The sequence below is a fragment of the Brachyhypopomus gauderio genome, unplaced genomic scaffold, assembly GCF_052324685.1.
Source record: "Brachyhypopomus gauderio isolate BG-103 unplaced genomic scaffold, BGAUD_0.2 sc64, whole genome shotgun sequence".
Lineage (NCBI taxonomy): Eukaryota > Metazoa > Chordata > Actinopteri > Gymnotiformes > Hypopomidae > Brachyhypopomus > Brachyhypopomus gauderio.
Window position 1 is genome coordinate 367,502 of NW_027506885.1, and position 112,153 is coordinate 479,654.

General features: G+C 43.9%; 11 protein-coding genes across 23 annotated transcripts in view; 7 read left to right on the forward strand and 4 right to left on the reverse strand.

The window, feature by feature from the left end:
- The window catches only part of atp2a2b (ATPase sarcoplasmic/endoplasmic reticulum Ca2+ transporting 2b), a 22,239-nt gene extending 21,747 nt beyond the window's left edge, over positions 1-492 (reverse strand). Inside the window, exon 1 of the mRNA XM_076988863.1 lies at positions 1-492. This exon is cut by the window's left edge and continues 58 nt beyond it. Coding sequence (XP_076844978.1) covers positions 1-60 — 60 coding nt within the window. The 5' untranslated portion in view covers positions 61-492.
- A 3,926-nt stretch (positions 493-4,418) lies between these two features.
- On the forward strand, positions 4,419-8,159 carry ube2g1b (ubiquitin-conjugating enzyme E2G 1b (UBC7 homolog, yeast)). The gene is made up of 5 exons (XM_076988928.1): positions 4,419-4,579; positions 4,980-5,082; positions 5,218-5,315; positions 5,654-5,832; positions 5,985-8,159. Exons 1-5 carry the CDS (start codon positions 4,537-4,539, stop codon positions 6,069-6,071), a joined length of 510 nt encoding a protein of 169 aa, XP_076845043.1. The 5' UTR covers positions 4,419-4,536; the 3' UTR covers positions 6,072-8,159.
- Positions 8,160-8,192: 33 nt separating this feature from the next.
- On the reverse strand, positions 8,193-10,926 carry arpc3 (actin related protein 2/3 complex, subunit 3). The gene is made up of 7 exons (XM_076988927.1): positions 10,790-10,926; positions 10,287-10,386; positions 10,046-10,122; positions 9,677-9,745; positions 9,196-9,322; positions 8,795-8,889; positions 8,193-8,477 (listed from the first exon to the last, which is right to left on the reverse strand). The coding sequence occupies exons 1-7, from the start codon at positions 10,793-10,795 to the stop codon at positions 8,415-8,417; spliced, it is 537 nt and encodes a 178-aa protein (XP_076845042.1). The 5' UTR covers positions 10,796-10,926; the 3' UTR covers positions 8,193-8,414.
- A 130-nt stretch (positions 10,927-11,056) lies between these two features.
- gpn3 (GPN-loop GTPase 3) lies at positions 11,057-14,684 on the reverse strand. Its single transcript, XM_076988924.1, has 8 exons — positions 14,405-14,684; positions 14,160-14,268; positions 13,855-14,022; positions 12,997-13,121; positions 12,726-12,841; positions 12,500-12,596; positions 11,764-11,892; positions 11,057-11,430 (listed from the first exon to the last, which is right to left on the reverse strand). Exons 1-8 carry the CDS (start codon positions 14,450-14,452, stop codon positions 11,365-11,367), a joined length of 858 nt encoding a protein of 285 aa, XP_076845039.1. The 5' UTR covers positions 14,453-14,684; the 3' UTR covers positions 11,057-11,364.
- Positions 14,668-16,608, forward strand: fam216a (family with sequence similarity 216 member A). Its single transcript, XM_076988929.1, has 4 exons — positions 14,668-14,812; positions 15,182-15,312; positions 15,588-15,904; positions 15,977-16,608. Exons 2-4 carry the CDS (start codon positions 15,307-15,309, stop codon positions 16,074-16,076), a joined length of 423 nt encoding a protein of 140 aa, XP_076845044.1. The 5' UTR covers positions 14,668-14,812; positions 15,182-15,306; the 3' UTR covers positions 16,077-16,608.
- Positions 16,609-16,638: 30 nt separating this feature from the next.
- vps29 (VPS29 retromer complex component) lies at positions 16,639-20,058 on the reverse strand. 2 transcript variants are annotated; one of them, XM_076988926.1, is made up of 4 exons: positions 19,975-20,058; positions 18,127-18,318; positions 17,634-17,869; positions 16,639-17,087 (listed from the first exon to the last, which is right to left on the reverse strand). In XM_076988926.1, exons 1-4 carry the CDS (start codon positions 19,975-19,977, stop codon positions 16,970-16,972), a joined length of 549 nt encoding a protein of 182 aa, XP_076845041.1. In that variant the 5' UTR covers positions 19,978-20,058; the 3' UTR covers positions 16,639-16,969. The 2 variants fall into 2 exon arrangements, with proteins under 2 accessions (XP_076845041.1, XP_076845040.1); XM_076988925.1 differs by lacking the exon at positions 19,975-20,058 and adding an exon at positions 18,837-18,976.
- A 120-nt stretch (positions 20,059-20,178) lies between these two features.
- gtf3c5 (general transcription factor IIIC, polypeptide 5) lies at positions 20,179-25,548 on the forward strand. The gene is given in 12 exon segments (XM_076988922.1): positions 20,179-20,603; positions 20,913-20,929; positions 20,931-21,109; positions 21,220-21,418; positions 21,748-21,943; positions 22,389-22,493; positions 22,872-22,986; positions 23,196-23,276; positions 23,389-23,477; positions 24,083-24,165; positions 24,373-24,515; positions 25,266-25,548. Coding segments are annotated over 12 exon segments (1,563 nt in total). The 5' UTR covers positions 20,179-20,399; the 3' UTR covers positions 25,418-25,548.
- An 860-nt stretch (positions 25,549-26,408) lies between these two features.
- LOC143490265 (bile salt-activated lipase-like) lies at positions 26,409-33,479 on the forward strand. Its single transcript, XM_076988889.1, has 11 exons — positions 26,409-26,502; positions 26,698-26,845; positions 27,146-27,265; positions 27,350-27,547; positions 28,256-28,386; positions 28,508-28,615; positions 28,958-29,072; positions 29,267-29,453; positions 30,352-30,555; positions 30,741-30,938; positions 33,062-33,479. The coding sequence occupies exons 1-11, from the start codon at positions 26,440-26,442 to the stop codon at positions 33,258-33,260; spliced, it is 1,671 nt and encodes a 556-aa protein (XP_076845004.1). The 5' UTR covers positions 26,409-26,439; the 3' UTR covers positions 33,261-33,479.
- An 831-nt stretch (positions 33,480-34,310) lies between these two features.
- LOC143490267 (cholesterol 7-desaturase nvd) lies at positions 34,311-53,143 on the forward strand. 2 transcript variants are annotated; one of them, XM_076988891.1, is made up of 8 exons: positions 34,315-34,961; positions 40,511-40,699; positions 40,824-41,002; positions 41,556-41,681; positions 48,335-48,454; positions 49,391-49,567; positions 50,080-50,263; positions 50,665-53,143. In XM_076988891.1, exons 1-7 carry the CDS (start codon positions 34,532-34,534, stop codon positions 50,239-50,241), a joined length of 1,383 nt encoding a protein of 460 aa, XP_076845006.1. In that variant the 5' UTR covers positions 34,315-34,531; the 3' UTR covers positions 50,242-50,263; positions 50,665-53,143. The 2 variants fall into 2 exon arrangements, with proteins under 2 accessions (XP_076845007.1, XP_076845006.1); XM_076988892.1 differs by lacking the exon at positions 50,665-53,143 and having other exon boundaries at positions 34,311-34,961; positions 49,429-49,567; positions 50,080-50,214.
- A 1,258-nt stretch (positions 53,144-54,401) lies between these two features.
- Positions 54,402-55,970, forward strand: LOC143490268 (uncharacterized). Its single transcript, XM_076988893.1, has one exon. The coding sequence runs from the start codon at positions 54,528-54,530 to the stop codon at positions 55,512-55,514; it is 987 nt and encodes a 328-aa protein (XP_076845008.1). The 5' UTR covers positions 54,402-54,527; the 3' UTR covers positions 55,515-55,970.
- Positions 55,971-58,140: 2,170 nt separating this feature from the next.
- On the forward strand, positions 58,141-109,330 carry grin1a (glutamate receptor, ionotropic, N-methyl D-aspartate 1a). 11 transcript variants are annotated; one of them, XM_076988902.1, is made up of 23 exons: positions 58,141-58,853; positions 60,679-60,813; positions 61,097-61,273; positions 63,802-63,864; positions 64,696-64,793; positions 65,204-65,325; positions 66,319-66,493; positions 66,957-67,101; positions 67,307-67,393; positions 67,611-67,746; positions 93,434-93,561; positions 95,922-96,086; positions 96,486-96,604; positions 97,265-97,377; positions 97,557-97,705; positions 98,103-98,260; positions 98,710-98,871; positions 99,231-99,340; positions 99,707-99,852; positions 100,495-100,551; positions 102,992-103,018; positions 103,773-103,883; positions 107,227-109,330. In XM_076988902.1, the coding sequence occupies exons 1-23, from the start codon at positions 58,605-58,607 to the stop codon at positions 107,293-107,295; spliced, it is 2,901 nt and encodes a 966-aa protein (XP_076845017.1). In that variant the 5' UTR covers positions 58,141-58,604; the 3' UTR covers positions 107,296-109,330. The 11 variants fall into 11 exon arrangements, with proteins under 11 accessions (XP_076845017.1, XP_076845018.1, XP_076845021.1 ...); XM_076988903.1 differs by having other exon boundaries at positions 107,230-109,330; XM_076988906.1 differs by lacking the exon at positions 103,773-103,883.
- The last annotated feature ends 2,823 nt before the right edge of the window (positions 109,331-112,153 follow it).

Sequence of the window (112,153 nt, forward strand, 5' to 3'; positions counted from 1 at the left end):
TTCGTTCACGCTGAAGTGGCCGTAGACCTCTTCCACCGTCTTCGTGTGAGCGTTCTCCATCGCGGACGGCGGCTGGAGGACAGTGTTAACCCCGCTCGACCCCCCACACACACACACACGGCGTCTTTAAAATCTCAGTCCAGTACTAGACCCTCTCGCACCAAAATAAGAGTCCCCCCCAAAATAAGAGTCCCACCAAAAAAAAAACCGGCCAAATAACTTAATATTCAACGGCGACTGTTCTTCACTGATAGTGAGCCTCAAGCCTTTTTTCCTTTCAGCGCGCTGTATAAACGCGTCTAAACCGGTGTGTCGGCTCGGTGTGTCTCCTCAGCTCGTTCCTCGGGCACCTAAAGCCGTCGGGTGACCACCACCACCATCAGCACCAACCGCCGTCGTCTCGAGCGGATTCGCACGCGCCGTTCTGTGTCCGCATGTGGAACGCGCTCATTGGCTGCGCGAGACTCCGGAAATCCCGCTTCTTTCCCGAGTTGCGCGTGCTCGTCGGGGGGGAGGGGGTCGGGATCAGCTGATGTGTCTCAAGCGTCTTGCTCGACGTCGGTGCCTCTCGTCGTTAAGTTATAGTAAAAAAAAAGAATAATAATTAAACAAATGTCGACATGTCGTATAACTCTTCACGATACGATAACGCTCAACGACACGGTTACCGGGAGATTGGTTAATGTAAAGATATATTCCAGTTATATACTTGTGTAGTTTTATCAAAAGGTGGCGGTAGCGTCTTGCGACATGGGTAAAATGGCAGCAGTACGGAGAATCACATTTTCAGCACATTTAGATAGACTGCTGTGAAAAAAAACCATCTCAAATGATATAAGGGAGGAGTATTTCCTCTTTATGTGCGGTTGGTTCATAGTGACCAAGTTCGTGGCTGCGCTCTCAGTAGTCCGAGTCCAACTTCGTTTTCTAGGATAATGTGGAGCGCTTTTGGACCAGATCGTGGCCTCCGTTGTGTTATAGTCTTTTAATTGGGATATTCCTTTTGAAAATTACATAACGTAAAACAACAAACTCTGGATGACTTGGATCACAACGGTTAAAACATCTGCATGAAGCCAAAAACACTGATACATTGCTAGAGAAGTCAGTCTAGGGGTTTATATTTTAAATATGTACAGATGTTAATAGATAACATATTTTATTATCACTATTACATATATGTTTCTAAAGTAATGCCATCGTATGCTGCTTCACTGCTGTTTATGCATGTTTACAATGAAATCTCCAGTAAATATAAAAAAATCTGAAAAATAATTCTGATTGTTTAACACTGTATTAACAAATTTTTTTCCTAATAGAATAATATGTAATATGCTCACTGAAAAATAATGTTGCAATAAATAAAGATGAGTGATAAATAGTTAGGCTTAACATATGTGGAAAAGCACATCAAATGCTTTCACTTAGAGTAATTACTGAGTTAATTCCAAACAAATTGCAGACTCCTTCAGTCAAGGTCATAACAAGTTTTGACCAGAAATAACGTCCACCATTCACATCCTAAACACTGTATACTTGATTATGCACGAGACTTGATAACAATAAACTAAGTCATAATACAATACCACTAAGTTTAATTGCCAGGTTATGTACTAGATGTAAAGTTAATTTAAGTAATCATTCTATATCAAGTGTAAAAAGAAGAACGAAAGCTCTTTGATTGATTCAAAGGCCTTGCCCAGGTTGTACAGAGGTACCTGAGTTGTATTGCTTTTCCTGGCAGGGTCGGTCTGCATGTTTCATGAGAAAAACCAAAGTGAAAATAGATCTACATTTCATTTGTTAACTACACTGATGTTACTTGCCCCAGTGCACATAATGTGTGTGTATGGATTAAACAAACATACTATGTACTAAACAACCATCAGATATCACTGCTTAGCAGCTTACTGGATGACACAAGACAGGCACAGGCAGTAGTCTGCTTCTTACAGCCAGTTGGGAATGAGTTGGAGAACGTAGTTATATTTGGACATTGTGATAAGCCACCGAGCCTGCATACTGTGTCACTGATGAAAAACCTCACTGCAGAAACAAATCACAGAACTCGTTTACTGCCCAAGTCGCTGACCATGGTGACGTGCCGTGATGTACATAAAAGAATACAAGTGTGCTAAATCAGTTTTTCCAGCTCTGCGTTGTCATGGAGATATGTTCTGCTACATTTCACGCAGCCTTTAAAACCATACTGGACGTACCCTACTGTGAGCCTGAATAATTATATGAACACATTCATTTTGTACCTCAGCTCAAATTGTTCTAAAACTTTCAAACACAAATTTCAAAGCATGCCAATCATATACTGATGCTGGTGCATAATGACATGATGATATCAGTATTGTTCACAGATATCCATAAGCGGAAAATGGTGGTATAATTAGGCCGATGTTATCTCTTTCCTGCAATTCAGAAGAAGGCAATTTTAAATACATTACATTTATATATATTAAAATTATATATATTACCAATATGAGTAGCACCAATAGGTTTGTGTGTGTGGGGGGAGGGGGGTTGGGGGTATAAAAGCTCTGTTCTGAATCATCACACTCAAATCAGGTGTGTGTGTCTGTGGGGTGTGTGTGTGTGGGGGGGGGGGGGCAGTGTGTGTGTGGGGGAACAGCTCTGTTCTGAATCATCACACTCAAATCCAGATTTCAAACAGCTGCTATTCCAAATTCTAAATTTACAACCTACTGACTCTTGTGAGCTAGTAAAATTTTAATGGTTACACCATCCAATAGTGATGGTAATAGTTTTAATTTCAACTTAAGTGTATAAATCTTACACTTGCCCATCAGTATGTACAGTCTGCTATTAAAACTTCCGGCTGCTTCTGGCAGTAGGAAGAACATACTGGATTTGCTTTAAGTATATTGTTATAACATTTAATATAAAATATATAGCATTAATGCAAACATGCACGATTGTGTTCACCGCTCCAAATGACAAACTTCCAGACACTAAAGTCAGGTGGCAAAAGTAGTTAGGGTGATATAATTTCAACAGAACAAAATGAAACAACTCTCCCAATGGCTGGTGCAGAAATCACACTGACCCAAAGGATAGCGCATCCATTTATAGGCCATTATTCACTGACTCCATGACTGACACATTAATTGACATGAGAGCCAGGAAGTGTAAGTCAGCCATTCTGTAAGCAAAAGCATAAATTAAATGGGACCCACATGCTAACTGTTTCAGGCATTACATATAAGTATACATAATGTGGTTAGTCTTTCTGATCAACAAAAACATGCACATTTGAATCATGTACACATGGTATTTGGAAGTGAAAACTAATGTAATTTCAGTGGGAAAAGAAAGAGTCTGTTTGCATCAGCGGGATTTTGCCTAATGGCTCCTGATACAGCACCCTCCTGTTGTTACCTGTGTCTGGCTGTTTTATCCACAAAACAATCCCCTTGTTTTGGTTTCGTGGGTGAGGAATGTAACTGCTAACAACCCTTTCCCATATTAAGGCTATGTTTGGTATCAGCCGCTGGGCCCAGAGCCACAAGTTTGCCTTATATAGCCCTGTAAAAAAAGCAAATGTAAGAATCTGGCATGTCAAGCAGATAATAATTATGCTCTCAAGATAAAAGACAGGCTAGAGACCCTGTGTCCTCATGAAGACACATTAAAGCAATATTTTACCTTTTTTGATACACCTGCAACTATAATCCTCCACCCTGAAGTCTTGAGCAACACAAATGAGCTTTAATGTATAAAGCAAAACTGTCATACCGTGCTACCTTTCAGACTTTTGGGATTTTTTTGCCTGGTAATATAGTTTCAGAGTTTAGGCATTCAACATGTGAGGTGTATGCCATCTAGTGGGTAATAATTATTACTACATTCAATTATCCACCATTCTACTGCATACATCTTGGATGTCCAGTTCTAACAATGCTTTGATGTGTTTGTTGAATTAAGTATATATGTTAGGGCATGGAATCATAACAATTTAACTGAATTCCTAGACTGGCACTGTCAGTGTAACCTGCCACTGGATTTCTGGGAGAGTGTGCTCCATGATTCAGTTATTTTGGATAAATAACAGCCTAAATGAGGCAGTCCTGTTTCACTAAATATCCCAGTACGGATTCAAGATGGATTCAACTCATTTAAACCATTTAGACCCCTCACTTTAGTAACAACATCTGGTCTCTAAACACTCTTTTGCTGTGAAACTTTCTATTATATCAATCCCCGCTGCATCACTACAAAGGTTAATGTAAAGAGCGTACAAAAAATGGTTAAAACTACAAATTTACGAAATTCAACTATTCATAAAATATCAAAATAAACGTACAGACAAAAAAAATAACTCTGGCGTCTTAAAAAACCGCGCATGCGCCGTAAGCGCCAGATCTCTCGTGCGCACGTCTCGTGTGGCAAGTTTACAGCATTTAGCAACAGCAGCTACAAGTAGCGGGCGCGTCTCCCAACTGCGGCTCCTCTCCTTCAGATTTTGTGTGTTTTTTTAAAGTACATTATTACAGTCAACTTTACAAAATGACCGAACAGTCATCGCTTCTTCTTAGAAAACAGCTAGCAGGTAATTATTTACATATTAATCGTACTTTTCCCCCCTCCCTCTGTGTGGACGGCTAGCCCGACTAGCTAACTAGCCGAAGTTGTCAGTTGTTGAGGGGAAAGTCCCGCGGTCGCTCCACCTCACACACACGGACACGGTTCATCACCACAGTTAGTGACATTTGGGTCGTTAGGTCTCATCTCGCGGGATAAATATGTGTATATTGTTGATTTATCCGACTAATCTCGGGTTTGCTCGCGGCATGTTGGCTATGTGAGAAGAAATGAGCAGTGAAGGGCTGGACTGGACACATCAGACAGACTCACTCGGCCCCTCCGCAGGGCCCTGGATGTTGTTCAGAAATAAACACACGTTAGTCACTTTTTAAAAGATGTTTTTTTGTGTTTATATTTCTCCACAGAGCTCAACAAGAACCCCGTGGAGGGCTTTTCGGCCGGCCTAATAGATGACGACGATATATATCAGTGGGAGGTTCTCATCATCGGACCACCAGACACCTTGTTGTAAGTAACTCACTCTTTTTTTAAAGGCGAATTTGCGTGTTTGCCTTAAACGTCGTGGCGTACAGAACATAAAATGGCCGATCACTGAAGCTTAATGTTATTATGTTAAATGTTTCTTTATTTCCTTTTTTTTAGTGAGGGTGGGTTTTTTAAAGCAAATCTCACCTTTCCTCATGACTACCCGCTTCGACCCCCGAAGATGAAATTTATTACGGAAATTTGGCACCCGAATGGTGAGTGCAGGTGACTGGTGGTGTAGACGTGTTTACTCATACCAGAATTGTAAAGTACAGCCAGTGTTCTTGGGCAGCTGCCACAGCCTCCAGTTCCATCTGTTCTGCCACTCTGTCTGTCTTCCTTTGGGCCTGTTATTGTTACAGGACAGCACGTATTACCCTTTAATGCCTCTCAAATCCTGACTCACAACTCAACTCTTGGGGATTTTGTACAACGTATTTTTTGTTGCCTTCACGGCTTCGCAGCAACGTGGCATGAGTGTGTGGAGTGTTAAACAAATGTCTGGTCGTGCCACCCGGATGGCAGCGTGTGACCACCGCTCTCCTGTCTCCAGTGGCCAAGAACGGGGACGTGTGCATCTCCATCCTTCACGAGCCCGGAGAAGACAAATATGGCTACGAGAAGCCTGAGGAGCGTTGGCTGCCGATCCACACGGTGGAGACCATCATGATCAGCGTCATCTCCATGCTGGCTGACCCAAACGGCGACTCGCCTGCCAATGTGGACGCAGCTGTAAGTCCAGATGCAAAAAAATTTAAATAAAAACCATAAAAGTCTCCAGCTGGAGTTGTTCTAGCATAAAGATGAGTACAATTTACTTTGGATAACTTTGCTGTTGGTAGTTTGTTATTGTGCTCATGTGTACGTTTGTGTTTGTACAACAGAAGGAGTGGCGAGAGGATCCCAACGGGGAATTTAAGAAGAAGGTAGCCCGCTGTGTGAGGAAAAGCCAGGAGATGGCCTTTGACTAGGCCCATACGTGACACTAACACTTGCTTAAATGGTCATTTTTCTACATAGCATCTCTCCGCTTCGAACTCTGAAACTCTGTGGAGTGCCAATTGGTGGAAGTATCCAAGCATCATAGTGTCAGGGGCTAATTTCTTCCTGACCTAGGTCCAGTTCGATCTGTGTCAAGTTGCCTAGGGACATCTGGATCGCCTGCACGTTTCACTGCTATGGAAACTGATTGCTTCAGAATTCTACAGTGTGGAGAATTTGCATCCAAAAATGCCCCACAGTCTTTGACCCATACACACATCCTTCACACTTCACCCAGAGGTGTTGGTAAAAATGTTTCAGATTTAAAGAGGCAATGATTGAAACAAATGTATAATTTGAACCCAATAATCCTTGAAAGTTTTACTTTTGAACAGTGTATTCAGCTCAAAAGGGTAGAGTTCACATCATATTGACATCCAAACTGGCTGTTGGATATATTGCTGCGATAGCACCAACAAACAGACCGTTGCGAATAAAAATGGGGGAAAATAGTTCTTTAACAGGTCCTCCCAAGTCCTCACCACCCTGCCTTTTGCATGTAATCATACATAATAAAAGTCATTAATGTCCCTTACTGCCATCAAAATAAATATTCCATCCTACCCCACAGACACAGTTATCAAAGACTAAGGACAGTCTTCTGCCAACTGTTGAAAGTTTTTTTTTTTTGTGCTAATGGGGTGATGGAAACCAGTCTAGCCATTTTGAACAAGAGAATTTCTTTTGAATGTGTGAGAGTAAGGTCATGTTTGGAAATTGTATAGTTTCCCCAATTTGGGTGAGAGGGGGAGAGACTGTGTGTGTGTGTGTGTGTGTGTGCATCAATGTCAGACTTATTTATTGCCTGGAGTGTGAATACATGTAATGCATAACATATTTGACTTGGTTTTAATAATCTGCCTCTGAGCCATCAACTCTGGATAAGGTATCTTATGCAATTTTGCAGTGTTCTGTGCATCTTTTTTTGTGGTAAAAGATTTTGAGGGTAACAATTCCCCCAGCTAGTGTAATTCTGGATATCCCTACGCCCTGGGAGAAGCTTACCACAAATGTCTCTCACCAAGGAGTCCATGCTCTCTGCTGCCTTAATCTGTTTTACTGTATGGAAGGGAGTTTGATTCATTGATGCCAGGTCTGTCAGGACCCTTTTTTTTGGGGGGGGGACAAAGATATTTGCATGAGAGAATATTTTTTGTACAAAATGTAAGCTCAAAAAAAATTGTATGTAAATGATGTACCATAGCTGTGGTAAACAATGTTTTGTGTTGGGTCAGCACACCATCACCACCTAGTTGCTGGTGCACTTCTCAATCATGTAACCCATGTATGCTGGCCATCTCCTTAAGCATTTATTTATTTTTTTTACTTTTGCAATCCTATGCCAGGCTTTGGTATCTGCCCATTAAAACAGTGTCTGTCTTACATACCTTCAGGTTTGGTGTGGGTCTCCCATCACCTGTCCTGATGTGTATTTTTGTGTAACATGAAGGCTGGTTTAAGCTTCTTGAGTGCATATCATCTGTTTATTTGTGAGACACATTTGTGGTTTTCTCTTATGCGTGTGGGGTTTTGATGCCAAACGTGATCCCAAGCAAACAAAGAAATATCCCATTAAAAGCAATAAGTAATAAAGGTGCTTCATGTGGGAACTGAACTTTAAAATGTTCATAGATCTTTAAACGGATACGCTGTAAATGACTCACTGGTGCTTCACTATAGTTTCTGCTAACAGGCCAATTCTCAGTTGGCCAAACATTTTAAACAACTTAAATTGAGGCGGTGAATATCCAGAGGACCGTTTGTCAGCATTAAACAGAAGTAGCAAACTTCTGTTTCTATTCCTGCATGTACCAGTAAAATGGTATACTTCAAGCTCTTGATGAAATGTTCGGTGTAGACATTTGACTCATCAGGTGTGTGACATTTTGCAACTGAAAATAATTCTGAAGTAGGCACTTGTAGCTATAGAATTCAGTCTGCTCCTATAGACACTTTCTGCAATTTTAGCCCAATTAAGATGAATAAAAGACTGTGCTCATGCAGTACGTGTTAATGCATTGTGTTTCTATTTATGGATTAAACATGTCAACTTTATTTTTCATACTTTTATTTGATCACCTCAATTTTTTACATACACGATGTACGGCTGCAAAAAGGAAATCAAACCTATATTTCACTGCTGTATAAAATTTATTTTAAATCTGGTATCCACCGAAAAAAAAAAAAAAAACCCACAACAACCCAACAGAACCACGCTGGAAAAATAACATGTTCCATGTAAAAGTACCAAATGGAAATGTCAGGTGATGCCTCTACTGTCCAGGTGCCGAGAGGCTCTTGTTCATGAATTGTTTCTTCACAAAACACACCCACCACTGTGAAAGATGGGACACAGAAGGGTTAGCTGTGGCTCACTGTGGCATTGAGATCACATGTATATTCTATGCTGCAGTGTTTCAAAAAACCTCTACATACAACTGATACAACTGAATCACCACCACCAAACACATGCAACACTGTATAATCAGTGGCGGCTCACGTTTGTAAAAAAGCAGATTTTGCTTCAAAATAGTTGATTTCAGCAACCAAATACTACTTACTGGCTTAACCCATTTAGAAAACCCAGCTAGTACAATGTCCAGTGAAGGATTTTTATATCCTGGACCTGAACTGTCCACTTCACTGTGCTTACCTTGCTTGGCTTGTCGGTTTGGGGATCAAACACACGGTCACACAACCTCAGACCCGTTTCCTGTCGCAGCTGCTGAAGATAAGCCCGCATGGTCTCTGCCCGACATAAAAACACATACAGACGTACAGTTGGACCATATGCCACTCATCAGCACTGTACCACAATATTTAGCTATGCCGTGGTGAATTGATGGGAGTGAACGATCCAGGTCTGTAACTCTACACTTGATAAATGCATCTATAAGGGGGTTATACCCCATACACCGTGCAGCACAAACATGAACGCTTCACATAACACATAAAGAGGCTGGTAACTGTATGAAGGCCAGATGCCATAGTTACATGCATGTGGGGACTATTGGGGGCGGGATTCACTGGGGGGCGGGGCTGACTGCATCATACCTTCTTCCTGTTTGTTGGAGGGTTTGGCATACATAGCATTCAGTGGGAAGCCCGGCTCTCCAGGGATGGGGAAGTTAGTGATGCCCAGCGTGTACATCTCTTTCTCTCCTTGACCCCGTGAGCTACACTGGATCACAGAGGACACAGAGGTCAGCAGCAGTCCTGCAGTTTTGTTTTGTGTGTTTGTTTTTAAAATCGCACGCAATGTTGAAGCTGCCTGGTGCTTTTGTTTCTCAAACACTCCAAATGCCTTAAGGCACAAAATACACATGACAACGTGTTCACAAAGCAGCTCAAATATTAACACTATTTACCTGCTCTAAAATTACAATTATTAATTCCTGTGGTCTTAATCAATAGTGAATAGTGAAATATGTAACACTATTAGTGTATGGTAGACGCTTCAGTATTTAAATCATTTGCTTTGAACAGTTATTAGAACTTGTGTTATTGTTTTTGACTGACAGACTCGCACATTTACCTTTTGTAGCTTCTTGAGACATTCAGAGATGTACAAGGTGATGTAGATCAATGTTCGATCAGCCTCATTCTGAAACCGAATTAATAAAACAATCAGGCAATTTCAAATGGAACAGCAGGAACAGTGACTTCCTGCTACACAAGGGAGGAGAGCTTCATGTGGTCAGAAGGAATATTCTTTAGTTTCGTGCAGACGGAGTGTAACAGACTGTGTACAAGGTAAAAAAGAGGGAGGGGATCTTTCTGCGTGGATGACTGCAGACTGAACAGCGTGCTGCAGCTACGAGGAAACAGGTCTGGGCACGAGGGCATGTTTTCACAGCGCTGCATCACTTCCTGGTTGTCAGCAATGCAGCCCCGAGCCCCTCACCTTAATCTCGTAATTCTTGAAGAAAACATTAGCTTTGAAGTAGTAGATGGCCTCGTCGATGATATCTTGGTCTTTGGCTGGGGGAAAAAAAAAACAGGAACAATAAAGCAAGCTGACGAGTGTTAGATTCACCAGGCTGACGACCATTTAAGGAAGAAAAGCTGTGGCCCTCACAGTCCAGGATTACCATAACAGTACCAGACTACAGTTTCGACATGAATTAAAAGTTTACAAATCTTACTCTCTTTCGGAGCAGGGCCTTTAAACTGTGTTTTGAGGGGTAGCAATGCCATATTCCCCACCAGTTTGGTGTCGGCATCCATCAGACTGGAGTGGTAAGCCTGAGTGAAATAAGGTCAGAAACAGATGTAAGGAAGAGTGTGAGATTAGAGATTATAATCCAGATTAAGACCATTTCTATAACCTATACAGCTGTGACTGGCCAACAAGAGTGCAACGTTATGGTCATACGTGAGAGGCATCGGTAGATGAATATATTACAAATCTATGTGCTTTAACAAATAAACGAGAGCGTGTTTGTTAATCTTGATATCTGGATGTAAACGTTACATTACTGTGCAGAGTGATGTCTGCTTCACCATGTACCCTAGCTAGCCTGTTAGCCAATGAGCTAAATGTGGCTGCTTAAAAAGAAATACACGCTCAAATGGTCACGTGAAAAGGCTAACTCGACATTTTTGTAAGTTGACCTGTGCACGAAGTTGAATTTGTACATCATCTTACCGGCATTCTGGTCAAACGTATCCCGAGTTTAGGACAGAAGTAATAATATCAGCGCTGCGATACGCCGCTTCCGCTGTCCCACCCAACACCGATACCGGAAGTTGGCGGTCTGGTAAATTCCTCTGCAACTGCACCTTTTATCCACGAGGGGGCGCGCGAAGGTTAATTACGTATCTTTCAAATCAAACGTTTCATTTTTTATACAGAACTTGATGTTTTTGCCTTTCAAAAGATGACATTATAGCGCAACATTTATAGTGTAGACACTTCTCCAATTCTGGAATTTTTATTGAAAAAATACTTCATATACAACTCTGAGTAGCATACTACTATACTTAAGTCACTGTATAAGAGCATACAAGGGTTGAGGAGCCTCTCTGTCTCCACCCCTGGGCCCTGTCCCCTGTCGACTGGGCCCTGTCCAACAGCACTGCTCTTCAGCTCCAGAGCAAAATCATCATGCATCTGAGAGATTTTAATTTTCAATGTCTTTTAAGTTCTCATAAGCTGCATGTGTGACAGCCACAGTCTACGGTCATTTGTGACGGTCTACAGCAACACCATCGCCTGGGCTTTTAGGAATCCTCTCTGTCTTGGAAGAACTCATCATAATTTGTGTTGCTAGGTTCCTCATCAATCTCCTGAGAAAGAGCAACACAACATATATCACTACATTGTCATGTGAGGTAGTTTTTGTTATTTTAATGGTTGAAAAAAACAATTTAGGTTCTTATTTTCTGTTCTGGGTTACTGCTCTGGGTGAGATTTGCTACTTAAGAACTGCTGTCCACATTTAATATCCAGACAGCAGGATGTTTTTAACACAATGTTAAAACCCTAATCTAACCCACCTAGCTTTTATATACGACACTACTCACGATAATAATCGTCCCAGTTACACAAAAACACAACGGTTTTATTTTGCCTAGTAAAAAAAAAAAAACCTTCAACAGAACTGTATGGAAGAGCTTTACCTTTGGCTCTTTGAATTCTAGATCCTCCCCGTACTGGATAGAGAAATCAATGTGTTGAAGAACAATGTTGATACCTTCTTCATCAGTGCGGTCAAAGGGCAGGAAACGCACCATGCTGTAGTCATCGATCTATCAAAGAATCACAACCAATTTGACCTTTTCAAATGTGTGTTTAAGTGCTTTGAATTAAATTACATTAGACTTTATTGCATTGTTGTATTAAATGAGGCAGTGGATGTGTCCTATTGTTTAGAAAATACATATATTGTGATATAGTTTCATTGGTTTATCACAGATATTCATAACAGTGCCACTGGTTAATGGACACAGGACCAGTGCTGACGGGATGTTCGTTAAGTTGTCAGCCAAAATGACATTTGCATGTCAGGTGCTTCATCAGGTGGATGAGGTTATCCCACATGACACATTCCAGTGGACCCCCTCTGTGTCCCCTAAACAGCTCTGAACACAGCTGTGATCATCTACAACACGCATCAAATGTGAGGTGGGCATGAGCTTCATGCTGAAGTCATCATGGCAGGAGCTTCTAGTTGAACGTCCTATCGTCGTGTTGTGCGTTAGGACCCTGCTTGTGTTTCTGACATCACACACAGCCCCATCAGGCATGTGGGCTCCACACTGAACTTCAGAACGCTGCAAGAATTACTGCAGCCTGCTGTTAATTACCTACAGTACTCTACAAACCCCCATTATGGCTTTGTCACAGTCAACTTACCAAACCACAGATGGCTTTAGTGAGCTTCTTGAACTTGTTGCTTCTCAGTGTGTCCGAGCTGTCCTCCATCATTGAATACATGTCTGGGTCCAGATATCTAATGTGGATACGGATAAAGTTCTCATCTTTTTGTTTATCTGTGTATTATTGTGAAGTCTACAGCATATGAATACACAAATGGACATGTGGAAATATATGGTCCTAAAAACTCTACTTAAGATCTTACTTTTCAATTTCCTTCTTGGACTTTGGGTTGAGCAGGTCCATTTTGGTCATGAGGTTGACCTGAGGGATTTCTAGCGCAACCATGGCACTCAAAGCCGCCATTACACCAGAAATAAACTGGAATGCAGACACAAATCTCTTTAACATGCCACTTCTGCTAATGCTTCACTTCAGCAGGAAAATCACAGACACTGAACTGATCGAATATGCTGAATATTATTCACAAAGAGAAGAATAAACGTAGGATGACGTCTCGAGGTTCGTCCTCTTACCTTGAAGCTCTCCACCATGAACTGAGAGTCGACCAAGAAGACGCCACACACACGGAACTCCCACTGCTGTAGCTGCTCCACCAACTGCTTCATGACTGGCAGATGTGTGTACAGCTCTATCTGACCTGCAGGCCCAGGGAAACACGTCAGAATAAGAGCACATGAGTGTACAGCTCTATCTGACCTGCAGGCCCAGGGAAACACGTCAGAATAAGAGCAGATGTGTGTACAGCTCTATCTGACCTGCAGGCCCAGGGAAACACGTCAGAATAAGAGCAGATGTGTGTACAGCTCTATCTGACCTGCAGGCCCAGGGAAACACGTCAGAATAAGAGCAGATGTGTGTACAGCTCTATCTGACCTGCAGGCCCAGGGAAACACGTCAGAATAAGAGCAGATGTGTGTACAGCTCTATCTGACCTGCAGGCCCAGGGAAACACGTCAGAATAAGAGCACATGAGTGTACAGCTCTATCTGACCTGCAGGCCCAGGGAAACACGTCAGAATAAGAGCACATGAGTGTACAGCTCTATCTGACCTGCAGGCCCAGGGAAACACGTCAGAATAAGAGCAGGATGTGTCTGGAGGCCTCACCATTTAGCCATCATTCTTAACCCCTTTTGAACAGGTTCAGCGTTTAAGGAGAATTTATTCCACTTCATTAGTAAACCAACGTCCCTGCTTAGTTTGGCCCAGATGTCTTATAGTCCTAGACATGCCTGATAAATCAGCTTTACCAAGATCTTAAACTATGTTTATGAAAGTGCCATAAAGAAAGTTTATTATTATTAAACTCCTAGTAGTAATAGCACCACTACGAAGGCCCCAACGCTCTTGAAAGTGAAGAAGTGTGATTACCTGGGCAGTCAAAAAGAATATAGTCGTCCTCAACATGACCGAGAGTCTCCTCCAGCCAGTCAAAGTTATTCGCAAAGTACTCCATGCAGAAGACCAGTCCTCCATTAGGACCAAACCTCAAGGTGTCATCCTCCATCACATCATCCACCTGGATGAGCTCTCGGATATCTGTCCATTTAAATACCAAATAAATCACACGAATACTTTTTCTCTGTGTTGTTAGGAGGGACTGGTCAGTCCCAGTGATGCACGCAGTTGTCGTGTGAGATGTCCATGGCACCAAGCCTCCACCTGGATGGTCTCACCTGCCATTACTGGGTAGTCAAAGTGTTCTGCAGCGGGGTCAAGGTTCACCACCTGCACACAGCGGTTGATGGTTTCGGCGTGTTGTATCAGCGTGGAGCAGTAAGTGCTCTGTGATGGAAGCACAACACAGTTTAATAGTTATTACAGTGTTTCATACACTAGTGTTGGTTATATATGGGGAACTAATCAAATCAAATGTATTAATCTTAACTAGTTTAGCTGTGTTAGCTAACAGCTAGCTCACCTTTCCGCTGCCGGCGGGTCCCATTACCAGCTGCGCATAGCGAGGCATCTTCACGTCTCGGCTCACAACACTTTATAATAGTTACTACCGTAATAGTGAAGAGTCTTTACCGCTAGTTAAATCACCACTGTAATATTAGCCCTTTGAAAATGATACACATGAAACATGGTGCACAAACGTCCATGCTGGGTTTTTTTTGGTCAACATCCTGTCGGCGCATGCGTAGTCAGCGCATCTCAAATGACATGCGCAGAAAGGCGCTGATCAGAGAGACGACACCCGGTGATCCGGTGACCCGGTGAGAGACCCGGGTGAGTTTAGGATCTCCCACCCGGGGTATACAAGTGTAAACACACACAAAACAAAAGACATAACATGACCAGCTGTTATTTCCTCTCTACAATCAAGGTGAGTGATCTCTGTCACAAAGGGATTGACTGATAAGATATGTAATATAATTTTTAAATTAAATTATAGTGTAGTTTCCACGGGTTGTCAGGAATAATATAAGTTAGTACATTTTGAAAAGATGTTTAGTAAAATTCATTGCGTCAGTCTACAGCCAGAATATCAAAATAGGAAACGAAATGTAAAACAGGTAGTGTAAGACTTATATTATTATAAAGTGATTGTCACCTTGCTTTGTTATCTATTTAGAGAGATGAATATAACCGTTTAACATGCAAGTGTCTTTCACGTGTGCAAACGTGACCACCTTGTTGACTTAAACCAAGGACACATAATGCCAATTACTTTTTTTTCTTCCTAATTAAATAGTTGGCGTGACTATAGTGTGTGGATCGCAGTGTGACAAAGCCCTGCAGTCTAAGGACGTCCCCAACAGAAAGACAGCATCAGACTGACAGCCATGGATACCTGCAACGCTGGTCACATATCCATTCATGCAGGTAGGCTTAAATGGAGCAGTTATCTCCAAAAACAAATAACTTGAACAGTTTAGACATAATCTTAAGAGTGAACTGCCCACTAAAATAATCACTGATTCTCCACTGATCCGGATGGATCTGCTGAGTCATTTTCTAATAGTCTGGTAAATATATATTAATGCCAGTGCAAATATACTGTAAATAGAACAACAATTAACTGATATGAATTGTAATTAATAAAGATGTTGATAGAAATCCAAGCCTGTGGTGATGCATGTACACTATTTCTCTTTCAGTGCCCAGGTTTGACACCAGGACAGAAGCATTATTTGTACGCAGTGGATGAAGCGTACGGCAAGGATCGTGTCCGAAAGCTGATCCAGCAACACTACCTGAACGTGATCCGCGGAGCTGCACGAACAGGTGTGTGGTCACCTGAGTGGCCCTCAACGGACACAGACCTCATGGCCAACCTGCCACTGAGAAGCTGTACACCAGTGGTGCCACACAGCGCTAAGAAGAAGCACTCGGGTGAGAAAGCAGATAGGCAGAAGCCTCGAATCACATCAGGGACAACGACGCTCGTTCTACCTAATATCAGCCATCAACAAAGGTAATAAATTCAATACTTGATGCTTCACATAAAAACTGAGGCTAGTGTTTGACTACTCTGTGTCCATTACAGCTTGACCTCAAGGGATCCAGAAACAAATGTAAGAAAATCAAAACAGACCAAGAAAAAGAGCAACAATGATGTCGACAAGTTGGTCCTTTACAACGATTGAAGTTGTATAACGTGTGTAGTGATATACTGTCGTATTAACCTCAGTCACTGGCCAGTTCTGTTCCCCTGACTGTGATTCAACACACGGACTGGACTTTCATTTGTCAGAAGAAAGCCAGACACGGAGTGGGATGTGATTGAGGAGGATTCTCTGCTATCCGGCATCAGCTCTCTGTCTCTTATTGAAGAGGCATTTCCAGACATAATCTAAAGCTATATTTTAGGATGTATATTTTTCTACATGTCAACAAGGCCTTAGTCTAAACATTTTACTGCTGGGATTATATTCCTGTGTACATTACTCTATTTATGCACCATTTTGTGTTTGTTATTGACATTCCTTTCTATAGCTCTAACTTTGTAGGATGTTATCCTTGTTGATGTATAAAGTCAAGTCAAATTTATTTATATAGCGCTTTTTTACAACACATGTTGTCACAAAGCAGCTTTACAATTGTATGGGTCCAGATCCCTAATAAAGCACTTTGGATGAACTATAAATGTGCCGTATACATAAACTTGCCATGTCTAGGAGTTTGAGTACACAAGAATGCAATAAAACATGCAAGATGTTGTGTGGCTTTATTGTATGAAACATTTCACAAAGTTTGAATAAGGGCCTTAAAGCAGACAGACAAGGCCTTGAAAACCTGACAGGACATAACATTATAAACATGTAAAGTGGCAGGAATACACTGTATAGTCACTAATATTAGGCAAATAAGACATTATTGCATTCTAAGCAACTATTTGTGAGCTAATGCTGATGACATATAGACAGTATTATACACGTCATTAAATTAGAACGTCGTGATACAGCGTTGTCTGCCCTGGGCTCACGTCTTGGGCCGCGGTCAAGAAGGAATGAGGTGACCATCACTCTCTCACATTCTCCTACGACTTCTTGTATTCGATTCTCTCGACTTTTACGTCATCGCCGATGAGCTGGTAAACATATGTGACGACTGTGGATGCTTGGATGTCCATCAAAACAAAAGATGGTATAATGTTGCTGTGGAGACAGACAGGTAACAGAAAATTAAATAAAGTGACATGCAAAAATGTTTTACATTTTTTCATTTAATGCCCTTTTCTGCTATTCATTCATGGCTGTAATCTTTAGGGAATACTAAGTCGCCATGCTTAATAGAAGGATGATTCTCATGAAGTTGTCCATATTCAAACTGAACTTCTACTAATACTGAATCCTCGGGGCATTCTAGCTCATCCAGTCACCAGATTTCGACACGCTGTAACAGTTCTGCTGGTGATGAGAGTTAAAGATGCGGCAGATGAAGATGAAGGCCCATAAAGAGAGGAAGATCTCGACACTGAAGCAGATCTCTTACAGCAGAACTGCATAACTCACAAATCTGCTTTTCTTTCATCAAGTAAATCTTATTTGGTCAGGGCCAAACTGACTTCACAGAATGTAAAAGAAAGCGGAAAAGTCATGGGAGGTAAACAGTGACCCTTCAGGTGAGTGTGCACACCTCCCACACTCAAGAACTCTCAGCTCTGCCGAGATATCAGGTGAAGATGGGTGTGGACGCAGTACCTCTCCAGCGCGTTATAGGCCCCAGTAGCTGAGCCAGGGTTGATGTAGAACTTGTTCTCGTTCTCGAAGGCCTCGAATTTGTGTGTGTGGCCCGAGATGAGAATGTCCACGTCCAGCTGCCTCTGTAGCAGGGCAAGACTGGCCATGTCACCCCAGGGGATCACCTGGTGCCCGTGGATCAGGCCGATTTTAAACTGCCCCACAGTTACCACCTTCTGCTCTGGGTAATTCAGGTTCTGTCGTTCCAAGTGCATAAAATGAAAGAAAACTAAAATTAATAATAATTTAGTTTTGCATTTTTGCTTCAAATTAAATTGTACTGTGACAAATGAGCCACACTGTAAGGTCCATGTTGTAAGATTGCTAAAAAAAAAAAGGGGGGGGGGGGGGGGGGGAAATAGCCAAAAAGGAGGAGAAAAGTTAGGACCTGAAAATACCAGTTTAAATTGACAAAGCCTATTTAATAAAATGTCAAGAAAGAATAACCAACAACCTCATCAAAGTCTCCTCTGACGATGTGCACATCCCCAGCTAGAGTTTTGAGGTAGTCGTAACTTTCCTTTGTGCAGAGATTCCCTGTGCAGAGGATATGTTGAATCTTGCCAGGGACCAGCAGTTTTTTGAACTTGGCTGGCAGCGTGTTGCATCGGTGCGGAATGTGCAGGTCACCTAATACGAGAACCAGCTGGCAACATACCAGAAACAATTTAGCTGTATGGTCACTTCTCTTTGAAAGACACTTTAATCCATTTCCTCTGTATAAATGCTGACTCAGACTGAAAAGTTATAAACAAAGCTACTAGTTGAAAGTTATAACTGTACTTAATACAACAATATTTAGTGTTTCCTCACACATTTGACCATTTCTACACGTGTTAGAGAATTAAAAGTCAACTTGGTGTGAAACTAATGCAGATTCAGTTACATTCTTCAAATGATCCTACTGTTGGTAAAGCTGAGTAAAATGTATATGGAAAAGCTTCATAAACAAAAGACAAATCAAAAAGTGTAAAAATGTGACTAGATCCTCATTCATTTTCATTACTATTTCATTACTATTTTACATTACAATTCATTACTAAAATGGGTTGATTAGTTGTGTTACTTCCAAACCTCGCTATCAGGAACTGAGCACAGAGTGCTTTAAGTATTGTAAGAAAATCCATTTGCAGTCAAATGTCAACGAGTGTGGAAGGAATTTACCATGCACGTCCATGGCCATCTTAACATGGGTTCCTACACTCAGCAGACTAGAACCATCAGGTGAGCGGGAGCAGGGTTATTATGAGAGCATCTCATTAGTCTGCGCTAGCAGCCCCTATAAAGCAGTGTGACGGGGGCCGAAGGGCACTTACTCTGTGACCAGCCTGAATACAATGCGTGTTGATTGGAGACAAGATGGGGTACAGTGGGTGAGGAGGAGTGATGGGGGGGGGGGGGGGGGGGGGAGAGATCAAAACGATGCATAATCACAAATAAAGAAACAACAATAAGACAAGGTGATGTGAGACAGAAAAAAGGGAAACTGAAATACCAAGTGGACAAAAATCAACATCAAATGAATAAGTGAAACACAAATCCAAATGTTAGGTGATGGTTAATAAAATGTTAGTAATGTGCAATTAGTGACAGGCGTGGGAGTGTTCATCCTGTGTGTGTGTTTGCTCGTTTTCATTTAGGTCAGGCTGTGAACAAGAAAATTAAACTGCTGATGGGATCAGATGATTTGAGAGACAAAATGTTTGTGCCAAAAATATACTGGGTCATGAAGCTCTATTCATTCAAATGTGATAACTTCTGTCTATCCATAATTGGGGCAGTTTTCAAGAAAATATTGTAGCAGGTCTGTTTGTCATCTACAACATACAATCTAAACTCAGTGTAACACTAGACAGACACCCTCTCAACACAGATGAAGGTTTAACTGCATGTCCCAGAGGCTGGAGACCTTCACACATCACACACACACATCCAGTTATGTGGGTGTCGCACCTTCTTGACAGCTAAACGAAAACACCGTTTGGACAGGCAGAAAAATGTCGTGTTATTTACTCACAAAGCAGTGGGTTATCACACAAACAAGATGAATAAAGTACTGGAGCTGCCACACTGTACTGGACACACACTGGACACACACACACTACACACACACACGGTGTGTTTAACTGAGCTAGCGTCATGTGATTATCATCTTATTCAGCTAGCTCACAAACAAGCTAACGTTAACCATCAGCAGATCTGTCCGCAGGTCTGCAAATGCCAGTTTTCGGTTTGTACAAATAATTCAGATACAAGACCAGTATCAGTGTGTAACATCACTGGGTGAATAATTAAATCTTACCATTTTCTTAAACTGTGAGTTTCTACTGGAACCCCGGAAGCGACTAGTCAAGCTCTGTGAAGACAGAGTAGACCTTCCGGTTCCGGTTTTCAAAATAAAAGCTCTCAGCATAATCTAGAAACAAACTTCGTGATTGGATTTTGAAAAACAAATCCTATGCATCATATATTTAACGTTAAAACATGTTTCTATCAATTGTTTAATTTTCAGTGTTTTATATAACTCAAAATGTTATTTCTGTAGTCATGTTAATCAAAGTTGGAACGACTTTAGTGATCTTTCCCTCCACCGGAACGTTCTCGCGAACGGACATATTTACCAATGACAGATGTGGCCCTAACGTTGTGAACGTTATGTTCATTGTCTAGACAATGTTTTGGCATTTTACACAGTTAGAGAGTTGGGCTCGATAAAGATCACCAGTTATGGACACGCCATCAAACACCCTAGAGGCGGAGAGTAAAGAGAAACCTGATGATGTTACACTTGTGGACGCACCAGCTGCATCAGGCAGTACGGCAACGTTGTCTTTAACAGACAAGAAACTAGTTTGTGTTGAGTATCCTGGTGTTGTTATTAACGTGGACAAGATGATGGACAGCATTGGAGGAGAGCAGGCAGTGAGCAAGGTGATAGTTGACTTACTGTTAGTATTTCAAAGGAAAATACCTTTTTTTTAACTTCTATTTGAATGCTGATTACTCGGTACACACACACACACACACACACACACACACACACACACACACACACACACACGTGTAATATCGCTGGTTATAGTCCTTGTACTGAATGTTACATCTGTATGTTACAATGAAATAGATTAAATATGAGTGACATAACAAGATGAAAACCTTTCTTGTTGCCATGTTAGATGTAAATTCATATTCTAGAGAAAACACGACTACTTGAAACCATTTTCTCTTGCGTGTTCATAGACATATGCAGATTCATCAACGACTTGAGCTACGGTTCCGGCCCAAAGACCCATTCTGTCACCCGGTGTATGGGAACCGCTACTCCTCCACTAACCTGCTCCTCAGAGTGCGTCGCAGAACACGCAAAGGGAGCAGCGGCGAAGCTCACATCACCATGGAGATCCTTGGCCTCATCGGGACAACGTACAAATTTCAAGGTGGACCTTGCAGTTCACGTGCTTTGGCTAGGATTAACACTGAAGTGGGTTTCTTCCCTCAGTGTGATCCAATCTCACAGTTTTCTTCTTCTTTCTTTCTTTTTTTAAAGGAATGGCAGACTTCCAGTACCTCGCCGTGCACAATGAGCCCGACGGTTCTCGGGTCTCTTTGTATGATAAGGTGATCTTGAACAAGCCCGAGAAGAAAGAGTTCTTCCACGGTTCTGTGCCACTGTTTCTCCCACCTCCGATCTTCTCTCGGCTGGACGGGCCTGTGGATTACTTCTATCGGCCAGATAGCATGCACAGGTGACCTCTGACCTTCTGAGACTGGGCTCAGAGGCAATGCTTTAGGCCTGAATTAAAACCTATTCAATGTACTGAGGTAGAAAATAGTCAATGAATATGGCTCTTCCCACTTGGGGAAGCTGCATGTTTCTATAATGTAAATTCAACTGACCAAAAAAACATTGACACTATTTTTTAAACAATAATCTGTGCACCCTTTAATTGTTGTAATTTTGAAAGTCAGTTTTCTGTTGTTTTAGTTGTTGTGTTGTACGATCTGATTTAATATATAATTTTATATGTCTTGTATTCAACTTGAATGACTTATTCTTCTGTCTCAACCTGTACAGGGATGGAAACCTTCAATCTCTGCTGTTAAATGAGAACCTCATCGGACCCAACCGTGCCAGGAGGCCGCACAATGCCATTTTTGTTAATTTTGATGATAAAACTATCCCGACTGAACCCCTGGAGGCTGCCAAACTCAACTGGCAGAAGAACTCTAACCACCACAGTGATGTCAAGGGAGAAGAGGAAATGAGAAAGGTTTGTTTTTAAAGAAATAAGCCATGTATCTAAGTTTGAAATGCAAAAACATAATACTCCAAAGGACTCCTTGTTGTTTTAGCTAGCTAGCTCGCTATGCAACTGACTGAGGCTAAATAGCGTGTCGCCACGACGGTGTTCAAAACGTTTTGCTAAATTACAAACAGGTTCCAGATTTCCATCCCTTGTTCTCATAGCTTCATCAAAGCTGATTGAACTGAATTCATGGTTTAGAAGTCTGAAGAGCAAAGGACCTTTTTTGTTTGTTTGTTTTGGCATTTTTAAAGAATAAAAGCTCACATTTTTTGTTGGCTAAACAAACAAAACTAAATTATGATATCAGTAAGCCGTACATTCCCCTTTATTATTTTTATATAGAGTTTGTGAATGTTTTTTTTTTAACTTGTTTTAATGTTTTTAATGTTTTTTTAATCTTTTAACTCAGCTCTTTGAGAGACGGCCGATATGGTCCCGCAATGCTGTCAAGGCGAATGTGGACATCCACCCAGAGAAGCTGAAGCTCTTGTTGCCCTTCCTGGCCTACTACATGGTAAGGAAGCGGCTGACAGGCAGTGCTGACAGCCAGAACTCACTCACTCACTCACTCACTCACTCACTCACTCTCTCTCTCTCTCTCTCTCTCTCTCTCTCTCTCTCTCTCTCTCTCTCTCTCTCTCTCTCTCTCTCTCTCTCTCTCTCTCTCTCTCTCTCTCTCTCTCTCTCTCTCTCTCTCTCTCTCACTCACACAGTCAGGATGTGGAAGGAGTACGAAAAAAATGCCCATACTGTGTGCAATACCTCCATTATTGTGTTTGAGTGTTGTGAGTCAGAACTGGGAATAGTCTTTTTATATGTAAAAGGTACAGGTTTTATTCAGTTAACATGTTACTCCGAATGTTGTGTGTGTCTGTGTGCATCCTTGCGTCAGTTGACTGGACCATGGAGATGTCTTTGGGTGAGATTTGGATATGATCCTCGAAAAACCCCAGAGGCTAAAATCTACCAGGTTCTCGACTTCAGGATCCGCTGTGGAATGAAACACGGTGAGGACCATCAGCACCAGCGTGGTTCAAAAAGCCTCAGTCAAAGACACTGGCCTCAGTCTGATTACTGAAATGATGAATTTCTGTCACTAAGGCGGGGAATTGTAGCATTGTTCCCAGTGCATCCTGATGAAGGTACAGGTTAGTTGTTCATTAAACAGAATGGATGTATCATTCTCTCCTCCTCCTCCTCCTCTCTCGCCCTCCAGGATATGGTGTCAACGACATGCCAGTGAAGGCTAAAAGAAGTGCCTACCACTACAGTCTTCCAACCACAGTCAACAAAGCAGGTGGGCGAGACCTGAGGGAGACTCCTTAGAAGACACCACGCTGAAGATCATAGAACGAGAGAGCTGTGGCTACATGTGACTTCATGCCTGTTTGACATTTATGCACCTTTAGCTCCCCAGCCAGCGAGTCTAAAGGAAATCACCCAAGATGGAGCTTCACCCTCGAGCTCCAAACCTACTTCATTAGGATTCATGGTCAAGGTGCGTTCACGTCGAGTCAGACTGTAGCTGTACTTTATTTTACACATCACTCTGACTTTTATTTTCCAAACAGATATATCAAGAACTTTCTTTTGACAATTGTGCTGACCGTTTTTTTTGGAAAGCATATAAGATAAAAAATATATAAGAAGAAGATGAAGTCAAAGATGGAAGGATGAGTTTTATAGTGACATTCTATTCTATAATCCTGTCTTACGTTCCCATCCTATGACCTGTCTTACCTTCACATCCTATGACCTGTCTTACCTTCACATCCTATGACCTGTCTTACCTTCACATCCTATGACATGTCTTACGTTCCCATCCTATGACATGTCTTACCTTCACATCCTATGACCTGTCTTACCTTCACATCCTATGACCTGTCTTACCTTCACATCCTATGACCTGTCTTACCTTCACATCCTATGACCTGTCTTACCTTCACATCCTATGACCTGTCTTACCTTCACATCCTATGACCTGTCTTACCTTCACATCCTATGACATGTCTTACGTTCCCATCCTATGACATGTCTTACCTTCACATCCTATGACCTGTCTTACCTTCACATCCTATGACCTGTCTTACCCATCTTTTGCAGGAGTCTGCTTACAAATTTCGCGAGGGGATGCTGCCTCCCTACAGACAGATGTTATATCAGCTGTGTGATCTGGATGTGGAGAGGTAAGTACCAGTGTTTGCCTATAACCACGGTCAGGTGATAAGTCCACCCACATCAAATCAGCACGAAAAAATCAGGCGACTTAGAAATGCATGAATGAAACATCTTAGGACGAAGATGTGTATCCTGATAGGAAATGGTGGAGTGTAGAGTTAGAAGAGACTTCAGGAGCAACTAACAGTCAGTATGCATGGTGAACATCTCCTCAGCATCAGGGGGATCATCCATAAGAACGATGGCAAGGAGGAGATGTGTGACGAGAGGGACGGCTGGTGTTTGCCCCAGACTGCAGATGAGCTTCGGGACATCATCTCCTCCATGATCACCCAGGTCGTGGGAGCCAGGCGTTCCAGTAAGACCACTGCACACTAGACACGGCAAATCTTTCACAACCACTGCATACAGCAAACATCGCTCGGATTTTGTTTTTTTTTGCAAGATTAGGACCAAGTTTTCTACCAGTTTTCTCACACTCAGTGTTCTGTTGCTGGAAGCCAGTATAAACTCATTACCAGTGAAACGTATCACTGTTCTGTCATGTGTACATTTTTATATCGCACACTTACATTTACACAACTGCCCAGCCTTTCCCATTCCTCCTTTTGTTGAACACTGGGTTAGTTGAGTATTAACTAGGTTTCAGGAGCAGGAAAACACCTGCATTCTTTCCACTGCTATTTTGGGAGTGAGGTCAGGAGCTATGAGATGCAGTGGTCATTACTGATGTTTACCGCTTATGTGGATTTAAAGGGAACCTGATGTTACTATTATACTAATACATAATGAGAATCTTCACGTAAGTGTGGTGATGATCCCTCTGAGACACATCACTGACACCTTGAGGTCTTGGTAGCTTGCATTGTCACATATTAACCAGGCACTATGGTGTGGATATGATATGTATGTATGTATGGTGTGCTCTTTTGCTATATACGACTTCAGTCTGTTGCTGAGTTGAACATTTAATTTAATTTAAATGGGTAGTCGCTTTGTTTCTGAGAGGAATGTATATTTGTAAAATGTGATGTAAAAACATGTAGGGCATTTAGCAGACGCTCTTATCCACAGCGACTTACAAAGTGCTTTGCGTCTGATCTTATAGCTTCATCTTCTCCAAAGCTGAGGCCAGTGAGGGCTGGACGTAAGATGGAAGAAAGTGATGAAGAGGAAGATGAAGAATTCGGGGATGATGACTACAAGCCCTCTGAAGGGAGTGAAAATGAAATGGAGACAGAAATGCTTGATTACATGTAAACGTTCTGGAACAGGACCAGCATGTTTACATGTGCACCGGTTTAACCTGCTTGCATAGATTCCCAAATCAAATGACTTATTTTTATTTTTTTTACACCTTTGTAAAATAAATGCTATTTGAGCAATTCAAATACATGTTGAAGTGGTGTTTGAGAAGTACAGAATACCAGTCTAATAGCTCTAACGGAATGTTGTCTGGATAACGATGTTTTGGAAATACACAGTCTGAAACATTCTTCACAAAGTCCACAAAGCATTATGGGGTAGCTATGCAATCAGAGAAGATGGAAATTAAAAATTAACAGGAAGGTAGACAGGTGTAAGGTGGCATGGACTTATCACATTAAAACACTGTGTTGATGGCATCATCACCACCTTACCATGATTATGCAATACTGCTTTTTTTCTGTTCATATCACAGTGTTCAATAATGTCTGTGCCTACCATCAAAACCTAAAATGCCAACAGAATGTTTAATTTAAATATGTTCTGTACTTCTCATTAGCTTAGCTTGTGTTTTTAATTTACTTAGCTTAGCATATTACATAATATTTACTTTAATGTAAAAAAATAATTGAACACTCAAAGTGGGGCTAGTGCTAAGCTCCTGTCAATCTGTGATGATCCTGCCCATTCTGGTCTGTTCTAAAGCCCCTGGTCTTACTCCAGGGGAGAGGCTCACAACAGTTAACCAGAGAGTTAGTTGAAATTAGTTACACTTAGTTTGCCAGTAAAAGTCTGTGTTCCAGTCTGAATGAAGGCTAAACCTAATTTTCAATGGTCCCTGAGCAAGAATTCTGTACCTAATGTTTTACTATGAGAATTAAAGATAAAAACCCACATGTTGTCCCTTAAGATAAGAATAAGAGTACATTGGGGGGTTTTTAGAGATATGAGCAGATGTATTTATATATATATATATATATATATATATATATATATATATATATATATATACACGCAGTGTTTATAAAAGGCACAGGAAAGTTAATCAGCCTCACAGCTGTGCTCGGAGAACCACGATGGAAGCGTGGAGGACTCTCGTTGCTTTGTGCTTGTTCCTAAATACTGCACATGCCACCAGTGTGAGTGAATATTTACATTCCAACATGTGAATAGTTCCATAGTTAAAATGAATGTTTTGTACTTTAGAAATAGATTTTTCTCACTTCACTCTTTTCCCACTTACTCCATTTATGAGTTCTCAGATCGTAGTACCATTGCGGAAGCTCTAGTTTTTGATTGAAGAGCGTCTGCTAAGTTTCTCTCATGTGCTGTAGCTGGGAGCTGTGTACACAGAGGGTGGCATGGTAGAGGGGACAAATCACAAAACAGCCCTCTTCCGCTCGATGGATGTCTTTAAGGGAATTCCTTTTGCTGCTCCACCCGGGCGATTTGAGAAACCCAAACCTCACCCTGGCTGGAGCGGTGAGTGTGTTCTTCTCTGTAGACACGGGGACTTCATTCCAATCTCAGCTTGCCAGATTCATTTCTATGGTTTGGATTGTAGTAGTTTAGGTTTATGCCTAAAACAAGCATACACTCATTTGTTAAATTGAATTTCTACTATGTATCTATGTAATCAACAAGAATAAAGTTTTCATTAATGCTGTAATGTAGTTTCTGTTCTCAGATGTTTACTGTAATTAACAGTTTTAGGCAGCATAAATTAAAATAGCAATGGATTTTGTTTCTGCGGTCCAAATTCTTCCAGCTGTTTTTGTGCAGGTGTTCTGAAGACTAAGGACTTTGCTAAGAGGTGTCTGCAGTTAAACCTGCTTCAGTCAAGTGAACGAGGTAGTGAAGACTGCCTGTACCTCAACATCTGGGTCCCACAAGGTCGAACAGGTAAGGAGTTGGCATTCCTGACATGTTGACCTCTATGACAGCACTAAAATACGGTGTGCTTTTATGTCTGGCTTCGCTCTGCAGTCTCCACCGGTCTTCCCGTCATGGTGTACCTCTTCGGCGGTGCCTTCCTGGTCGGAGGTTCTCAGGGTGCTAACTTCCTGAATAACTACCTGTACAGCGGAGAGGAGATTGCTGACAGAGGGGATGTCATTGTGGTGACCGTGAACTACCGTGTGGGGACCCTCGGGTTCCTCAGCACTGGAGATTCTGACTTACCTGGTGCGAACTAGGAAACAACTGGATTAGCGAGCAAACCATCAGCGTTTCAGTAAAACAACATAAACACAAGTTAATGCGGGAGTTTCAGATTGCGGTACTCAACACGTACACAACGCGCACACAACACGGCCTGCACAATTCATTCACCACTACTTTGTATCACTCATTACCCATATTATTAGAAACATTTATCTATTGACCTCTTGTAGGTCCACTGTTAATATAATATAGTTAATCGCCTATTGCCTGATGCTCTTCACAGTTTATCTCAGCTGTCCTTCAACTCCTCGTCAACAGCAACAAGTTTCTGACCACAAGCTGTTATGGGATACAAATGCTTAGACAGAAATGTAAAAGTGTTGATCCTGCCACGCCCACCCCAGTGACCCCAGTGACCCCAGTGCCACATCCCGTACCACACCGCTAACATGGCACTAATCCCCAGTCATTACTGGTCCTGTGGTCATAAACTGGTGATTGGTCTTAATTATAGCATAGCAATTAAAAGAGCTGAACTGTATGGATTGTTGTATTGGGACACTAACTTAAAAAATGAAATTAAATCAGATTAGTGTCAGGACAATATTAAACAGTATAGAAAGCAGGGATTAAAAACCTGTAAACAGTATAGAAAGCAGGGATTAAAAACCTGACTACTGAATTTAACAGTCTGGATGTAATTCAGTGAGCACACCTTTTTGTGTTTAGGGAACTATGGCCTCTGGGATCAGCACGCTGCAATAGCCTGGGTGCACAGGAATATCAAGTCTTTTGGAGGAGACCCTGAGAAGATCACAATTTTTGGAGAGTCTGCAGGAGCCGCCAGTGTGAGCTTCCAGGTGCAGTGGGGTTTTTCTTTCTCCTTTCATCCAGTACCTGTGTAGGTACTGTGCATACTGTGTTGTCGTGTTTACTGCATACATTTGTGTGTGTGTGTGTGTGTGTGTGTGTGTGTTATAGATGTTGTCCCCCCACAACAAAGGTTTGATTCGCAGGGCTATTTCCCAGAGCGGAGTTGCTCTTTGTCCCTGGGGAGTTAACAGGAATCCTCGAGCATTTGCAGAGGAGGTACGTGTGCCAATACTACATGAGCAGCATCTCATAAACTTTTATTCTTAACCTGGTGAAGTCACGGAAGTGAATGGTTTGGTACAGAGCTATCATTACCTAAATGTGCTCACTTAATACCATGACATAATGTACTAATGTCTTTTAGGGTTTAAAAAAATGTGACTGTTGTCTTGTGTGATCAACAAGCTTAAGGAAAACACTATAAAAAATTTATAAAAATACATATAGTATTTTTATACTTATACAGCAATATTTACACACACATATATACACACACACACACACACACACACACACACACACACACACACACACACACACACACTGCTCTGCCTGCAGGTAGCCAGGAGGGTAGGCTGCCCCACTGATGAGGGTATGGCGAGCTGTCTGAAGATGACCGACCCTGTTCAGCTCACCCTCGCAGGAACACTCAACCTGAAGGGATCTGCTGCAAGTGAGCATGTCTGGCACAAGGCAACACAAATATATATATAATATTGGTGACAATATATGCTAAAATCCTACCCAGAGCTCCTTTAACACATTTTTCTGTTTATTGTGAGTTTTAGTTCAGCAGTGCCTGTAAGACCAAAACACAGCCATGTCCTGACCATGTTTAAGTTGCCAGTTATGTCTATAATCCTCCAGACCCCATTGTACACAACCTGGTTCTCTCCCCTGTGATTGACGGCGATTTCCTCCCCGACGACCCCAGCACTCTGTTCCACAACGCCGCTGACATCGACTACATCGCTGGAGTCAACGACATGGACGGCCACATCTTCACCGGCTTTGACATCCCATCCATCAACCAGCCCCTGCACTCCACCCCTGTGTGAGGCCCCTGGTCCTGTGTCTTCTGCAGTTCTAGGAGATTATACCGGGACAGTGTTTGATCTTCTTGCCCATGCGGTGGCCCTCAAAACACACATGCGCATTTTGAGATTCACATTCTCCTCTCAGCTGATTTTGACTCTTCCATTTATGACACCACATCTCATATTTATTCACATCTTGAAGTATTATTGATTAATAAGGACCACGATCAGTCCAGCTTAACTGAAGTTAGCGCAGTTCTGTTCATGTCCAGTTTACCCTTATGTATATACAGTATTTATAATATATAAATATTCCTTCCAGGCATTCAGCATGTAAAAATTAAAACGTAAAACTATGTATTGGACACAACTAAGACCCATGTCAATATATAAAAATATCCAGAAAAGATTGATAGAGCAGCTATATTCTCTACAGAATAGAAATAATATATACAAACTAAAATGGCTTGGTCCTGTGATGGTGGTGCCCTGGCCGGGTTTGGTTCCTATCTTGTGACCTGTGTTGTTAGGATGGACTGGTGACACCCTGAGAATTCAGCCATTAGGCTCAGAAACTGCAAACTCCATGTCAATCAGACGAGTGAGTCAGGGTGTTAGGAGTGCACGTGGTTACCTCCCACGAGTAACCTCCAACAGCGCTTCACTTTGACTGAACCAATTTGTAGTATGTAGCAGAGATTTTTTTTCAAGATTTGATGCTGGCTGATTGAAACCTGCACCACGGGCGTTCTGGGAGGGGAGAATCAATATTGATTCCTTTATGGATTCCGGTTTGAAAGTCGTCTGTAAAGTCTGAGCCTATTTTGAGATCAGCAGGCCCGTGCTGAGAAGTTCAGGACGCGTGACCTTTTGTGAAGGCTTCTCCTCTTTGGTTTGTTTCTGCCCTCCTGCCAGGGAGGATGTGAAGCTGCTCCTGACCTCGCTGACCAGGATGAAGGGCGAACCGGCGGCCACGGCCGCCCTGCTGCAGTACACGTCCAGCTGGGGAAGCAACCCTGGCAAGGACGACATCAAGAGGACCATCGTGGACATCGAGACCGACTACATCTTCCTCGTCCCCACTCAGACCGCTCTGTATCTGCACACCAAGCATGCCAAGTGCGTGTGACCCCCCCCCCCCCACCCCCACCCCCTACGGAAAACTACAGAAACAAGGATGACGGTCTTAAAATAAACTTCCTGTCTGGACTAAAAGTGATCCGGTTTCAGATGAAAATAACATGCACCTTATCCTGCGTCTTTGTGCTCTCGTCAGACTCTGTGTTGCTCTGTTCTCTCAACAGAACGGCGCGCACCTTCTCTTACCTGTTCTCCGAGCCCAATCGCCTGCCCCTCTACCCCAGGTGGATGGGGGCGGACCACGCCGACGACCTGCAGTACGTGTTTGGAAAGCCCTTCACAACTCCCCTGGGCTACTTCCCTCGTCATCGCAAGGTCTCCAAACACATGATCGCTTACTGGACCAACTTTGCCAAGACTGGGTAATACAATACAGCCTCGCTCACGCCTGTAAAACATGAAAGGGCTGATAGACGTGCCAGTGTCCACCACATGTTGAGGAAACATTTTACTTCTTTTATTAGGTGAGACAAGGTTATTTAAATAACACCTTTCATAGACACCAGCAATTCAAAGTGCTTTACACAAGAGAAAAAGGAAAAAGAATCTTATTACGAGCTGAGATCTATCACCTTGGGAAGGTAATAAATTAAATGAAATTAAATCAATGAAGGGTTTAAAACAATAACACAGTAAACGGAGAGAAAATAAAATAAGATTAAGATAAAATAATTAAGAATTTAAAGAACTGGGGGGGGTGGTATATGGGATATATTGTTTAAAAAATGGAAAAGGTGGAGTGTATTGTTGTGATTGGATGTAAGTGTTCTTTTTCCAAATAAAAAAATTATAGGAAAAAACAAATTTAAGAACATAATAAAAAGGAAAATAAGAATAAGGTAAAGGTAAATAAAACTGGATATAATGCCAAATTTTAAGTACAATGCTTCAATACCTACAAAGCAACATCTAACGTGAACCAAAAGCCAACACGTATTTATGATTTAAAACCATCTAACTTTAGAACTCTTCTAATATGCTCCAACAGCTGGTTTTATTGAGAAATGGCATAATAGCTAAATGCTGTCTCTCTATGCTTAGTTTTTACCATAGGCAGGATTAACCGATTAGTTCCTAATGATCTAAGATTTCATTAAGTGATTTATAGACTAGTAATAATACTTTGAAGCCTCTCCTGTAGTGTACTTTTAGCCAGTGTAAGAACTTGGGGGTGATGCGATCACTTATTTTGCTAGCAGCTGCATTTTCAATCAATTGAAGCTTTTTGTCTTTTTTGGAAGTCCTGTTACGTGGTCATTACAGTAATCATCCCTGCTATAGAAAAACATGGATGGTTTTCTAATCATCTTAAGATGATGAAATGCAACTTAGATATTGATTTTGTGACTGCTTAAACTGAGATCAGAATCTATAAGTATGCCTAGGTTATGAGCTAGCTAGACTAGTAATAATACCTTGAAGCCTCCAAATACAGAGACGAAATGTCGAAATCCTGACTGAAATTTGTCTAGACGGCTGTTTGAGGACCCGGGGCTCACTGAACTGAGGGAAAGCTGAGTCCCAGCTGATACCAGCTTCTCCACTCCACTGTTTCTGGGGGGTTCAGGACAGGTGGAGCGAGTGGAGATGTGGAGATGGTGGATGGTGTGGAGTCCTCACAAGGTTGTGATGTTCCCATAAGCCGATGAGCTCTTATCATCGTCATGGCTCATGGCTCATGCACAATAAGCCGCTTCACTGTTGTGTGGTCAGCCAGTAATTTTGGCAATTTATCATTTAACTCGAGACACTGTGATATTTGGCTCACAGTGAGCTATGAGTTTCTGATATTTTATGCCACTGATAAGATCAACCCCATTTATGAGGGTGTCCACTGTGTCCACAGGCTGAGGCTCTGCGTCTCTCCTGGAGTGCTCAGGCCGGCAAGCATTTACTGTTCGTTCTGTGAGGATTTACATTGTTCCACATCTATTCTGCAGACGAAGTGGTCAATTGTGCTGAAATCTCTGAGCAACATTGTGCTTTGGTGGTGTGCTAAGAAGACAGGACTGCAGAGCTGTACGGAGCCGTTTGGGTTTGGGTTCCAACCCGGACCCACTAGTCATTCCTGTCATCTCTACTCATGGTAGTGGCTGTGCTTGTGTTCTCCGGTGCCCCCTGATCCACCGAGCCGCCAGCCAATGGTACCCTGCCAGTGTATATGTGGCACTAATCATTAGAAATTACAAGAAAAGACAACTGCTTTGGGCATTGTGGTTCTTTGAAATAATCTCAGATGACGTAACTTTACAAAATTACATTTTGAAAGCAAACGTTAAAATGTCGTCACAGAATAGAAGCTTCCGAATAGCAAGGAACATTGAAGACTAGAGGGTGTCGAGGTTCTGGGGTTCAGTAATGAATGCTGAGCACATCTTGAAAGGTTACGTGCTCTTTTAAGCATGTTCTTTCTTACTAAACATCATGAACGTTTTCCTGCGGCTGTTCAGATCTCTTCCCCCTTCGTTTCTGTTTCACTTCTCAGCGACCCCAACGTAGGTGGCTCTGAGGTCCCTGTGTTCTGGCCCGGCTTCACTGCAGAAGGGCACCAGTTTGTGGACATCAACCACGACATGGACAAGACCTCCGTCAAGCAGAAGCTGAGGACACGCTTCGTTCACTTCTGGACCAGCACCTTCATGAGTTTCCCCAACGTGAATGAAACGGTTCCACCTCCAGTTTGAGCTGCAGATGTTGTAGAGACTCAACACTCTATACAGCAGTGCTGTGATTGGCACGTAGACAAATAAGTGAATTCAATAAAACAAACCATGTCTCCGCTTAAGGGCTTAATGTTCATTACACTTACCACAGTGTACAGAACGATCACAATACAGCTGCTGCATTTTTATGCTAAAATCAAAATATCTACACCTTTTCCCATTAAACATGATTATATAGTATCCACAGGTTGTATATTTAATGTAAAAGATAACGCAGACGCCACCGTGTGAATGCTGCGGTATCCTCGCCACTAGAGGGCACTGGAGTTCGGCACACAAAGATGATCACTTTTGCCATTTCAGAGTTTTATTCTTACACACTGTAACAGATGTGTTAGATTCGGGTTAGGACTGTAGGCAAGCAGATCTCGGGTATATGGGCTACTGCAAGCTATGAACGTGATAACATGAATAGCAATAAGCAAGTTTAATGGTTCTGAATGTGCTAAATGTCTTGAACGTTGCTTTAGACCAGGGGTGCCTGCGCTGGTCTTGAAGGGCTGTAGCATCGTCCTAAGTCTTCCTCTTCGTACACACCTCACTCCACCCGTCAGTTATTTTATTACACAACTTGAAGATGAAGTAAAGGGCGGAATAAACCATGTCCACGTCCCCCACCCGAGAAAGATCAGTGATAAACGGCGCCACTGTGGATATAAATAACACTAAACGGCTATTTTTTTAATGATGCAAATTTTCATTGTGGTGAAATGTAAATTGATCTCGCATTTTAAACTACCAAATAAACTACGACTATCTCATTGGACGATACCAGATATTCACGTTAAGGAATCGCTGTGTATGCAAGATCGTGCGGTCGCGTGGCCAAATAACATTACCACAGGAGATTCTCACTCGAATATCTTATTTTTATTTCAGTAAGTCTGTTTCCACCAATGCACCAATGCACCAATTGTTCTCTAGTCACAACTCCGGTGATGAGACGTTCACGCGTAGGTGAAGATGCGCGCTCGTCCCCGTCCCGCCTCACCTGCGGAGGCGCGGCCACGCGCACTACAACCCCCCTCGCCACGTTTCTAGGACGCGTTTGCCTCACGGATTAATTTAATCGACCCATCCCTGGGAAACCGGCGTAAACACACAGTCCGTGTCGTCCCCGTGTGTTGTGGACGGGGCGATGCGGCGCGGGGACGAGCAGCGCGTCCGTCCCAACAGCGTGTTCTCGTGATCGCGCGTTAGTGGTACCCACGTTGTCCGAGAGTCACAGCATCATGGAGCGGTCCGGCTATGCGTCGCTTTTCAAAGTGGCGGCCGCGCTTGCGATCACTCTCGCCGCCGTCGTGTTAATGCAGGTGCCAGACCCCTCCGATCTGTTCTTGGGTGGCGTGTACCCCGAGATATGGAGGAAAACCGGGCTGGCTGGAGCCCCCGCGCGGGCCGCAACGTGCATCTTTGCGGGAGTTGTGCTTCTTGCCATGGGCTGGCTGTACCGACTGCTGTTCGCTCCTCTGGAGCTGCTGAGAAGCCCGGACGACGTGGGCTACATAGCCGAGGACGGTCGGTGTCGCGCCCAAGCCGCCAACGAGGTGCGCCGGAGACGCAAGACCGGGGAGCTTCCACCGGTTTACCCGAACGGCTGGTACCGAGTTTTGGACTCGCACATGCTGGAGAGAGAAGATGTGAGGAGTGTCACCATACTGGGTATGTAGCTTCCACCAGAAACACTGCACTTATTTAAGATCTTATTACTCACACCAAGAAGCGCGCATTCGGAAAGAGAAATATACCTTCCTGAAAATATCTAATATCTATATTTTTGCGTGGCAGTCTCGTGTTTTTATCAGTGTGTTCTGTTATTAACAAGTTTTTTAATTTATTTCTGAGGTCTCAGAGATGCGCTACATAGCCCGTATAGGCGCATCTCTGCGTCCTATTATATCTCAGGTCTGGGAGGCGAGTGTGTAAAAATATCGTCCCTCAGCGTTATAATCGTTATTTCAGGTCACGCCAGTAACGGATTCGTGCTAGTGATGGAGGAAACGTGGAGAACGCTGCTCACTTTCATTACTAACTTGATATGCGCCTTCTAAATTTACATGTCTGTCATGTAAATTCGCAAAACACTGTTTTCGCATTAATCAAAGTTCAACACCTTCATCAGTATTCTGGGAATTCTGCCGGTTTTCTTTTTTTGCTCATATCACCATTACTCAAACGGAAATGAAAAAAAAGTAACATTCTGTGCAGTGCTGGTGTCTGTCCTATGGTTTTTTTTTATTAATCCAGCAAATAGCGGCCCATTTATACGAATCAATATATATATTTAAGTTCTCTTGCTGTTTTTATCTTGCGTTATTATGAGTGTAGAAGGAGACCAGTTAGCGGTCAGATGGTGATCACCCTGGTCTGGGTGGCATAACCTACAACCCCGAGCAGATCTCAAAGAAGGAGATTCCTAAGGACTTTTAATATCCTGCAAAAACACATTTTGTTGAATAATAAAATAAGGGCGTATATACTATTTTGTTTTATTTTAGATATCAAAGTAATAAAAATGAAAAAAGTGGAATATGAACAAAGTGAAATCTGGCTGTATTATTTAAGTCCTAAAATCAATCGGACAGTAACTCAAATGAACTATTCAAGACAAAATAGCAGCTATACAATATATAACACATTGTCTTTGTTTTTCAGAATTTTTTTTAAGTTATTGGGAATTAAAATGTATATTGCTTATTCATACATAAGGGGATGAAGGTTACCACACTCCAGAGTTGTACATATATGATATTTGCGTATATTCTGACTCAGGAACATGCCGATATACAGGGGATCCACTTCTCTGGTATTCACTGGTTTTTGCTTTTTCATACTATACGTGATATACATACTAGAGCCAAAAGTTATGGGTGATGGACACATTCTGTAAATTAATTTGGATTCAGTGTGCAGAAGTGGACAATGAACAGGTTTATTTTGCGTGAACCAAACTCACTGTTGACCAGTGTAATCGGTGTGACACATCAACTGAGTCCTTTAAGGCCAGTGGGTGAAGAGCAGTGATACACCCAGGTGTCCGTCCAGCCTGGAAGAAGTGCTGACCCATGGTGTCTGCCCGCTCCTGTGAATACTGCTGTATCACTGTCCTGCTGTATCACTAACCTGCTGTATCACTGTCCTGCTGTATCACTGTCCTGCTGTATCACTGTCCTGCTGTATCACTAACCTGCTGTATCACTGCCCTGCTGTATCACTGCCCAGCTGTATCACTGCCCAGCTGTATCACTGTCCTGCTGTATCACTGCCCTGCTGTATCACTGAGCTGTATCACTGTCCTGCTGTATCACTGTCCTGCTGTATCACCACCCTGCTGTATCACTGTCCTTCTGTATTACTGCCCTGCTGTATCACTGCCCAGCTGTATCACTGTCCTGCTGTATCACTACCCTGCTGTATCACTGTCCTGCTGTATCACTGCCTAGCTGTATCACTACCCTGCTGTATCACTGTCCTGCTGTATCACTGCCCTGCTGTATCACTGTCCTGCTGTATCACTACCCTGCTGTATCACTGCCCTGCTGTATCACTGTCCTGCTGTATCACTACCCTGCTGTATCACTGCCTTGCTGTATCACTACCCTGCTGTATCACTGTCCTGCTGTATCACTACCCTGCTGTATCACTGCCCAGCTGTATCACTACCCTGCTGTATCACTACCCTGCTGTATCACTGTCCTGCTGTATCACTACCCAGCTGTATCACTACCCTGCTGTATCTCTGCCCTGCTGTATCACTGTCCTGCTGTATCACTATCCTGCTGTATCACTACCCAGCTGTATCACTATCCTGCTGTATCACTACCCTGCTGTATCACTGTCCTGCTGTATCACTGCCCTGCTGTATCACTGTCCTGCTGTATCACTGTCCTGCTGTATCACTGCCCTGCTGTATTACTGTCCTGCTGTATCACTGCTCTGCTGTATCACTGCCCTGCTGTATCACTGCTCTGCTCTAAGCCTTCTGCTACAAACGGACAATCTCACTCTTTTGGTGTGAATCTTGTTGCTAAGGAACTTCAGTGTGTTTGGTTACGTTACCTGCCCTTTGTTCTTCTGAACGTGTCCTTCGTTTTGATGGCCAGGCTGCTTGGAGACCCGTTATCATGTTGCAGACGTCTTTAGTGTTTCAGTGTAAACTTCAAACAATCAACCATTGTTATTTGTCCATTGGGGCACTTGGAGATTATTCTTCTCATGTCTATGTTGATGTTTCTCCTGAATAACCTTGGAGAATGCCTGGAAACACACCAGCCATCTCCACAAACCGCTCTAGAACAGTCTGAGATTTTACATAGCTGGATTAACCTGCTTTCCTGAATACAGCATATTCTAATAGTATTTGTGACCTGTGTAGCTTAATGAATTCATTTGGAGATTCCTCCAGAGGTCATGTCAGTCACTCTCATGTGTTCTGTCCACTGTGAGAGAAACGAAAACACTGCTTTCTTGGAAAGAGGAGAAATATATCATACAAATCACTCACATTGAAATAAAGCAGTGTTTTATGTTTGGCATGTTTTAGGGAGCAGAGATTGATTGGTGTTACAACAGACATGCTGTTTACCTGGCTTGTGGTTTTGAAATGACTATATCAGGGCTACTAGTCATTGGCTAATTTGTGCAAGTAGAAAAATAATATGCTTTTAAAATGCAAATGTTCATATTAAACATTTATTAATAACTTAAAATGATATTTGTAAAATGGTACATAACATGCTTGAAGTGTTTTGCTAGAAGTGTTGTCTTTATTCAGACTCTGTTTACATTTATGCAGCCTGATTTAGAGTAACCTAATAAACGCATTCAGCAGTGAAATAGGTGTTAGCAGCATCAAACTACAGCTGAATCTTAGCTGTTCTCTCTGGTTAAATAGTATTTAGGTATTTATGTCACATAAATGCTTACTGGAAAGCAAAGTGTCACATGGGCTCAAGATAATACAGCATTTGTAATAAGGCTATGATGCAATCAAGAAGCACAGAATGGAAAAATACTCGCTGAGTATTACACGTAAGATTCAAAGGCTATAGGCTACATGTGAGTGCAGAAGGAACATGCCCCACCCCCCAAAACCTTCAATATTCTTGGAATATCTCCAAATATAACCTTCTTTTAGAACCATCTTAACCAATCAGATCAGTGGAACTTGATAACGACCAATGGGTAAACAGTACTGTTAAACAAACAGTATTGTTAAAGAAAACAGTAAACACAAGAGTGTTGAATGCATATTGCCTCCTGCAGAAGCGTGCTGTGCACCGTAATCCCAGTCTCAGTGCTCGATGTGAAAGGGTGACCTTAGGCGTGCGTTCCCACGCAGACCAACCGTGTGTTCACACCACAAATCTCCAAACGGAGTGTGACATATTCCTCCAACAGTACAGGAGGAGCTGTGGGCAGTCACACAGAATGAGTGTGATGAGTCTGTGTCCTCCACATCCACTCTCATCATGTGTGTGCCCCTGCAGCTAAATCACGTACAGTCTCCTGACTCAGCATGGCCCTTTAGTGTGTGTGTGTGTGTGTGTGTGTGTGTGTGTGTGTGCGTGTGTGTGTGTGTGTGTTTGGGGAACAGGAGCAGGGACCGGGTGTTGTCCAGAGCTGCTTCCAGCACACCGCAACATTCACACACACGACTAAGTGCTGATGTCCAGGTCTTAACCCAAACGGTTCTCTAGGTTCAGACTCTCCGTGAAGATTGTGCTGTTATGTTTGTGTCTGCCTGTGATTCGTTCCCCTCACCTGCCGTGGGAACATTCTGGGTATTGAATGTGTAAGACTGACTGTGAAAGCTGGATGTGATAGCGAACATGTAGTAATGCTCAATGTGATAATGAATGTAGCACTGTACCTAATGCCTGATAATGAATAGTCTGTTATGTAATGATGCTTGATGTGATAATGAATCGTCTGTTATGTAATGATGCTTGATGTGACAATGAATCGTCTGTTATGTAATGATGCTTGATGTGACAATGAATCGTCTGTTATGTAATAACGCTTGATGTGATAATGAATTGTGTATTACATTATAATGCTTGATGTAATAATGAATCGTCTGTTATGTAATAACGCTTGATGTGATAATGAATCATCTATTACATTATAATGCCTGATAATGAATCATCTGTTATGTAATAATGCTTGATGTGGTGATTAATATAATCTTCTACATAATTCCTGATGTAATAAAGAATATAGAATTCTGCATAATTCTGCATATTAATGCCCGGTGTGATCATGAATCTAGTCTGCTGAATAGTAATGCACAGTGTGATAATTAATCTAGTCTACTGAATAATTATGCAGTGTGATAATGAATCTAGTTTACTGTATAATATTGCCCAATGTGTTGAAAATGAAATGTTAACACGAGTCAACAAAATCCCCCTGTGTTGTACCTCATGTAGCTCGTGAGGCCGTGTTTCCTGAGGCTCAGGTGTGTGTGTGTGTGTGTGTGTGTGTGTGTGTGCAGAATTGCTCCATCCTGCAGAGATGCTGATCACATGCGTTCTGCTACCGTCAGCAGGGGGGCTGTGCTAGCTCGTTTAAAGTCACCCTCAGGGACGGTTCACTTACAGCACGGTTCATATTTTATAGTGCTCTCCAAAGTCCATTTGCTGGCAAATATGATTTAATTAGCCTTTAAGCGGTGAGAATACAGCTATCGATCGTGATGCATTGTACTGCAGGAGGCAGTCAGCCGCAGACAGAGTGGGCCCGTCCGGGAATGTGGGTCACGGCTGTGTGAAGGGTGTGTTGCGTGAGAGACATCGTGTGGTTTACGGTGCGTGTGACCCGACAGACGGCAGCAGCTAGCCAGGAATTTGCTCCCTGATTCATATCTGCCGCACGTTCCTTCAGCTTGTGTGATTGTACTGCACTCACGTACTAGCCGTGATGTATTCCCTAATCCCCCTTTAAGGAAGGTATCGGCTGTGAACCTTTAGCACAAGGTCTTGTGCAGGTCTTGTGCGTGACATTGCAGCTGGCGCGTTGCTTCAGTGACAGTAATCACTTGCACAATGCTGCCCTCTTCTGGTTGTTTTGGGTGCTGCATTACTTTTGCCAATTTTAGTAACGCTACATTTTCATTACAGGTTTTCTAACATGGATTACTGAGGGTAATGTCGGTAATATTTCCATTGTTCCGAATTATGATTTTATAAATTTGCTGCTTGTGCCTTTAGGTGAGCAGGTAGCCGTGTTCCGTGGTCAGGACAGGAAGGCCTACGTGGTGGATGCCTACTGCCCCCACCTGGGAGCCAATCTGGCAGTTGGAGGGAGAGTTGTGGGCAGCTGCATAGAATGCCCCTTCCACGGGTGGCAGTTCCGTGGCGAGGACGGAAAGTGTGTCAGGATTCCCTACGCCGAGAAGGGTGAGAGACCTGCACAGAGGTCACAGTGCTGTGTGTAAACAGACAGGTATATCCTGGGCGTCTAGACAGTACCGTGTGTGAACGTCTCTGTTGTGCGGGGGTGTGTGGTTGTGTGTGCGGCCAGTGCCCGAGTTTGCTAAGGTTCGCTGCTGGCCAAGTTGTGAGACCAACGGGCAGATCCTGGTGTGGTTCCACTGTGACGGGGAGAGTCCGGCGTGGAGGGTCCCCGAACAGAAGGAGATCAGCCGGGGAGAGTGGGTGTACCGCGGGCGGACCGAGCACTTCATCAACGCACACATAGAGGTACTGCAGGAACGGGCCCGGCACCGAGTCCTTAACACAGCCACTTTACAAGCGACATAATGAAATAGCAGCGTGACTGACAGAAAACAGGCAGGAATCTCTACAAGATGAAGTGTGTGTGTACATATGGCTGCGTATGATACGTTGCCAAGCTGATGGTCTTTTTATAGATTGTATATTGTATATGGGGCAGTCATGGCCTGGTGGTTAGGGAACTGGTCTTGTGACCGGAGGGTCGTGGGTTCGATTCCCAGACCTGAGGCCATGACTGAGGTGTCCTTGAGCAAGGCACCTAACCCCAACTGCTCCCCAGGCGCCGGGCTAGGGCTGCCCACCGCTCTGGGCACGTGTGCACCACAGCCCCCTAGTAATCACTAGTGTGTGTGTGTGTTCTAACTGCACAGATGGGTTAAAAGCGGAGGACAAATTTCGATTGTGGCGTAAAAATCACAATTGACAAAATATGGCACATTTTTACACTTACATAATTCCTACAATGCAGTTCTGCAAGAGGAACACGGGTTATTCTTATGTGCTATGCTGCCCCCTGCAGGAGATCCCAGAGAACGCAGCTGACATCGCTCACCTGGCCCACCTCCACACACCAGGCATCGTGAGCGGAGTGGATCTGCGCTACACCAACAGCAAGACCTGGGAGTTCGTTCGGCACGACTGGAAGGTACATAATACTAATACTAATCTACATAATACTAATCTACATAATACTAATACTAATCTACATAACACTAATACTAATCTACATAACACTAATACTAATCTACATGATACTAATAACAATCTACATCAGGCGTACTCAACTAAATTTGTCCGCGGTCCAATTTTGGCAGATACCTGTGCCCTGAGGTCCGGTGCGGCGGGGGTGGCGAACGTAAAGCCTGGTTTATACTTGACGCGCCGCGAACGGCGCGAGGGTCCGCGCGGCGAAAATGACGTAATCGCTGTGGCTCCGCCCGTACGATTTACGTACGACTCAGCGTTCCATGAGGCGTCTATGTATATATGTCTATGCGTGCACCTCTCGAATTTTCGCGCGCGCGCCGCGCTTCAGCGCGATGGACAAAGTCATGTTTGCCGGGTTCATACACCTATACAAGGTGGAATTAATGCACTTGTACGTCACTTTAAAGGTCCATTTCAATATTTTCCAGCACGTTAAACTTAATTAAGTTAAATATTTATACATATGCTCGAAATGAATCGAAATAATTCGCTTTTTTATCACATTATTTAATGGTTGTTTATTTTCAAAACGCCCAGACGTCTAACGTCTTCACGTTCTCTCATGTTTCGTCCTGGAATTACAAGAGGCTCGTATTTGTTAACGTATCGTTTCGGACAACACTGCAAAGTCATATTTACGTTTGATGCCTGATGTGTATATATAAGGTCTCTGGTCAGGTAAAAATGTTCTTTCACCGGTTTTGCAGAGGTTTTTTATTCTCCACTGCCACCTATCGTTTCGGAGAACACTGCAGCGACATTCGCGAAAGTATAAACGCCTACACCGCTCGCGCAGGGTCGCGCGAGGTGGGCGAAGTCGCGCTACGGTCGCTCGCGAAAGTATACTTGACACGTCGCGAGCGGCGCGAGGGTCCGCGTGGCGAAAATGACATAAGCCTAGTTTAAGCCTGGTTTATACTTTCGCGAGTGACTGTAGCGCGCGGCTCCGCCCACCTCGCGCGACCCTGCGCGAGATGCATCCAATTGCACAGCCGGAGAGCCAACTGCAGTTCTAGACCTGCAGTTTTAGACCTGCAGTTCTAGACGTGCTGTAGTTTTAGCCATGCGCCACCTAGCGGCTCGGAATGTAGCTAACGACAGCCAACCGCAGTTCTAGACCAGCAGTTCCAATGCATGCCGTAGGCTCAGGGGCTTGTATATTGTAATAATCCATTGTTTATTTGTTAAATAAGCCCATTGATTCTGAATTGTTTTAGCCAAATCTATAACATTTGACAAGTTTTAAACGATAATGTACACCACATTTTGTATTTAAATAGAAGTAGTACGCCTCATTTTCCCTGTTCTTTTAGGGAGTTTTGATTAATTTTGTCATTTACACACACAGCTTGTCTCCTGAAGATATTTTATTTTTAATTAAACAACTGGATTACTGGCATAGGCTATTTTGTATTAAAAATCAGCAAAAATTGCATAATGTCAGGATGCTTTCAGTGAGTAAGCATACGTTTCCAGAATGTTAGGAGTGATTTATTTTACTCGTATACCTTCATTGGCATGCAACTAGCAAATATTATGTGATACTTGGGGTTTTTCGCTCACACGCCACACATCCGATTTCTCACGCCGAAAAAAAATCTAGTTTATTTACCTCTGATCCATATCTATGATTCAATGAGTTACCAGTTCGCTGGCGACCGATCGATCGCAATATAATACAAATTTTTGTCCATTTTACGTTCGCCACCACCCCCCCCCCCCGGCAAAAATTTACGTTCGCAGGACTAGCATTTCTCTCAAAGTCGAAGTAGCTACAAAGTAGTCATAAAGGTAGCCAGAACTAACGAACTAAGACACACTAACGCTAGCCAGATTCATCCTTCATGACATAAACATTACGATAACACAAAAATGACCTTCAGACCGATCATATTTACATTTACATTTATGGCATTTAGCAGACTAAATATATGTGTATCATATATTAATATGCTCAATTGTATCAATATTCAGAACATAGTCTGGGTTCTTATGGGTTAATAATGATGGGGAAATGCTACTTTAGCTTGCTTACTACTTTTAGTATTAATAGTAGCGTAGTAAGTGCTAATTTCCTTCCTTTAAGTTGTTTCAAATTTAATCAAAGTAGCTACTAAGTAGCCATAAAGGTAGCCAGAACTAACGAACCAAGACACACTAACGCTAGTCAGATTCATCCTTCATGACATAAACATTACGATAACCCAAAAATTACCTTCAGACATTATCATATATCTATCATATATTATTGTTGCTTATAAATATTCTTCCATCTGCTCCCGCGACATACTAAAACACTATCTGGATATTACGTTACATACATCTAAAACTACGGCACGTCTAGAACTGCAGGTCTAGAACTGCAGGTCTAAAACTGCGGTTGGCTCTCCGGGTGTGCAATTGGATGATGTAGTTATACTTTCGCGAACGTCGCGAGCGTCGCTGCAGTGTTCTCCGAAACGATAGGTGGCGATAGGTGGCAGTGGAGAATAAAAAACCCCTGCAAAACCGGTGAAAGAACATTTTACCTGACCAGAGACCGTATATATACACCAGGCATCAAACATAAATATGACTTTGAAATGTTGTCCGAAACTATATGTGGTAGTATAAAGAAACACCCCTCAAAAAAAGGGGAATGAACATTTACCTGACGCATTTTAATGTTGCTTTGTGTTTCAGGTTTGAAAAGTGCTGGAATTTAGGCTAAAGTACATTAAAATGTTGAAATTACGTTAACAAATACGAGCCTCTTGTAATTCCAGGACGAAACATGAGAGAACGTGAAGACGTTAAGATTGGGCGTTTTGAAAATAAACAACCATTAAATAATGTGATAAAAAAGCGAATTATTTCGATTCATTTCGAGTATATGTATAAATATTTAACTTAATTAAGTTTAACGTGCTGGGAAATACTGAAATAGACCTTTAAAGTGACGTACAAGTGCTTTAATTCCACCTTATAAAGGTGTATGAACCCGGCAAACATGACTTTGTCCATCGCGCTGAAGCGCGGCGCGCGCGCGAAGTTACAAAATTCTAGAGGTGCACGACCTCGCGCCGCGACAGCGCGCGAGGCCCTCGCGCACGGGCGGAGCCACAGCGATTGCGTCATTTTCGCCGCGCGGACCCTCGCGCCGCTCGCGGCGCGTCGAGTATAAACCAGGCTTTATACTCGACGCGCCGCGAGGGTCCGCGCGGCGAAAATGACGTAATCGCTGTGGCTCCGCCCGTGCGCGAGGGTCTCGCGCGAGGTCGTGCACCTCTCGAATTTTGTAACTTCGCGGCGCGCCGCGCTTCAGCGCGATGGACAAAGTCATGTTTGCCGGGTTCATACACCTATACAAGGTGGAATTAAAGCACTTGTACGTCACTTAAGCCTGGTTTAAGCCTGGTTTATACTCGACGCGCCGCGAGCGGCGCGAGGGTCCGCGCGGCGAAAATGACGTAATCGCTGTGGCTCCGCCCGTGCGCGAGGGCCTCGCGCGCTGTCGCGGCGCGAGGTCGTGCACCTCTCGAATTTTGTAACTTCGCGCGCGCGCCGCGCTTCAGCGCGATGAACAAAGTCATGTTTGCCGGGTTCATACACCTATACAAGGTGGAATTAAAGCACTTGTACGTCACTTTAAAGGTCCATTTCAATATTTTCCAGCACGTTAAACTTAATTAAGTTAAATATTTATACATATACTCGAAATGAATCAAAATAATTCGCTTTTTTATCACATTAGTTTATGGTTGTTTATTTTCAAAACGCCCAATCTTAACGTCTTCACGTTCTCTCATGTTTCGCTCTGGAATTACAAGAGGCTCGTATTTATTAACGTATCGTTTCGGACAACACTGCAAAGCCGTAATTACGTTTGATGCCTGATGTGTATATATACGGTCTCTGGTCAGGTAAAAATGTTCTTTCCCCGGTTTTGCAGAGGTTTTTTATTCTCCACTGCCACCTATCGCCACCTATCGTTTCGGAGAACACTGCAGCGTGGCTCGCGACGTTCGCGAAAGTATAAACGCCTACACCGCTCGCGCAGGGTCGCGCGAGGTGGGCGGAGTCGCGCGCTACGGTCGCTCGCGAAAGTATAAACCAGGCTTTATACTCGACGCGCCGCGAGCCGCGCGAGGGTCCGCGCGGCGAAAATGACGTAATCGCTGTGGCTCCGGGTGCGCGAGGGCCTCGCGCGCTGTCGCGGCGCGAGGTCCTGCACCTCTCGAATTTTGTAACTTCGCGCGCGCGCCGCGCTTCAGCGCGATGGACAAAGTCATGTTTGCCGGGTTCATACACCTATACAAGGTGGAATTAAAGCACTTGTACGTCACTTTAAAGGTCCATTTCAATATTTCCCAGCACGTTAAACTTAATTAAGTTAAATATTTATACATATACTCGAAATTAATCGAAATAATTCGCTTTTTTATCACATTATTTAATGGTTGTTTATTTTCAAGACACGTCGCGAGCGGCGCGAGGTTCCGAGTGGCGAAAATGACATAATCGCTGTGGCTCCGCCCGTGCGCGAGGGCCTCGCGCGCTGTCGATTCGCGAGGTTGTGCACCTCTCGAATTTTGTAAAGCCTGGTTTAAGCCTGGTTTATACTTGACGCGCCGCGAGCGGCGCGAGGGTCCGCGCGGCGAAAATGACGTAATCGCGGTGGCTCCGGCCGTGCGCGAGGGCGTGCACCTCTCGAATTTTGTAACTTCGCGCGCGCGCCGCGCTTCGGCGCGATGGACAAAGTCATGTTTGCCGGGTTCATACACCTTCACAAGGTGGAATTAAAGCATTTGTACGTCACTTTTAAGGTCCATTTCAATATTTCCCAGCACGTTAAACTTAATTAAGTTAAATATTTATACATATACTCGAAATGAATCGAAATAATTCGCTTTTTTATCACATTATTTAATGGTTGTTTATTTTCAAAACGCCCAATCTTAACGTCTTCACGTTCTCTCATGTTTCGTCCTGGAATTACAAGAGGCTCGTATTTGTTAACGTATCGTTTCGGACAACACTGCAAAGCCATATTGACGTTTGATGCCTGATGTGTATATATACGGTATAAACCAGGCTTTCGCGAGCGACCGTAGCGCGCGACTCCGCCCACCTCGCGCGACCCTGCGCGAGCGGTGTAGGCGTTCAGGCAGGCTTGTTGTTGAGCGGGGTGGCGAACGTAAGTTGTTGAGCGGGGGTGGCAAACGTAACACTCGTGACGGAGTGTTTTTTCAATAGCCCTGAAATAAATGCTACGGTTTTGTTTTGGTCCGTATCCAGTTAATCAGGAATGAGATTGGGTCCGGACAGGACTGCGTTCGGGTCCGGATCCGGACCGCGGTCCGCCAGTTGAGTACCCCTGATCTACATGATACTAATACTAATTTACATGATACTAATCTACATAATACTAATACTAATCTACATGATACTAATTATAATCTACATGATACTAATTATAATCTACATAATTGTCACGTTGTGGGGGGGGGCCCCCTACCGGTCGCCCTCGTTTATAGCGGCAGCGGTCCTGTTTTTGGTCACGTGATGTTCGTCCCTCAGGTGGGCGGGACCCGTGATCCGTCTCACCTGAGGGTCGTTTGTTCGTCTATATATGTCTTGTCTTTGTACCAGTTGACTGCTGGTTATTATTTCCTTAATCTGGAACCATGCACGGGTTTTTGGTTTGCACACTTTCTATTAAACCATCCTATTTCCCTGAGACTTGGCGTGATCGCTTCCTTTTTAGTTGCTCACACCTGCCCTTCACAATAATACTAATAACAATCTACATGATACTAATTATAATCTACATAATACTAATAATCTACATAATACTAATCTACATAATACTACTGGTAATACTAATATACATAATACTAATCTACATAATACTACTGGTAATACTAATATACATAATACTAATCTACATGATACTAATAACAATCTACATAGTAATACCAGTAATGCTAATATAGATAATACTAATACTAATCTACTTAATACTAATACTGATTTATATAATACCTCTTCAAAGATCAACAACTGATGTTTTAACAGGTTTTTTCTCTCGTATTTATAAATAGCAATAGGAATAGAAAACATATGAAAGTGAGTATAAGATGCACCTTCTCTAAAGTGACTCACTCCACCTCAAAAAAGCAAACAATTTCTATGAGAATGAAGTGGCCCACCTTAAGAACTCAGCTCCAAGTATCTGGTACAAGTCAGTTAACAGTCTGTAGGGAAATGTAGGTGATACAGAGATTTCTACCATGCAGCATGATGAATGTGAACCTCTCATATCTGCATTTTTCCTTCATCTGGAAGGATGTTGTCCCTAACATGCCTAGTGGTAAGAAGAAACAGCATCTCAGACCTGATGTGGGATAATCATATCTCCTGTATCATCAGGAGAGTCCTACGTTTCATGAGGCTTGCTTCTCATCTCTGGGCTTGCTTACCTAAGCATCTTGGGCAAGAACGCCATCAAAAGAGGGTGTTTGAGGATTATCGATTATATGTGTTTGTGTGTGTGTGTTTGTGTGTGTGTGTGTGTGTGTGTGTGTGTGTGTGTGTGTGTGTGTTTTCCAGGTGGAGTGGACACCAGAGCCAGAGCCATATAAGCACTGTTCTCAGATGCTGGTGAAACATGCTCTCACTGTTTTCGGCCGACACTGGCCTCTTCTGGATGTGAACGTGGTGGCTAGACAGGTAATGTCACAACTGACCAGCAGGGGGCAGCGGTGGGCGTTGAATCAGTGCAGGTCTTGTTCTTTAGTCTTTGTTAGTCATGCATCATTCAGACACATAAGACCCATGTGTCCTGTGTCCCATCACTGCAGTCACCACATATGATTATTTATTCATGTAGGATGTAAAACATCCTGTTAAACACAACGAGACCGGTCCTCGGCTTTCGCATTCGCGTGTAACATAAGCCACACTGTGCGCATGTCTTCTGATACCTTTATGTAATGCAAATGCTATTTTGTGATGTCAGTTGTATGTGAAATGTATACTTTATGTAGTTGCCAAAGTCAAATTTCTATCATTTGAGTAGGAGAAATACTTAAATACTTAAAAAAGAAAAATACATCAAAATAAAAAATCCTGCCTCCCGCACAGTATGAAGGATTTTGCACACGTACATAGGAACTCATTCATACATGTATAGAGGCTTTCACTCATTCATACATGTATAGAGGCTTTCACTCATTCCTAGTCAAGAGGGGTTTTGTGCAAGTCCAAGTCCTTCACATACAATTTACCATTAGCATTCACTTATGTCTGCCTCCAATATGTGTTTGTGGTGCCTTTCGAGAGGACTGCCTCGTAACCATGGCGATGCTAATTAAGTATGGTATGTGGGAGAGGTGTGGTTAGGATTCAGACCACCGCAGCCCTCGCTGGGTGGAACGGCGTGTCCCGCCACTGCGGAGGACGTGAAGGTCAGGCCTCGTCACGTGACATGACATGTGACGTGGCGGGAAATGATATAAGACGACGTTAATTGATAGCTGAATGATACCGCAGCTTTGCGGCACAGGTCCCCGTGTAAGGAGACCCACCGATGTAGCTCGTCCAGTGAAAACCTCTGCGCTGCCCTGTGACTGAGCTCATCGAGAGGAGACGTGTGCTTGTGTCCAGGTGGGACCTGGGGTGGTGTTCCTGCTCTTTGAACACAGCTTCCTGGGACGCGGGGTCATCATGCACTGTGTGACCCCAGTGGAGCCGCTGGTGCAGTGTGTATCACACACCATCTTCTACCAGAGCGGTATCCCCCCACTGGTGCCCAAGTTTATCCTGCGTGCTGAGTGTATCCAGGTACACACACACACACACACACATGCAAACGGGCACTCACACACTGCAGTAGTGCCATTCTAATGACTCTAATGGCCTACACAGACATCTCCCCTTTGTGTGTGAGAGAGAAGAGGGTATTAAGATATCATGTCAGAGCTTTTGGACAAAAGAACAGTATAATATGTAACAATTTTGTAACTATAGTTTTTTTTAGATAACAGACATTAGCTTTTGTGTTTAGTCACCATAGGTTCACCACTTGCTAGTAGAGCTTGAATAACATTGTGTTCAGATTTATAGTCAGGACTATAGGCAGCTATTGCATATGATCCTGTGACTGCCTTTACGGGTTCGACTTCAGTAATCAATACTAGACATTAATTGCTCTTCAGATGGCAAGAGGGTTTGTGATTATCTGGAACAGTAACAAGACTTGACAGGTTTTTGATACATAATGCTGAAGTTCTTTGTGTTTTCCTAATCAATAACCAATAATCACTATAACTGATGGATTTTCTTTCCCATGGCAGTTTGAGAGGGATGTAATGATCTGGAACAATAAGAAGTACATTTCTAAGCCGGTTCTGGTGAAGGAGGACTCGGCCATCCAGAAACACCGGCGCTGGTATAGTCAGTTCTACAGCGAGAACAGCCCACGATTGCGGTACCAGCTGGACACGATGGACTTCTGATCGCACACAGCCTGGGCTGGAGGTACCTCCCTCCCCATGACTGACATCCCAGTTCACACTCTGCAGGTCTGGTGATGTTGTGGGCCAGTTGCGGAGATGATCCATCATATCCATCACCAGTTCCCAGGATGCCTGAACTAAGCAATCAGGAACCAAACATGTGGTATAGGTGTCCTGGAAAGTAGGCTAGAGTAAAAATATAGGACCATTTTTTGGGGCACTGCTTTAAAAATCACAAACACGTTTATGCTGCACAGCTCTGCTTCCTGTTGGGTGGATAAACCGCTTAAGAAAAGAAGCACAAAACGTGCATGATATGATGGAACAGATATTTGCATTTGAGATGGAGACATTGGTCACAGGTAAGAAACCACGTCCATTATGAGTCTTGCAGTTTGAACGTTTTCCGTCTCTTTTATGCAGGTGTTTAGTGGGATGGCGTGAAGATGACCAGGGACGATTCTGCGGCTCTTACACGATGGCGTTCAGGGGAAAAATCCTTCCTCAATCTGGGAGCCCAAGAGTAATTGTTCTGAACTCAGTGAGCCCATATCTTTAAATATTCAAAAATGTTCCTCATTTAAGGAATGAAAGTCTGTGAATTGCAGAGGGAGAGCTCTCTCTCTCTCTCTCTCTCTCTCTCTCTCTCTCTCTCTCGCTCTCTCTCTCACTCACTCACTGAGGAGAGGGGATGCCTGCTTGCCTGTGACTGAAGAGCTGTTCCTACTACTGTAAGCAATAATAGTCCGTGTGCCAGTGGATGAACTGAAGCCACAACATCAATCACGTGTGTACTGTGAGCGAGGACCTAGGCAACATGGCCTCCTGACATGTTAGGAAACCACTGTGCAGTTTGTAATCAACAACTTCTGCTGTGTTGGCAGTATAATCAATCAGACTGGATTTAACATGAATGACACAGTACAGAATATCTTTAATCTGAGACTGAACCATACCAGACTTTAGTTTTAGGCGATCATAAGTAATACGCTCAATAATATTATCGCTGTGACCACTGAAGCCAAACACTCCAGCCCCATACTTAGTCTACAGCACTTTCCTCTTCATTCTCTCTGCTTAAGGAAACTTAAGGAAACTTACTGTGACATACACAAAGTACAAAACGACACCTTGTGTCCTGATAAAGGGCCGTTTCTAAATTGGCTTCACTGTGCTCTGGACTCAGGAGTAGAATCAAATGCATTCTTGAAAACCATTATATTTTTACACGATTATCACTAGGTAGAGATGTCCTGTAAAGCCTCATAGAGCATGATTCTCCAATAAGACTTTCAAAGCAGCAGTTACACTTGCGGGACACATGGCGGGACGTGGACGGGCCCTCGATGCCGCCGGACGGCAGGGCTGATTTTTGTGGTGCAGGAGAGCACAGCTGCAGTGGAATCATCCGTCAAGGGACGCAGTGGAGATCTGCGAGGCCAGCTGGGTGAGTGCCAGAGGTCGCCCACTCCCACAACACAGGAAGAGCCAGACCGCACCGCACCAGCTATCGGGTGCTGACATGGACCAGTAAGCTTCAGTTGAACTGGTAGCTGTTTGGAATATGGGCAGGGCTTGAGATGAATAACACGCGTCTGTGTTTATTCATAGGATCATCCCTGAGTTGATATTTCTGTTTGAATCTTACATTTCACACTTAGGGCATTTAGCAGACGCTCTTATCCGGAGCGACTTGCTAAGTGCTTTGCCATCTGCTCACAGAATGCATCCTAGACAGTACCGTAGATATACCGTAGATAGGTCAGAATTCAAGATACCAGACTCCTACTAAACTATAGGAATCTATGCCAGTATCTAGTATTGCAAATAAACATACAATGTAAAGTACAAGGGCAACAAGTGCTATCTGTGGTGATCGTGGCCATATAAATACTCAACACACAGGTGAGTGTTCAGTTTACGTCTGAATCGTCTTTGAATGAAGTAATTCCATTAGGCCACTCTGGAGTATGCAGTGCAAGCATGTTTGACAACTCCAGCAATCTTATCAGAAGCCCAAGTTCAGACCAGTCGAAGACCAGGCACTTTTGTCCTTGAGTCCTTCTCCTCTACACCTGCTACACTCATTTGCCATGTTACTAATCATAAAAAAGCCCTCTGGACAACCAAACAACAAAAACAATTCTGAAATAACTTCTAATAAGGAGACTGAAATCGTTCATGCGTCCAGTGTTAGCTGTGATATTTCTCTGGAGCTCAAAACAGGGTGTCCAGAACTGAGTTGTGGAGACACGTGTCCACTTTTTATTAGATATAGACTACAGTTATAAGAGCCAAAGCTTTGTTGATTGTTTTAATGGTGGGATGTTTTAATTTGTTTAATCAAGCTGAATCCAGTCCCATAGACATGAAAAGCTTATCATTTCTAACTTGTGTTTTGCATCTTTGATAAGCTTTACTGAAATGACCCATGGCCTGTGGGCATTAGATTTGTGTAATATCTCTATCTACAGGGGCATATAGGCATATTAATCAGAATTCAAGAGTAAATCAGTCATAGGTAATATGTGCCTCACCAGCAACTTCTGTAAACACTGATGTATGAATTAGAATAGAAATGTAATAGATTCAATGCTAAGAACAGGTTCACATAATCACTCTGAAAAGAACTACAGTCTTGTAAAGACCTATACAATATTAAAGCCAGCTGAGTTTGTAATAGAGAACTAGGCAGCTTGAATACTTTCATGCAATACCACCTTATTCATGCCCAGCCTGTCTCTTAATGCTGGGAGGCATTAATGAATCTGAGCAGGCTGCCATGATCGGCAGCTTTTACAGCTTGAGCCATATGCTAGACCTGGTCCAGCTAATACATTTTGAATGTCATCCTGGAGGATGGAGGAAGGGAGAGAGGAGGGAGGGAGAGAGAGAGAGAGAGAGAGAGAGAGAGAGAGAGAGAGAGGGAGAGAAAGAGAGAGGGAGAGCGAGATGGAGAGAGAGAGAGGGGGGGGGGAGAGGCAGAGAAAGAGAGAGAGAAAAGAGAGAGGGAGAGAGAAAGAGAGAGAGCAAGAGAAATAGAGAGAGGAGGAGAGAGAGAGAGAGAGAGAGAGAGAGATGCAAGTGAGGTCATTGCACTGACCGTGCAGATGTTTTCACCTCTGCCGACGGTGCCGTGTAAGGACGACTTGATGCACTACATAGCCGCACTGAGCATGTCTGCTTGGACAGCAGACGTCCGAACGCAGACGGTACTGTTCAGGACTCAGAAACTGACTGACACACTGTGATGGACTGAGCTACAGGAGACAACCCAGTCCTGTAGTTCCCTGTTAGCATCGGCTCTGTTAATGTTCTGAAAGTTCTGGGCATGTGTACTGGATTTTAGGGTTTCAGTACATTGCTCAGGACACACACTGTATCTATTAGAAATATTTTGTAATGGTTATAGATCATTGGATGTATGAAGAGAGAAAATGTACATTATTGTTAGTTAAGCTGTGTCAATTGAGTTAAACTGGAGAAAATGTTTTCTGGAAAAAACTGCTGGCAATTTTTTTTTTATCCAATACAGCAAATACTGTATAGCAACAAAAATACTGCATACTGTATATACTGTCATGTTAAAGATGAGAAAATGCAACCACTAATACTCAGAGGCATTATGTTTACTTATGTACAAATTCTTCTACTTTGAATACAAAAGCCTTTTACTTTTACTAAAGTTACTCAAATATAACCATGAAGGGGTCGTGGGAAGAAGTTTTTTGAAACCAGTTCTGTTGAATGAGATCACCTACCTCACAGGTGTACACAGCTGACGCAGACAGTCACTCGAGTCACTCAGCCAACACACTACAGTCTGTAGACCTGCTGGTCACGGGTGGAGACACGTTCACCTGATTCTACACTCTCAGTCTATGTAATAGGAACACATGGTCAAAATCTAATCATTGGAAACTTATATTTAAATTTGTCATATTCATAGATTCCTGAATAAACCATACAACTATGTTTTGCCTGAGGTTCAAATCTGTGAAACACTTAACCTTGTTCATTTTTCTATTGAGTTACTGCATATTGCATTTGAAAAACTAGTCCACATGCTACTGTGGTTCATTTTTGTTCAGTGGCTGGAACTTTGGCTAGGTTAATCAGTACCAGAGGGCCACAATGACTTTTACATAACCGTGATAAGAGTCAGACTGTGTCCATGATCAACTGGGAACAGTGTCTGAGACGTTAGTGAGAAAGAACAGGTCTCCTTGAGCTACTTCCTAAGCAGGACAAGAGCTTTCTGGAACACCAGTGACTGTTTCAAGCCCATGGATAATGTATGTGATCTTGAAGTTGAGTCAGGAGAAAGAACACATAGACCAGAAGCGGCTGACCGAGAGTGTGCCGAGATGTTGCCTTTGGTTGGGGGTGATGAGCAGGACTGTACCTCTGTTCTTACCTGTAACCTGTTGTGTGAGCAGCCCTGCATTCAAACAAGTGTGAATCGCCTCAGCGTGAGAGCAGCACAGAACCCCGCGAGTGCAGCCATGGAGCGAGAGTGTTTGTGCGCAAGTGTGGAACCTCCCACAGCTCCGGATAGAGGACCAAACCCGTGTGTTGATAATGTGAACACGGCAGCGGAGCGTCTGGCCAGGGAATCTCTGCTTAATGAACATTTTAATAATCCACTTCCTCAAGAAAGTCAGGGCAGAGTGTCAAGGACGGGGGTGACAGATGGAAGGGACGGTGGGACGCCCAGACCCACAAACCAGGACCCAGCCAACTCGGGCCGGCCGCGGGACGACACAGCCTCTGCGCTAGATGACTGCCCAATTTGCACCGAGTCCTACGGTCGCGAGGGTGAAGCCAGCGTGGTGCTGCTGAACTGTGACCACGGCGTGTGCCAGAGCTGCCTGGCAGTCTTGCTGTCCCGCTCGTCCGACCGCAGCCGCGTGCGGTGCCCACTGTGTCGACAGAACACGCCCCTGTTGCGGTGGGAGGTCTTCGGGCTTCGGGAGGCCTCTGGGTTCTGTCCTCAGCCTCGGGACGGTGCCGTTGCTCAGGGGCGGCCGCCGAGCCCTGGGCTCTGTCGGCGGGTGGAGGAGCACCTCCAGGTGCGGGCGGAGACGGCCCGGGTGTGGGGCTGCTTCCCGCACCCCCGCTGGATCATGCGAGCGGTCAGGAGGGCGCAGCACCACTGCACCTGCTGCTATGTCACGCTGCTCCTCACGCTGTACCTGGTGGAGCTGAGCTTCCTCGCTCTCGTCTTCCTCCCCATCGTAGTTCTGGTCCTCCTCTTCACACTCGCCGGATAGACGCAGCTAACTGGGGTTCACCGATTCCAAGCATTTCCAAACCATTACAGCCATGAAAAACGGGCTTGAAACCTTTTAAAACCTTTTATTTTTGACTCGGAGGAAGAGCACTACTCCAATATTGAGATGATAAAACTAAATTAGGAGCTTGGCTAGACAGGCGAAAAATCAATTTAAGATGAGACGGAAAAAAAAGGAAATAATGTCTTTTCTTCTTATCAACAGGCTGCTTGTCTACACTGTCTCGGATAAATTGGTTTTTGTCTGTAAAGTTGCCAAAACAAGGTCAGGCGTTAAGAACAGAAGACAACGATTAATCTCTGTCTGCTTCTTGGTTTAATAAAACATTTTTAGCGTAACATTATGCTTGGCTCTTCCCTGCCACTCTCTGTCCCACTTTCTGGAGGAACAGATCTGACATCATTTATATCCATAGCAACCCTCAAAAGTTGGTGCTTTGCCACAGTCCTTCTGTGAACTTGGTTCGTGTTAAGAAATTGAGGAAACAGCTTCCATTTTGTGAGGAAGTGATTTGATCTGATCTCTGAAGAGATGAAGACTTTTACAATAGGTCTCCAAGTACAAGTCTCAGATCGTCTGATGCTTTTATCATCTGTCATTTATATTCGTTCTGAAGAATCTTAAAACACGTCTCTGGTGTGAATCAGTTTTGCTTCCAGTAAGGATGAAAGTGAGGAATTATGGTGGTACTTAAAGTCATTAATAATAAACTATCACGCCATACACTACACATTTTGTTATTAATAAATAGTCTTGAAAAGTAATTGGGAACCCTGACGAGGACCATATGTGAGGTATGGAACGTGTGGGAACAGGCCTGAAATATTTCTCTCATGTTTTCATCTGTGAAGGTCATCACACTTGAAAAAATCTTTTTACTGTAATTTTTTTTCTATTTTCTACACTGCTACTCAGCTTTCAGCTTTCATCAGACGTGTACCTCAAGCTTTTGTGTGTGTGTGTGTGTGTGTGTGTGCGTGTGGCCCGAGCTGCGTGCGTGCGAGAGAGAGAGAGAGAGAAAGGGAGAGGGAGGGAGAGAAAAGAGAAAAAGCGGGAGTGTTCTCCTGGCAGGAGCTTTCTTATATAACGGCTGCATTGCAGGCTGGCCCAGCTACATCGATGTGCCGAGCGGGGCGAGAGAGGGGCGGGGCGTGGACACCAGTCCGGCCGGGCAGCAGCTCGTCGTTTACGCAGCGTTTTGTACGGGTCCAAGAGGCAGGAACCGTCCAAAGTAAACGCAGCAAGTTTGCACGGCCGATATTTACACCAAACTATTCGATTTCGGCCACACAAAATATGCCTTCCCTATAATTCACTTGGATTACCTAAGCGCCAAAATGAACTATATAATCATAAACGCCTATTCACATTTGCGCAGGATAAACTTTGCACAGCTAAATAAAGAATTCCCATGCGGTCTAATACATTATTTAAAGTTGATGGCGTAGCCAATCAACACAAACTGTGACCTTATTCTCAAATCCCCTGTCATGGACCTCTGACTCTCACAGTTAGAGCAAACGCAACGGGGATCAGAACCATCTCCCACTTCGATAGTGAAATATTAATTGACTATCGATTGCGGATCAACACCATGCGTGTTTAAACTCTTCAGCGACTAGATCAGATATCGTTACATATCATACACCTGTACAGTAAAAAATGGCAAAAATTCAGGTCCGTGTGTCATTTACCTGCCAGGTGCTAGAAACCGAATTATTATTTTTTTGCGTTTGTGCATTGCCACCCGCATGGTGTACCGGCGCTCATCAACACCCCGCGCTGCCGGCGCTTACAACATGCCTACATGATACTTTGAAACTTCACACTCTGGTAGATAGGCTTGTTTCCCTGGTAACCGTGTTTTCACCCCCCCCCTCACTCTTTTTCTGTATTACAAGCTAGGCCACACACTGCTGCTCATAGGTGCGTCTTACGTTTCCGTTAGAGAATCACACCTGGTTGTGGCCTTTAACCTCTCATGGTCGTGGATGGACGTCTAATGCCGCAGGACCGCTGTAAACGTGCAGAATTATACAGACACCCGATGTTTCCACACAAAACGCTTCGGGAGAGGCACAGAATGACAGGCCGTTGAAAGTCGTTTTCCTTTCTTTCATGATCGAAAACGATGATATGTGTACGATAAGTAAGTTATTATTGATCTGGTGCGTTTTGGAAGTCCCCAAACACTGGAAATAAGGGCCGGTTAAGATGAAAAAATTACAGTAAAACGGACAGACTAGATTCAATCTACTGTCATAAGACACGAGTTTGGCGGAAATACACAGGTCGAATTTGCCTGAATTTATTGTACAAAATCTATTTTAATATCATTCATTTAACGCTGCATAAGTATGGAAAAAAAATCGTCATCTTTTTATTGAGTAAAAGACACAGGCCCACACTTACTCATAATTCATTAACGCGTTGTTTCCCTTTACATTAATAGCTACTCAGTACCAAATATGTCCTTTTCTTCTAATTTTAGATTAAAACAATAATACGCCGCGATTCGATCTACACCTTATTTAGTTGACGGCAAAGTGTGATCATTCTGAACGCCAACGCCAAAACCGGAGGGGCTGCGGGGGCGCGCATAGCTGCGCGCGCACAGCTGTCAGCACCAAGGACAGCAGCTCAGCCCGGAGCCAACGGAGACGGGGCGCACGGCACACGGCGCACAACAGAGATATAGATATATAGATATATATTTCAACGAAAGGATTGAACAGCATGTGACTTGCCAGGGTGATTGGTGATTTCCCCCCCCTAAACCGCTGCTGTGAGGAAACGAGGAGAGACGACTCTGCATAAAGCGTCAATGAAGAAAGGCAGCGCAAATGCTGATATGCGCAAATGCAAACAGTGGTTAGGACCAATGACTGTGTACATTAACAGGCAGTGAATATGAATCCTACAACCGGGATTTTCCTGTTCTAAGATCGCCCTACTCGACTCTTCCAACGAATACGTAAGCTTGTACCCAGAGGTACATTACAGCGAGCCTCCGGAACCGGGGCTCGGGGGGACGGAACCGGGGCTGTGTGTGTGTCGGCTCTCACCACAATGCGTCTGTTAGCGCTGGCAGTGTTCTTCGCGTACTCCTGCGTACCGGGCGGCTGCGAACCCAAGATTGTGAACATTGGTGCCGTCCTGAGTCAGAAGAGGTATGAGCAGGTATTCAAAGATGCGGTCAACCAGGCGAACGTGGTTTACGGGAGGGACAAATTCAAGCTCACCGCCATCTCCGTCACTCATAAAGCCAACGCTATTCAGATGGCGCTATCTGTCTGCGAGGACCTCATCTCTAGTCAGGTAAGTTCCTCAGTTTTCGCAATCTCGCCTCCGAGATTGATGCTCGGCTCAAGTGAAGTGCCCACGTCATCAGAACCACGGCAGACACTCAAAACCCAAGAAAATACGCAGGGAAAAACGAGGTAAATGTACAGGCTACCAGCCGTTTATTAAATGTAGCCTATTTTATTAAAAGACGGCATTCACGTTCGTAGTTTCTCGTCCTAGTAGTCTTCGAAGATCTGCAACAAAATGCTAAACGTAATCGTTAAATTTCAGAAATACTGTACTAATGACACCGGAGCTTCGACAGAGTTCAGCTTGTGTGGTCAGTTTTCGCACCAAACCCGTTTGTTTGTTTAAGTAGACAGAATGTGTCCCTAGAATAAATGCTTTCTCATTTACCGCGATGATTTCATAGCTTGGCATAAAACCATCAATTATACCTCATTGCAAGCTACATCTTGTAAAGATCAGGTAAAGTGAACAGCTGAAAAGTACGTGAGAAATGAATGAATCGTCAGGTGAATCTGGATTATTTTTTCCCTGCCTGTCATAAAGTGCTATATGACTACTATTTGCCAAAATGAGGGCAAGTATAGAAAATAGCCGCGCGCGCACAACAAGCATCTGCAGTGCAACGTTGATTTCACAGGTGAGGCGCGCGCGACAGGATGTCAGAGCAAAATGCGAGCATAACACAAGTAAAGAGACCAGTGTCACTAACTGACAGGCAGATTCGTTTTAGTTCAGATAAATGCCTCAGCAAACACATGGGTAAACCTTCATAATGCATATTTAATACACTGGGTGCTACAATAAAAAGAAAATCCAGCTTTGGTTATTTAAGACAATCAAAGAAAAGTAAAAGTCTATTTTCTTGGAGTCAAAAGTCACATATTTTGGACTGCTGCCTTGATTATGATTTTATATATAATGAAGTTATCCAGTTTGTTCTGTCTGTAGTTACAACATGCACGTGTCTAACTGAGTCGCTCAAACAATGTAAAATTTAGGGTTGGTCTGCAAAACAGGGCCCTGTGTAAATGCACTTTACTTCCTCTTGCACCAAAACCCCTCTCTTTCAAACAAACACACGTGCGCATACACACACACACACACACACTTGTAAAACATCTTACATTTCCACAGCTTTCCTTGTATCATTTGTGTATGGCAGTGCACTGGTTCCCTGTAGACATGAGGTGCTTCGGGCTCATGGCTTCTCATGTTCAATCATCGGGACCTTCTCTGTGGGTGCTGAAGAAGGACCTGGATGTCTGCTGGATGAAGGTCCTCGTTGGAAGCCCAACCATACAGCCTGTCAAAACACACACTCACTGTGGCCATGCCCAGTGTCAATCCTGCCTTCTTCTTGTTGTTACTTGCAGTCTCTCTCGCTCTGATTTCTACCATGTTTTCACTAAATATGGCTGCATTGTAAAGGTACTGTAATCCCTCAGAGAAGAGTGTTGCCTAGGCGATATCTGTCATGCAGGGGAGATAAGGCACGTTGCCCCTTGTGAGGATGTTTCTGCAGTGTTGTTTACACATGCATTTGTGGATTTTCTACATTTCTAAACCAGGACAGGGCAGGCTGAACATTTTGTTCCAAGTCTGCACTGTCATTTCAGACACATGAATCTGGGTCAGCTGTCTCTGTTTTCCTAACCTTCTCACAGATATCTTGGATAAGATTTCTGTAATTAATGAACGTGCCTGTCTGTCTGTCTGACTGTTAAATGATAACACTCAGAGCAGAAGCTCGTTTGTTCAGTGTCAGCGTTCAGATTAGGTCTGGGCTCTTTTCTGAGAGTCAAACGCGGACCCGTTCTCTCTCCTGCAGGTGTATGCGATTCTGGTGAGCCACCCTCCACAGTCCAGTGACCACCTCACGCCCACACCGGTCTCCTACACTGCAGGGTTCTACCGTATCCCAGTGGTGGGCCTTACCACCAGAATGTCCATCTACTCCGATAAGGTAACGGGAAAGAGCAAAGGGAAAAAAGTATAGAGTGATCTTTGCCGCAGTGTGTAGAAATGCAGTCACGTTCATTTTACATCTACTAGTGGAAAATAAATTTCTGCATCATGCTTATATTGGACTATTTTTGCTGCGTTGTCTCCTAAAAAATGTACCCCTATTTTTTATATCTGTACCCACACCTATAATCAGATGAAATAAGTTTTAAAAATCATTTAACTATCTCCCCTTCACCTCTGTTTTGTTTTCTTCATCTCCTGCTCCTCTTCCTCATCCTCAGAGCATCCACCTTTCCTTCCTGCGCACCGTGCCACCGTATTCCCACCAGGCGCACGTCTGGTTCGACATGATGCGTGAGTTTCGCTGGAACCACATCATCCTGGTGGTCAGCGACGACCACGAGGGCCGTGCGGCGCAGAAGAGGTTGGAGACCCTGCTGGAGGAGCGGGAGACCAAGGTGAGCCGTTTGGGAACCTGAGTGGCACACCCGCGCTTTCCGCATGTGGGTGTGTGCTGTGTGTGCGCACCTCGCGTGTCTGTAACTCTCCTGCGTCTGTAACCGTTGACTTTTTTGTCGCATGGACACATCTCTCCCACGCCATCCTGTAAATGTCGGCTAACATTCTGGAGCCAAACGCGTCAGCAGCGTCTAATGTGGTCGAATCTGATAAGAGTTTGTGTATTTTTTACCCATCTCACATTGCTTTTGCCATAGTCTGAATCTCCTGAGTCTGTCCACAACAGGAGCAAAATGAAAATCTTAACCTGGGGCTTTACAAAGCATCACTGGCTCACAAACGGAGTAGTGCAGCATTACACTTAATAGGTTTACATATCTAACAGCAGCGACTCTGTTAGTCAGCAGTTTCTGTGCAGCAGTGTGGTTGTATGCATTGGGTGATTTATTAAAATAGCAAAGTCTGGCTTATGATGCTTATGAATTCATTATGAAGTCTCTAGATTGTATTTCTTCAGGGAAGACCTAAATCAATGTCCTAAATTGACATTGCTCATGTTGTGCTAATTACCGCTGCCCTAATTCTTGATAGAGGACATTATTAACAGTGAGACTATTTTGGTTAATTTGTAGTTAAACTTGAGCACTGCTGAGAATTGAAGGTTTTTTACTATTGGTTTCACTAAGGTAATTTATGCAGGTTACTGTGTACTGGGATGAGATTCCCCTGTAAGTGCACATAAAAGCTGTATGAGGGTTTTTTAAGGCTGCGTTCATGCGTTATTTATCTTGGAGTTCTCCACATTATGGCTACATTTATTATGTTATATGTTGACTCATGAAAGTTTTTTAGGGTACTGTATATTGCATTATGCAATCTGACCAGTATTGCACTGCACTGCTGTTTGAGAGAACATTTCAGTAAGTGGTTTTCATTTATGGTGACTTGTTTGGAATGACCTGGAATCGATGGTTTCTCCTTATAAGGAATACCCTGCATGACACGTTGTCAGTATATGTGAAACTCTGGACATGTATGAAGATTTTTTTGCACATGCACTCACTGTGATCTAATGGTGACACTTGGCTTTTAGATGAAGTGTGGATTTTTAAAAATGATTCATGGTTTCATGGAGTAAAATGTCGAGCTGTTCTTGGCTTCTGTTCAGCTGTGGAGACGTGACTCATGGGATGGGATGACATGTAAATCAGTGTGTTTCCAGTGTCCCCCTGGCTTTACCCAGCATCCATTTTGATTGGGGCTTGTGCTATGAATCCTGCCGAAGTTTGTGAAACTCTAGCAGACATTGTTGTTTCTTCCCCTCGACGTGTGAGTCATCTGTTGCTTGGTGTATGCTCTCTCTGGCTGCCTCTCTTCAGACTCGCTGCCTGGTACCGTCGCACGTCTGTGGTCTGGGCCCCCCTGCCGTTTGGCTGTCTGTATGGCCAATGCCATCTTTCAGTACCTAAGAAGACAAAGACCCTCGTATTCACCCCAGTCATTTTTAAAATATCATATCTTAAAAAATGAGTAAGTTGTAATAAAGGAAACTGATAGGATTGGCAACAGTGTTTGTTTTGGTTTTTTTTTATATATATATGCGTGTGATGCTAATCGCTTTTGCATTCAACATTGATATTATCATTTTACACATCATTTTATTGCTTCAGCTGACAAAATGTGAATGTGTGACAGGTAATCAGATAATCAGCAGTCAGCAGCCTCGTGTCTCAGTAGTGTCAGGTGCAGGCTGAGAGTGACAGTGTGCACCTACGCTGAGTTTGTGCTGGAGCTCAGAAGGACCATTAAGAACATCCAATGCCGTGGCACACTTAATCCGCTTGAGACGGCCCTGCAAAATAGAATTTGAAGCAGGACCAGTCAACAGAGAATGAACACAGTGTTTGAATCAGAATCAGAAATAAGAACCATGGTGAGAATGAGAATTATATTCAGAATTAGAAAGTGGTCAGTCGTAACGCAGTGTGGAGTGTTAAAGGACTTTATTTATACTACTGCAGTATAGCTCAGTATTTCCCCTGAGGCTACTGCCCTGAAAAAGAAATCAGAACATTAAAAAAAGCACTGAAAGGCCTCACGCCTCCCAACACAATACTACCACTGGAGTTCCTACGTCAACACAATCTCGCCAATGCAGACTATACAGACTACAAGCATTATTCTTGACTCGTGAATTTCTAACAAGCTAACATAACAATGTGAACAGCCTGTCATCTTTGTTGAATGTAAGCTCTTTTTTGTTGTTGTTGTTTTTCCCATCTTATAACAATTACTCCAAAGACATTATGACGGCATTTGTTTGTTTGTTTGTTTTGCTGACTTTTCTGGGTCAGTTCTGTTTTGTCGGTATGGCAGCTCTTTGATGTCCTTTGAAAGCCCCAGTGTTAGGAATTCCAATTTGGTGGAGGAGGTGGAGATTTATTGGATGCTTTATTGCACATCATTTTCAACTGTTTATAATATTCTTCTGTGTCTGCATATTTTCTCTGTGCACATTACTCATCAGAATAAAAAAAGGAACTATGAAAACCTCGACCAACTGTCCTATGACAACAAACGAGGACCTAAGGTATATTTGCATGGTCAATGCACGCCGCCCACCAACCTCCCAAACGTAGCAGCTAGAATCCAGCCCAGCCAATCACCGGCCAGCCCAGAAATGCCCTTGGTAGCACGTGTTTCTTTTTACATTGAGAATTTTTTTTTGAACCCTTATAATTTAAACGACGAATGGAATTGTTTTGAGCAATTATCATTTTGGTTTCCAAAAAAAAAAAAAAAAAAAGATTAAAAAGAGAAATACAGAAAAAAAAAAAGAAAACATGCTCTGCTTCTGTCATTACCATTTTTTCCCCCTTTTAAATAAAGGAATGCATGATTCAGATGAAAAAGAGAAACTCGGTTCGTTTGCAAACCCATTCGGTTGTGGAGATGCGGTAGTGTGGGATAGGCACCTTCCCCAGTACTACGACCTCCCACTGCGCAGCCCTGCTCTATCTTTTGATTGTTTTTCGACTGTTTTTCTTTGGGGGAGTCAAGCCCCCCCCCTCTCGCCTCTCTCTTCTTTTCTCCTGGTTTCAGTTTCCGGTTGCATTGGCCTCTTTTGCCCCCCCCCACCTCTAACATGCACGTCCTTCTCTGGAGCCTTGATAACCCTCAGCATTGCATGCAACAACACAGACGAGTTTTTTGTTTTTATTTTTTCCCCCCTCTAGCCATTTTTTTAAATGAATTTTTTTAGTTTATCCGGGTCTCCTGGAGATCATTTTTCCTCCTTTTTCCAAACCCGCAAATGAAAGCGAAAATCAAGCCGACCAATCAGAAGAGGTAAATCAGGCAGCATGGTGCAAGGGGCGGGAGGGTAAGTGTGAATTTGACTGACTTTGTGCCCTGATCTCAGGCAGAGAAAATCCTCCAGTTCAACCAAGAGACTAACTTAACCGCGCTGCTGCTGGAGGCCAAGGAGCTCGAGGCTCGCGTCATCATTCTCTCCGCCAGGTAGGACGCTGACCCGCTCATCCAAATATCGCCGCTCTGCCAATATCTACTGAGCATTAAGTTCAGGGGGCTGGAATTAAACCTCCCGTCGGGTTGGGACTTCAGCTGTGGGTGTTGTTGCTCTACGGGGGCTCCGATCCTCACTGAGATCCCCATATACCTCACAGGACATTATCAGGGGGAATAAAATCTATATTTATATCAATATTTCTCCATAGTATGATAAATTTAAGTCATTTATTCCTTAATGCATATTTGATTTGGCCTCTTTTTAAATATATTTTGAAAAAATGTAACTTTGTGGTTCCAAAGAGGAGTATAAGGGCAAAAATAATAGGACGACAACCAAATTGACAAGCGGATCAGAGGCCATGTTGAAAAGATTGTGACAAATCTGTGTTCGCCTGCAGTGAAGAGGACGCGGCTGCCGTCTACAAGACCGCACGCTTTCTCAACATGACAGGATCCGGCTACGTGTGGCTGGTGGGAGAGCGTGAGATGTCCGGTAAAGCTCTGAGTGAAGCCCCAGACGGTACGTACGGGGGCCCCCGAAACCCCCCCGCCCACCGGCCAGACCCGCTGGGGATTGGCCCCAAGCTGCCGTCTCTCTCCATGTAGCCTGTAGTCAAAGGGAGTCGCCATTGGTTCATTGGTGGATGTAGTGAGTGAGTTGTGGGTGTGACATGTTGGTCCATTTAAGCATTTAAACATTTCGATGTTTTAAGGTCTTAAATGAGTCATAGTAGAATACATTGTGTTGTGTATTTGTGTAGATTTTAATATTCTTTTCTGTGGTAACATGTATAGGAAGACCGATGCACATGTGTATTTATGTAATGTCATATGTATATACTGTGGGGTGTATATGTGTGTATGTATATATGCTTTGTTTAACCAGGAATATTTTTTTTTATTGTATTGTGTTTATGGTTCTAGTGGATCTCAAAATGGTAATGGTAAGAACTAACTGCCCTTCTGTCCTGGATTCATCGTCTGACTCCTTTCCCTGATTGGTCCTGAGCATTCGGTCACTTCAGACCCATGCATGCGTCTGACCTCGCGTGAAGCTTTCACCAACGCTGCTTCCTACACCGAGGATTCTGGACAGGGTTTTAATTCCAGTCTCCAATAAACACCGTGGTCTTTTGTTAATGCTGGTGATCGTTCTTACGATTCTTTCACCTAGCAGAGTCGAAGAATATCGAACCCTTCTGCAGAAGAGAAATATGCCCGACCGAAGCTGGATTGATAAATTAAGTGTTAATGTTCTTATGTCTTTCCCCTGTCAGGGTTTGCTGGTCTTGGTTTATTGATAGATAGTGCGAGGGTTCATCAGATCTGTCTTTCTCAGAGCTCATCATAGATATGACGTGATCCCTCATTTGCTCGTTTTCATCTTGGCTCTCCTTTAAGCCGCAGAAAATGTGGCGGGTTGTTACTTGAGAAAGGCCTTGTGAAAGTCATCCAGGGCCCCTGTGGGGATTCCCGTGTTTGCTCACTGATTTAATCCGGTGCTGATGCGCAGGGCTAATCGGCCTCCAGCTCATCAACGGCAAGAACGAGTCGGCCCACATCAGCGATGCGGTTGCCGTGGTGGCGCAGTCCATCCAGGAGCTGTTCGAGAAGGAGAACATCACGGAGCCGCCTCGGGGCTGCGTGGGCAACACCAACATCTGGAAGACAGGACCGCTCTTCAAAAGGTCAGGATGGCTTGCAGTTACGGCGTGACTCTGTGTGGAATGGTGGTGGCGGTGGTGGTGATGATACTCGTGGGGGTGGTAATGTGATGTTGTGCCTGTATGCAGCTGAGAGTCCTTTGTCTACTTCGGAAGGTTTTGTATGTTGATGTGAGTGACAATACATTTACTGGCCATTTGAACATTCAAACAGTTTGACGTTTAAAGGTCTTAAATGAGTCATAATGGAATACATTGCATCATATTCTATATAGTATATGTGCTCATAGTAGCCAAGATAAGTGGTTAATGTGTGTGTGTGTGTGTGTGAGAGAGAGAGAGAGAGAAAGAATACTCATTGCTCTTTGTCTAAATTAATGAATTAAATTTACACTTACATAGCACCTTTCAACATATGGCAGGTAGCAATTAACACAGTTACACTGTTATCTGTCAGATAAACTGACCTGTGCCTCTTTTCCTGCAGAGTTCTGATGTCTTCCAAATACCCAGAAGGCATGACAGGACGTGTAGAGTTCAACGACGATGGTGACAGGAAGTACGCCCATTACAGCATCCTCAACTACCAGAAGAGCAGGCTGGTTCAAGTTGGTATTTATAATGGAACTCAGGTATATGCTCCTCATAATCTCCTGCTTCTGGAACTTTGAAATTTCCATTATCTCTTAATACGAGCCGTGCATATTGTGTAAATGTATCTGAGGTTTGTTTTTCTTTAAAAAGGACTTTCCCATTTCTGATTTCGTTTGTTTTCTTTCTTCTGAGAGGGCTTTTTCTACGACTTCTTTGAACACATTAGCGTGCTCTTCCTTCCAGGTGGTATTAAACAAACAGAGGAAGATAATCTGGCCAGGTGGGGAGACGGAGAGACCGAGAGGCTTCCAGATGTCAACAAGACTCAAAGTAGGGTGCCTGCTGAAATGTAGTCATTTCAATCCCCCTTCGCTTTCAAAGACCCTCGAGCACTGGATTTTGTGAAGTTTGTTTGACGCCACCTGTCTACTGATGTGTCATGGCGACACGGGTTGTTTCCTCAGGATATTCGCACTTAAGTTCACACGCAAGTCAAACTAAACTCGCTTAATTGACTCTTCAATTTCTTCATGTTTTTTTTTTGCAGATAGTCACCATACATCAGGAGCCCTTTGTGTATGTGAAACCTACCATGTTGGATGGCACTTGCAGGGAAGAACACACACCTAATGGAGTCTTGATTAAAAAGGTGATCTGCACTGGACCAAACGAGACGATTCCAGGTAACACGGCGGTGTAGTTTATGATATTACAGTCGTTTCACTTTTGATGCACATACAGTATATTTAATGCTACAGGCGTCTATCTGTACACGCAGGTGACATTAGTGCCATGTGTATGTGTGTGCAGAGGTGTGCAAATGTTTGACCTGCGTAGGTGTGTTAAAAATGCAGATATGGTGACTGTGTCTTTCCAAACAGTAGGCGTGATGGTATTTGTGTGTGTGTGTGTGTGTGTATGGTGCCTTGAGTTTTTACCTTTACATTTTTTATGACAGCTTATAATCACTGAAGATTAAGTGCTGCAGATTTAAACGTGATTGCTTTAGATGATAATGGTAATAGATGATGAAGTTAAAAAGAAGCTATTTTTTAAAAAACCTTACCATCTAGATTTAAGTGTATTCTGTATAGTGTGTTCTACACTGTCATTTTCACCGCTGAGAAACGGTCATTTTCTGGCCGTTTATTTTATATGCTAATGACACTGCTCTCATTGGCCTCGGTTGGGGTGGGGGGTTGGGGGGGGTACCGTGGTGGAGAGCTTTGCCATATTTATAGACTCTGACTGAAAGAACACTGAGTGGGAGTGTTTATTCAGTTGGGATGAGACATTTACTGAATGCGACATCAAATAAACACTTCCCTTAAAGTAAAATAAACCACAATGATATTTCAGGTTTCATAAATTCTCGCCTGGCAGGTGCATGCCACTTGCATGGACTGAGAGGAAATACAAGATTTGTTTACTATGTCTCCGTTAATGCAGCACATCCGTTTTTTAGAATGCACCAAAACTCAAGATACTGAGTAACAATGCATAATACACTGACACTATGTACTGTAGGTCTTCCTTAGGATTTACAAGCTGCTCCGGGATCCTGACTAAAACTGCACTGAGGACAGTAGAACAGTCTTAGGACAGTCTACCAGCTGAAATCAAGCATACTTCAGTATGCTTTAAAATATACTTAAGTATACTATATGAATTCAATATGGATGTGTGAATATTGTCATATGTACACCAGTGAAAACCAGGAATAATGAGAAAAATCTTTTTACCGGATCGAATCCACGAGCTGTGGAGCTGTCAGACAAATAAGAGGCAATTCCATAATCAGGCAGAGTGGAAGGCGAGAGAAGGTCTGGGTGTGGAGACGAGAGAAGGTCTGGGTGTGGAGACGAGAGAAGGTCTGGGTGTGGAGGCGAGAGAAGGTCTGGGTGTGGAGGCGAGAGAAGGTCTGGGTGTGGAGGCGAGAGAAGGTCTGGGTGTGGAGGCGAGAGAAGGTCTGGGTGTGGAGACGAGAGAAGGTCTGGGTGTGGAGTGGAGAGAAGGTCTGGGTGTGGAGGGGAGAGAAGGTCTGGGTGTGGAGGCGAGAGAAGGTCTGGGTGTGGAGGGGAGAGAAGGTCTGGGTGTGGAGACGAGAGAAGGTCTGGGTGTGGAGACGAGAGAAGGTCTGGGTGTGGAGGCGAGAGAAGGTCTGGGTGTGGAGGCGAGAGAAGGTCTGGGTGTGGAGGCGAGAGAAGGTCTGGGTGTGGAGGCGAGAGAAGGTCTGGGTGTGGAGACGAGAAAAGGTCTGGGTGTGGAGTGGAGAGAAGGTCTGGGTGTGGAGGCGAGAGAAGGTCTGGGTGTGGAGACGAGAGAAGGTCTGGGTGTGGAGACGAGAGAAGGTCTGGGTGTGGAGGGGAGAGAAGGTCTGGGTGTGGAGGCGAGAGAAGGTCTAGGTGTGGAGGGGAGAGAAGGTCTGGGTGTGGAGGCGAGAGAAGGTCTGGGTGTGGAGGCGAGAGAAGGTCTGGGTGTGGAGGCGAGAGAAGGTCTGGGTGTGGAGGCGAGAGAAGGTCTGGGTGTGGAGACGAGAGAAGGTCTGGGTGTGGAGACGAAAGAAGGTCTGAGTGTGGAGGTGAGAAAAGGTCTGGGTGTGGAGTGGAGAGAAGGTCTGGGTGTGGAGGCGAGAGAAGGTCTGGGTGTGGAGACGAGAGAAGGTCTGGGTGTGGAGACGAGAGAAGGTCTGGGTGTGGAGACGAGAGAAGGTCTGGGTGTGGAGTGGAGAGAAGGTCTGAGTGTGGAGACGAGAGAAGGTCTGGGTGTGGAGTGGAGAGAAGGTCTGAGTGTGGAGACGAGAGAAGGTCTGGGTGTGGAGTGGAGAGAAGGTCTGGGTGTGGAGGGGAGAGAAGGTCTGGGTGTGGAGGCGAGAGAAAGTCTGGGTGTGGAGGGGAGAGAAGGTCTGGGTGTGGAGGCGAGAGAAGGTCTGGGTGTGGAGACGAGAGAAGGTCTGGGTGTGGAGGCGAGAGAAAGTCTGGGTGTGGACGGGAGAGAAGGTCTGGGTGTGGAGACGAGAGAAGGTCTGGGTGTGGAGGGGAGGAGTTTATTTATAAAGAATCTTCATCCACTGAGGTCGTTCAGGTAATAAAATTTTAAAGGATGTAAAAGGATGGGAATTTAAAAAGCTTGATTAGATGCTTAAAACAATACAAAACATGAATAAAACAATATATGCAAAGATAAGAAATAAAAAAGTAAAATGAAAACATAATTCTGATAATGCAGGAAGCAACAGTAATTGAAACAGGAAGCAAGGTTGTGACGTGCTCATAATCACACCAGAAGCACATGTGAGGGATTGTAGGACTTGTCAGGCCAGTCGGCATGGTTACCAGTGCTAACGAGGTGATGAGTGGGCATGGTTACCAGTGCTAACGAGGTGATGAGTGGGCATGGTTACCAGTGCTAACAAGGTGATGAGTGGGCATATTGAACTTTGTCAGACAGGCACTGTGTAAAATGTCAAAAATATTTTAAATAAAATATGCCTGCCTGAAAATATATAAACAATTTGCCACACAACAGCAAAAAAATATAAGTAAAATATGGGTGGGAATCGTTTACTATCTCACGATTCGATTCGATTCTGATTTTGGGGGGCACAACTGTTTCATCTCAGCTGTTTGTTAGGCTTCTTAAGGAAGCTTGTGGAGACGGATCACTGCTGAATCGTTTGGTTATGCTGGTACGTTCCCAGCCAGTCTCTGCTTTCTCTGTGGTTGCTTCTTGTTTGAAGGTGTCTCGCCACCTCTCTCTGTTATGCTTTCTCTTTACTTATTCGAGTATCTATCTCCTGCGTCGCTTCCTAACCCATCTCAAGTTTTCCCAATCCTGTATTTCTTCCTATGCGTTTTGCCTTTATTTTTGGGAAGGGTTTTATTTTGCTGCAGCATTTTTTGCCTGCTGCCAGTTACTTCCCCTGGTGTCCTTGGTTTCGTTTTCGCTTTGCATTTATCCATGCTGTTTTTTAGTTACTGTTGATATTTTGTTTCTTTCTCCCATCTCTCTACTGTTGAGTGTTATTTTTCACGCACTTTATTTTTCGCCTTGTTTTTTGTTTCTATTTATTCCGTGCCCTCACGGATTTGGTTTCTATTCTTTAGCGTGTTGAGTCTTCCGTGTTGTTTTGTTTGTTCGTTCTGGGTCGCTGTGCGCGTTTCCCTCTCGCTTATACATTTGACAAGTGTCAAACCTATTGTTCTTGCGAGCCGGTGTTCTGTCGAGTTGTGCTACGTTGTCGAAAAATGTTACTGTAGGGTTAATCGACAGCAGACTCTATCGATCTGTGCAACGCCATCGAGAAATGCTTACTTTATAGATTTATGCTTCCAGTTGTGCGTTTCCCATGAAATATAGCCTAACTAGCCTAATAGTATTATGACGCATTGTAATTATAAAATCAAGTATGTGCACTGTATGTATGGACAAGGGAAGCATGGATTTAAATCCATTATAGCTTCCTTATTAATATTTTACATGGGTAGCATATCTCGATAGGCTGATATCATACATCAAATAATGCTAAAAGTTGCTTAAATGTTAAAAATAAAGTAGCAAAAAAACAGTAGCTCAAAATGAGGAATTTTATTTAATCTTTAAGAGTTGAACGTGGGCTTGTTAAGCAGGCTATCACACTAATAGTTTGGGATAAATCGTTTTAGAGTACTGAGTATAATGTGCTATATATCTTATTATATTTTGTTTGTTTTTAAGGCATGGATGTACATCTACAGTGAAGTAGACATCATGAAAATAAATGTTTCTTAAATTTGTGCGCTGACCATTCTGAACATTCTAGAAAAGTGGAGGCACCACCACGAATTTGCCTCATGAAATCCTGCCTCATGTCATCTTTGCAAAGCCAGTATGTAAAACATTTACATTTATATAGGTCAAAAGCTATGAATAAAATATATATATATATTGCTCACCTCGAACATCGTATGCATTTGTTTGCTAGGCTAGCTAGCTAGCACATTATAAAAAATTATAAAAAAGATAAGAAATTACTCACCTGAACGTAAACTCGACAGAAAGTGAGCATGGATTTATGGGCGTGGAAACAAATGACAAGCCTGTGGGTCTGTGCATGCGCAAAACTGTAAACTAGCACAACTGAAAGAACACCGCCACTCGCGTCCACCCTTCTCTATATTATTTCACGAGGTGTACGTTCCCGTGCTCACCGCGTTAAGATAATAAATGAGTTTATTAAGCCTGGTTTATACTTTCGCGAGCGACCGTAGCGCGCGGCTCCGCCCACCTCGCACGACCCTGCGCGAGCGGTGTAGGCGTTTATACTTTCGCGAACGCCGCGAGCGTCGCTGCAGTGTTCTCCGAAACGATAGGTGGCGATAGGTGGCAGTGGAGAATAAAAAACCCCTGCAAAACCGGTGAAAGAACATTTTTACCTGACCAGAGACCGTATATATACACATCAGGCATCAAACGTAATTATGGCTTTGCAGTGTTGTCCGAAACGATACGTTAACAAATACGAACCTCTCGTAATTCCAGGACAAAACATGAGAACGTGAAGACGTTAAGATTGGGCGGTTTGAAAATAAACAACAATTAAATAATGTAGGGTGACCATATTTTTGTTTGGGAAAACCAGGACACTGTGTGTAGGTTGTTGAGCGGGGGGGGGGGGGGGGGGGGGGGGGGGGTGGCGAACATAAGTTGTCGAGCGGGGGGGGATGGGGGTGGCGAACGTAAGTTGTTAGTTCTCCGCCAGTTGAGTATGATGAGGCTTAACTGATGCACAAGTATGTCTCGCTGCAGCCTGCAGGAAGTCCAACTCCACCCTCTAATGCGCTGTCGTGCGCCAACCCACTACTTCTTCATTCGAGAATAACTGTGGTACTTGAAAATATGCATAATAACTCACAAGTGTTCAAGAGACACGTCTTTGCGCTTAATTTACACATACCTCGTTTACTTTGTGTATCGTTCCACGTATGTTATTCATTATTTTTATTTATTGGGTGGCGAACGTAAAATGTTGACGGGGGGATGTAAAATGGACACAAATTAAGTATTATATCGCGATAGATCGATCGCCGGTGGTTGGCACCAGAGCGAACTAGTAACTCAAATCATAGATGTAGATCAGAGGTAAATAAACTAGATTTTTTTCGGCGTGAGAAATCGGATGTGTGGCGTGAGAGCGTGTGAAGACGGTCAAATACGTGTGTATCACGCTCAATGCGTGAGAGTTGGCAACTCTGCTACTATAAGTACACAATTAAAATGGTAATGTTTACTGATAATGTTGGTGATAGAGAAGGGGTATGTTGGTAATGTTGGTAATGGAGAAGGGGTGTAATCAGGGCTTATTTTGAGCCGGATCCTGCCGGAACAGGATCCGGGAACTCTTTCATTTTGAAGGGTGCGTTCTGGGAACTGTCTGCCTCGATCCGGTAACTTTCAAGCTGTGACAGAAATTATTGATTAATTATCATTGATTAGATTATGTTTAGAGATTATAATACTTATGAGTTAGTATTTGTCCATTTTGGCTAAGCAGAAGGACTACACACTGACTTAGTGTGATTCAGTGTAACCAGGTTTAGCTCATGTGTTCCATACTATGGCCAAGGTCAGGCAAAGTGCAGAAGGTCAGAGCACTTTGTCAACTGAGTGTCACTAGTCCACTATCCTGGGATTCAGCTGTCTTTGCATTCTATTGATACACCAGTTTCTTCCACTAACTCTAGGAGAGTCCATATTAGGAGATACACACACGTTAGGTAAAAGTAGCCTACCTGTGTTTTGGTACATGCTGTGCTAATAATAACTTGCCTGTTAGAACTGTTGAACTGTGTATAAAAGGGAAGAGGACTGCCCTCTTCCTTCAGAGTGTCATGCTTGAATGAGACTCTCATGTCTGCGTGATTTTTGTCTTATTAAATCAATCATTTTAACCACGTCTGAGTCCTCATCCATTTATTAGAAAATTTCCACGACAAAGCCTACTAATTATAAGTTATGAAGAAATCTGTCTGCGTTGAACCAATTAATTGAACAAATAATTCTATAAAAGACATTTTTAAACACAAGATCCACATTCCTAAATCACATAAGAGCTCTCCTTTTTAGCGATGTCTTTCCGTGTCTCCCCTATAAAGCTAGTTATACTTTTGTGAGTGACCGTAGCGCGCGACTCCGCACACCTCGCGCGCGTCACAATCGTTACAGTGTCCTCCTGAAACGATATGTGGTAGTATAAAGAAACACCCCTCAAACACAGGGGAAGGAACATTTACCTGACCAATTTTAATGCTGTATTGTGTTTCAGATTTGAAAAGTGCTGGAATTTAGGCTAAAGTACTTGAAAATGCACTTAAAATGCACTTCTGCACTTAAAACACTTATAAAACACACGTAAATAGTTCTTGCAGTTCTGTTTACTGGGAGCAAAAACAGTCCGAGTTTTGAACGTAACATGGGCGTGGCTTCGGTCTTGAGAAGAGGGCGGAGTTGGATGTGGTCGGGGTTGGATGTCCAACTCCGCCTTCCTGCAGGCTGCAGCGAGAGGCTTCTCAACTGATGAGGCTCAGGGATTCCGTGTCATATAGCGCCGTGCTCAGGGTCCTAGTGCCTGTAGAATTAATGGCCCGATTAACGTAATTAAAAAACCAGGACATTTCCACAGTTTTAAAAAATATCCCGGGACGCGCGGGACAAGACGTGAAATACGGACATGTCCCGGGAAATACGGACGTTTGGTCACCCTAAAATAATGTGATAAAAAAGCGAATTATTTCGATTAATTTCGAGTATATGTATAAATATTTAACTTAATTAAGTTTAACGTGCTGGGAAATATTGAAATGGACCTTGAAAGTGCCGTACAAGTGCTTTAATTCCACCTTGTTTAGGTGTATGAACCCTGCAAACATGACTTTAGCCTGGTTTATACTCGACGCGCCGCGAGCGGCGCGAGGGTCCGCGCGGCGAAAATGACGTAATCGCGGTGGCTCCGCCCGTGCGCGAGGGCCTCGCGCGCTGTCGCTGCGCGAGGTCGTGCACCTCTCGAATTTTGTAACTTTGCGCGCGCGCGCCGCGCTTCAGCGCGATCAACAAAGTCATGTTTGCAGGGTTCATACACCTAAACAAGGTGGAATTAAAGCACTTGTACGGCACTTTCAAGGTCCATTTAAATATTTTTCAACACGATAAACATAATTAAGTTAAATATTAATATATATACTCGAAATAATTCAAAATAATTCGCTTTTTATCACATTATTTAATGGTTGTTTATTTTCAAAACGCCCAATCTTAACGTCTTCACGTTCTCTCATGTTTCGTCCTGGAATTACAAGAAGCTCGTATTTGTTAACGTAATTTCAACATTTTAATGTACTTTAGCCTAAATTCCAGCACTTTTCAAACCTGAAACACAAAGCAACATCAAAATGCGTCAGGTAAATGTTCATTCCCCTTTTTTGAGGGGTGTTTCTTTATACTACCACATATCGTTTCGGACAACATTGCAAAGCCATATTTATGTTTGATGCCTGGTGTATATATACGGTCTCTGGTCAGGTAAAAATGTTCTTTCCCCGGTTTTGCAGGGGTTTTTTATTCTCCACTGCCACCTATCGCCACCTATCGTTTCGGAGAACACTGCAGCGACGCTCGCGAAAGTATAAACGCCTACACCGCTCGCGCAGGGTCGCGCGAGGTGGGCGGAGCCGCGCGCTACGGTCGCTCGCGAAAGTATAAACCAGGCTTTAGTCGATCGCGCTGAAGCGCGGCGCGCGCGCGCGAAGTTACAAAATTCGAGAGGTGCACGCCCTCGCGCACGGGCGGAGCCACAGCGATTACGTCATTTTCGCCGCGCGGACCCTCGCGCCGCTCGCGGCGCGTCAAGTATAAACCAGGCTTTACACAAGCCTTACACACGAGCTTCATTGTGTCAAGTTCGGTCTTCCCTGGCATTCGGTAAAAACCAAAATGAACCCCTATTTTTGCCTTAAACGAAGACGGGACAGGTTGAATATCTCTTTCCTCCATTTGTTTTGAAACTTTTCCGCGTGTGCGTGTGTCCCAGAACCTGCTGCGTAAGCCTGGTTTATACTTTCGCGAGTGACTGTAGCGCGCGGCTCCGCCCACCTCGCGCGACCCTGCGCGAGCGGTGTAGGCGTTTATACTTTCGCGAGCATCGCTGCAGTGTTCTCCGAAACGATAGGTGTCGATAGGTGGCAGTGGAGAATAAAAAAACCCCTGCAAAACCGGTGAAAGAACATTTTACCTGACCAGAGACCGTATATATACACCAGGCATCAAACATAAATATGGCTTTGCAATGTTGTCCGAAACTATATGTGGTAGTATAAAGAAACACCCCTCAAAAAAAAGGGAATGAACATTTACCTGACGCATTTTAATGTTGCTTTGTGTTTCAGGTTTGAAAAGTGCTGGAATTTAGGCTAAAGTACATTAAAATGTTGAAATTACGTTAACAAATACGAGCCTCTTGTAATTCCAGGACGAAACATGAGAGAACGTGAAGACGTTAAGATTGGGCGTTTTGAAAATAAACAACCATTAAATAATGTGATAAAAAAGCGAATTATTTCGATTCATTTCGAGTATATGTATAAATATTTAACTTAATTCAGTTTAACGTGCTGGGAAATATTGAAATGGACCTTTAAAGTGCCGTACAAGTGCTTTAATTCCACCTTGTTTAGGTGTATGAACCCTGCAAACCAGTAGCGAACCGTGACCTTTAAACCTGGGCCCGCTACCCCCCCCCCTCCCCCCCGAATTTTTTTTTTTCCTTTCTTAATAAACTAAATAAAGAAAAACTGAGACGACAGTACAGCTTTAAAAACGCAATAAACAATAATATCTGTACTAGATAACATCTTAAGCAAAATAAGTTTCCAAACAAAATAAGGTTCACAGCTCCGTGGTTCTCGGAAGCGGAATATGTAAACAACGCGCACGAGGACGTCAAAGGGATGAATCGAAACTAGCTAGCGATGGTGCTAACGACAGCTAGCGTCGCCACAGCGGGCGGAAATTATCATACAGTTAAGCCCGCCCACTAAGAGAGAAGATATGATTGGTCAATTTTGCTGTCATTTGAAACTGGTATTGCGCTGAATTATAACTGCCAGGCCCTCTGTAAACGAACAGCGGGCATCACAGTCCTGATAGGGGGAGACACAGGCTCACAGGCTTCCACTCAACCCCTCACCTTCCAACACAGATTGAATAGACACGGGTGAATATTTTATTTGCTTATATTTTTGTAATTGTTTAGATGTCGAATGTCAAACTGTAAGTAGATAAAATAAAATTGGATAATTATATATATAATGCTTTAAGAATATTTTAGGCCCTCTGAGAGGGCGTAGAGGGCCCTGACGGTTCCCCACTGCTGCAAACATGACTTTGTCGATCGCGCTGAAGCGCGGCGCGCGCGCGAAGTTACAAAATTCGAGAGGTGCACGACCTCGCGCCGCGACAGCTACCATCAATCTTTCTTTGAGTTCAATTGCACGAAATAGAAAGTTCTGAGGTGATTCTTTTATATCTTGAGTGATATTCACAAGTCTGTGAAACAAATCTGTCGTGCTATTTTCTTTGAAGTGAGCTTTCAGAATTGTCTTTAAATGTGCCAGTGTCAAATGACTCTTGCTTTCCAGCATATCTCTTAAACTCAGTCCTGGGGAAGCAGCTTTCACTACCGCTTCCACAATTTCTGCATCACTGTGGCCTTTACGTTTTCCCGTATCAATTTGATGCATGAGACTGGTGTATGATAGCTTATCCTTCTGTCCCAGCTCACCTATTTGGCCGCTAATTCTGAATTCACGTCTGATGACCACTTCGGGAGCTCGGGGAGGGGGAGATTGAGGATCAGTGGGCGAGCTAGTTGGCTTACTTATTTTCTCTCTTAGCTGATTCAATTCTTCCCCGATCATTTTTGTTGACTCTTGGAAGCGTGTCTGCATTTCAGCGTACCGTTTCTGTAAGTCCTGTAGCTCACGCCCGCTGGCGCCATTTTCCCCATCCCCTTCCGGTCCACTCTGCCTCAACGTTTTCGCGGTATTTATCAATTCTCGGATAAATCGTTCTGCCGCATTTTCATCTTCATTTTCAATTGCTTTCTCCACAGTTTCATTTATTGTACGGATCAACGCATGCCTCTTTGTTGTGTCTGACGAAACTTTAGCTTGGCTACACACCTGCTTTAGCTGCTCCAATGTCAGCGGGCACAGTAGCTCCGTTAGCTTATCTTGCAGCTGCTCCAGCTCCATCTCGTGTGTTCAAACTTTGTTCCCTCAGACGGCTTTCTTCACGTTGATCCGCCCCACGTTGGGCGCCAAATTTTGTTGCACACTTAAATGAAAATGTCCTCAAGTGTGTTTAATTTCAAAGGGTTCGTCGTTTTATTTTCATTCACTCACTCATCACAATCCATCTACATCGTTACCACCGCTACCTCTCCCTCGTCACGTCTCTCCTCGTTCGTTCTTCTTCTTTATGCCCGTAACCCGCTACTCGCTACTCGGATCTTAACCTGGTCTTTTACTGCCATCTTCTGGCGATAAAGTGCAACAGCACGATTACGCTAGATACACATCCACTCATGACACAACGACCGTCAAAACAAGGAACAAGAATGAGGGGATAACAAAAAAAGACCACAGTGGGGGGGGGGGGGGGGGGGGGGGGGTCCACTACATATGAACCCTGCAAACATGACTTTGTCGATCGCGCTGAAGCGCGGCGCGCGCGCGAAGTTACAAAATTCGAGAGGTGCACGCCCTCGCGCACGGGCGGAGCCACAGCGATTACGTCATTTTCGCCGCGCGGACCCTCGCGCCGCTCGCGGCGCGTCAAGTATAAACCAGGCTTTACACAAGCCTTACACACGAGCTTCATTGTGTCAAGTTCGGTCTTCCCTGGCATTCGGTAAAAACCAAAATGAACCCCTATTTTTGCCTTAAACGAAGACGGGACAGGTTGAATATCTCTTTCCTCCATTTGTTTTGAAACTTTTCCGCGTGTGCGTGTGTCCCAGAACCTGCTGCGTTAAGCCTGGTTTATACTTTCGCGAGCGACCGTAGCGCGCGGCTCCGCCCACCTCGCGCGACCCTGCGCGAGCGGTGTAGGCGTTTATTATGGTGTGATTTTTGTTTCAATAGTTCCACAAAAGCAAAAGTAAATCCAAGAGCAGAAAGTATATGTTATGAATGCAAAACAGAAAAAAATATATCAAAAGTATATATTTTTTATATAATTGGTTATTTGAAACTTATTTTCGTTTGCATTTTGACAAGTTTTTGGTTCCATTGTTTTTGTTTTTTTGGATTTTCCCAGTAAGGTCTTTTGCTTCTGGAATCTCTCTTTGCTTCTGCTTCGTTTTTTGCTTCTGACTTTTGGAACACATTTCACGTGTGGGAGGGTCTTAGATGAAGGCGTTCCTCTGCAATCTCCATTGGTCACTGATTCCGGACTGACACAGAGCTCTGAGACCAAGCCACGCCCACCCCACCAGCCTCACCGCGTTTGAAAACGCGGTGGTTCTGTTTCACAGCAGCATGTAAACTGAGTTTTACCATTAAAGTTTATACGAAGTTTATAATTAATTGCTAAATGGTCTGTAGATATTGCAAATGTACACTGTATAATAACTACATTAAGCATGCTCACCAGCACGAGCTTTTTAAAATTTTAGTGAACTGGATGGAGAGAACATTGATGTGTGGAAGAAATATGAGTATTTGCAATATCTGGTATGGCGACGGACGGGCGGTGGGGGGCAGCTGGTGTACGAGAGGTGATGCCAAATATAGTAAAATTCATAATAGTAAAAAATACCTAAATTAAAGCCAAATACCAAAATTAAAGCAATACTGAAAAGTGGCCACCCTATATACAACCAGCTTTGTTCACTCACAGTTTTTCAGTGTTCTGCAGGTACCACACACAAACACACATCACATGCATCTTGTGCTGTCCATATTTTATTAAGAAGTGAACAATATTCATTGAACCACTGAACATAGAGATACTAAACATAAAACATGTCAGACATGACATTCAGACACTGTCCGACTCAGAGATAAAAACAAAAATATTTTAACTTGGAGGGGTGGGAGTAAGAAGAGTAGTCCATTGAAACGCAGAGTGCGGATTAGTTTCCTTCTCACTTTAGACCCGCGGGGACGCTAGCGAATGATCCAGGAGGAGCGAGTAACTAGTCGCTACTATTGTGAATGTAGCAAAACGGTGACAGAAGCTACAGCAGCGATTAAATTAAAAATAATTTAAAGGCTAGCTTTAAACACGCTCTTCCCTGTTGACTCCTCTCACGGTAATGTCGCGCTGAAAAATATTGACCTGTCTTGTCAATATATGGAGCCAGATCCGTAAACGCGAGCCGCTTTCGCCATTCCAGATGGCTCAGTCAAAACCATTACATCTTAATGAACCAATAAATAACATCAGCGGCAAAAATGAGTGTAAAAAATACCAGGGTTCATCATTTAGAACTACAAAAAAAATTTGTTTCTTATTTTACTATCTACCTATTTTTCATAAGAGTTTGTTTTACCGCAAAATATGAAAACTTCAAAACGGCGAATTTCGCCGCAAGGTGACAGATTTTCATGCCTGCATCCAGTTCACTAAAATTTTTAAAAGCTCGCGCTGGTGAAGTGTGCTAAATATTAACTGCCATGCTTAATGTAGTTATTATACAGTGTACATTTGCAATATCTACAGACCATTTAGCAATTAATTATAACCTTTGTATAAACTTTTATGGTAAAACTTAGTTTACATGCTACTGTGAAACAGAACCACCGCGTTCCGCCATGTTTGAAAACGCTGGGAAGCTGGTGGGGTGGGCGTGGCTTGGTCCCAGAGCTCTGTGTCAGTCCGGAATCAGTGACCAATGGAGATTGCAGAGGAACGCCTTCATCTAAGACCCTCCCACACGTGAAATGTGTTCCAAAAGTCAGAAGCAAAAAACGAAGCAGAAGCAAAGAGAGATTCCAGAAGCAAAAGACCTTACTGGGAAAATCCAAAAAAACAAAAACAATGGAACCAAAAACTTGTCAAAATGCAAACGAAAATAAGTTTCAAATAACCAATTATATAAAAAATATATACTTTTGATATATTTTTTTCTGTTTTGCATTCATAACATATATTTTCTGCTCTTGGATTTACTTTTGCTTTTGTGGAACTATTGAAACAAAAATCACTCCATAGTTTATACTTTCGCGAACGTCGCGAGCGTCGCTGCAGTGTTCTCCGAAACGATAGGTGGCGATAGGTGGCAGTGGAGAATAAAAAACCCCTGCAAAACCGGGGAAAGAACATTTTTACCTGACCAGAGACCGTATATATACACCAGGCATCAAACATAAATATGACTTTGCAATGTTGTCCGAAACGATACGTTAACAAATACGAGCCTCTTGTAATTCCAGGGCGAAACATGAGAGAACGTGAAGACGTTAAGATTGGGCGTTTTGAAAATAAACAATCATAAACTAATGTGATTAAAAAAGCGAATTATTTCGATTCATTTCGAGTATATGTATAAATATTTAACTTAATTCAGTTTAATGTGCTGGTAAATATTGAAATGGACCTTGAAAGTGCCGTACAAGTGCTTTAATTCCACCTTGTTTAGGTGTATGAACCCTGCAAACATGACTTTGTCGGTCGCGCTGAAGCGCGGCGCGCGCGCGAAGTTACAAAATTCGAGAGGTGCACGACCTCGCGCCGCGACAGCGCGCGAGGCCCTCGCGCACGGGCGGAGCCACAGCGATTACGTCATTTTCGCCGCGCGGACCCTCGCGCCGCTCGCGGCGCGTCGAGTATAAACCAGGCTTTACACACGAGCTTCATTGTGTCAAGTTCGGTCTTCCCTGGCATTCGGTAAAAACCAAAATGAACCCCTATTTTTGCCTTAAACGAAGACGGGACAGGTTGAATATCTCTTTCCTCCATTTGTTTTGAAACTTTTCCGCGTGTGCGTGTGTCCCAGAACCTGCTGCGTAAGCCTGGTTTATACTTTCGCGAGTGACTGTAGCGCGCGGCTCCGCCCACCTCGCGCGACCCTGCGCGAGCGGTGTAGGCGTTTATACTTTCGCGAGCGTCGCTGCAGTGTTCTCCGAAACGATAGGTGGCAGTGGAGAATAAAAAACCTCTGCAAAACCGAGGAAAGAACATTTTTACCTGACCAGAGACCGTATATATACACCAGGCATCAAACATAAATATGGCTTTGCAATGTTCTCCGAAACGATATGTGGTAGTATAAAGAAACACCCCTCAAAAAAAGGGGAATGAACATGTACCTGACGCATTTTGATGTTGCTTTGTGTTTCAGGTTTGAAAAGTGCTGGAATTTAGGCTAAAGTACATTAAAATGTTGAAATTACGTTAACAAATACGAGCCTCTTGTAATTCCAGGACGAGATGTAACCCACCCACAAAGTGGTGTATTTAATTAATTATTGCTTGTTGCTATTTGTTTTATTCAAGAAAAAAAAAAATTCTTTTAGTTTGGCATTTCAGGCACGTTTCTCAACTAATTGCCGCTTACCTGTAATTGTGGGTCTAGAGTTGTAATGCAGCACCCCCTCTAGGTCACGTGAGTGTGCTGTTTTAGCGCCGTGAGAGGTGAAACGTCTGGTGGCTGCTCGTGAGAACTCGCATCCAGCGCAAATATTATATTTGCTGGTTATATCGCATATACACCCACATATTGTGTCTGAATTATCACATTTTTCTTTATCAGGTAAGAAAATGTCTTTGTTATTTTATTATTATTACTTAGTAAAGTTATTTTATTTCTGAGTTCTAAAATATGTACCGACCACGTTGTGCTTTATGCTAGCTATGGGGAAACTTAGCCCGATATGCAGTGGTTAACGTCAAGTTCAGTTTTGTTGTTAACTGTTGTAAATGTATTTGATATTGAATTTTTTTTGCCATCCAATGTATATATCTTGTAGTTCAAATTGTATAGTTGTTTGTGATTTTATTTAAGCAGGCCATTAGTGCTGCTAGTGTATATTTTATTACATTGTCGATACGTGAGTGTGCTGTTTTAGCGCCGTGAGAGGTGAAACGTCTGGTGGCTGCTCGTGAGAACTCGCATCCAGCGCAAATATTATATTTGCTGGTTATATCGCATATACACCCTAGGGTTGCAACGGTATGAGATTTTCACGGTATGATAACCGTCTCAGAAAATACCGCGGTATCACGGTTATCACGGTATCACAGTTAGTTTGTATATTATTAAAAGATACACTGACCCTTAAAGAAATTACAACAAGTTATTTTTGTTCAATTAACTATTTATTGTAGAAACCTGGAACTATTGTATACAAAATGTGTCCTTTAAAAAAATAAGCTGTACACATGTTTATATAAATACTGCAAAATTAGAGAAACCTAAATCATGGATTTCAGTACAATTATTTAAGTTTAAATTATTTAATATCTGATAAACTCAGCCGGGGTCGCTGTCTGATCAACAACTGTTGTAAACGTCCGTTGTACTTCCAAGTTAGAATATAACCAGATACTGCAGGAAGAGAGGATTTATTTCTGACATGATCCTCACAATAGAGATTTCTATTTTAAGGCTTTCACACCGAGTCTGGTTTTAACATATCAAAAACAGGCACGTTAGAATTTGAAAATGAACGCATGTAAATTAATGGCGTCTTTCACATCCAGTGAAAGAAAGGACCTTAAAAAGCTAGGTTTATACTTTCACTAGTGACCGTAGCTCGCGACTCCGCACAGTTCTTTTGTCTTACGTTAACAAATACGAGCCTCTTGTAATTCCAGGACGAAACATGAGAGAACGTGAAGACGTGAAGATTGGGCGTTTTGGAAATAAACAACCATTAAATAATGTGATTAAATAAGCGAATTATTTCGAGTAAATTTATAAATATTTAACTTAATTAAGTTTAAGGTGCTGGGAAATATTGAAACGGACCTTTAAAGTTACGTACAAGTACTTTAATTCCACCTTATAAAGGTGTATGAACCCTGCAAACATGACTTTGTTCATTGCGCTGAGGCGCAGCGCGCGCAAAGTTACAAAATTCGAGAGGTGCACGACCTCGCGAATCGACAGCGCGCGAGACCAAGTATGTCCGGGCGGAGCCACCGCGATTACGTCATTTTCGCCGCTGATTTTAGTTTAGCTTTTTTTGTTAAATAATGTGTTAAGTCTGATGCACTTTCTGCCATTCTCACCGCTGTGTGCGGAGTAGCTGAACCGGAGCGGAGTTGCGCATGCGCGGGTCAGTTTCTCCGCTGGCTTGCTTTTTACCGGTAATAAGCAAACGCACACGATATGATAACCGTGCATTTTAATACCGTGGTATACCGTGAAACCGGTTACCGCTGCAACCCTAATACACCCACATATTGTGTCTGAATTATCACATTTTTCTTTATCAGTGGACTGTTGAGAGCGATCAAATTCTGGAACGGCTCCGTCTTCCGGATCAAGAGCTATACTTGCTGGACACCAGTACTGCAATTTTTTCGAGCTCCATCTAACACCGTCACCGTAAGACTGTTCCATACGGATCCGGCGTTAGTCCGGAGACAAGACATTTTTTGTTGTTTGGTTTGTTTGTTGTATACATATATATATATATGTGTGTGTATGAATGTATGGTATATATATATATATATATATATATATATATATATATATATATATATATATATATATATATATATATATATTGTTATTATTCATGAACATAGTATATATGTATTTTTAATAGACATCATTTAAAAAAAAATTCCATTCGTCTGCGTATTTGTGTGCTTAAGTTCAGTGCGAGCTAGCGTTGTCTCTAAGCTGCCCCAAATATAATTTAAATTATATCAACTACAAATTTTATTTATTCACTCCAATATCCCAGACCCTGTAGATTAATTTCCTTACAGGATCATACCCTATATTTTATTATTGGGTTACAACTGATAAGAGAAATTAAGTGGCGCCCAACGTGGGGCCCGCTGCGGAGTAGACTTGTGTTCGCATTGACTAAGCACACACATTGAGCATACTACATATTGAGTATACTACACATTGGTTATACTACATTTCAGTTTTCAAAATGGATGTGTGTACTCAGTATGATTTTGACCCTGAATGTTCAGTGCTCTTGAAAAATGTACATCCCACTGTAACACTCAGCGATGTACGTAGAGCCTTCAGTTTGATTGATAAGGTAATGAGAATTGAGTGGGTAGATGGAAATACTTCTGGGGTTTTACTTTGTGAGTTCCAAGAGTGTATTACTCCACTACTGCTGGAGGAGGAACACTTAAATGCAGATGGCAATGGGTATTGGGAAGTAATTCAGGTAGATAGTCCTGAAGCTGGCAAGACCAAATTGCAGACAGAGGCTCCCAACAAGTCAGAGCATCTAGACAGTGTTCTGGGAGCCATGGCTGATGACCTGGTGGCCCAGATAGAGTGCTTGGCAGATTTATATAGCGTGGATACCAATAACCTTAGCCAGCATATTGCTAATAAAATCACAAAAGGTGTAGGTTATGGTGCACAGAACCCAGTTAGTTCCACTCCAGCTTCTAGCATATTTGCTCATAATGCAGACTCTGAGATTTCTGCCCCAACTTTTGTCACACCAACTCGGTCAGACAGCTCTGATTTTCCACGGGTTGCTCCAATGTGTCGTTTGCTCCTAGCGTTGACTCTCATTCTAGGGACAGGACCACTGATGCTGAGGCACAGGAGAGTTTTCTAATTCCCAGAGATGTACAGCGGGTAGTTGTAGAGCATGTAGTAAAACGTGATGCCAACTCCTTAGAGCCCACCACATCTCAACATAAGATCCGAACTTTCTCGGGACAGAGTCCAAAGCCGGCTGGGGAAGTTGACTTCAAAACCTGGAAAATATACGCAAGACAGGTGATCAGAAATGACGCTTTGTCTGAAAATTACAAGAGGAGGCAGATACTAGATAGCCTTCTCCCTCCTGCTATCAGCATAGCACTCTGCGCTGGTGATAATGCACCCCCCAAGCTCTATCTACATGAGCTGGAAATTGCATACGGCAGTGTGACTTGTGGTGAAGAACTTTACATCCAATTCCTTGAGACACATCAGAACAGTGGAGAAATGTCCTCTGACTTTTTGAGAAGGCTTCAGGCCTTAATGCAGGAAGTTGTTGAGAAGAAGGGTATGGCAGGCAGGCATGCTGATGTGCAGCTCATGAAGCAGTTTGTTCGTGGTTGTTGGGATGAGGGATTACTAACAGAGCTACGTCTTAAGGATGTGCTGACATGCCCGTCCCAGCCTACCATGAGTTACTCAGACCTGCTGTTTAAGATTAGGTCGATCGAGCAGGAAAGGCAACTTAAAGAGAGGAGGAAAAGTCGCCATCTTGGCATCCTACCGACTAAGGCACGTAGCCATGCACATCTCACCTCTAATTCTCAGCAATTACTACCTGAGAGTTGCAATAGTGCTGAAAAGGAAGATTTGAGACGAAGGATTCATCAGCTTGAAATAGAGGTGGCTGAAGCAAAAGCTGCATCTGAAGTAGGGAACGGTAATAGGGGAGTAATCTACCAAGAGTCTAAATCCACAACACAAGATACAACAAAGAACAAGACAAAACTGGAACAAATTCCCATATCTAAATCTCAAGCTCAAAAGACCAGGACACTGAAGTTCTGCTATCGGTGTGGAGAGGACGCACATTTTCTGCAGCACTGTAAAAATCCAGTGAACGCAGCCCTGGTTCAAGAGAAACTAATGCAAAGACATGAACAAAAGAATAAATTCCAAAACACTAAAGCTTCACCCTCAGTACATTTAAATGGGGTGTAGCCTCTGTTGGGGAACAAACGGAGGCTACAAATGAAGAAAGTTCCAAAGCAGCCCAAAAGCAATTTGCATGCACTTTAAGCTTGAGTGACAGTGTGTCAAAGCCTGAGAAACAAATACCTATTGGCTTAGTGGGAGAGCCTTATGATGGGGTAGCATGGTTGGATGGGGTGAAGTGTCATTGCCTCATAGATACTGGATCTCAAGTGACTTGTCTCTCAGAATCATTCTATAGGCAGCATTTGTATCACAGAGAGCTATCTTCTGTAGGTGATATCCTGCGTATTGAGGGTGCAGCGGGACAAGAGGTGCCTTACCTTGGGTATATTGAGATGGATATAAGATTTCCAGCCAGTGTTTGCGGGACAGGAACAACCTTCGCCATTCTAGCCCTTATCTGCCCCGATCAAAATTATAATGCTAACACTCCCTTACTGGTAGGGACCAATGTCCTTAGACGACTTATTCAAGACTGTCAGAGTACGAGAGGGAACCAGTACCTCAGCACATTGCCCATACATGCTGACTGGGTCAATGCCTATGCTATTTGTGATGCAAAGCTGAAGTCAGAGATGACTGATAGAAATCCTATTCCTGTCCATCTGTCCGGAAAACATGCAGTCACCATCCATAAAGAGGAGAGCCGTGTTTTGGTTGGGATTTGTCATGCCAAAAAGTCTAAATGGATGAGACCAGTAGTTCTAGAGGAACCTGCAGGAGGCCCTTTTCCTGGTGGACTTGTGGTGAGTGCACAGTTAATCCAAGTGCAACCCAGATCACACAATAAAATTAGGGTAGTAGTTCAAAACATATCAGACCACAGTGTAACTTTGCAACCCAGGCAGAGGATTGCAGAAGGTTTTCTGGTGGATTGGGTCAAGCCAGTGAATCCAGGTGCCAGTTATGGTGATCCAAATGCTTCCAAACTTTCTGTTCAGCAATTCCCTTTGTCGGTTTCAGAAACTGCTGTTCCCCTGGATCTGAATTTCGAGAATTCCCTTGTGCCAGAAGAGTTTAAACTGCACATCATATCCAGAATAAACCAAGAAGTATCCAGTGCCTTCTCTAAGCATGATTTAGATGTCGGGCATGTTAATGGTGTCACACACAAGATTGAATTGTCAGATCACATACCATTCAAAGAGCGTACTCGTCGAGTGTCACCTGCTGATTTTGAGGATTTAAAGAAACATCTGAAAGAGCTCCTATCTATCGGCATTATAGAGGAGTCAAACAGCCCCTATGCTTCCCCAGTGGTCTTAGTTAGAAAGAAAAATGGTGATCTTAGAATGGTCGTGGATTATCGCAAACTCAATAATATAACCAAAAAAGATGCATATCCTCTTCCAAGGATAGAGGAGACTTTTGCCTTACTCACTGGTTGTAAATGGTTCTCCGTTTTAGATTTAAAAAGTGGCTACTATCAGCTGGAAGTTGAGGAAGCAGATCGTCCAAAAACTGCTTTTACTACGCCCTTTGGAAACTGGCAGTTCCGCCGCTTACCTCAAGGTCTCACTAATGCTCCTGCAACTTTTCAACGGACCATGGAGAGGGTTATGTCAGGGCTCAATCTGCAGGAAGTAATTGCTTTCCTAGACGATTTGATCATTTTTTCAGAAACCTTAGAACAACATGAGGAGAGGCTAATGAGAGTACTGGGAAGGATCGCTGCATTCGGGCTGAAGTTGTCTCCTACCAAGTGCAGGTTCTTTCAGACCTCCGTGAGATACCTGGGTCATGTGATTTCAGCCCAAGGTATTCAGCCTGACCCTGACAAATTAGAGGCTATAAAAGGGTGGCCTACGCCTAAAACAGTCAGAGAGCTCAGATCATTTCTGGGTTTCTCAGGCTATTACCGCCGATTTATGGAAAACTACTCTAGAGTAGTAAAGCCTCTAAATGAGTTGTTGCAGGGAGGATCCTCCACCAGACACAAAACATCGGCACATCAGAACAGATCAAAATTTCAATCTGTGGTCGAAAAGTGGAGTCCTGACTGTCAAAACGCCTTTGAGACTGTCAAACAAAATCTAACTGCTGTGCCAGTACTGGGCTTTGCTGACTGGAAGCTACCTTACATCCTCCATACAGATGCTAGTACCACTGGTTTGGGTGCTGCACTGTATCAGATTCAGGAGGGGAAAGCTAGAGTCATTGCCTATGCGAGTAGGGGCCTCAGTAGAAGTGAAAGGAACTACCCTGTCCATAAGCTCGAGTTTCTGGCACTAAAATGGGCCATATGTGAAAAGTTCCATGATTTCCTTTATGGTGCCAATTTCAGCGTGCTAACGGACAACAATCCTTTAACATATGTGCTTACTACTGCCAAGTTAGATGCAGCTGGACACCGCTGGCTTGCCGCTCTGTCCATGTACAATTTCGATATTAAGTACAGAGCTGGGAAAACTAACGTGGATGCTGATGGTTTGTCACGTAGGCCTCATGCCCCTGCAGGGGAGGATGAAGACTCTGAGGATATTGAGATGAGAGTAATGAGGATGCTGGATAGAGCAGCTCACTCTCCAGAAGAGTTTGAACTAATGAACCCAGCTGTCTTAGAGACTTTGTGCCTTAGACATGGTGTGCGGTGTATGAGAGGAGGCGTGCAACTGGACAAAGAATCTGAAATAGACGATAGCGAATCTGAGGTGACTCCTGCAGTGGAAACGCTGCTGTGTGATGAGAGGGCTGTCCCGAGTGATTTAGTGGATCCTGAACCATGGCCCGGACATTCCACGTTACCCAGCATGACTCCATCTGACTGGGAAGAGCTACAAAGAGATGATCCCGCTATTAGTTATATAATCAGGCTTTTACAATCGGGTGAGGGGTTAGCTGACTCAGATAAGCAAACGGCACCTAGAGAAGTACATCTGCTCTGGAGAGAGAGACAAAGATTGATCTTAATTGACCAAGTTCTATATCGTCAAGTTACCGATCAGTATGGCGAAAAGTATAATCAATTGGTAGTTCCAAGTAGCCTTAGACAAAGAGCACTAGAAGGCGTACATGACGAGACTGGTCACATGGGGTATGAAAGAACACTGGAGCTTGCGCGTGCTAGATTTTACTGGCCAAAAATGGCAGTCTCTGTTGAACACAAATGTAAGACGTGTGAGAGATGCCTTAGGAGGAAATCTCATGCTCAAAGGGCATCTAAGCTTGTAAATATCAAAGTCTATTCACCGCTTGAATTAGTCTGCATTGATTTTTTATCACTAGAGCCAGACGCCAGTGATACTAGGAATATATTGGTTATTACAGACCATTTTACAAAATATGCCCTTGCATTCCCAACAAAAGATCAGACTGCAAAGACGGTGGCAACAATTCTTTGGGAGAACCTCATATGCAACTTTGGTTTCCCTAAACGCATACATAGTGATCAGGGGGCCAATTTTGAGTCCGAATTGGTCACAGAACTTTGTAAATTGGCGGGTGTCAAGTCCAGAACTACACCGTATCATCCCAGGGGAAATCCGGTTGAGCGATTCAATCGCACCCTATTGGATTTACTGGGTACTTTAAGTGATCAGAAGAAGGAGCAGTGGAGGAAGTATGTGCGTCCTCTTGTACATGCGTACAACTGTACAAAAAATGATGCTACAGGAGAGTCGCCATTTTTTCTAATGTTTGGGCGGCAACCCCGCCTGCCCATTGATCTCTGTTTTGGGATAAGCCCAGCTGGACACAATCCTAGAACTCACTCACATTATGTCACGGAGTTGAAGAAGAGGCTGAGATATGCCTATAAGCTAGCTACAGCAAATGCAGAAAAGCGACAAGCTCTCAATAAGGCCAGATGGGATAAAAGAGTGACTGCTGCCAGTATTGGGGTGGGAGACCGTGTTCTTGTGCGTAATGTAAATCTTAGAAGGAAACACAAGATTGCAGATCGCTGGGAGCCCACAACATATATAGTAGTCAAGCAACCTAATGAAGAGATCCCTGTGTATGTTGTCAAGGCTGAAGATGGTCAGGGACAAGAGCGGGTGCTACACAGAGACCTGTTACTTCCTTGTGGGTTTCTGCCCATCAGTCAGGAAGATATGCAGGCAGAAGGTGCTGGTGGACAGAATAGACCAGTCACACGCAGCAAAGATAGAAAAGTATCTGAGAAAAGCAACCCTAACATAACTCTTAATCCTGAAGCTCTGGAGTTCCATTCTGTGCTGGAAAGTGGAATCAGTTCTATCTCCACCTTGAACCAGGAACACTCAGACCCTTCGAGTACAGAAGAATTGTTGTTTTCACAGGATGAAGATTGCAGTGTTGCAGAGAATTATTCATGTTTGAAGGAACAGAATGATGACTCTGTGTTGAGCGGAAGGGACAATTCATCCCCCTACAAAACAGAACCTGCAAGCTACAGGGCTGAAGTGTATGAAAATGCTGATATTGCACCAATGGATTCAGGCTCCAGTGTAGGTGAGCAAGAGCAGGTTACTTCAATAGAGGAAGAACCACAAGTTTTCCCCCGACGGTCTCAGCGGGAAAAACACCCTCCTGCGAAATTAAGAGATTACAATGGATGGACTGCAACCCGCACCATTCAAAGTGTCATTCAAAAGCCCCACAGTGATTATCTTAGTCAGTTAGTTAATATGATGCAACAGCAGATTCAAGTACAGCAGACTCAGAGTGAACTTTTACTAAGTCTTGTGACCACAGGTTTTGGTTAAAGTATCTGACGAGGACGTCAGTGTTCAGCAGGGGAGGATGTAACCCACCCACAAAGTGGTGTATTTAATTAATTATTGCTTGTTGCTATTTGTTTTATTCAAGAAAAAAAAAAAATTCTTTTAGTTTGGCATTTCAGGCACGTTTCTCAACTAATTGCCGCTTACCTGTAATTGTGGGTCTAGAGTTGTAATGCAGCACCCCCTCTAGGTCACGTGAGTGTGCTGTTTTAGCGCCGTGAGAGGTGAAACGTCTGGTGGCTGCTCGTGAGAACTCGCATCCAGCGCAAATATTATATTTGCTGGTTATATCGCATATACACCCACATATTGTGTCTGAATTATCACATTTTTCTTTATCAGGTAAGAAAATGTCTTTGTTATTTTATTATTATTACTTAGTAAAGTTATTTTATTTCTGAGTTCTAAAATATGTACCGACCACGTTGTGCTTTATGCTAGCTATGGGGAAACTTAGCCCGATATGCAGTGGTTAACGTCAAGTTCAGTTTTGTTGTTAACTGTTGTAAATGTATTTGATATTGAATTTTTTTTGCCATCCAATGTATATATCTTGTAGTTCAAATTGTATAGTTGTTTGTGATTTTATTTAAGCAGGCCATTAGTGCTGCTAGTGTATATTTTATTACATTGTCGATACGTGAGTGTGCTGTTTTAGCGCCGTGAGAGGTGAAACGTCTGGTGGCTGCTCGTGAGAACTCGCATCCAGCGCAAATATTATATTTGCTGGTTATATCGCATATACACCCACATATTGTGTCTGAATTATCACATTTTTCTTTATCAGTGGACTGTTGAGAGCGATCAAATTCTGGAACGGCTCCGTCTTCCGGATCAAGAGCTATACTTGCTGGACACCAGTACTGCAATTTTTTCGAGCTCCATCTAACACCGTCACCGTAAGACTGTTCCATACGGATCCGGCGTTAGTCCGGAGACAAGACATTTTTTGTTGTTTGGTTTGTTTGTTGTATACATATATATATATATATGTTATATATATGTGTGTGTATGAATGTATGGTATATATATATATATATATATATATATATATATATATATATATATATATATATATATATATTGTTATTATTCATGAACATAGTATATATGTATTTTTAATAGACATCATTTAAAAAAAATTCCATTCGTCTGCGTATTTGTGTGCTTAAGTTCAGTGCGAGCTAGAGTTGTCTCTAAGCTGCCCCAAATATAATTTAAATTATATCAACTACAAATTTTATTTATTCACTCCAATATCCCAGACCCTGTAGATTAATTTCCTTACAGGATCATACCCTATATTTTATTATTGGGTTACAACTGATAAGAGAAATTGCAAAGCCATATTTATGTTTGATGCCTGGTGTATATATACGGTCTCTGGTCAGGTAAAAATGTTCTTTCCTCGGTTTTGCAGAGGTTTTTTATTCTCCACTGCCACCTATTGCCACCTATCGTTTCGGAGAACACTGCAGCGACGCTCGCGACGTTCGCGAAAGTAACCAGGCTTTACAGGTGCAATCTATCGGGCTTGATTGTCCCTGGTTCCAGCTCGCGGGCTCCGCCTAGTGGCAGCAGGAGGCACGTGCCTGGGTCGAACCCTGACAGTATCAGTAGGACAAACTAAATGAAATGAATGGTGTCCTGCAGATCTTATAGATCCTCTATGGATAAATCCAGAATGAACCTTTACATGCTGAATTTCCCTGGTACAGTGTGCGTTTAAAACGGTGATGTCTCCAGAGTCCCTCAAATGTTCCTTTGGTTTGATTACAGGACGTCCAACTGTGCCTCAGTGCTGTTATGGATTCTGCATTGACCTGCTGATCAAGTTGGCCATGACCATGAACTTCACGTATGAAGTCCATCTGGTGGCTGATGGGAAATTTGGAACACAGGAGAGAGTGAGTTCCCAGTAGTGCCCAGAACACCACAAAAAAAACCCCACAATACTAAAAGAATCTGAAGTCATAGTCAGGGAGCTTTTTAATTAATGGCATTTTTGAAGTAATGAGGGATGAGTTCTTATCATGTGGTGGATGGTTTTCCATTTATGATTATTATTCACCCTGGACTAGATTGAAAAGTTTGATCTGTTTGAAAGTGTTTGAATTATCTTGGGGGTAAAAAGTATACTGGACCTGGACATAACACCGGCTTCCCTGAGACAGAAAGTTTCTGCAAAACCAATTTTATCTGAATTTTTTTCCTTTTTTTGAGTAAACAAAGTACCATCTCTGTCTCTTAAAACCAACAACAACAAGTCTGATAATGTCTGTGTGACGGGCAGGTGTGAGCAACAAAAAGGAAGCGATCACGCCAAGTCTCAGGGAAAAAGGGTGGTTTAATATAAAGTGTGCAAACCAAAAACCCGTGCAATAGATCCAAATTAAGGATATAATGACCAGCGGTCAACTGGTACAAAGACAAGACATATATAGACAGACAAACGACCATCAGGTGGGAACGGATCACGGGCTCCGCCCACCTGAGGGGCGTACACGACGTCACAAAACAACAACAACACAGCCGCTGTGGACAGAGGCGGCCGGTAGGGGGCCGCCTCACCGTGACAGACCCCCCCACCAAGCCGCACTCCCCTCCACTGGGTGTGTGGCACACAGCGGCTGCACAACAACACGAAGGGGCAGGAAGGCAAGGACAGGCAGGGACACACCTCCTGCAGTCCACGAGCTGAAACACAAAACACATAACATTAGTCAGCTCACCTCCCTGGGCGGGACCCTGGACCGACTGGGCCGTCAACAAGACAAAACCACGCCCCGGTCGGTCACAGGGCCCTCACGCCCTAACCGGCCTTAAGCCGCATAGCCCCACAGGTGCGAGGACGGCGGGCCTCGGCTCCTTGTCCGTCCGGGGTGTATGTGTGTGCAGGTTACCTCCCTGGGGCGTGGCTACCTCACCTCCAGGACCCCGTGGAAGGGTCTCCGTCCTGTGCAGGAGCTCTTCAGACCGGAGCCCCATGGTCCCCAAACATCCGGGGGCCCCAGCCCTCTAGGGAGGGGCTCTTTCCGACCGGGCTCCGGTCACCCCACAACATAAGGGGGCTCCTGCCAGCTGGAGACCCCCACAAGGTCCAGGAATGCCACGATTCAACGCCAGGGAGAAGCACCTGCACATAAAACACAAATGCACACACACACCCACACACACCAACACAGAACACAAACGCGCACTACCCTGATCCCCCCTCCAGGGGGGAGGGGTCTCCATCCTAACTCAGGAGAACCCCCCACTTACCTGGTCAGGGCCTCCCTCGGGAGCGACGCCCTCCGTGCCACACCCCATGGCACGGGACCACAGCCGGTCCCCCCCCAAACACACATTCAGGGGGAGGAGCATGCGTGGAATTACACGCAAACATTAGACAACACGTTAGGACACAACATGCACACAAAGACTCGACAAACAGAACTTAGTGCGCAGACACTGAACGAACGGGACCGATACTTGCGTGCACTACACATAAACGACGGTGACGCGCCGCTCAGAGTCGCAGTCGCTCCCCACATAAAACACATGACACACGGGGAGCGAGGCGACAGTGACGAGCGGCGACCGCGTCACACACACAAAACACTTAACATATAACAAACGTGCACGCACACAGATCCTCACGTCCGTTCACCTGGACACACTAACACCACACAAGACGAAGAGCTTACCAGGGAGACTGCCTTGGTCCTCGCCGTGCCACAAACACAACACGAGCACGGCGGAGCTCTTCCAACAAACAAACGACAAACACGAAGAGTTTTTTTCCCAGGGCAGACAGCCCTGGTCCTCGCCGTGCCACAGACAACACAAAAGCACGGCGGAACTCTTCACAAAACACCACGCAGACAAACACTTACCACGAGACATGACCACGAACGAAGGAGAAAGAAAAAGAGACTCGGCGGCTTCTGAAGGGCGGCTGGTCATTCTGTGACGGGCAGGTGTGAGCAACAAATAGGAAGCGATCACGCCAAGTCTCAGGGAAAAAGGGTGGTTTAATATAAAGTGTGCAAACCTAAAACCCGTGCAATAGATCCAAATTAAGGATATAATGACCAGCGGTCAACTGGTACAAAGACAAGACATATATAGACAGACAAACGACCATCAGGTGGGAACGGATCACAGGCTCCGCCCACCTGAGGGGCGTACACGACGTCACAAAACAACAACAACACAGCCGCTGTGGACAGAGGCGGCTGGTAGGGGGCCGCCTCACCGTGACAGTCTGTTCCCTTGGCATCAGGTTAACAACAGTAACAAGAAGGAGTGGAACGGCATGATGGGAGAACTCCTGGGGGGCCTGGCGGACATGATCGTGGCTCCACTCACAATCAACAACGAACGAGCCCAGTACATCGAGTTCTCCAAACCGTTCAAATATCAGGGGCTCACCATCCTCGTGAAGAAGGTTCGTCCGTCCCGTCCAGACTCAACGTTCTGCATGACCGCATTTGTCTTAGTATTGAAACCTGTTACCTGCAGTGTGCGCTATGTCTCTGTGAGTAGAGTGCTTACTGAGGTACTCTACTAACACGGTGCATTCAGTATACGTTAATTATACGTTGTAGAATTAAGTCTCTTATCTGTATGAATTATTTCAGTCACTTTCAGTCAGACTGAGCTACTGTAATGTAGCTACCAACTTAGTTCAAGTTCAAACTGGGAAAAACTTGTTTCCTGCTCTGTGTTCTTGTCTCACACTGTGCTAGCAATGTCACTGAGTCTCCCCGTGTTGCCCCCTGCTGGACACAGGGCAGAGTGCGCGCTGAGTCAGCAGAAGTTTTTGACGCGGTGCCGTGTGTTGCAGGAAATCCCGCGCAGTACGCTGGACTCGTTCATGCAGCCGTTCCAGAGCACGCTGTGGTTGCTGGTGGGGCTGTCGGTGCATGTGGTGGCGGTGATGCTCTACCTACTAGACCGGTTCAGGTACGGTGTGTGTGTGTGTGTGTATGTATGTGTGTGTTTGTGTGTGTGTGTGTGTGTGTGTGTGTGTGTGGGGGGGGGGGGGGGGGGGGGGATTCTGTTCCTCTTGATGAGAGCAGGGGAGCACAGAATATCTTTGTTTCTAGGGTTACCACAACAGTCATGAGACAGCTGATCGTGCATCATTGTTACCGTGGGTTCGGAGGTGGGGATGTTGATTGGCTGTCCTTTGTGAGATAACTCCATTCAATCTACCTCTCTGACAATATCTCTCTCTCTCTCTCTCTCTCTCTCTCTCTCTCTCTCACACACACACCACACTCTTTTTCTCCACAGCTTGTTTCCTCGTGTTGTGTCTGCTTGATGTAGCTGCTGCTGTAGTTTGTTGCTCTTGTTTCTAGGAGTCTCGGTAGCAAGAAAAGGTTTAAAAATGGCTGAATAACCTGTTATAACCTTCTCAACCACCACCTGAATAACCTGTTATAACCTTCTCAACCACCACCTGAATAACCTGTTATAACCTTCTCAACCACCACCTGAATAACCTGTTATAACCTTCTCAGCCACCACCTGAATAATCTGTTATAACCTTCTCAACCACCACCTAAATATTCTGTTATAACCTTCTCAGCCACCACCTGCTGTCTCCTCTGATTTTCACAGCCCGTTTGGAAGGTTTAAAGTAAACAGTGAAGAAGAAGAGGAAGATGCCCTCACCTTATCTTCAGCTATGTGGTTCTCCTGGGGAGTGTTGCTGAACTCTGGAATAGGAGAAGGTGATACATCTGAACCAAGTCTTACAGCACATCTTATAGGCCCACGACTACCTCCTCCATGACAAAGGACAGAGCGGCAGTGCATAAATGACAATGACCAATTTGATTTGTTACAGCGGGGTGTTTATTGCCGTGTGCGTTCAGTGCCCCGTCTGTATTCCTCCCCCCTCCCCCGCCAGGTGCACCTCGCAGCTTCTCAGCGAGAATCTTGGGCATGGTGTGGGCAGGCTTTGCCATGATCATTGTGGCATCGTACACTGCCAATCTGGCTGCCTTCCTGGTGCTGGACCGACCTGAGGAGCGCATCACCGGCATCAATGACCCGCGGGTATGCCGCCCCGCCCCAGACCCAGCCCCTCCCCAAACCCTGCCCCGCCCCAAACCTCGCCCCGTCCCGCCCCAAACCGCTGTAGCTGCCTCTCAGTGCCACCACGTTTTCATGTGTATGTTTAATATATATTTACGTAATAGAAAAGCCTGAATGTTAATGATAATAATAATAATTAATACTGATTATATTTCTTTTCGTTTATATTTGTATAGCGTCTTTCTCACACTTGAGATGGTGGCTTTGTAATGGAAAGATGAAAAAAAAAAAGGTTACTGATGAAACCAACTGACGAAACCATTTGGAGAATCTGTTGGTGTTTCATCTCATCTTCAATAACTCAAGGAGAGGTTCAGAACTATGGCCACGCGTTTACATCAGGTTCCCTTGTTTTCAGCTGAGGAACCCATCAGACAAGTTCATCTACGCCACAGTGAAGCAGAGCTCGGTGGACATCTACTTCCGACGGCAGGTGGAGTTGAGCACCATGTATCGCCACATGGAGAAGCACAACTACGAGAGTGCGGCCGAGGCCATCCAGGCCGTCAGGGACAAGTGAGTTGATGGCGGCTCGACTGCAGCAGGCCTGGGCCCCTGACCCCTGACCCTTGACCCTGTGGTCAAGCTAAGGAGTGCTGGGCCTCAGACTGGATCTCGGGCCCGACGTCAGGAGAGGCTCGTCTGTGTGCCCGTCACTCACGCGGAGCTTAACGTTGAGCTTAGGAACACCTTTTTCCAGGTTTCCAGCAGGTTTTCAGGTTTCGGGGATCTGATGGGGGGTGAAGGTCTTCTCGTCCAGCACTGGATGCCATTTACCTGTGAGATGGTGGTCTGTAGTTCTGGAAACATTTAAAGACACACGCAAGTGGTTTGTGCCGAGGTGTGGGGTGGAGGGAGCCATGAGTGTGTTCTTATTCACTGTACTGTTGCACCATAACCCCCCCTCATCCTCCCCCCCCCCCTCCTGCTCCTCGCCCCCCGCCCCCTCCCCCCCTCCCCCACAGCAAGCTGCATGCTTTCATCTGGGACTCTGCGGTGCTGGAGTTTGAAGCTTCGCAGAAGTGCGACCTGGTGACCACGGGAGAGCTGTTTTTCCGATCGGGGTTTGGCATTGGTATGCGAAAGGACAGCCCCTGGAAACAGAACGTGTCCCTGGCTATTCTCAGGTCTGTCCCAGCCGAAGCAGCAAAAACTCATTCTGCTTCTACTTTCTTTTGGTATTTTTTTTTTTTATTTGTTTTTTTTTTTCTTTCTCATCTTGGTTTTTTAAGATCTCATCATCTAAGATGTTGCTCTTCCTCATCTCTATCTGTACCACCCTCCTCTCACCCCCACCCCCTGCTCTGGTATTTGTGAATGTGTGTCTGTGTGTGCGTGTGTGTGTGTGTGTGTGTGTGTGTGTGCGTGTGTTTACTTTTGCGATATTGTGGGAGAACAGTACCATCTGATTGAGCAGTACCACCTGCACACGATCACACCTGTAATGAAGTTTGACTCCTGTCCTCACTCCCACTACCCTCCGCAGTTCCCATGAGAATGGTTTCATGGAGGACCTGGACAAAACCTGGGTGAGATACCAGGAGTGTGACTCCAGGAGCAACGCCCCAGCCACGCTCACCTTTGAGAACATGGCAGGTATGGTGTACTTTCAGGGGCCACATTCACTAAAAGAGATTGGACAAGAACTACAGTGGTAAGGTACTGTAGCCTTTCTTGTCCAATACCTTCCTATTCACTGTTTACAATTTTATTTCTTTATTTATTTATGCTCATCCGCATTACTGTTGACGTTCATAGCAAGCTAAGTGGCATCTGATGCCATTTCTCAAGCTCCTTCATAGCAGATACAGGTTAAGACTTCCGCTGAATGCATCTCCTTCCTGTTCTGCACCCGTCTGGTGGTTGGACTCGTGGTTCCGTCGGACTTCTAGTTTGCTGATGGTGTCTTATGGTGTCTGATGGTGTCCTCCATGTCTGTCTCTGCCTCCCTCGCTCTGACAGGTGTTTTCATGCTGGTTGCTGGAGGCATTGCAGCAGGGATCTTCCTCATCTTCATCGAGATTGCGTACAAACGCCACAAGGACGCCCGCAGGAAGCAGATGCAGCTAGCCTTCGCGGCCGTCAACGTCTGGAGGAAGAACCTGCAGGTAAGGCCACACCTGTCCATGGTCGTCACGGAGATCCAGGAGGTCGGTCCCCACTGGCCTCTGCATGGGGCCTCTCATTCCTGTAGAGCCTCGGTGTTAGACAACATGGACAACACTGAGATAATATTGATATATTTAACAGTAACACCTGCTAATATACTTAAAGCATAACAGCAAACCATTGATATGACATAGTCAGTGAAGCTCTAATATTTTCGCAGAGAGAAGTCACACTTGTTGAATTCTGGGGTTCATCAAAAACACCTTCTGAACCATCATTTGAAACGTACAAGAGTAACCAGGATTCTTTCAACAGAACCTTTCAGAGAGTTTTTTTTGCACACGAAGGCCTTCTGTAGTGATAGGATTGCTAAGGCCAATGTTGATTTAACAAACAGTAGTAATAATAGTGATAATAATATAAAGTAACAGTAGTGCGGTACGTCTCTGATTGGCGTATCTACCTGACTAAACCCCGCCCCCCTTCCGCATCTCTTCATGTTTGAAGTCCATAATCTACGCTGTTGTGCTTTATCTCTGGACCCCAGAACCGAGCCAACAGGTGACAATGATGCCTGGGGTTGATCCGGGACAGAACATTCAAGTCCAACAGGTCGCCCTGTCTCTTGTCTGTCCCAACAGGACAATAAGGAGAATGCTGGGAGTCAAGTGGCAGGCGCACTGGGTTCTCCGTCTTTAGTATGTAACAGGAGATGTCCCTGCTGTGGTCTCATCTCCTCAAACTACGCTTCATATCGTTTACTTTTTTTTTTTTGTACGCCCATACAAATATCCCGAGTATGCATTTAGATCGATAAGGCCTAAAAAAAAACTGATTATTAATTGAAAATTAAGTGTAGATAGAATTTAAATGGAGTCCTTAGCAGCACTGCTAACCTTTGAATTAGCAACAGCTCCTATCTGTGCCTCTTTATAAAGCGTCTTTATGATCTCAGGGACTCTACCCATAACCAGGCTACGCTTTAAACCCAGCTGAGTGTGACCAGCGCCAGGATGTTGTCCAGTTTGTCACCTGCTCCACATCAGGCTCTTGATTTGCCCTTGTGCCCCATGACTAGAGTCATGGAGGGGCTGGGAGGGGCCTCCCCAGCAGGGCCATGGGTGGGGGGCAGGGGAGGGGGGGGGTGGCCCCAGGCACTGTGAGGCTGTGATGTCCACACGGGGTCAGCCGGCCTCACGCTGGTGCTTTATACACGCCGGCCAAAGGTCAGTGGCGTTGCTGTCGAGTGTAGCAAACAGCAGCGCCATCCTGAGGTAAGATCACAGTGTCTCTTCTGATGTCGGCAAATCAATGTCCTGAAACTGTCTGCCATGTTACGCACACACAGACACACACACACACACACACACACACACACACACACACACACCATGTATGTATGACTGTGCTGCGTATATGTTTGTATTGTTCGTGCACTCTGACTGTCACATGGTGTCTCCTGCTCTGAGAGTGAAGGGTCGTCCATTGCTGAGGGGGGGCGTGAAACTGCTTCATGCTGTTATTAACACAGGCCTTACAGTTGTAATTGTATTCTAATTGCACTCTAAGTTGTAATTGGATTAGCCTGTCCAGCTGGCACTGTTCATACTCTTCTCTGAGCAGTTTCTAGGGCCCTTCTGTTCTTAGCAGGATTCACACATTTCTCAGATGCTGGAGGCGTTTGAGAGCTTGTATGTTAGCCTGATATTCCTGCGTGTGCGCGTGTTTACACATTAATGTCCATGTGCGGCTCATGTATTTTGCACATGTACATACTGCATTGTAATGACAGTAACAGGAGTGCTGCACTTTGGAATAACCTGCCTCATCATCTTCGCCGTACACACGTGGTCAGCCGGAATAACGAACCCTCGTCTTACAAACCCGGAGAGTCGGGAAAGCGTTAACATCGCTGAAACTCCTAACGGCCTCTCCGCCTAGCAGACGTTATTCCAACGTGCGCTGCCTGACGAGAAGCGCTACGAACAAACGCGCACAGACGCAGCAACGTTCCAGCGCTGAGCTGAAGGCCGGGCCACGCGGTGCTGGCTGGGGCCGGCGGCCTGTTGCGCAGGCTGTCTGAGCGTGACGTGGTTCTCCGCGTGTCCACGCTTCCAACACTCCAGCACCACTCTGCTCACTCCGACCTCTAGTACTGGGGCTCTTTTTGATAAAACACATTATCACAGAGGTAGGCATTTAGCTAGCAATGTCATGTTAACCCTATATCCTGCTAACTTTTCTCATTTTGATATTATAGCTGGGAATCACTTTAATTTTTGCATTTTCCCCCTGATTTTTTTACACTACTTTTACATTTTTTACACTACTTTTACATTTTTTACACTACTTTTATAGTAACGCATATGTGCTGCTAGCTTCACCAAGTTCTTGTTCATTCAATGCTAACTCATTCCAGATACATTCAACCACTTAATGCTAAAGAACAGATTAATCCTAGTCCTGGACTTGATTGAATTGAATTGATTTTCAATAAAAAAAGTCACCAGTTAGTCTCATGTAGTCCAAAACTAGGTGTAATCTGTTCTTGGACAGCTAACGTCGAGTGACCAATGACTTATGTTTAGAATCAGTGAGATCACGAGCAGGGGGAACAGAAGGTTACTGGAAGCTCAATCTCCTGCCCCTGTCTTAGACGCTACAGACCCACTGTTACGCTCCTACACACTTGTGTCGCTTCTGTTGTTGACTGGCTCTCCTCCCCCAAACCTTGTGCATGCTCCAGGAGAAATTCACACCACACGTTCAAGCTCCCTTAGGTCTCCACAGTCTGTGGCCTTGATCCGATGCCCTGTGTGTGGGGTGAATTTCCGTTATACCTGAAACATGGTATAATGCCTTCGAGGTGGTTAACTCGGTTTCTTGTGTACCTGATCTGTTTAAATATTCTGCTCTCTTGGCATTTTATTGGTTGCCCTCTCGCTGTCTCCGCCCTCTGCAGACGTGCTGTTTTGTTTGTGAGATTCCAACTGCTTGGCTTCTTCTGTGTGGTTATTTTCTCAGCAAGCTCGTTTTTTTGTTCCCTATGTTTTTGCTTATAGATCTTAAAGTCTTAACGATCTTTAAAGCAAGTGGATAAATATTCATTTATTTTTCTTTTCTCCTTCCCCTGTGCAGCCCTCCTCCTCTGTAGAGACTCAGGATGTAAGAATACCTTAATATGAGCTTTACTCACACAAAACACACTTGGTCTTGTGCTGTATCCTCGTGGCATAATGTAGAGGCCAGAGAGTAGCCTTGGGGGCACTTTGATGGACAGATGGACGGATGGAGGGAGGGAGGGAGGGAGGGAGGGATGGGATAAAAGAGTCAAGAGCCTTTATGTTTTTATGTTTTAACTACAGCCCATATGCAGGGTGGGATAAATCATGTTCCAGTATCACTGCGGTGTGCACCTGACTGCTACACACAGAGAAAAGTCTGCAACGGTATACATGCAAAGAATGATGACAAAGCAGGGTGGAGTGGAGGGGTTTGGGTGGGGTTTGGGTGGGGTTGGGGGGGGGAGGAGATGGATGAAATAAGGACTAAACCAGTTCCTTGAATTGCCAGAATTGCATAGCTCACCTCTCAGCTCACTGTCCTCCACCCACTGACATCCCAGACCTAAGGATGTGTACGTAGGTGGTGCCATCACACCCTGTGGGTGGTGTTGACTCTCCACAAGCTCGTGCAGCTTTCAGCTGTGAACGAGACCTTCTTAAAAGAACGCAAGCGACCTCTCTTCCTGAGAACCGTCTCTCCCCCTCCTAGTGCCTAGTTTGGGTGAAGCTAGCCTATCTTGTCTGGGAGAGCAAAGGGGAGGGGGGGGTGGGGGAGGGGGGTTGGTTATGGCAGACTGAAACGGTCTCTCTCGGGTAGAGAACATGAATAATTATTCTACGTATATTTATTTTAGGATAGGAAAAGTGGTAGAGCAGACCCAGAGCCCAAAAAGAAACCCTCTTTTAGGTCCATCAGTACCAACCTGGCCACCAGCATCAAGAGACGTAGGTCCTCGAGAGACACGGTAAGGAGATGAAGGAATGGCATCTCTGACTCTATCGCTCTCTAGCACAATCTCTCTGTCTCTTTTCCCTCTTTGTCCTATTCTATCTCTCTCTCTCCTTCCTCTTTTCGTTCTCCTGTTTTGCTCTGTCTTAAATGCCATCTCATGTCCGACCCGAGAGACCTCCATCCCGCTCTGGGTCATCCCTGTCCGTGGGCGTCTCCGCCCCAACCCCCCTCCACCCCCCACCCCCGTGTCTGTCAGTCAGTCAGCTGTTCAACCACCACTTTGACCCCATCTGTCAGTTAGGCCTTGCCCCTATCAGCACAGCAGGGAGGATCTAGCGCCCAGATATCACACAGGACACAGCGAGTTTGGGGGCGGGGGGCAGGGAGGCGTTGGCATCCTGATGCGATTCGAAGGGTGGTGGTATAGGGAGGGTGTGTCCCAAGAGGAGGGGGGCAATGCAGAATCTCCTAGTGCTGCTTCTCTCCCCGTGTTGCTGGTCTTGGATGTAGTGTGATGGTGCCGTCGATCAGTGGGTGATGGTAGTGTTTGTGTACGTGTGTGTGTGTGTGTGTGTGTGTGTGTGTTCTTTGATGTGCTTGACCTGATGAAAGTGAATAATTTTTTTTCCCCCTTAACCCTTGCATTATTTGTTTCCAAGCAGCATGCTTAAGTGTTGCGTTGTTCAAGTGGACTTGTGTGTCATACAGACTGATCTTCATGGAAAACCCAGCTTCTCTTTCAGGACTCGGACTGTCCGGACTCTTTTTGTTCATGGCTTTCTTCTTGCCGTTTAAATTCAACATTTCAATCACGTCTGGGTGATGATCTGCGCTGTTGGCCTCATAATCGTTCAGATGACAAAGTGCTGTATAGAATGATAAGATGACGTTTGACTAAGTTTGACTAAGTGTGACTAAGATTTGATCTTTTTTGGATTGTTTCATGCAGATGAATCACAACCCTGTTTTGTTTGCAGCCCTAGACGTGATTCAGAGAACACTTGGGGACTTTTATTATGCCCTTTTATCATAACCATCCTGCCTATTCTGTTTTTGTAGATATCTGCTCATCTGCATAAATCGAACTTTTTAATTTACCAATAGCATGCATTGCCGTTGCCATGGTTATGCTCCCCTCAGATCACTGGCAGTTTTGTCGTCTTTTGTTCATCATTCTGCAGGTAAATTCAGTTATAGGCAAAGATGTCCAGTTTCCCAAAAAGATGTGCACAGATTAACTGATAAATGAGAAAATTCAAGGAACACAGAACTTCAGGAACACAGGAAAACATGTCAATATATTCTTCATTTCCACAACTGCTAAAATGGACAAGGATTTTTCACACTAAGTATTTTTTTGCTGTTGTTTTTTTTTTCATTATCTGTTATATGATGTTTATTTTTTAGCAAGTACATCTGAAGTGTTTTTAATTTGTTTTTAGTGTGTGTGTGTGTGTGTGCGCGCGTGTGTGTGTGTGTGTGTGTGTGTGAGAGAGAGATTTATGGGGGGTTGGGGGAGGGGAGGGGGGGGGTGAAGCACATCCAAGCAGGGAAAGGAGAGAAGCAACGAAACCATCATCAGATGTTGGTCATCAGTTTCTTTTAATATCAGTGTTTCTTTCCTATATAAATGGATATATATGGATTTATGAGTGTTAATGTCCCCTACATACATGCCACACAGATTCTCTCCTCCTCCGAAAGCATGCGAAACCTGTCAAACAGACTGTTGTGTAGCAATAATAGAACTAGACCTTGTTCTGCACCCATGATGATGGTAGAAGTAGTTCTGTCTTTGTCTCTCCTGTTGATCCACTGTCTCTCAGCAGGGGGCGCTGTGGGCCTACAGCGAGCCTCCTCAGAGAGCGTAACGGGCACATGTATTCACAGGGGTGCCAGGGGCACTCCCATGATGCAGTGCCAAGGCTGTGAAAACAGAACCCTTGTCTACAGTGTCATCGGCAGTATCGCTGAATGAAAAGATTCAGCAATATTGTGATGACCTTAAGCTTTTGCTTGCTTTATATTTCCTCACGAGCGACGAATGTAGTGCACACCTAAACTATGCCGCAACTCCACAGTCACAGTGCAATGTGCACTGAACTTCAAGGAAGGCCACGTGAGAGATGTACTTATGGATAAGTTATTCATGTTCACCACATGCCTTTTGCTTTCAATCGATGCAAATAAATTTCAATGGAAATTTCATTTATAATTTTTGTGAAGAAGCGAAACCACTGGATGCGCGTGTCCGTGGTTTTGTCATGTCGGACTGGTGCAGAATGAGGTCAAAATGTAAAAGATGAACATTCTGGTACCACGTCCACCATATCTGTAAGTATTAATCTTTCTAGATTGAGTATTTAATCTTGAGTCACACAACTTGACTGCAGATTCCGGTCAGTTTTGACTGACACGTTGGGGAAGGCTGTGAATTTAGAAGGAGCGTTCTTCTATCTTCTTCCGCTTCACAAAAAAGGCGACCAGCCCTGCTTCAGCTCGCTCCCATGCTGCAATGGTAGGAGATGATGTTGCTCTATTCGTAAGTGGCGTTTATTTTAAATTACATCTGTGTGCCACTTTCGTTCTAGCCATTGCAACGTGGGGGCCATCATCACAGAAGGCAAAATTTTACAGCTTTACAGCTTTGTCCAAAAAAAAAAAAAAAAAAACAAGCAAAAACCAGATGCACTGTGGCAAATGAGGTGGTGATTGGGTATCTGCAGGAAGCTTGAGCGTCCGAGCACCTGCAGATCTCCACCAGAGAAGATACGCTCGTCCTCTGGCTGCACTCACTTCACAGAAGGCAGGAAAACAGGATCTCCAGTCTTACAACACCTTTAACTACTTCTCACAAAGACGTGCAGTAACAACATGGCACTTTCATCTCGTGACCATCTGAGACATGGGAGCGATTGTGTCCACATATCCTACAGAGTTTCTAATGCTATTAAATATTTGCCCGTTAATTCTGGTTGGAGTTGTCAACCAGTGGTTGACCTTAATCATACAGACATATACACTGGAGAGCCGTTTTCCTGTTCCATGTAGGTCTGAATTCCTCCTAAGGCAGTTCACAGGAAAACAAAGTCAATAAAACCCCTAATCCCTAACCCAGATTAGCACCGCTGGGCCTGCAGTAATGAACATACTGCCTCTACATCCCCACTTGAAACTTTTCTGAAAGATTACTTATAAAGAATGTCAGCCATTTTGATGGAGTTGCTTCTGAACTGCCTTGGGAGGTGAACGTGGCGTTCTGGCCTCTCTTCAGTGGAGGGGGGAGGGTTGTTCTAATGCCCCGTGTCCTGTGTGTTCCTCTGTCTGTTTCTCCCCTTCTCTCTGTCCCTCTGCAGCAGTACCCTCCCACAGACATCACGGGCCAGCTCAACCTGTCGGACCCGTCCGTCAGCACCGTGGTGTGAGGCACATGGCGCAGGAGAGGGAGATGTTGGTGTCTTAGGGACGAAGTGGGGGGAAATGGAGTCGGGGATGGGGGCCGTGTCCTCTTCATTGAACATTCAATGCCATTCATGAGCTTCTGCACCTTCAAGAAGATAGGAGGAACGATCTAAACTTCCAAGCGGGAACTTCTCTGGACTTAGAAGACGTTTACAGGAAAGAACAAAGAACTGCACTGGTGTTCTTAGAACGCACTGAAAAGCCACTTCACACACACACACACACACACACACACACACACAGATGCACATCAATAAGGTCTTCATAGATTCAGAATAAACTTAGGAAACATTATCAGATTTCATTTAACCTAGCAATGATTTGTTTCTTAATTCTTCATGAGTGTTTTGTATTGGTTGATATAGTGAACATACGCTGGCTAAGCGCTGTATATATATTCTAATTCTGAGAAAAAGGAACAAAGCTCTCAGCCTATCACAATATCTCCAAGTCGTCATAAGGTCTGTGTTTAATAAGCTAACTGTAGTGGATACCAGGTTTATGCTATAATTCACAAATATCTGACTTTTAAGGACAACATATTTACCTATTTTTTACACATTATATATTTAACTTGCTTTCTGTTTTTGGAATATTTACCTGTTTAAAGAGCAGGAGAATATAAGAGAGCATGCCAGCACTACCTAGGTACAAGACATACAGGAGGACTTTGTCAGTAGGCTTGATTCATACTATTTCCTTGAAACTCCTGTTTGTGGCACTTTGCAGCATACAACCTTACTTTCCGTGTGATAGTGTGTAACTCCCTGTTTTGTATTCAGTAACCATTTGTATCCTCGCAAATGTGATTAACCCTTTAGTGGTCAGTTACTTGCATGTCAACTGCATGGAAAACCTCTCAAGTCACTTAGCTGAACTGCCCCAACTTTTTGTTTTGTACTTATTATTCAGATGAAGAATTGTGTGGTCTTTACTCAAAGAAGTTCCCCAAAGGAAACAGAAATACTGGAGTCTGATCCTTATGAAGTGTCATCTGATTTCACATAAGTGTGATTCACCAGCTTGTCCTTTGGTGAATCCCCCCCCCCCCCTCCCTCCCCGTACACACACCCACCTCTTGTGAGGAGTCTGGTGTGATCTTTCTCATCTTCAGTTGCAATGGGGTGCATCAGAGGGCCAGGTTTTTCATCCAATCAGCACTTGGTCTCTCATGCAAAACTGTCTCTGGGTTCTCAACTCGGAGGCCTTTTACATGGGCACAAACCAAGGGCAGTTTTCAGTCTGTGACTCTGGTGCTGCGTTTTTGTACACACCTCTTGGTTAGATGCAAAAACAGGCCGTTTCCCGCTTTCTGAGGTTGAGAAACATCGACTCTACTGTCAGCTGTGTCCAAATGTCCACAATCTCTGTGAGGAATACTTAAGCATACTTAAGTATTAACTTAAGAATACTTAAACACTTAAATGTGAATGACATAATGTGAAAATTATACATAATCTAATGCAGTCGCAGCTAACCAAATGATGATTTGAAAGTTTTGATGCTAAACCCAATCTTTTGACTTTATGAGTATAAGTTCATGAATATAATGATTGATTTACGTTGTGATGCTGAGAGCCATAGAATGAAGAATGCATGCACGATTTACGTGACATTTCTTTGTGTTTAGATTCATAGTTTGCATACCTGAAATTTTCACTTCTGCATTTGCTTACAGGCCAAATTATGTGTACGCAAATCTTTCCAACTAATTAGGAGTATTGGTGAATGCTACCTAATGAACTTATGATACGGGAGTGTGCTGTTTACTCATAGACGCTATCATACTGTAAATCATATGATAGACTGCTGACTTCCAATACACATAGGCCTTGAGTAAGCGTTTAGATTTATTTCATTAAGAATTGTCAACTTTTGAGTTTATTTTAAATTCAAAGATGCACATCTTTTATTTATTTGTTTGTTTATAATAATGCAAAAGTATGTTTCTATGTGCCAATTAAAATACGCACTAGTGTCAACGCACACTGCAGCAAATGGTAATGTGTTTGTTTCATTTAACGTCAGATAACTGTCGTCGGTTACATTTCTATCCTTCGTTGGCCAAAAATGACTTAGTCGTACACTCTGCGTATATTACATAGCCGACATAAATGGAAATCTGATAAATATTATCTATGTCACTCCCAATTAGCATGTATGCAGGGAATGGGAGAGGGCGGCCACGCCTCCCTCGCGCGGGGCTGCACGCGCCCCGGTATTAAAGTAAGGCGAGTTCAATTAGACGGAAAGGAAAGACGCGTTATTCTCTTGTGCTCCAGTTTCTTCCTGTGCAAAAACTCAGTTTTCTTCAGTTTTCGCAGAAGGATTGAATAAATAGGTGAGTGGTTTACTGTTTCTAGATTTTCCGCGTGTTTTCTGTCCTAATGTTTACTGGTGTATCGGTAAAACGATATTTATGTTTTTACTTGATTTACAACACGCACGAGCACGTTGTGCAGACATTAAATATTCATTATTCAATTAAGTGGGTGATTGTTTCGCACCGTTTTGTAGTTCGCGAAGACTTGAGAGACCAAAGTCAGACCTAAAATATATATAATTAAGAATATCTTTTCTAGAAACATTACCAAAATAGGTGGTCAGGTTATCTATTCAAAATTGCAGGTATTTAGATGTTGAAGTTAGAAACCAAATCTCACTACGTTTCTATGTTTGAATTTTAGTTCACAGCAAAACAACAAAAAATGTGTTATGTATATTAATATAAAATTTGATAGATCTATATTCAGGCCATATATATGTTATTACAACCCTGAGAATAAAAAATGCATATTCACAAACAGCACATTTCGGATTTTTTAAAGAGCTCGTATTGCATTATCTTTGATAGTTTTCACAAAATATAAATCTTTAATGAAGAGGCACTGTGTGTTCGAAGATGACCTTTGTATCAAAACAGTCCCTTAATCCCTTTAGACAACAAGAATAACAGCACGAGAGAGCTCCCAGACGAAAGTACTTGGGATGTGTTAAATGATTGGCTAAGGTGTGTTGAACAATGCCACTTGCTTTGCTGTCTTGCCTTCAGGCTGCAGTGAGGTCTGCAGGTTACGTGCTGGAATTGTTTTGGGGTTTGTTTTTGCACGTAAACCCTTTGGCTTAAAGAATGGATGAAGTGGAATCCTGTATGCACGCGCCCCTGCCTGCGCGTGGCCACTGGCTGAAGCGCTGGCTGCCACGACTTCACCTCGGACCCGTGGCGTCACAAAAGGAGGTCGAAAACAGCGGCACGTGCCTTTGGTCGAGAAGGCGAATCATCGTGGCGCTGCTCGTGCTCGCTGCCCTGGGCATTATGGGCCTGTTGCTTCTGCTGAACTACAACTGCATTATGGTCTGGCACCTGTGCTATGAAGAGGAACATTACGTGGCAGTCCCATCCTTTGGAGACGGATGATGCACGTCTTATCAAATCAACAGCTGATGCGCTGCCATGCAGAACGAACAGAAATATGCCATTAATATGTTTAGAGTTTTCTGCAGAAAATGACACAAAACGTTACTCGAACGGTTCTTAAAACGTTTATTTTAATCACAGCAATAAATATTATCTTATTCCTTAGTTAACACACACTGTTTAAGATTTACAGAGTGCTCACAAAAACATTTTGATTGGGACTGTGTCATGGCGTGGAACCTCTTAGTGATAGAAACACACTATCTATGCATTTGTATTGCTGCTTTCTTTATCTGTAAAAAAACTGTAAGCAGATCTGTGTGAAGCAGTGTTTGGCTTGGCTGAGCTGTGTTGAGTTGCACTAGCACTACTCTTCATGACATCAACAAGGCTGTCCTGCCTAACGTGTTGTGGCCCTGTCTGGTCATCAGTACCTGAACATTAATCTAAATATTTCTCAGGTTTGCCTTTACCACGTGCCTTGATTTTAAATGATCCCGTATACTCATATAATAAAGGCACAGTTATCTTTCTGTGTTAAAAACTTTAATCATTTTTTAAGGTTATGTGAAATGCAATAAAAGGGATGGGTTTAATTTATTTGAGGATCATGTTCAGTACACTGTAATTCTTCTGTAAGCTTGTAGTGACTTTTTTTAAAGGCAAGCACTGCCAAGAATGATGAATAAAGGAACACTCAATGATTCTGAATTCAGTTTATTGTTTGACTCCCTGTGCAGTTTACCACAAGGTGGAGGTATTTATCAGTCTTATATCAAGTTATTAAGGACAGACGTGAAGTTCACTTTCTGAAGGTATTGAAAGTATTGAAGGCACTTACTCATTGCCTCGTGCCTCCTCGGTTGCTGTGCACTGACGTGTGCACTGACGTGTGCACTGACGTGTGCACCTCTACGTGACTCCTATCTGTGACCATGTACACTAAGTATTTTTCATGTGACACTCAGTATCTCTTCTGTCTGTGTCTGTATCCATAATTCAACTTTATAAAGCTGCTATCGTCATTTTTTAAATGTGTCCTGTAAACTGAGAGGTTAGAGGGAGCGTGGCAAGGTCAAGGAGCTGCAGAATGTGCTGTCTGAAATGGGAGGAGGGGAGGGCGTGCACGAGAGGAGGGGCGTGCACGAGAGGAGGGGAGGGGCGTGCACGAGAGGAGGGGAGGGGCGTGCACGAGAGGAGGAGGGCGTGCACGAGAGGAGGGGCGTGCACGAGAGGAGGGGAGGGGAGTGCACAAGAGGAGGGGAGGGGAGTGCACGAGAGGAGGGGAGGGGCGTGCACGAGAGGAGGGGAGGGGAGTGCACGAGAGGAGGGGAGGGGCGTGCACGAGAGGAGGGGAGTGCACAAGAGGAGGGGAGGGGAGTGCACGAGAGGAGGGGAGGGGC

What these genes read in the sequence shown, in the direction of transcription:
- ube2g1b (XM_076988928.1), top strand. Translation starts at nt 4,537, where the DNA reads ATGACCGAACAGTCATCGCTTCTTCTTAGAAAACAGCTAGCAG. An exon ending in GGACCACCAGACACCTTGTT is followed by an intron (nt 5,083 to 5,217) that starts GTAAGTAACTCA and finishes CCTTTTTTTTAG; the next exon opens with TGAGGGTGGGTTTTTTAAAG. An exon ending in CTGCCAATGTGGACGCAGCT is followed by an intron (nt 5,833 to 5,984) that starts GTAAGTCCAGAT and finishes TTTGTACAACAG; the next exon opens with AAGGAGTGGCGAGAGGATCC.
- arpc3 (XM_076988927.1), bottom strand. An exon ending in TCAAGAATTACGAGATTAAG is followed by an intron (nt 9,746 to 10,045) that starts GTGAGGGGCTCG and finishes ATTCGGTTTCAG; the next exon opens with AATGAGGCTGATCGAACATT. An exon ending in AAACCGACAAGCCAAGCAAG is followed by an intron (nt 8,478 to 8,794) that starts GTAAGCACAGTG and finishes CATCTTTCACAG; the next exon opens with TGGTGGGTGTGTTTTGTGAA.
- gpn3 (XM_076988924.1), bottom strand. Translation starts at nt 14,452, where the DNA reads ATGCCTCGCTATGCGCAGCTGGTAATGGGACCCGCCGGCAGCGGAAAG. An exon ending in TCCAAGAAGGAAATTGAAAA is followed by an intron (nt 12,597 to 12,725) that starts GTAAGATCTTAA and finishes TATCCACATTAG; the next exon opens with ATATCTGGACCCAGACATGT. An exon ending in CTAAAGCCATCTGTGGTTTG is followed by an intron (nt 11,893 to 12,499) that starts GTAAGTTGACTG and finishes ATTCTTTGATAG; the next exon opens with ATCGATGACTACAGCATGGT.
- fam216a (XM_076988929.1), top strand. An exon ending in AATATCAGCCATCAACAAAG is followed by an intron (nt 15,905 to 15,976) that starts GTAATAAATTCA and finishes TGTCCATTACAG; the next exon opens with CTTGACCTCAAGGGATCCAG.
- vps29 (XM_076988925.1), bottom strand. Translation starts at nt 18,863, where the DNA reads ATGTTAAGATGGCCATGGACGTGCATG. An exon ending in GATGGCCATGGACGTGCATG is followed by an intron (nt 18,319 to 18,836) that starts GTAAATTCCTTC and finishes GTATGTTGCCAG; the next exon opens with CTGGTTCTCGTATTAGGTGA. An exon ending in GCCTATAACGCGCTGGAGAG is followed by an intron (nt 17,088 to 17,633) that starts GTACTGCGTCCA and finishes CTGTCTCCACAG; the next exon opens with CAACATTATACCATCTTTTG.
- LOC143490265 (XM_076988889.1), top strand. Translation starts at nt 26,440, where the DNA reads ATGGAAGCGTGGAGGACTCTCGTTGCTTTGTGCTTGTTCCTAAATACT. An exon ending in ATACTGCACATGCCACCAGT is followed by an intron (nt 26,503 to 26,697) that starts GTGAGTGAATAT and finishes CATGTGCTGTAG; the next exon opens with CTGGGAGCTGTGTACACAGA. An exon ending in ACCTCACCCTGGCTGGAGCG is followed by an intron (nt 26,846 to 27,145) that starts GTGAGTGTGTTC and finishes GTTTTTGTGCAG; the next exon opens with GTGTTCTGAAGACTAAGGAC.
- LOC143490267 (XM_076988891.1), top strand. Translation starts at nt 34,532, where the DNA reads ATGGAGCGGTCCGGCTATGCGTCGCTTTTCAAAGTGGCGGCCGCGCTT. An exon ending in GATTCCCTACGCCGAGAAGG is followed by an intron (nt 40,700 to 40,823) that starts GTGAGAGACCTG and finishes GTGTGCGGCCAG; the next exon opens with TGCCCGAGTTTGCTAAGGTT. An exon ending in TCATCAACGCACACATAGAG is followed by an intron (nt 41,003 to 41,555) that starts GTACTGCAGGAA and finishes TGCCCCCTGCAG; the next exon opens with GAGATCCCAGAGAACGCAGC.
- LOC143490268 (XM_076988893.1), top strand. Translation starts at nt 54,528, where the DNA reads ATGGATAATGTATGTGATCTTGAAGTTGAGTCAGGAGAAAGAACACAT.
- grin1a (XM_076988902.1), top strand. Translation starts at nt 58,605, where the DNA reads ATGCGTCTGTTAGCGCTGGCAGTGTTCTTCGCGTACTCCTGCGTACCG. An exon ending in ACAGGACCGCTCTTCAAAAG is followed by an intron (nt 66,494 to 66,956) that starts GTCAGGATGGCT and finishes CTTTTCCTGCAG; the next exon opens with AGTTCTGATGTCTTCCAAAT. An exon ending in GTGTCCCTGGCTATTCTCAG is followed by an intron (nt 98,872 to 99,230) that starts GTCTGTCCCAGC and finishes TACCCTCCGCAG; the next exon opens with TTCCCATGAGAATGGTTTCA.